This window comes from Hibiscus syriacus, unplaced genomic scaffold (genome assembly GCF_006381635.1).
Source record: "Hibiscus syriacus cultivar Baekdansim isolate YM2019G1 unplaced genomic scaffold, ASM638163v2 tig00111392_pilon, whole genome shotgun sequence".
Taxonomy (NCBI): Eukaryota; Viridiplantae; Streptophyta; class Magnoliopsida; order Malvales; family Malvaceae; genus Hibiscus; species Hibiscus syriacus.
The window spans coordinates 159219-303397 of NW_024063078.1; the positions used below are offsets into that span (position 1 = coordinate 159219).

Genomic DNA, 144179 nt, shown 5'->3' on the forward strand with positions numbered 1-144179 from the left:
TATGAGATAATAGTAAGTATGTTGTTTTCCTAATAGAACGATATGGTTATGTTCTTATAGATGTCCAGACATGGTAGCTCTAGAAGTGAAACGGGAGATGATAGGCCTGCTGAAAGTAGTAATTCACCTGCCCTGGCCAGGCAAGGTGAAGAACATGCACCTTTTGGAGTGCCTGTAACTGATCAAGATGTGTTTTTTAGAACATTAGATGCGGTATTGACGCGTTTCCAACCTCCTGCTACTTCAACTCCGAGAATGAATGTTGCAAAGGAGTTGAAGGGTTTAGGAGCTCCAGAGTTTAAAGGCGAAGCTGATGAAGGTCCTGTTGTTGCGGACCTTTGGCTTAATGATGTAAAAATTATGTTAGATGGTCTCCACTGTTCTAATGTAGAGAAGTTAGATGGAGTGATCTCCTTGCTTCGTGGGCAAGCGTGAGTTTGGTGGACAAACGTCACTCTGGGAATGACAAGTGATGAAATGACCTGGTCATTGTTCTTAAAAGAGTTCAAAAACAAATATATAGGAGACCAGTTTATCAGGCAAATGAAACAAGAATTTTTGAACTTTAAGCAATTGGACCGCACTGTATATGAGTATGAGTGCGAATTTAATAAATTAAGTCGCTTTGCAGCAGAGTTAGTGCCTACAGAGAAAGATGCTTGCGAGTGGTTTGTTGAGGGCTTACGCCCAAGTTTAAAAGAGATGTTGATAGTGTTGAACTTATCCTCGTTTCAAGAGATAGTAAATCGTACTAAAGCCTTAGAGAGAGATCAAAATGAAAGATTTGGGAATCAAAGAATCCAACCATCTAAAAGAACTGGGGCTTCATCAAGTTTTGCACCACCTAAGAGAAGTAGAGATTCGAATTTCCGATCTCAAACACAATCAGAGTCGATGACATCCGTTGCAAGGGAATCAAATCAGATGAGAGCTAGACAGACTCAATCTGTAGGGTCTTATGATGGAAGAGCACAACAGATTCAAATTAGACAATATGAAATTTGTGGAAGAAGCCATAGCGGAACGTGTCGGGTAGTTACTGGAGCTTGTTTCTGATGTGGTGAAGTGGGATATTTCATGAGAGATTGTCCATTGGGGACAGGAGAACCAGTACATTCGGAGTGATCTGCTTCGATGTCTCAAAGGAGAAGAGGTAGAGGAAGAGGTAGAAGTCAACCTGAATTTTCTACTCAACAGGAAATACGCTCCACTGCTCGAGTATATAATATTAATACTAATGAAGATTTTGATGATCCTGAGATAATGACAGGTATCTTTTTATTATGTAACAGATACGTTAAGATATTGATTGATCTGGACTTACATATTCATATATATTAGTAAATTGATGTGAGAATTGAGAATTCAATTAGAAGTTATTTATAGTGATATGGAAATGACAAATTTATTAGGGTACATTGTTGGGATAAATAAGATATGTTGAGAATATTCCATTATAATTCAGAGAAATGAATTCCCTGTTAAATTGATGGAATTACTATTCAAATAATTTGAAGTAAGATTGAAAACTATAGAATTAGAGGATCTTTATCGTTCTGAAATAAAGTAGTTTCTTTACTTCAGTGACAAGATAAGGTAAAAGGAATGGGTGTTATTATGGGAATATTAAAAGAACAAGTGATGGATACTATTATTTTTGGAGGAATTGGAAAATATGTACATCAGTAATCAGTTTATAAGACAAAGGTAAATGAAATGTTTGAAAGCGAACCAAGAAAATTGTATTATGGATAAGTGAGAATGAAGGTTTGATAAGTTAAGGAAATGGAGGACAAACTATTTTTTATTGGGAAGAATGTATAATATATGAATAGTTTGATGGTGGGGTATGTTTTATTGGAAGAAATGAATTGAATAATGAAGTAGTATGATAGTGAGTGTAATAAAGATAAAGGATTTGTATGTTTGGTGGAAGTAAGAATTAACTGAAAAGTTCAAGGTAATAAAAAGGGATAAGTAATTCGTGACTAGAATAAGGAAAAAGATATGATCTATGAGACAAGGAGATAGTGATTTATAAAGGAGTAAATAGATAGGGAAATTAAATGAAAAGGGTGTAAAGTATGAATTATAAGTGGATATGAAAATAAGAAAATGGTAGATAGTGTTATGAAAAGATTGTTTGATTCTGTAAAATGTATGTTTAATCAAATTTGAAGAAGAGTTAAGGTTGTGCTTTGGTCAAATGATGATGGAATAAGAGTTTGAGTTATTGTTATAAGGTAATTAGAGATTAATGAAGAAATAAATTGATTTATAATATAAAGTGATGAGAATGGAGGCAAAAGTAAGTCATTGGTTGGAAATTGATTTTCAACAGTCAAAAGTATGTGTATAACCAAAGAAGAGAAAAGATCGAAATGGATTGAGTTACTTGGAAATTGAAGGCAAATCATTAGTTGTAATTGCGTAAGGAATAAAGTAGAGAAAGCAGCACGAGAACATTAAAAGATATATTATTATTAATATATTCAGTGAAAAATCGAAGACGAATTTTCTTTAAAGGAGGGAAGATTTGTAACATCCCGAAATCTGGGTCAGTGACTAAAATGAAATTTTTTGAAATTTGGTGATAAAAGTAAAATAGTTTAATAGTTTAATGACTTATTGGAAATATAGTTGAAGGTTGTTTGGTAATTATTGAATGAATTAAAGGGCAAATTGGTCATTTGATAAGAAATATATTTTTCCCTTTTATAAGAAAGAATCACGTGAGGGAAAAGAAAGAGTTATCTGGGAAACTCTCTTCTTCTTCTTCCTCCCGTATCTCCAAGCTCAAAGGTAAGTTTGTGATTTCTTGATTATTTATTGATTTAAAGGTTGGGTTATGATCACTAGATGATAATTAAGCTTAAGGAAAGTTTAATTTGTTCTTAAACAACAAGATGAAAGATATATGAGAGATTAAAGATTTTGAGTTCTTGAATGAAATCTTGGAATAGAGTTCATTACTCATATTGGAAGATAAATTTGACTTGTCATCCACTTAATTAAGGGATATAAAGTGATGGAATTGAATTTAGAACAAGTAGAAAATTTAGTATGATTCTTGGATTTCATATGGAAGATAGAATTTTGAGTTTAAAGAAGTGATTATGGAGTAGAAGTGAGTTTAAGTTTATATATGAAAGTTAGGTATATTAAAGGAGGTGAAAGATGAAGAGTTAAGCTGAAAGAGAGTGAATTCGTGCTTAAAATGTAAATTATGGGTTGTGTGCATCGATGCATCTTCAATGTACATCGATGCACTCTCAAATAAATGAACATCGAATGCAATCAGTGCATCGACGCATAAGGAGTGCATCGATGCATAAGGAGTGCATCGATGCACCTGCTTAAAATACAAACATCGAATAGGATTTATGCACCGATGCATAGATAGTGCATCAATGCACCTGTCAAGGGATGCATCGATGCATGGTGTAGTGCATCGATGCATGCCTTCATTAAAAGATAAAAATAGCTTTCTTATTAGCCTAAGGAATGATAGTTTAGAATATATCAATTAGTATACTGATATGTATCAATGTATTAATATGTAGATTTAGAACGTGATCTCGTTCCGGAACAATTGAAGGATTAGAATCGAGTCAAAGCAAGGCTAAGGTGAGTACATATTAGAAGTATGGTACAATGGAATAAGACTTGTGATAAGTCTAATTCCTATGTTGATTTTCATAGCAAAATAGTTATGAACATGCATATATGATAATTATTATGATACATGCATAAAGTATATATGTTCATATGATTTGATAAATGATATATGTGAAAAGACCCAAATGCACATGTGATATGATAAGTGATATGAGTTATGTGATCACAAGAGAAATGACATGAACACATGAATACATGAAACATAAGAATAATGCCCATGGTATACGATATGAGAGCTATAGGTATAGTTGGCATGCCAAGAGTCGAGGGTTCTACGTGGTCCTTCGGGACATATATGTATCATTTGAAACACTTACAGTGTCTTTTGAGACAGATCTGATCCACTGGAATATGTATATGGTTCTTAAGGAGTGGTCCTCTGGACAAATATAGTACATAGGTCCTTTAGGACAAATTTCATAGCCCCTAGTGGGACCCATACGAGCTGTGGTGACAATATAGTGCACAACCTCAATGTACTCGAATACCTTGAGTTCTCAAAAATGTATATGGGCCTATAAAAGGTTATCAAATGTAATTACATTGTTATAGTTATATGTTATCATATGATTATTGTTTACATTGAATTGTATACGACATGATTGAATGGATAGATTGCATGTTCATATTCATACTGAATGCATTATTGTTATATTTATATATCTCACTAAGTCTATGACTTAGCGTGTAAGTGATTTATACGTAGGTACCAAGAATCAGGAAGAGTGGAAATACGGTTGCAAGAACAGCAGCACTGCTAGAAGATAAGATTAGAAGTAACGGATAAAGTATGTCTTTTGTCGTGTATATGGTTGGTATGTAAGAAATGTGTGTCTGTTACAAATGCTCTGATTAGTTTTGTCTTGTTTTGGTTAACTTGTGCAAAGTAACAATGTTATTTTAATGAAAATTTTAAATTTCCTTGATTTTTCTTAAAGAGTCAAAGTTTGAAAAGTCAACGTGACACCTCGGACTCGTATCCGAGTCGGGTACGGGTTGAGAGTATTACACCACACCCAAGAAGATTTCTGATTGTCGACAGCTCTAGGCAGAATCAATTCTGGAACATAGTTATTCCTCGCAACTATAATGTTTTTCCACAAATAATCACTATCCTCACTAAAACGCCAGATCCATTTATTCAATAACGCTCTATTTCTAGACTTCACATCGAAAATACCCAATCCCCCATGAGATTTCGAACCACTTTATCCAATGAATCCCTCTATCAGACTTAATATTCCACAGAAATCTAGCTATAAGCGTATCAATCGATTCAGCTATGCATTTTGTTATAGAAAATATGGACAAGAAGTATACCGGCAAGTTAATCAAAACAGCTTTAATCAATGTTATTCTACCCCTAAAAGACATCATTTTACCTTTCCAACTTTGAAGTCGATTTCTAACTTTGTCAACGATAGATTGCCACATCAATTTGGAGTTTTTTTGTACCCCAGTAGAAGACCCAAATAAGTGGTAGGCAGACTTGCCCAACCAGAAGAGATCGAATCAGCCCATTCATTAACCATACTATCTTCCACGTTAATCCCATAAAGCTTTGTCTTCTTCATATTTAGCTTTAGTCCAGCCACAACCTCAAAAATTTTAAGCACATGTGGCAGGTTTTTAATTTTTCCAGCATTCGCTTCTGAAAAGAAAATGAGATCATTAGCAAATTGAATGTGAGACACTCCTAGTCCAGAACCAACACAAACCCCTCCATACAAACCAGATAAAACCAACTTCTTTAGCAGCCCACTAAGAGCCTCACTAACAATATTAAACAGAAACGGCGACAATGGAGACCCTTGCCTGAGACCCCTCTTAATTGAGAAACTTTTAGAAGGGAATCCATTTACTAGGACAACAACATTAAACAGAAAGGGCATTAATTCTTTTAAATTGAACATCAAACCTCTTCATCGGGAGAGTTCTCACATCATTATAGCTATCTCTGAAGTATGTAACGAAAGCGTTTTGAATCCCGGACTGTTTTTTGTAAGTAAAATTATACACTTTCAGAGACAAAATAAGGTTCCTATGTCCTCTTTGCGCTGCCGTTAGATGAAAAAATTTGGTGTTTTTATCCCCATCATTGAACCATTTGAGTCTTGATTTTTGCAACCATTCTCTTTTTTCCTTCCTCAAAACTACCCACAGCTTAGCTTTCCATGACACTGTCTCGGATTGGACTGAACTATTGCTCGGATTCATAATACACAAATTCTCTAGTGTCTCAATTTGCTTCCCAATCTCTACTGTTGAATTACTCTTATTTGCACGGATTGCACTATCCCAATCCTTAGTCACTTCCTTAGCTATCAACACATTCTGCACACCTTTACCTTTGTTGGCTTCACAAACTCCTATAATTCTATTGAATAAAGAAGGATTATCCGCCCAATGATTAAATCATTTGAATGGCTTGCAAACCTTTTTAGGTTTCTTTCCTCTCAACACAATAGGATTATGGTCAGATAGACTTCTAGGAAGGGTCCACTGCATCAAATTCGAATATTGGCATGCTATTTCAGTTGAGATTAGAAACTTGTCTAGTCTACTAGCTGCCATACTCGATCCTCCCCTAAACCAAGTGTTTTCAGAAATAGGAACCTAAATCAATTCCCACTTAGATATAAAATTTTCAAAAATTGATATAGAATTCGAAATATCATGCCCACCTGTTCTTTCCAAATCCGATCTCACAGAGTTAAAATCTCCTCCCACAATAATCGACAGCTTCTAATTTTCAATTATCCCATTCAACTGATCAAAAAAGACTATTCTATCACTATGCGTATTTGGACCATAGACATTAAGGATGTCTATTTCCAAGTTATCCCGAAGCAGTATACCTTTCAGTACTATAATTCTTCTAAGAATTATATGAAATGAAGAAGTAAAAACACTACTATCCCACAACGTGATCAAACCACCAGAAGCACCTACTGCAGGCGAGAAAATCATTTTCTTATTAGAACTACCTTTTAACCTGCTCTCAACAGTAGCAGAAATTGAATTAGCTTTAGATTCTTAAAACATTACAACATTCGGTTTTTGCGATACAACAATCCAACAAATATCCCTAACCTTTTCATTCATTCCTATACCTTTCAAGCACCCTCTCTCTTGAAACTGATAAATGCACGCCCAACCCCTCACCCACTGCTAATGACGCCTCTACTTCATTTCCTAGACCCAAACATCATCCTTGATTTCCCCCACTAGGATAATCATTCTGATTCGGATGACTTTTTAATTTCACCCTCAACCTGCGGCCACTAGCAGTCTTAATCTTTTTTTTTCGAAGCTTTGCTGCGCAAGGAAATATTTCTACTGACCGAGTTACCCTTCAATGAAGCACACGAATCTGTTTTCACCAAATCTGAATTAGAAACACCTAGTTTATTGGTTGTAACTTTCCCAAGTTTAACAACATGATCTTCATCCCAAGAGTCCTCATCCAAAATTTGCAGCGATGATACTTATTCAATTGGCACATCTATCCATCTAGATCTATTGGATAAAGATTGGGACATCCAAGATTGGGTTGCACCTCTATTCAATTCCATCAGCCCAAAACTTTCGTCTGCACACTGATTATGCATCCCAACATTTGATAACACATGCACTTCATGTAACCCCTCAGCCACATCAGTCGTTTGCACCACTTTGAATGCAATATGCTCCGTTGAAACAACCATCAAACCATTATCGCTCCTCTGTCTCAACGAATCAGCATTCGTGACTTCAACATAATCTGCAACAGAACCAACACCATGAGTATGATCCTCTTGGGTCTTTGTAACTAACTCCTGTTCTTCATCGTCTGCTTGCCACACTCCACCGCCGGCCGTGGTACCGTCGATGAAAACCATGCTCTCCTCTTGGATCTCTGTATGAATTCTAATGGTAAAAACTCTACCATTAACAATAATGTTGTGCTTCTCTGGTAAAATTGATTTGTACTACACTTCCATCAATAATCTCGCTTCATCAAATCTATCCCTTCTCCTAGTTTCTTCATGGATCGCTAAAACAGTGCCCCACGAGCTACCAAGCTCCTTGAAAAACTTATCAGACCATACTAAAAGGGGAACATCTTTAAGAATAACACAGATTTTAATTTTTAACCTTTGCTCATAACCTTCCATTAATTCCAGCTCATCAAACCAGAGTCTCATCCATTATTCCCTTCTACCTCAACAAACTTGACGATCATCTTTTCCACTAAATTATAAAACCACCAAGAGATCGTGCCATAGACTTACCTTTACCTCCAAGCCCTCAACTCAAAAAGTTATTTGAATAATATCCTCATTGGACATTCTTTTAATTTTCTCCACTAAACAACTTTCACTCCACCGTAAATCCTCTCTAGGAACAAGGATGTTCCCACTTGCAGCTTGGTTATTTGAAGAGTAATTCGAGTTACTGTCATCAACTATATTGGCATGAAAGACATTATCAGACTGTTTTAGTTCATGAGTTTGGTAAATAACTTCCCTTCCATGAAGCTTTCCACCTCCTATCTGCACACCATCAACTGCATCCTTAAAGGACCTAGAATCCTTAAAAGCTGGTTTACACACCTTCTTAACCAATCTTCCATTCTCAGAGCCCTTATTAATAATTGCACCCTCTTTGTCATGATAAACTCTAATTTTAAAACCATTCATAATCCAACCATCCGCCCTAAGAACTGCTAAATTAGCTTCAGACTTACTCTTGAACCTCACAAAAGCAAAATTTATTATAGCTGCAAGTCTTTTCCTAATTCTGAATGCAATGAACACATCGAACACAACTCCATGCACCTAAAACGCTTCCTTTAGTGCATACGAATGTATCCTTTTACTCACGTTGTTAACAAAGACTGAATAGCATTTTGGCATATGAGCAGATCAATCACCCCCTCCATCCCTCCCAAACTTTCTCTGTCTATCCATAATCCTCAAGGATAATGTTACGCTTTCAATGAGATTAGTTACTATCAAATGTCTTTAAATTCATGATAGAAAACTTCTCTGAAAGATCTTGACACAGTAAATCAACAACCAAACTTGAAGGAATAAAAGACTAATTTACTGTGACTTTTTCACAAACACCTTGCACGCAGAAGTAGCAGTCACAACTTGACTACAAAAACAAGCTAATTTATCACAATACCCACACAAAGGAGCAGATTATCTCAAGACTATAGAACTAAGTACTTAAGCAAACCAAAATCCAGCAAGAAACAACAAACAATCTATAAAAGAAATAAATAGCACTGCTAGACGAGAAAGAGTCGAGCTCACCTAGCTAGAAGAGCAATCTGGATCAATCGAGAATCAAGTTTGGGGATGAACGCCATCAAGCCCTCCATCGAACATGATTTTGTTACAATGGCTCTTCTTATTCTTAAAAAGAGGCATTTTTTGAGACAATATTTTGTTACTGCAACTATAAGTAACAATGGATTGCCAAAATAGATAGATTACGATTTTTTTAATAATAGTAATAAAAAGACATATTTTTAAAATTGACTTTTTTATATAAAAAAAGAATATATTAATTTATTTCCAAACAGTTCAATCAATAAATCTTGTACTCATATTTTAAGTTAAATGATCACTTCAATTCTATATTCGCATAACTTTAAAAAATTGAGACAAGATTGAAGCAATGTATTAATTTTGGATGAGTCTGAGCACACATTGCGTATCTCACACCGCACATCAAAACACACTATTAATATGATATACCGATGCACGTCATTAACTAAATTGTCTTTATTAAATAAACATGAAAAATATGAATTATCCATAATTAATAATTTATTATTATTTAATTTAAATTTTATTAGGAATATAAATAAATAATTTTTTTATTAAAAATTATAATTATTTTAGTAATTTTTATTTTTTTAAGATTAAAACACTTAATTTATATAAATTTGCATATTCATCCTAACATCAACCATCAAACCTAACAGCCGACGACATCGTCGGAAAATTTTGTTCTTTAATATACACCGACGTCAGAGAGCTATATCAAGAGAAAATTGATATTTCTCTTAACGAAACGTTGCCTAGTTCAACCTTCACCCTACAGCCGAGTGTTAACTACTGTCGTTCGCGCCTTACCTTTATCATTATTATTAGCTCTTTCCCCTACATTAATGGTTATCAACCCTTGTGTTCGCCTTGGTATCGAGTAAGAGAATCTTAAAAATAATTGTGTTTAATTATCGATTATACCATGATACGTACATGAATCGACATCAGAAATTTAATCTTCCAGTACTGAAAATGTCATTGTAGAAAATTTTAAGATGAAATCTTGGCGATTTTCCTTATTCGTTTCTAACACCATTTAACGAGGAAAGAAGGGAATTAAAAACTACATTCCAACGTTAAAAGGATTCATAAGCCGTAATTCCTCACATGGTGTCTATTATTATTTACTGAACAATGAAAACAAGGTTTGATGCACACAACTTTCCCCATGAAATTACAACTGAAGGTGGGATTTAGCCTTTTCTAAGTCAAATGTACAACCAATCCATGGTATGTTCATGTATGTAGGTTGAGGGACTATTTTATATTACACATGTCACCAAGCAAGTAGGAACGACTAATAGAGGGGGAAAACTAATAATAATAATAAAGGTACCACATAACGACAACAACATGGATAATCGATGATCGATTACAAGGCGATGATGAGTTGAGCAATGTTAGGGGAAGAGAAATATCAATTTCCTCTTGATATGGCTCTCCGGTGGCATTGTATATTGAAGAACATGATTTTTCGACGATGAATAGTCACCGACAGTTGGGTTTAATTGTTGCTGTTAGGATGAATATGCAAACTTATATTAATTAAGTGTTCTAATCCTAAACAAATAAAAGTTCTTAAAATAATTATAATTTCTAATAAAAAATATAATTTAACTATATTCTCATTAAAATTTTAACTAAATAAAAAATGATTAATTAAGGATAAATCATTATATTTTTTATATTTATTAATAAGGACAATTTAATTAGTGGTGTGTATCGATGTGTCACATTAGTGGTGTGTTTCGATGTGCAACGTGCATTCTAGAATTTTTTTAATTAATTTTGGGGTTGTTTGGTGCTTTTAACATTTTTAGGATGAGTATAGAGTGTGTGTCGCACACCGAAATGCATCACTAATGTGACACATCGATGTATACCACTAACTGAATTGTCCTTATTAAATAAATATTATATAATGACTTATCCACAATTAATCTTTTATTATTATTTAATAAAATTTTTAATAATTTATATTTTTTTATCAAAAAATTATAATTATTTTAGAATTTTTTTAATTGTTTAGAATATGAACACTTAATTTATATAAGTTTACATATTTATCCCAATAAAAATCATCAAACTAACCGTTGACGATCCAATTCATCGTCGAAAATTTGTATTACTTACATGTGGTTATGTAATGCCATCCCCATTAGGCTCTTCCCAAGATCATGTAAATTATATCACAGTTGCATATTAATTTGTTCAGTTGCTTAAGGAGTTATTGGTAATTTTTTATTTATATGTAATTGAAGCTTCTGTTTTGATCAATGTTACATGCTTATATATTCATCCTATACAAAGATACGATCTTCAACTCCTCTCATTGGAACTAATTTCATAAGTGGTTTTGTGCATTCACCACCAATGATGGTATAATTCGACTGTTTAAGCTATTTGAAGTCATTATTTACATATGAAGAATTAACCGAGACTACGAAAATTTTCTTAGACCATAATATTTTGGGTGAATGTGAACTTGGGGTTGCTTATAAAGGTTGCTTATAAGATGGGAGACGGGTAAACGATAATTTAAAGCTGAGGTTGCAGAACATGATCTTCCGGCGATGAATAGGATTGTTGATGGTTGATTATGATGGTTTTTGTTGTGATGAATATGTAAATTTATATAAATTAAGTGTTTCAATCATAAACAAATAAAAATTCTTGAAAAAAATTATAATTTTCAATAAAATAATATAACTTAATTATATTCATATGAAAATTAAAACTAAATAATAATAAAGGATTAATTATGGTTATATCATTATATTTTTTTCATATTTGTTAATAAAGATAATTTAGTTAGTGGTGTGTGTACTACGTGCATTCTATAATGAGAAAATAATCTCAGTGACCAAAAATGCCTTATAATATATGATTTTAACCAACTTTTTTTGGATTTGCAAAAATGACCAACTAAATCGCAATGCGATCGATAATTCACAATGCGATCTCCGGTATCACAAATCAGTTTCCAGATTCGCAACGCGATTCTAACTATCGCATTGCGATTTTCCAAATTCGCGTTGCGATTTTCCTAATTCGCAATGCGAATACGTAAATCGCAATGCGAATACGTAAATCGCAACGTGAATCTGACTATCGCAACGCGATTATGACTATCGCAACGAGATTCTGACTATCGCAACGAGATTCTGACTATTGCAACGCGATTCTGACTATCGCAATGCGATTCTGACTATCGCAATACTGAATTTCAAATTCGCAACTCGATTTCTGAATTCGCAACAGGTTTTAGTTTCGCAACACAAATGTTTTGGGTATATAACTACGCAGCAGCAACAACTCATAACCTAAATCCCTAAATCGTAACTCATTCCATCTCCATCTATCACTCTCTCCGGCGAAATCCGTTCCTATATCCAACGACATCCTTCCCCATCCGGCAACAGGTTTTAGTTTCGCAGCTCGTTTGTTTAGTAAATTAATTTACAATAATGAAATCATCTAATGTTGATCATGTTTGGATAGATTTGTGTTTTGGAGGGTCATGGGAGAATGTTCATGGTGTTTTACAATATATGCCTTTACCCATGAATCTTTAACTAAAACTGTCATTAAAAAAGTTAACTTATGAAACTCTAATGTTACGTGTTGCAAATAAATTGAATTTAGAGCCCCTAAGTGGATTTAGGCTATCTTATCAGAGAAATGGTAAAGTTTATTTGTTAACCGACAATGAAGATGTTGAACGATTCATTGCTTACATTAGTGTTTCAATTGATGATGTTACATTTTATGTTGTTGAACCTAGAAGTAGTGAAGTTGGGTCAGTAGCGGGTAGTAATCAACTAAGTTTTTCAACCCCAGTTTATGGTGCTCAAAATTTAATGGTTCCACCACAATTTCATCACCAAGCAAATATTGTTTCACCACATTTCCAATACCAAACACAATCTCAAAACCCACAACCTTTCCCTAATCCAAATCCCAATCAACTTTCAGCACCAAATTTCAATTTTCGTATTGACCAGTTAGACGATGATGAGCCAACAGAAAAAATTGTGAGTACTAGTCAGTATTCGAAATTTGATCTTGGTCAATACTCGGACTTTGATCTTGGTCAATACTCGGATTTTGATGATTTTTCAGAAGAAAAAACAGACCCTGCGTGTAATGATTTTGATATTGGTCAATACCCGAATTTTGATGATGATACAGCCGTTGCCGAGAAAGATGTTTTTGATGATAATGAGGAGGAAGTTACGACTGTAAATGAACATGTTGAACATCCATTATGTAATTCATATAACCCTGAAGAAGAAAAAGAAGAATTCCCCAAAGAAAAGTCCCCGAAGAAAATGCCACGGGAGTATAACTGGAATATGCCAGAATTAATTCAGATACCAGATGAAGAGTTGGTAAAGATAACAGTTGATTGTTACACAAAAATTATTCGTATCAAGAAAGATGATTGTTTTGATACAAAGGAAGACTTGAAGATAGCTTTGTATACGAAATATGTGGAAGATGGCTATCAACTAAAAGTTAACAAATCAAGCAAAGATCGTTTCGAAACAAGGTGTATGATTGACAAAAACTGTACGTGGCGTATGATTGCAAAGAGGATAAAAGATTGTGAAATGTTTCAAGTTAGGACTTTTATTGATAAACATACATGTTCAAGAACCCAAGTTTTTCCTCACCATAGACAGGCAAACAAAAAGGTGTTGGGTGGTTTTCTGGCTGAGTTAATGTTTTTGAATGGCAGGGTATATCGGGGACATGAAATTATGACTGACATGAATGCTCGGTTCAAGATTAGTATCTCATATTCTCAAGCTTGGAGAGCCAAATGTTATGCCTTGGAATTGTTGAGGGGGTCGCCAGAAGCATCGTTTGCCCAATTACCGGCTTATTGTCACAATTTAAAGCTGAAAAATCCTGGGTCGGTAACTCATATCAAAACAGATAGAGATGGACGCTTTGAGTTGTTGTTTATCACCATTGGTGCTACGGTTAGTAAATCAATATAATTTTGTTGACTCATTTTTGTTAGTTACATGCATTTCACATTTAAATGATTATATTTCTTGTGTATATGATTTTGTAGATTCGTTCGTTTATTACTTGCATGCGCCCAGTTATTATAGTTGACAGAGCACATTTAAAAGGTCGATACCTTGGAGTAAACTTATTAGCAGTAGCCATGGATGCTAACAATGGGATACTGCCAATAGCTTACCGGGTTGGCAAATCTGAAACCTCTGATTCATGGACATGGTTTATGGGGCATCTTAGGGATTGCATAGGTCCTATTAGCAATCTGAAAATCATATCCGATAGGGCAAACTCAATTGATAACGCTGTTAGAAGGTGTTTCCCAGATGTTTTTCATGGACTTTGTGGTGTTCATTTGTATAGAAATCTAAAATCAAGGTCTGCTGGTATAAAAAATCACAAATGGACATACTGGAAGGCTGTAAAAGCTTATCGGGAAGTGGATTTTCATAAGTATATAAACTGTTTAAGACGTGTTTTGCCTCAGTGTGCTCAAACACTAGAAGATGTCGGGCTTGAAAGATGGTCAAGAGTACATCAACTTGGAGCAAAATATGGTTTCATGACGTCTAATAGTGCAGAATCAATCAACGCTCTAAGTCGTCATTCCCGAAAATTACCCATTACTATGTTAATGGAGTTTTTTCGAGCCTCTATTCAACAGTGGTACTACAAGAAAAGAAACCATGCAGGTATTATTTCTTTAAATTCGTAACTTATCATATATTTTACTAAGTATTATTTATTTAAATTTACAGGAACATTGGAACATCGTGTTACACCATGGACTGAAAAAGATAACGAAACGTGTTGTGAAGTCAACGTCATGGAGAGTTGAACCATGTTCAAACACTTTGTTTAAAGGTTTGAAGTACTGGATAATAACTTAAATGGGCTTGTCGATCTAAATGCAAAGACGTGTAGTTGTATGAAATGGCAAACATTTGGTTATCCGTGTGGCCATGTTATAAAAGTTGCTCTTCATCTAAACCAAGATGATTCAAGCGCATACGCTATGGATTGCTACACTACAGAAGTATATCAACAGACTTATGTCGAGATTGTCTACCCTATTCCATATCCTTCTGAGTGGGACATACCAGATGACTTACAAACAGTTTTGCCACCAGCCATGGACAGAAGGCTACCTGGCCGACCAAAAAGTCACGATCGTATACCGTCTAAGGGTGAAGAGAAGAAGAGATCGACATGTAGTCGGTGCAAGGAAAGTGGTCATACAAGGTTGACATGTGGATCATTAGTTCCATCACAATCATCTTTTCCTCTACCAAAATATGGATCCTCATCAAAATCCCAATCACAACCGACTTCACCTTTTGGGACTGTTAACTTAGGTGATTTTTAAATGCAAACGTTGTATTATGTGTATATTATGTGTGAACTTTTAACATTTTCAGTTAGGCATGTATTAGTAACTTGAGTTTGAACATTGCTATGATATGTTCAGTTGTTATCACTTATTACACATTCATTTGACTATCGCAACGCGAATATGACTATCGCAACACGAAAATGACTATCGCAACGCGGAAATGACTATCACAACGAGAGAATCGCAATGCGAAATGAAAATCGAAATGAGAGAATCGCAATGCGAAAATGAAAATCGCAACGCAAAACTAAATTCGCGTTGCGATTTTCATTTTTGCATTGCGATTCTCTCGTTGCGATTTTCATTTCGCATTGCGATTCTCTCGTTGCGATAGTCATTTCCGCGTTGCGATAGTCTGTTTTGCATTCAACATAATGCAGATTGAAATCAACTATTACATTTCAATCAATTAAACAAGCACAAATAATAATTATGTACACATCAATTAAACAAATCAACATTTACAAATCATCTTTTACAAATCAATTAAACAATCAAAAAATAATAATAAGAATTATTTCCTCATCAATTATTGAATCAACTTTTGCACCCATACATCCATTTCACGCAGCTCACTTCAGGATTAACCTGCAGAAACCAAACATTGAATCAACAACACTTTCTACACATCTAAAACCTACAAACATCAAATTATTGAATTCTAGCTACTTAACCAAACATTTTCAAACCAAAAAGAGTATATATGTTTAACAACACTTGCATTTGACTTACAAATTGTTTATGGACACTTTCATAACGCGGATGTATGTAGGCAGCGTCTCGCATATATCGCTCTAGCCATAAAATGTCGAAACAACAAGCCTACTGCACCTCTATCTCTATCGATGGGAGGTAGAAACTGTGTACTTCCTGTCGTCAAACGCTCCAAGCACATGCATACGAGAGGACCACAATCCCTTCTGGCTTCCTTCGTTTGTTGTGGCACGGTATCGTCTCTGATAACTATAACATTGAACTTCTTTGGCTTCTTGTTTCCAGAATTAGTCCAATAATTAATTGCATCCAAGAATTTAGCCAAATGAGAGCTCTATCCCTTAATAATATCTCTCAAATCAGACAATGATATGTAATTTATCATGTTGTCATATACTATTGTGTTGAAAACATTTTGATGTTTCGATATAACAAATTAAGTTAAATGAATTTTAAGATTTTACAAAAGATTTTCTAAGTATATTCGATGTAATTATTCGAATATCAAAATATTACTCCAAGTCTTTCAAAGTTCATTTTAATCCTTACTAAAGTGTAAAATTGTGTTTTATACTTAAACTATTTTAAAACAATTTTACAAAGTATTTCGAGCCTTAATCGAGACAAAAATATTTTCTTTTAAAAGGGTTTCAAGAAAAATCAGATTGTCCAGGGGGTACAGATTCCCCCCTTAGGGGGAACAGATTCCCCCAAGGGGTATCGATTCCCCGGGAACAGATTCGCCCCAGGGGTATCGATTCCCCGGGTACAGATTCCCCCTGCATGGTTTGGCTCCGAGAAATAACATATTACTCAGAGGGAACCGATTCCCCCCTTGAGGGTATCGATTCCCTCATTTTTCATCAGCCCAACGGTCATAATATTTGAATATTATGAAGGGGTATCGATTCCCTATGAAGGGGTACCGATTCCCCCCATTCTGGGCAGCCTGTTTTTGCAGAAAAATCATTCCCAAACGGCTCCAAAACATCCCCAACGGCTAGATATGACTTCAAACACATTCCAAGCTATAAATACAAGCTAAGGACACTTGAAGAAGTAAGAGAACAACTATCCAAACAATCAAACACAAGAGAAGAGTTTTTCAATCTTATTTCATCTTTCTCTTGTAAATAATTTGTTCTTGTGAGCTCAATCTTGTAAACACCTACCTTAGAGAGGTTTTCTTGTTTACATTTCTTATCCTTTTGTAAAGGGGAAAGGTTCTAGCTAATCCCGTGTAAAAGCTAGGGAAAGGTTCTAGTTTATCCCGAAAAAACTAGGGAGTTTGTAAGGTTACTCTTTATCCTCAAAAAAAAGAAAAAATTAGTGAATTTGTTGGAAAATCCTTGGTGATGAGCTAAGGTAGTGGACGTAGACTTTGATTGAGAAAGTAGAACCACTATAAATCGCTGTGTAATTTTCTATCTTTCAATCTCCTTACTCCCTAAACACAAAACCATTCCGACCCCTCTTTACAAACCGTTTCGGTTGTCGATTCGAGCTTCCGAAAATCCTAACAATTGGCATCAGAGCCTAACTCATCAAGAAGGTTTAACCACCTTGAGACGATCCTAGAAGAAGCTCTACCAATTCCCGACGTAACCGACAAAGAAATGACTTTTTCCTCCGGTGCTTATTATCTTGAAGAATATCCTATTATGGATTCACAACCGGTCAACAAGCCACCCTTCTTCAATTGAGCAAATTATGCACATTGGAAGAATAAGATGATATACTTCATTCAATCATACAATCTAGGAGCTTGGTACTCAATCATGGATGGTTACTCCTTTCTACCTGGCAAGTACAATGATTGAAGTGGAGAAGAGCAGAAAAATTTTCAGCTTAATTCTAAGGCTATACATATTCTATTTTGTGCTTTAGGCCCAAATGAATATGGAAGAGTCTCATCTTGTTCCAGTGCCAAAAAGATTTGGGATAAGCTCCAAGTCACTCATGAAGGAACCGACGAAGTGAGGGAATCAAAGAAAAGTCTTCTCAACCATAGCTAAGAGAACTTCAAGATGAAACCCGATGAAGACATCAAAGCTATGACGGATAGATTCTCTATGATTGTCAACGGTCTCAATGGATATGGAGAAGTAATCCCAAATGAGAAGCTTGTGAGGAAGATGATTTACTCTCTTCCAAAGGAGTGGCAATTAAAGAAGACGACCATTATCGAAGCAAGAAACCTAAAGTCTCTCACTCTCGACGAGCTAATTGGTTCCCTTCTCACTCATGAGATGATGGTGAAGGAAGATGAAAGTGAAGAGAAGAAAAACAGGAAGAATAAGAATGAGGACGTAGGCATCAATGAAAGCTATCAAGATTCAAGTGATGAGGTGGGTGAAGACGATGATAAACAAAAAGAAGAGATGGTCAAGCTCTTGAACGAACTCAAGAGATTCATGATTTCCAAGGAAGTGAAACATGAATCAACCAAGAAGAAGAGTCCCCCGGTATGTTTCGATTGTCAAAGAAAGGGGCATGCCATGTATGAATGTCATCTTCTAAAGAAAAAGGGGAAGAAGGCATTTGTTGCATCTTGGAGTGATGAAGATGATTCCAATGATGAAGATGAAGTAGTCAACCTATGCCTCATGACCACTCAAGAAGAATTCGAGGTATCTTCTAACTCAAATGAATTTAATTCATTTACTTTTGATGAGTTACAAGATGCTTATAATATGTTGTACTTGGGATTTAAGACCATGAATTCCAAATATACAAAATTAATTTCAAAACTCAAAATTGAAAGTAAATCAATTTTGAAAGCTAGAGTTGATTTTGAAAATCAAAATGAAATTTTGAAAAATGATTTAGAACTTTCAAAAATCAAAATAAATGATTTAGAAAAGAAAAATTTTGAGTTAGAAGTTAAGCTTGAAAGCTTAACAAAAGAAAAAGAATTAATTTCTAAAAATAATCTATTATGTTTAAAAATGGAAAAATGCTCACATTGCCATTATCATGGTCATATGGAACATACTTGTCCTTTGAAGAAAGGAAAACATTTTAAAATTAGGCAAGTATGGGTTCCAAAAGGAACAAGGGGCATTGTAACTAACGTTCAAGGATCCAACGCAATTTGGATACCAAAATCTACTTAAATGTCTCTTGTAGTTGTGTGGAAGCAATTGTGATGAAAATGATGATATTCAAGATGCTCTAGCCACAAATGAAAAAGGAATGGGTAACCTCTAAGCTTAATACTTTTAATTTTGGATTATTTGGTTGCTCATTTGATTTTAAGCATGCATGAGTTTTGGTTTTAAATGATTATGCATCATTGTTTTAATCTCATGTATGTTGAAAAGATGATTATGATGAACATTTTAAAATTGTAATGATTTTTTAGAATTTTTAGTTCATCATAATAAAATTTTGGTCAAAATTTGTTTTAATGCAAATGATATCTCTCTAACAATTGATATCAACTTTTCAAATACTTTGATTTTATAAATCTTTAAAAAAAAATTGACCTAAATTTAAATGTTTATGCATGTGGTTTAAATAAAAATGATATCCCTCTAATAATTGATATCAAAAATTTTCAAATGCATAACATTTTTAGAAAACTTTATGCATATGATCTTAATTTCAACAATTGGTATTGCATAAAGTATTTTAGTCTTGGATATATTGAATTTCATATGCTACTAACATGTTTGATATTCTTTGTTGAAATTAAATTTTGTTTAAGTGTCAAGATCCTAAAAGAAATATTTTATTTGGAATGCATTTATTGAGGGGGAGATTTGATTTTTTTTTCAAATGATTTTAAAAATGTCAAATTTACTACATCAAAAAGGGGGAGATTGTTGAAAACATTTTGATGTTTCGATATAACAAATTAAGTTAAATAAATTTTAAGATTTTACAAAAGATTTTCTAAGTATATTCGATGTAATTATTCGAATATCAAAATATTACTCCAAGTCTTTCAAAGTTCATTTTAATCCTTACTAAAGTGTAAAATTGTGTTTTATACTTAAACTATTTTTTAAAACAATTTTACAAAGTATTTCGAGCCTTAATCGAGCCAAAAATATTTTCTTTTAAAAGGGTTTCAAGAAAAATCAGATTGTCCAGGGGGTACAAATTCCTCCCTCAGGGGGAACAGATTCTCCCCAGGGGTATCGATTCCCCGGGTACATATTCCCCCTGCATGGTTTGGCTCCGAGAAATAATAGATTACTCGGAGGGAACCGATTCCCCCTTGAGGGTATCGATTCCCTCATTGTTCATCAGCCCAACGGTCATAATATTTGAATATTATGAAGGGGTATCGATTCCCTATGAAGGGGTACCGATTCCCCCCATTCTGGGCAGCCTATTTTTGCAGAAAAATCAGTCCCAAACGGCTCTAAAACATCCCCAACGGCTAGATATGACTTCAAACACATTCCAAGCTATAAATACAAGCTAAGGACACTTGAAGAAGTAAGAGAACAACTATCCAAACAATAAAACACAAGAGAAGAGTTTTTTAATCTTATTTCATCTTTCTCTTGTAAATATTTTGTTCTTGTGAGCTCAATCTTGTAAACACCTACCTTAGAGAGGTTTTCTTGTTTACATTTCTTATCCTTTTGTAAAGGGGAAAGGTTCTAGCTAATCCCGTGTAAAAGCTAGGGAAAAGTTCTAGTTTATCCCGGAAAAACTAGGGAGTTTGTAAGGTTACTCTTTATCCTCAAAAGAAAGAACAAATTAGTGAATTTGTTGGAAAATCCTTGGTGAGGAGCTAAGGTAGTGGACGTAGACTTTGATTGAGAAAGTAGAACCACTATAAATCGCTGTGCAATTCTCTATCTTTCAATCTCCTTACTCCTTAAACACAAAACCGTTCCGACCCCTCTTTACAAACCGTTCCGGTTGTCGATTCGAGCTTCTGAAAATCCTAACATATTGTCTTTAGGAATAGGAGCTGAAGCTCGACGAGAATCCAATGAGTACGTTCCAAAACAGGGATAAACATCTGCATCGAAATGTAATAATTCAAATTGCACACTTATTTATGAACACCTTTAAAATATTTAAACAAATAAATACTAATCTTATCGACCTCCCACCATGCAGGATAAAGTTTAGCTTGTCCATTAGCCAACACATATGATTCCTATCGTTGATTCTTCAAGAGAACTACGTGAAAAGACGTCGGCATAATTGTATATCGCGTTTTTTTTATATTTTTCTTCAATTTCCTTACAATTAGAAGACGTGTCACCCATGCATCAATATGTTGTTTTACAAAAAAAGACATATATTAGTGAATTACATAAATTTTAAAAAAAATTAATCAAACTGAAATATAAGACTTACCCCCCATCAAAATAGCCATTGTCTTCAACCCCTAATAATACACCCCACCAAGACCATTCAATCAACAAATGCATATCATCGTTGAGTTTGTATATGTCAGCGTAACACCCTTGGCTCCGCTCATGTAGATAAAAATCAACTGTGGTCTTAGCCCAAAGGGTATTATCCAGAATTGTTTCCGGTAGTTGTTTCCTCTCCACTTCATCTACCGGAATGGTACTGGCCGGTAACTTATACGAAAGCCAACAGTCATCCATCATGTCCGACACGTGAGGGGGCTTCTCAATAATTCGATATATTACGCCGTGTGAATCGGGATCTAGAATGTTGGGAGGGACCTCTTCAACGATGACAGTGGCCTCTTGAACGGTGGGAGGGGACTCTTAAGAAATGATAGGGGCCTCTTGAACGATAGGGGAGGCCTCTTGAATGATGACAGGTGAATCGGGCTTTTTCTTACGGATTCTTCGTACTATTGGGGTGAATGGAGACGTAATGGCACGTGCACGCCGTAATGGCACGTGCACGCCGTCTGATGCGTGAACTCCGACTTGCTAGAAAAACCCGACGTAGAGCATCCACCATAGCGGGCCGCTAAAAATAAATTAATACATAAATTAGTAAATAAACAGACATGATATTAAACAGTGAAAACAAAGACAAATGTATTTCAAACTTGCACGGTATTCACCCAAGTCATTATTATATCATTGTTCACAAAATGCATCAGATAACATTCCAGAAGTAAGCACTTATATAAACATTTAAAAGGACAACATATAGGTTTAGTGCAGGTTCAATGACAACATAAAGAGTAGTAGTTTATTCTTGAAACTTAAATTTTCAACACTGTGAAGTTATTATTTGTCTTTTGGTTGAAGTAATGCAATTCATTCAAGTTTCAATTTGCAGAAAAAGAATAGAATCTGAAACTTAAAATCGCAACGCGAAAATGACTATCGCAATGCGAATTTGACTATCGCAATGCGAATTTGACTATCGCAACGAGAGAATCGCAATGCGATTTTCATTTCTCATTACGATTCTTTCGTTGCGATAGTCAAATTCGCATTGCGATAGTCATTTTCGCGTTGCGGTTTTGTTGTTGCGGTTTTCATTTCGCATTGCGATTCTCTCGTTGCGATAGTCATTTTCGCGTTGCGATAGTCATTTTCGCATTGCGATAGTAAACTATTCTTCTTCTGCAAATTAAAACTTGAATGGATTGCATTACTTCAACCAAAAGACACCCAAAAACAAATACTAACTTCACAGGGTTAAAGAATAAACAGTTAAACAGTATTGGCAGCAACCGAATGAATTTACTAAGCAATCTAAGTGAAATTACGAGTAAATTTATCATCAAGTTAAATATGAAAAATATTAAACTTACCTCGTTGCGTAGAGTATGAACCTCGTTCTGCAACGATTCTACAATCTCACGTAGAGCTGCTACCTCACCACGTAAAGTAGGCACCTTAACACGACATGCACCATTGTCATCGCGTAAAGTACCGACCTCCTCACGCAAGGCATTGACCTCATTACGTAACTCCCCTAACTCATCCCGTGGAGGTAGAGGTGGAGGATAGAGAGATAAACGTCGTGGCATCTTTGTCGGTCGCCTATCATGAGGTGATGGTGGAGAAGAGGCTCAATGATGTGACAGAATAGGTGATGACTCTCGTTGTGGAGGTGTATATTCGGGTCGATCAGGTGATGGCTCTGGGTGAGGTGATGGCTGTCGAAGTGGTGGCTGCTCATCATCTGTGCCATCAAAAAAACGCTTATTAACTTGCCACCAATCAGTGGCAAGATCAGCTTCCGTGGGTGTCAGCCTCTGTAATGGAGTGTTGGCCTCCTAACAATATAAAAGCTCAAACAAAGTTAAACGTGTACTAGTAATAACTTGTTTATAAACATATGGTAGTATTTGTGTTAACTTACATTATTTATTGTAGTATACGGTAGTAAATCTTCCCATTGCTGCAAGGACCGTTTCCTCTTCCAGGAAATAGCCCTAGGAATATCATTAGAAGTTTTTAATGCATATGTCTGCATGGCGGGAAAGGCCTCAAATATCCAAATCTACAAACAATATAATAACAAACATTAGTAATTGTTAAAGAATTAATTATAATTTTGGAAACATTATATAAAAATTATTACCTTAAAGGCCCAAATAAAGCCTGACAAAGTGTATTTGGAACCATCGCCACGTAAACTTTTTCGATCATCAAAGGCAGACGACAACTTATTCCATGTAGCTTTCCATAGATACGAACCCCACGGAAACAGGTTCCATGCATTTAGGTCCTCTACCAATTTAATTATATCATTAGGAATAGGTTGTCGGGCCTCTCTGCCTAAAAAGCCGGCTTGCAAAAGTATTAGAAGGCATACTCGGACAACATCGACGTCATCCATCCGAGTAAAACCATATTTCTTATTCAATAATCTCGTCAAGTATTCCACGTGTAAATTCGGCTTCTCCGTTGACAGCTCAGGGAAAACCTGGGAAAACCATGATAGGCGGGTAATATGTCTAGTGTACCGATCTACATCATCGTGTCCGAAGCGTAGACCGGTGATTAAGCAAAACTCCTCCCGCCCAAAACACGTATACGCCGGTGGAAAATCATACCATATCTCTTCATCATGACGTTGTATAGTCTCTGGTAGATCGCTAATAATGGTTTGAAGAAACAGATGGATCAACATAGCATCTCCACCCGGATGTTGTACTTTCAGCCATGGCCCGAAGCAAGTATCCTCAAATATTTTTCTTTGTGCAGGTGAAAGCTTCAACCCAATTGTTTTGGCCAGGCTTACTTTATTTCTTAAGGTCAATTGAGCCGAATAAAAGTTCTGCAAAAACAATAAACATACCAAGTTAGATATACCAAAAACTACACTATGAAGATATAACAAGAACAATAAACATAAAGAGTAGTAGTTTATTCTTCAAACTTAAATTTGCAACACTGTGAATTTAGTACTTGTCTTTGTTTTTTGGTTGAAGTAATACAATTCATTCAAGTTTCAATTTGCAGAAGAAGAATAGTTTCTGAAACTTAAAATCGCAACACGAAAATGAAAATCGCAACACGAAAATGGCTATCGCAACGCGAATTTGACTATCGCAACGCGAAATGAAAATCGCAACACGAAAATCGCAACGCGAATTTGACTATCGCAACACAAGAATCGCAACGCGAAATGAAAATCGCAACGACAGAATCGCATTGCGATAGTCATTCTCGTTTTCAAATACTAAAATTGAAAGAAACTTGAATGGATTGCATTACTTCAACCAAAAGATAAAACAAAGACAAATACTAACTTCACAGGGTTAAAGACTAAACAGTTTAGCAGTATTGGCAGAAATCGAATGAATTTAATAAGCAATTTAAGTGAAATGGTTAATCTATTATTGAAAACACCAATAAACTTATCATCAATTTCAATATGAAAAACCTAATAATAATGCAAAAATTTCAAAATAAAAATAATTAAAAAAACTAACCCTCGGTGGTTGATTTGGTTGATTTTCTATTTCTGACCGTGAATGATTTCGCCGGAGATGGAGACTGATATCGTCGGAGATGGGGACTGATTTCGTCGGAGATGGGGACGGATGTCGCCTTAGAGAGTGAGAGATGGAGATGAGACTGAGTTGTGATTTAGGGTTTTAGGTTATGAGTTGCGATTACGGGATATACTGTGGACGGTTCAGTGTTCCGATATATTAATATATTCATGTTTGGAATTTGAAAAAAAAAATACGCGTTGCGATACGAATGGCACTATGTAAATCGCATTGCGATAGTCAGATTCGCATTGCGATTTACGTATTCGCATTGCGATTTACGTATTTGCATTGCGAATTAGGAAAATCGCAATGCGATAGTCAGAATCGCATTGCGAATCTAGAAACTGATTTGCGATACCGGAGATCGCGTTGCGAATTATCGATCGCATTGCGATTTAGTGGGTCATTTTGGCAAATCCAAAAAAAATTGATTAAAATCGTATATTATAAGGCATTTTTTGTCACTGGGGTTATTTTCTCTTCTATAAATTTTCACATTTTTAATATATAATCGACTTTGGAACTCAATTATTTTTTATATAATCTTTTAAAAAAATAATTAAAAAAAATAATTTTATAGGTCTATAACACGTAATTTAAAATAATTGATACGGACAATGATTCTTTTAGAACACAGACGATCAAAAGAAAGATATTTGTAAATCTAACAATAATTTAGAAAATTATACTTTAAAAGAAAAAAACAAAAAAAAATTCTTTTGAATTAAGTACAATTTTTATCGATTTCAAAGCAAACTCAAGATACCCTCTGAAGGGGCTTGGTGCAAATTTTTCTTTTTTCCCTGTACTTGCTCCGCCACCACCACCAGCTGCACTGCATTTTATGGAAATTTCATGGCCACAAATGATACCAAAGCACGAAAACAATCCCGGCGAAGTTCGTCTTCGGGTGTGTTTTGTTTTTTGTTCGGCGCCGTCAAAACCTTCCCCAGAATACTAGAATAAACTCTACTACCGTCGCTATCGCCGTCGTGGTCGTACATAGGCGGGAGTTCCACCATTCACCTCTCTGGCTTCGAAACTATCCCTTCCATGCTCTCGTCTAAACTCCAACTCCGACCAACGAACTCTCTGCGTCGTCCATTTTGTTTTGGTTCTTGATCTTGGCGACGGCGGCCGCAACTTCCGATGGCGACGGACCCAAATCCGAATCTAACTTTGGAGCCCTGTGATCAAAGCCGCTAAATGTTAACCCGCTTGACCCGTATATTATCGAGCTTGATTTTCCTTTTATGTTAGTACTATTCTCAAACTTGTAATTCACCATTGAACTCCCCCTTGATTTGATCTTGTATTCGTTTCTGTCCGACCCGTCGCTGCCTTCGCCGGTGTTGAAAATGGACGATCCTTTAAAGGAGATCATCGGCACATATTGAGACCCCAACATCGAACTCGAATCGCTCATGGTTCTTCGAAGCTCGTGTTTGATTGATTCAATATTTGAAAATTGGTTGTTGTTGCTCCGATCACCCGATCACTACTTTGAATCGGCTCGTCTTCGCCCATAAAATATTGGTACCCGGCCGCCGATGAACCCATTTGCATATACAACGGCATGCTCCTCCTCGAACCATCGAGCAACGTCAACCCGATGTTTAAAATCCCTTGGGGCCTACCCGACGGTCGCCTGACCTGAAGCGCGACGAACCTCATCCCTAGCTCAAATTCACGGCATTGGTGTCTGGACGACGTCTTTAAGAGATTCCCGATGATGACTCGAACTGTCCCGACGTGGATATCACGGAACTAATGGACGGCGGACGTATCACTGGATAAGAACTCGTCGTCGACGCGGAAAATGAACTTATCGTTCGACGTCGGGTTGGTGTGGCCTTCGGTGTCGATTCGGGTCGTGAGCTTGCGTTTCGGGTTGACCCAAGCCACCGCATATGTCTTCATCCTGCGACGAACTATGGGTTCCAAATCTTGAGCAGATATCAGATTCAGTTCCAATAGCCGGAATGGTGTCGAAACATCCATACTTTTAGCGACGAACAAGTAGGAGAATAAAGAAACCGCTACTGTATAATGAAAGGTATTAATTTATTATCGTCGCTGTTTCTCACCTTCTTTCGTCGTTAATATTGAATTTTATACGGTTATATAATTCAATATTAACGACCAAGTACCCACTTCATATGGTTTTCCACGATGATGTTATAGCGTCGAAAGAGTACCATTTCGGTGGATTTCCACGACGAATAGCGTACGGGAAAACAGAAAAAAAAATAACAAGAAAAATTTAAGAAAATAGAGAATCAACTATGTGCGGTCATAGAGATGAAACCGTAGTTTGTAATCTTTTTCTTACTTGTTGTCGCTAATTAAAATTAAAATTTTAAAATAGGACTTCAGATTTTGAGCAGAGGCTCTTTGAAGATCCCGTAATTTATTACTTTTTAAATAATAATGATCTATTTATCTAAGGGTAAAGTACACAAACAGTCCCTCAACTATATGACGATATTTTGTTGAGTCTCTCGACTATTAAAAGTTATAAAATGGTCATTCAACTATAAAATGTTGCTTTGTTGAGTTCCCCCGACTATTTAGTATGTTCCAAACTCGTCCTTTTTTCGTTAAAAATTTGACAACAATCTGAGTTGGATTTTAACTTGTTGATAGAGATATGACAGCTTTTTTAGATTATGTGATCAAATTTTATCATATCTCAGTCATCAAGTTAACATCCAGCTCAGGCTGCTGTCAATTTCCTAACGAAAAAAAGACGAGTTTGGAACATACTTAATAATCGAGGACTATTTTGTAACTTTTAATAATCGGAGGACTAAACCAAGCAACGCCCTATAATCAAATGATCATTTTATAACTTTTAATAGTCGATAAACTCAACAAAGTCTCATCCTATAATTATTGGTCGGAGATCATTTGTATACCTTACCCTTTATCTAAATCGAATATTGTCAAAAGTATACTATGAAGATAACTTCACTAATATCGTTTACTTTATTTACAATATCAAAAACTCAAATCTTTATTGGATGAATCCAATATTCCATTCCTCTAGATCAATTAAATTAGAAAATAGTTTATTATATTTTTGTGTTATCTGCATTTGTGTTTTCCTTTATTGTAATCTGAATCAGATATCGTAACCAAAAAAATAGAGTTATAAATGAATATCCATTAATGTCTCTTTGATAAAAGTGATCTGTTTTTCATTTCTTGACTCATACGAAGGCACATACATTGCTGGAAGACTGGCCAAAACTGGCAGACATCATTTGCCCTAAGCCTCAAATGTATTTTGGGAGCAGAAGAACTAAACTGAAGATTCGAACAGCAAGTTTTACTTCTTGTCGACCACGAAATATGACGGCCAGGATTAGCAATTGTGGAGTGACTTAACAGCTGACATCGAATAAGCTTGAACAGAAGGAGCGTTTTAAGAATCCATTGAAGCGTCTTCTTCTGGAAGGCCAAAATATGAGTAGGTTACTACGATCCTTTGATCCCACTGCCAAGTATTTTGCATCTGAACCGAATTTGACACAAGTTGCTTTACCTGCAAATACAGGAGAATAATGCATTTCCATCCTCAGCTAGCAATCAGTAATGACAACAGAGTGCAGTTAAAAAAACAGACCAGAGGTCGAACCGACCAAAAATGCATAAATTATTATCTGATCCTTATATAGTTTCTGTACAAGACAAACTATGGTTCCTGGTTCCACCCGTCAAGCCGGCTGGTGGAGTTTGTTTTTTTATTCAATGATAGAATGAAGGAAAAGAAAACAAACCAGTGCCAGATAAATCAGGTAATGTTTTGATGCAATTCCAATCGGCTTTGACACTGCCGACTTGGTAGATTCTGGAAATACAGAATTAAATTAGTATCACTGAATATTACAAGAAATTTGAAATAATATTCAAGAAAGATGAAATTTTACGACTACGGAGAAAGGGTGGAGATAAGATTTGTGACAAGTCCACTAAGCTTGTTCTTTGAAACTTTAGTTATGAGGCAACCAACAACATTTTCAGAAAAATCTCCAGCCAAATTTCTAAGCATTCTATATAAGCATACAACCGTCTTCTACATTGAATTTTTCAGTCCACATAACTATATACCATGATTTGGAGACCCTAAGTGCGCCTACCTTACATCCGAGCCAGCAATTGCAAGGTAACTCCCACTATGGTCGAAATCCACTGAAAAAATAAACAGAATTAAGCCTGCTGTTAGATAAAGCTTTTCATGATTAAAAACTTTGATTACAAGTTTTGCTCGTTAGCTCGAAAGCTACCAATTTGAGAAGCCAAAAAAAATCAAGATATTGCTTGTTCCTTAGAGGGAGCCAATAGGAGACAATCAAATTAATAGCCAGGCACATCCGTTATCTAGATACTACATACCAGAGTTTGTTGGTGTATCTTGATCATATAATTCAAATGACCGGAAGTTCTTTAATTTGCGCAGAACCCATAACACCTTCATGTGCTGCAGTCTGGAGTTCAAACATAAATCAGATTGCAGAATGCATGACCATCAAACTAAAAATGCACATTTGACCAAGTGCTTACTGCAAGGAAGTAACCATTTTCCTAGAAAGACATGGCTGTTACTGCCCCAGTGTGTCCATCAAAGTTGGCAACATTTCCCTGAAGGGTAATAAAATGGTTGTTTATAAAATGCAAGGCAAATGCATCATCTGAAAACATTAAGTTCAGGTCTCATAATGTAGTTTTCTATATACCCGACTCTTCACATCCCAAATTCTAATAGTAGATTCTGTGGTGCCTGTTCCAAGGATGAGACCATCAGGATGAAAAGCAGCAGATGCATAGCCCATGGAATTTGAAGGGTCTTCAACCTGTAGAACAGAAATCTGACTCATATTAATGGATTTTCACTTCAAAATAAATGGGAAAAATATCAAGGGGAAAAAATCATTTTATCATCACCTCTATTAGTAATGTAACTACATATTTCCAGTGAAAGTAATAGAGACAATCAGCGGAAATTTAAAACATGCTCGAACACAGCATTTAAAAGATTCAAATACTAATATAAGTTACTTTCAATTAATCCATTCACTTCACAAGAAAAAATGCATTGTTCACTTTAACGGAAAACCTTACAGATCAGAGGGATAGCGAAATGGATTAGGACCTGTGTCAAGCATATGCCAGAGGAAATATCATAAAAGCACCACCACGAGTCAAGGGAAGCAGTTACAAAGTAGTTATTTGTGGCATGGACTGTGACAGCTAGCACCTGAAAGAGTAGAAGATAGATTTATTCTCATGTCCACAAGACAGCAAACAAATAAGAATAAGACTTTGATAATCATAGTATTTCAGAATATTAAGATTCGAGAATATATATGTACCTCGGCAGTATGATCCTTAAAAATATGCTTGCAATCATAGTTTCCATCTTCAGACCCTTGCCAAATGCGTACAGTCTGAAAATATTGAAAGACCAATCAAATTCTGATGCAAGCTAAAAAGATTTTTTTTAAGAAAAGTAATAGTTAATTAAGGTTAAAAATCAAAGTGTATTAAGTTATGCCAGCTAATAAGAAATAAATAAAGAAGGAAAAAACCTAAGGATCAAAAAATAGGAACAAAACTGGAACTTGTGAGACTTGGAAAATTGTCTTGCCTTATCTGCTGATCCACTTAAAATCACATTGCTCGGAGCTACAAATTTTACACTTGCAAACTACAAAAGAATGGAGTTGGAGAATATATTTCAAAAGAAAAATGAAAATACCAACACTTAAACATCTAAAAGAAAGTAAGAAACTGAGTAAACCTTCTTGGAGTGGCCACTTAGTGTTGATAAGATCACTCCAGATGTTCGGTCAAAGATTACAGCACTTGAATCAATTCCTCCTGTGGCAACAATGTCTTAAATATCAAATGTAAAAGAACATAAATGAACCAGCTTCGAAGAGTAGAGAAACATAAAATGCAGAGGCTCTTCCAGTTACATTTAACATAAGATTTAAAAGAAAGTAAATAAACAAGCTTTGAAGAATAGAGAATTAAAAAAAAGTAAGAAAAAGTAGATGCTATTCCAATTACGTTTAACATAGATATATATAAAACATATTTCTATAACTAACATATGCACTAGTTCATCCAATAGGCAATTCACACTCCTCCAAAAGCAGAAGAATGCAGTCAGTAGAGTACCAATCATCTTGATAATTTCTTTAACATTATTCCCAAACTTAACATTCCAACCTTGATTCTTACAGATTCGTTTCCCATTACCTTAATTTTGGCAGCCATATCTCATGCCCACTACAGGCAACATCCAAATATAACTACCTCCATCCTAGAAAAATGTAGGAATGAATATAGTTTTCTGAAAAGGATTATCTTAAAGGAAACACACACCTTTGAAAGATTGATATCAATTGAAATGATCCCTGGTTTTTTTTTCTTGTGAAGAGGACGGCTAGAAAGTTGGGTATACCTCTCCAAAGCATCAATGGGAGCCAATGTTGGAGCCTGGAGGTGTCTAAAAAGAAAACACATGCAAGAAATTGGACAATACAAAGATATTGTCAACAAAGACATAAACTAAACAGAATGAAGAGTACCTGACGCTTTTTACGCTGTTGTGAGAGAGCTGCATTACATTCTGTTAACTCTGCAATAATACTCTCAGAAACCCCAGAGCGTATTCGCTTTGAACCAGGGCCCATATCTTCATCCTCGGGAGTTATGATCACAGACATAATTCTCAGATAAGATACAGAATTAGCTAAAAGATATATAATACGAATCAAAAGCTTACTGAGGAAGAACCTCACTTTCCATTACTAAAAGCAGAAACATTGGCAGTAGCTGCTGATGCTGACAAGGGGGCTGCCTCTCAGCCTGTGCAAGAAAAGACCTAGCTTCATCCCTTTCCTTTTTAAGTCTAGCAATCACTCGGCATGCAGCATCATGCTGTATAAGAATATGACAAACTGAACCGCATTATAATTTGATAAAAATAAATTTTCAATCAGTTAGTTTGCAGTTGAAAGCAAATAATTTTGAAGCAAAGCATCCCTATTGAAGAAACTGCAACGCCCTAAATAATACATCAAAAGTCAAGGCTTAAAAGAAAAGACCTTTACACAACCATTGAGTTAAATTACTCAGTTTCTTCAACTTTGAAAAGGAATTAAACCACGGGAAAGATTGTAAATAAATTTTGAAAAAAAAATATCTTACACCAGATAATCAAAAAGATTTTTTGCTTCAATCTAGAATTAGAGTAACCAACATGGTCTTCCTAATGCAGTGGTATAACATAACATATAAAACCAATGAATTAAAAGGTTTATAAGAATGTCAAGATAATCAGAAATATAACCTCATTGATATTACCTGGTAGAGTGCATGACTAAGTTCTTGCCTAGCTGTATGTAGCTGCTGCTCTAATGCAAAATTTGATAGCATTAAAGCATCCCATTACTGTGACGAGCAAAGTAATGCAACATCAGAAGCAAAATACTAAAAGCAAACAGATGTAAACACAATGAAATTTATTTGTAAGTTTTGCTATGGTAGCAATTCCATAGAAAATATAAAGGGAGTTAGCTAAAAGTAAAGCTTCAAAGTCAGAACCCTTGTTGTAATACCGATAGTAGAATTGTCCCAATTTTACACAGAACAAGTGAAAACCTCCACACCTACCATGCACTGATTAGGATACATGCATAACAAAAAATGAAGGATGGTCTCAAAACTAGAAGTATGCAATCATTTATAGTAATTCATACGTGATAAAGGGATAACTGAATCAAGAAAACATACATTCTGAAACATTCCAAGCATCCCAGGAATGCTAGCCGCAGTTAAGGATCTGGGTTTTACAATCTGCATCAAACAGAAAAGAAACAAGCAAATCAGCTCAAAAGAAACAATGGAAACAAGTGCTGGCAAGGAAAATAAAACAACACAGTAAAATCACCTTGCCGGTTTTGACTGGGACAATTTCATCCATAGTAAGTATCTCCAGTAACCGGACACTTCCCATAATCCTAATTACAAACAGCAATGCAAAACAATCTATCAACACGCAACTAATGTTAAACTTGCAGTTTCAGTCTAAAAAAAAAGGAAAACCTTTTCATTTTGTTAATTTTCATTTTTCTAAGACATTTTTTTCAAAAGGGATTCAAAAATAGAGAAGCCGAACCGCAATGTGTCGCTCGATTAAGCGTTTCTCGTAAAGTAAACCGGATTTCTTGGAGACGACGGGCTCTTCCGGCACTTTGCCGGAGACTGCACAGACAATAAAATTAACTCTCACGTCACCGGAAAATAAAAAGGAAAACCTTTAATGTAAAGATAAACTAAAGGGAGAGAGGGCTCGGAACTTACTTGAACAGTTCATGGTAAAAGAGAAATTAGAGATCCGAGTTTAGGGTTTTGGGGTTATCGGGTTTGAAATTCAAGAGCCAAAAGGAAGCAGCTACCAGCAGCTAGAAGATGGTGTGTGAGATCGCGATGGAGGCAAAGAAAAAAATAAATTTAAGGTCTAATTCGATTTTAGTCTCTGTACTATTATCAAGTTTAAATACTCGCACGATGTTGGAATTAAATATAGGGTAAAGTATATAAATGATCCTCCAACTATAGGATACTGATTTATTGAGTCCTCTAACTATTAAAAGTTACAAAATAGTCTTCTGACTATAGGGAGTTGTTTTGTTGAGTCTCTCGACTATTAAAAGTTATAAAATGGGCATTCGACTATTCATTATGTTTCAAACTAATCCTTTTTCCATTAAAAGATTAATGGCCATCTAAGCTAGATGTTAACATACTAATTGAGGTATGATAATTGTTTGAGATTATGATATCATATTTTATCATATCTTAATCAACAAGTTATCATCCATCTCAGCTTATCGTAATTTTTTTGACGAAAAATGATGAATTTGAAACATAATAAATAGTAGAATGACCATGTTGTAACTTTTAATGATCGATAGACTCAACAAAGCAACTCCCTATAATCGGGAGACCATTTTGTAACTTTTAATAGTAGGGGACTCAATAAATTAGTATCTTGTAGTTAGAGGATCATTTGCATACTTTAACCTTAATGATATGTATAATTTAAAATACATGTAATTTTAAGTACAAAAGTGTATAAATACACTTTGGAGTCCTCTGGATACTAATATATTGATATTAATTATATGTAATTTTAAAATATATTTGATATTTTTACCAACAAACAATTGATCTAGTGGATGAGGCACTAGATTCCTTAAACAAGGTCAGGGATTTGAGCCCTGGCGTTTACGAATTGAGCAAATTGGATTTGGAGGGTCGTCATCGCCTTTGCAATACCCGATCTTGATTAGTCGATCAATAGATCACATATATTGATTAATTAAAAATATATATTTGATATTTTAAGCAAGATATATTCGAATATTGTTAATAGACTCATATTGTTTTTTAGAAAATGAATAACTTATATTCCAATAGCATCGAGGATTACAAATTGTTTAATACATTCTGGTTCATCAAAGTAAAACCAAAACGGATTGGGATTTGATATAGCCTATTTTGCAAAAGAGTGGGTGACTCTGTTGGCTTCTCGATTGACATAATGGACCTTGAAGGAATGATTGTTATCCAAAATCGAGTAAGATTCATTGAGCAACAATTCGATTGTTGAAATATATTTTTTTCGATTAGCCAACCTGTTCACCATAGAGATGGCATCCCCTTGGATAATCACATTACTCCACTCGTTTTCCATTACAAATCGTAGGCCGAAGGTGAAAGCCCATACTTTAGTGGATTCCGTAGAATTTGGGGGTTCAAGTTGGCGAGAGAGATCTCCAATGACTAACCCATTGGAATATCTAGCCACTTGCTTGCACAAAACGTACCATCCACGTTTATCTTAACTGTTTCTTGTTCTGATCGTGACTAGGAAGGAGACCGACGAGGGCAGCCTAAGATAAGGTCGGTTAACCTCTCGACACAATTAAGCCCCATTCATTGATCACCACATCTCTATATGATTGAAGCTCTGCCTCATGTAGCCATTTATTTATATGGTTCCAAATATTCCAAAAACGGGTGAGAAACATATCGAAACCCTCTTAGTCTATTTTTGAAGCATCCCATAGAAGCCAATATTTGTACAAGGTCCCCTCCTAATTGGTAACCAACTCTGGAAGACCAAAAAGCCTTAGAATAGGTTTAGTCTTGGCACAATTTTTAAGCGCGTGAATGGGAGTTTCGACATCTTCATTGGAAAAGCCATAAATTTCTTCTGAGATATGTGTTTGCTTCAACTTATCACTAGAAGGGATAGCTTCATGGCAGAGTCTCCACCCAAAAAATTTAATCTTTAGAAGGATATGCGATTTTGACAAGAGATTCTAGACCATGTTCTGATCGCAAGGGGCTCCTTTTATAATCATAAGTCAATTATGCCCGGATTTAGCAGAGTATAGTCATGAACTGTGGTGACACTAAAACAAATTATCACCGGTAACGGGGCAATAAGTGTGTTTAGAACCTTCGTAGCATCCTTAGCCTCCAAGATGGTTTAAAGTTTGAGTTCATCTCATCTAGGGAGGTTAAGCAACATAAAGTTTGAGCACTTGGAAAGACTGTCCACGTTTTCCATATAAGGTCACTCCATATAATGGAGGAAAAGTCACCCCAACGGTCTAGGAACATGCGCGCCCTACTGTTTATTCTGACTCTCCAGAAGAATCATTCTTTTAGGGCCTCTTTCGCCTTATGGATACTCAACCAAGAGTAAGAGGCTTTGTCACCATTGCCGATGTCGATAAAGGAAGAGTGAGGGAAATATTTTGCCTTGAGAACATTAAAAGCCATGGAGTTCTCATCCTGAATCAGTCGCCAAACTTGATTCTCAAAAAACGCTAAGTTAAAGAGTCATAGATCCCAGAATCCCATACCAACGTTCTTTTTAGCTCTGTAGACCTTGTCCCACGCTATCATGGCCTAACCTCTTGGATATTGTATCCCAAACCACCAGAAAGAACGAGCTTGGGAGGTGAGATCCTCAAGGATACCCTAAGGGAGGAGATAGTATGACATAACATAAACATACAGTGCTTGAGCCAAAGATTTGATAAATACCTCCTAACCCCCAAAGGAGATGAGTCATTTGGTCCACTCTTGTATGTGCTTAGCTGAACAGTCCTTAATGAAATTGAAAGTTACAATATTCCCTTTACCCTCCGAAAGAGGGAGACCAAGGTAATTTCTCGGATCCTCATTCTCCATCATCCCAAGAGTATTCATGATAGTCATTCGGTCTCTTGGATGAGTGTTTGGGCTGAAAAAGATCCTAGACTTCTCGTAATTAACTTTTTGGCCAGAGGAAAGTTCATACTACTTGAGAATGTCTTTGATCTGACGGACTTCAACAATGGAATTATTGACAAAAATAATGTTGTCAACAACATACAATAAGTGGGAGATCATGGGACCTTAAAAGCTAACACATACACCCCAAATATCCCATTTGCTTTGCGCTGTCAACAGAAGGGCAGAGAGGCCATGTGTATAGAAAATGAACAAATATGGGAGAGAGGTTCTCCCTGACAGAGCCCACTTTCAAGGAGAAGCACATTCGAAAGGGAACCGATAATGCAAACCTGAAAGGATACAATTCTAATGCATTGCCAAATAAGATTAAAAAAACATCATCAAAACCCATCTATTTTATAACTCTAACCACAAAATCTTATTCAACTTTGTCATAAGCTTTTTCCATATAAAGTTTAATAACAGAGCCCTTGTTGGGGCCATTATTGGATCCCTTAAGGTAGTGAATCAATTCACGAACAACCATAAAAATATCAGAGATTCTCATACCCGAAACAAAAGCACATTGATTTTCTGCAATACAATTGGGAATAATATATTTGAGTCTATTAATGACAACTTTTGACACCAGTTTGTATATGACCGTGCAAAGGCTAATTGGTATAAAAAATTCATTACTTTTGGACTATTGATTTTGGGAACAAGTACAATAACAATATGATTAACATATTCAAAATTAGTTTGATCATTTAAAATACTTAGATATAGTATTACAAAATCATCACCTAAAATATTCCAAAAAGTACGATAGAAAGATCCAAACATACCATATATAACAGGGGCTTTAGAGGGGTTGACTTAAGAAAAGACAATGAGGACTTCTTCGGCAGTAAAGCTTCGGCTGAGCAAGGCGTTATCCTCAGGGGTGACACACCTATCGATAAGTTGAAGGATTGCATCCTCTGGTTCAACTCTTGAAGATTGAAAGAAAGAGGAGAAGTATGAGCAATGTCAAAGATGTCGTCAGGTTGATCAACCCAAGTTTTTTCCTCATACTCAAGCCCAATGATCTAATCCTTTTTCTGTTGGCAACGCGAGCGTGAAAGAAGGTCGTATTCCTGTCACTTTCACGAAGCCAAACAACTCTTGACTGTTACTACCAATCAGATTCATCCTTATCAATGATTTCCTTAAGTTTCGTTCTGGCTTTACAAAGATGGTTCATTGATGCATCAGAGATTGGTTCGGCTTCCATACACAAGATCTTTTCTCTGACCCTCTTCTCATCATGTTTGGCTTTCCCCTTCTTTTTCTTTGCCAAACCTTGAGACAATCACCCACAATTTGTAATTGTCCAACATAGAGCCCGTGGTATTATCCCAAGCTTTCTTAACCACCTCTCCACATTGCACCTCCTGCGCCCAAGTATCAAATTTGAAGTAGTTGCCATGGTTGCAAAGAGAGAGAGAAGGGGGAGCTGGACAACTCAAGGTAAATAGCTTCGTGATTAGAACAAGTAGTAAGGGTGGTGAGGGCACAACAGTTGGGGAATAAAAAAGGCCAAGTGGGGGATGCAACAAATAGATATAATCTTTCCCTTATGTGATTGCACGCTTTCTTGCCATTAAACCACATAAATTATCTAACATTCGGGCGAATGTCCTATAGGTCAGCAGCACGGAGATAGTCTTTGAACTCTTCCATGCAAGTATTCGACCTTCTACTACCACCCAATTTCTCTGACAAGTGTAATATTTTATTGAAATCACTACATATAACCCACGGGAGGGAGGATGCACCAGAGAGAGAGAAGATTAAGTCCCAATTTTCCTTATTTCTAGCGCAATCATGTCAAATATAAAATCCAATGAATCGAAAACAATTGCCATTTCAAATAACTTCAACATCTATGTGGAGACTCGAAAAGATAATTAAGTTAACAGAAATATCCTCTTTTCATAACAGTAGTAGCCCTACAATCCTCTGATCTTTCCACCGCAAAACAGTATGTTATCTTGGTGAGAAGTCTAATCTTCTCCACCTTATTCTTTAGCAGTTTTGATTCAAACACAAAAACCAACAAAGGTCCTTTTCGGAGATCAATTTTCGCAATTCGCAAACTGTCGACGAGTTCCCAAGCCCTCGATAGTTCCAGCTCAACACAATCATGGAGATCAGCGGGGCTGCGAGGCAGCTTCCACCGCTGGTAAGTTGTCTTCGGGTTGGAAACTCATAGGTTTGTTCGGATCTTCTTCTTCACTTGCAGCGGCCTTTTACTTCGGTTTTTTTGTTGTTGTTTTTGTCCTAATTCTTACACTTTCCACTACTAGAGGAAACAAGGTCCACCGTGGCATTCATACCAGGCTGGTCGACTTGAACGCTCTCTCTTGGCAGCTCATCAGGGAGGGAGACATGTAGTGAGTCACTCCATATATCAGAATCATTGGTTTCACCTTCAGTGCTAAACTTGGAAGGGTCATATGGATCTTATATGATGTGGTTCGTACATAGATATAATTAAAATTAGGTGGTTTTATATATCTAGATTAATCAGTCTATTGATCGGATACCAGTGATTAATTTAGAAAATAAAATTAGGTGGTTTTAGAACTCATGTAATGGATAGGGACATTTTAGTCTTAAAAAAGGGAGTAAATTGGGTTGGGAGGGTCGCCCTTGCCTCTGCAGTACCTGATCCGGATTAATCGATCAATAAATCAAATATCAGTAGTTATATAAAAAAATTATTAGACTAATTTATAATTAATATAAAAAATAAATTTAAAGTTATAATTTTATTTTCAGAGTAATTTTCGTACGATGTAGTGATATTGTCAAGTAAATCTAATTTTACTTGATAAGAATAAGAATTATATATATATTGTGTTAGATCAAATCAAATACATATTTTTATCTTAAAAATGAATATGATATTTTTAAATCTGGATCAATTCTACGATAAATAAAAAAGTATAATATTCAACTTATATTTGGGTCTATTAAAAATCTAACTCAAACTGATATGATTTACAAAAACTTTTTGCGTGTTGTTCGTACTAATAAATTATATAAATAATGTACAAGTATACACAATCGCAATAAGTAATATAATGATAAGTGAGTATTGTCCTCTGGAATTGGTATAAATTATGAGTTTTACCACAACATTATACTAATTTATCTAAGTATAGAAATGATATATACACTGGTGATGTTTCAGCAATGGAGATATGAGGGTGAGTGGAATGATGATAAAGGAATGTGATTGCGTCGTGGCAAGAGAACAATTTATAATGAGAAATGATAAAAATGTCAAGGTAATGTAAAATGGTAAAAATAGCAAATATATGGAATAGCTTGATAATCCTCACACGGGAAACTACTTGGGGAATGAATGGTGGGGAGTCACTTAAGGAGATGAAAACTTATTTTTCTAGCTGTTATAGTATTCTAATGTTCTCTTGTTCGACGGAGTTTTTCACGACATCTCCTCCAGTCTCAACTATGGCAACCTACACTATTGAAGATGCACTACCCCTCTTATTCGTTGAAATCCTAGCTTAGTCTCTCTCACATACTAAGGGATTAGGCTATAGTGATTAATTATACACATTGCTTATGTTAACCATACTTAAGTTTCTCTCAAATACTTAAGAATTAGTGACTACATATCTCTCGAACATCTAGTCTTCAATGAACCCCACCAAATATAGCTTAGTTCATAGTGGTGTTCGAACAACCCATGGAGTATACTCAATCGTTCATTCTAAGGGTGTTCAGATCCAATCCAATCAAAAAAAATAACAGAAAATTGATAACCGAAAAAAAATTGAAACTGATTTAGTGTGTTTGATTTTTTTTTCCACAAAACCGATCGGTTCGGTTTCGGTTTTGGAAATCCAGAACTGATCCGAACCGAACCGAACCGATATCTATTACAATGAAATTTTTCCATATTTTTTGTTTTGAACATCTAACAAATATAAAGATTATGAAACACTTTTAGGATTCCGTTGTAGTCTAGTTGGTCAGGATTCTTGGCTCTCTCTCACCCGAGAGACTTGGGTTCAAGTCCCGGCACTAGAATATTTTTTTAATAAGTATTGATGATAGTATGCTGCAGCATTTGATTCAGCCATGCTTGTATGGATGTGGAGAGGGAAGCTTGAATGAATAATTTATTGAACACGCTAGCCGTCCTAAAACCTCGTTACTTTTTCAATTTTAATCTAATTTACTACCTCTTCAAGACAGGGAAAACTAAAGCCATTTATAAGCAGAAGGCAGAGGCAGAGGAAAAGAAGAATTGGAGAGTTCACTGAGTTGTATTAATCGACAAACTGGCCTATGTAAACATTTCATTTCTAAGCATTTTAATGAAAATATGATTCTCAAGTATTGTGTTTTTTCCTGCACATTGTTTGTTCATCAAGATTTTTTTAGAAACATCCAAACTAAATCAAACCGCACTTAATTGGATCGGATCGGATCGGATCAAATTTTTTTTAGAAACATCCAAACCACAAACATTTATACTCTCAGATCGGATGAAGTTTTATCCAAAAACCGATCCAAACCGACCGCGAACACCCCTAGTTCCTTAAAACCCAAATAAAATTTGAAGCTTTAAAAATATAGCAAAGGTTGGAGGAAAAAGCATTAGGTATGCACGGTCGACACTTCCTTCAAGCCACCACGAACGACTATATCGCAAGCTCCTCTTGAATGTTACACTACTCCCTCGAGCTTCACCAATGGAGGAACACCAATAAAAAATGGAGAAAGAAGAAAAAAAGAGCTACTGTGCATTAATGGAGGTAGAGAAAATGGAGACGATAATGATTTTCCTGATTTCGTCTCTCTTATGAGGTGTCCTTATAAATAAAATATCTAAGGATATTCTTGAAAAATTTTACACTTAAAATACCCATCATATCCCCAAATTCATTCCTTGTGCATAAAATTTATCTCTATATGTGACAGTGGATCACATTCAGACGGTTACCAACAACAAACACGTGCTTTGATAGTTGTCATCTTGTGAAAATATCTCTTTGTATTTTTCTACGTCATAAATACCAAGACATTGTAGTCTGTTTCAGCAATATGTGATGTTGCGACTTTCTTCTCAGCTTGCCTTATGCTCCTTGTTACTTGCACATCACTAATCAACCACACATTTCCCATCATATAACACCTTAACAAAGTAAAAATAACACAACCACCACAAATGCAACTACATGAATCTAAAATGACCTATATGAACCCTTAGACAAACAATAATTTAATTGAAAAATGCCTTAAAAATAACCTTTTTACAGTGTTATCATCTATTTTTTAAGTTTTAAATAGAAATATATTGTATCATCTTATTAAATTAATTTATAATTATTATAAAAATAGATTTTGAGTTATAATTTTATTTTTGGACCAATTTTCTAAAATAGAGGGAGATTAACAATTAAAAAATAAATATTTTTCTTATTATTAATTTAAAAGAAATAAAATATTCCAAATATATATATATATATATATATATATATATATATATATATATATATATATATATATCGTGTTGTTAAAAAAGGAAAAAGGAAAAGCCAAAAATAGGCATGCAAATGCAATGGCGTTGGAAATGGGAAGCTTTTGAACTTAAACCATCCCCTCCCATGGCATCTCCACCTGAAAAAGCGGTCAACTCTCGATTTTCCCGTTGAACAAACACCCCCTTTGCCGCCAATCAAAACTTCCCCCCCCCCCTCCCATCCTCTCACTTTCATTCTTCGAGATTTTCCCACCGTTCACACACATCTCCCTCTCTCTTTTCTTGATTGTGGATAAGCCCCAATTCAAACAGAACAAATCGTTGCTTCAACAATCAAGGATCGAAAGGGTTTTCGCCCTTTTTCTTTTGATTTTATCCCTCTTGATCCCCCCAAATCGTCAGTTGGTATCAAAAACCAAAAGTCTTGATTTCTTCGGATCGCAAATATCGTTAAAGGGGAGGAGATTCTGAATCGAAAATGGCGTTATTGTGAATGAGAACATTCACCGCTCCATCGTCTTCTTCTCCAGCTGATGCTTCATTTTCGTTCGATTTCATATTGACATTGCCAAAGGATCCCATATTACTTACACCAGATATGAAGGGTCTTCTTAAAGGTTTAAGAAACCTTCACAATATGTTTGGTGAGTACTTCGAATGATTCGAATTATGTTTAACTCGATTAATTCATATAATCATGTTCGATGAGTTTCGACAGTGACGTGTCTTAAAATTATAATTTGAATGAGTCTAGTTATACTAATCATGGAGAGATTTGACAAATTTTGGATGCAGATGAAAAGGAACAAGAAATGCAAATAGGGAATCCTACGGACGTAAAGCATGTTGCTCATATCGGTATGGATGGTCCTGCTGCCAGTAAGCCTAGCTGGGTATGATGTTCTCTTTTCTATCTCATAGATGAGATATCTTTCATGTATTACGTTCTTATAAATTGATGTTACCCGACATGAAAAGAATGAGTATAATTCTGAATTAGATCGAAAATTACGTAGAAAAAACGAAGAAAAATAACTGGTTTTCCCAATTCATGCAGATGAATGGGTTTGATTCAGCTCAAGAGCTCTCATCCCAAGCTCTAGCCAATGATCTACAAGATGGGGATTTAGGTTCGTTCGTCTTTTGATATTCTTAAAATTTTGTAATTTCGTATTATATATTTCTAATATGAATATTCAAACTTTTGATTTAAAATTGTACGTCCGTCATCGGTTAGACGATAAAATATTCGATGAAAGTTGGACGTTTACCGTGTTTTTGCCCCCTTTTACAAGTAATGTCACAAAGGTGATTTTGGTGCAGGAAATCATGAGACATTGCCACCAACCGAGAAGCACAAGAAATCGAGGCGCAAAGCATCAATAGAGAACGGCACAGATTATGAGTCTGTCAAAGACGGCGAGAAGGGCGAGAAGCATAGACGCCACCGGTCGAACCACTCGATGGAGTCCCCCGGTCGGGAGTCATCTTCTTCCCACGGGAGACGCCACTCGAATCGCAGCACCAAGGGTGAATCCGCCGACGTGCCCGACCTCCCGAAGAAATCCCGGAGGAAGAAGTCGAAGGCGTCAGAGGGGGGGTCTTCATCATCAAGATCAAAAACTGGTTCTTTGCCTGATGTAGGTGAGCTTGAATCTTAAAAGAGAAGAAACGGCAAAACCAACGTGATACGGGCAGCCCATGCATGGTTTTTCATGGCTCAACAGCACCAGAAAATATAAAAAGAACAATGGGATTTAAAACACAGGGATTTCTTGAAGAAATCACATTCAGATTTATTTATTTATTATTATTACTTTTTTGATAAAAAGAAGGCTATTATACCTTCACTGTATTGACGATTGTTAGAGTTGTACGATCGCTTTGAAAATTTTAAAGCAACAATAGTCAACTATCAAGTCTTCAATAAATTCATTATGGTATCTCTTTAAGTTTTTTTTCATTTTTTTAATAACGAATTATATATGTTTTCGATTCGTTATATTAAACTCAATGAATAATTCTTTTTTAATAGAAGTCGCAGTCTAATTTAAAAGTGAATAATTAAAATTACCATAAGAGTTTACAACTATTATCGTATTTAAATATATAATTTAGATATTTTATTATAACATTGAAACTAACCACTTTAGATCATATAATGATATGCATGGAAAATGTTAAAAACTCAACCAAAAGACTCGAAAAAAAAATAGATACAAGCAAATTTGACTGCATCGGAAAACAAATCACAAGAGGTGATTAAGCTATTGAAAGACCACCAAGAACCGCAAATAAAAGCCAAGCGTCGTGAGAAACTATCAACGATTGTAAAATCGTATATCCAAATTCAATTCAAGGTTCCATAGCAGGAAGATCATCTGGATTATAAAGAAGCGACATCTTGATCAATCGTGACGTCGTCAAATCTAATCCTGAGAAAATATATAAAAAAATAGTCAAACACCCGAAAAAGAATACGAAAAATGTGACACAAAGACAGAGAAAAAAATGTGTTGTTTAGTTTATTTTCTGGTATATCAACTGCATGCATGCTTATAACTTCCTCCACGTTGCCATAATGCCATGTATTGTAATCAGAGGTGGAGTTTGAGGTTTATTTTTTAGTTTTTATTATATTTAAATATTATGCGTATTTTTTAAAATTAAATTTTTTAAATAGTATAAGGAATATATGTTCAGAATCTTTTTTAATTATTAATAACATATTTTATAAAAGTAACTGTCATCTCTAAAAAAAATAACACTTCATTTAACTATTAAGATTATTTAATGGATTCTTAACGTGACAGGTTTACATTGATAGATATAACAATCGATATTCCTCGTGTTCTAAAGAAGACGTTGATGGAAGCTATGGAGAAGGTTTGTAAGAATGATATATAGCTTTTATCGGCATTACTGTTGAGAAAACTAGTTATTTCCCGCATGAACGTAGTTATAAAATTGGTCTGAAACGTTAAGACTAAAACTACCCAAAATTACACATTAGACAAATCCGTCAACTATGGAATATTTATACACAATGGAAAAAACTCAATAATAAAAATACAAAATAGATAATGGAAAGAACACACCAAATTTACAATGTTCAATAAAATATCGTCTACTCCTCGAGCATCACCAACAGATGATAACTTTACTATTAACAAAATATTATAATAAATGAAATTCTTTGGAATTCTTAAAATATTACAAAGTGGGAGAATAGAGAAAAAACAAATGGGAGAGATAATTTTCAAAATGATTTCAGATGAAGATGGATAAACCTATTTATAGTTGAGCTAAGGACTAAATTTATAAATAGCCTAATAGTTAAGAAATCAAATATGAATTTTTTTTATGTGCAAAAGTTGGCCACTGGCCTACTTGCCAATATTTGGTAGCCACTTGTCAATTTGAACTTTTTGATGCATTTAATTTTGCATCCACCTTTGACTAAAATGATTGTCATCTTTTCATCTTTGGTGGTAGCAAAGCTGAACTTTAATAGTATTTGTCAATTTTGATCAATGTTTGTCGACTTTTCAAACTTGTAGTCTTTTACAAGCCACGCAGATAACAGTTGCAGTTTCGTTATTCAAAACCAGGTTTTCATAAAGTAATAAAACACCGTCCAATGCAATGTTTTGCATTTGGTTCAATGATTGATGTATGATTTATGGGCTTTAAACAAAAGAAAAAGAAACAAAGAAATGAATGATAAGAGTTACATGTACCGTAGCTGTTTCTTGCCCTGTAAAGAGCTGCAAAATCCTTGCATCCTACTCTTACCCGTCGTTAATCTTTAATGCAAATGCTCATTGTTGATCTGCTGCAATTGTGAATCCACTTGATGTCTCTCTACTCTATACATCGCCAAGATTTATGCTGCGTCAGTGGTTTCATCAACAGCCGTTGCTGGCGGTTGAGAGGAGGATGCAACTGATGCTTTTGTAGCATTTGGATTGTACCTCATAAGCACCCTTTCTTTATTTTTGCTCCACCATTCTTCAGCCTCTTGCTCCTTAAACCGTCGTTTGCTGCAAAAATATCAGACTCATTATACAATATATGCTAATCAATCTTGGTTTTTCAGTGAAGTATCTGAAAAACAATTTGCTTCTACGGATTTGTATATATATGTTGATGGAGCAGTCCGGTATAGTTTTGGTGTAGCTCATCATACAGGAAAAAAGGAATTAGTTTCTGCAGAAGTCAAGTACCTGAATCTAACTCGTCTGAACATCTTCCCTCCATTCCGGTGATAAACAAAAGTAACATAGACTCCAGGTTCGAATTGCTCGGTAATTTCTTCACCTCTAGCTGCTGCAGCCTCTCTGGAACTTCCACCATCATTGGTGTACACATTATCTTCTACCCTCTGATTTTCCGTGGTTGCTGGCAGAAAAGAATCAGGTTTTCCATGAGTGCTTAAGAAGGCTTCAGCTTGAGTATTCATAGCTTTAAAGGTTTCACTCTCTGAAACCTCAGAAGGCAACTTCTCTGTTAGTTCCTTCAACTGTAGAACAGTATCAAATTGTATTTATCAGTAGGTGTCATTGTAGATGGTACATCTGGTGGCAAACTGAAAATTAAGTTGAATTAAATGTACCTGATCTATGATAGATTTAACTACTTCCTTCGCCTCTTTAAACTTGGATGTTTCTCTTAGAGCATATGAAGCGGATTCTTGAGCGGTTTTCCGTAGTTTCTGAATCTCCACATCTTGTGTATCACACTTCTGCTTCAAACATTTTACCTGTAATCGTTCGAAAGTAGAGAAAAGCAAATTAGTTTTGATGGCAGGCTGCATAGGTAATACAAATAGTGTAATGAGCATAATAGAACAACAGATACGTATATCACTAGTACTTGATTTTGCAGTTTTGACACTTCTTGGTTCAGATGTTCATTTGACTTCCTGAGGCTTTCAATAACATTCTTCGAAAATGTATTTGTGCCTCGTGGAGGACTTGGTCGTCTCGAGTATGGTGAACCAGATCTAGAGTTCAATGGGGAATGAGATGGTGACGCTGCCGGAGATGTTGCCGGTCTAAAAGCAGTTTGAAAAGGAACTAATGAACTCGGAAGTGTAGACTCTCTAAGCTGTAAAGGTGAAGGAACTTGGGAAGCTCGCATTTGAGAAGCGTCGATTCTGGGCCCAGGTTTTCTTGTCATTATCTCCAAGTATTTGACCAGTTCTCTGTTGGGAGAAAGCAAAAGCCTGGAAGACCTTATCTCTACTCTCTCTGATTTTTCCCTGCTATCAATTGAAGACCGTGGAGCAGCAGATTTTTTCATCAAAAGTGAAGTATTACCAGCTTCAGCAGATTTAAGTTTTGCATAGCAAGCATCACAAACACGGTGAGGTTTTCCTGGAGTGGGAGCCAATGCTGCTTTCAATGCTTTCTTGGAACTGCAAGCATGGCAGTGCACCAGTCCGCAATTGTAACAGTTGTGCCTCTTCTTAGTAAATCCAAATGCTTGCCGGCAGCCAGAGCAAACTGACTGATCGACACCAGAGATCCATTTATGCATACATATACAGGAAGTGAAGTTCGAACCACATGATATATTTTTTATATGCCCATCCTTCAATGCTTCAACTAATGTTGGGGTCCTTCTATCTTCTATGTCACCATGTCCCAGTCTTCCGTTGGCACCTCTTCCCCATGTGAATATTTCACTTCTTGATGTCAGTACAGCAACATGACATGCCCCACAAGAAATTTCTTCGACAAATTCACCTACCAGTTTATCTTGTACCAGGCATGGTAATTTTCCATCAGAACTCGGGTTGCCTAGTTGACCATATGCAGTACCACCCATGGTGAAGACATGACCTGATGTTGTAAGTGCCACCGTAATAGTATGTCCACAAGCTAGCTGGTGGAAGTTGTAGTCAATGAGCGAAGAGACGCAGGCTGGAAGTAGGTAAGTTTCCTTACTTCCATGACCTAGACGGTGTTTATCGCCATCACCCCAGGTGAACAACTTTCTTGATGATATGTTAGCGCCGGATTGGCCTGAAACCTCAACAATAGCTGCGGTATGCCATACCCCACATGCAACTCTAACAGTCTTTAGTCCATTCAACATTTGAACTTCTTTTGGATATGCAGCGTTTTCCCTATCTCCATGGCCCAAAACACCAAATCTTCCATCACCAAATGTAAACAGCTTGCCATTAGAGGTTGCCAGAGCTGAATGCCAAGTGCCACAAGCGATGAATAAGACTTGCAGTCCTTCTAATGCACCACAGACTCTCTTTGGGATCCAGTGGCTGACATCAGTACCATGAGCAAGGAGGCCGGCATTATAAGTACCGTCACCCCAAGTGAATAAATCACCAGCTGAGGATACAGCACATGTATGATATTCTCCGGATGCAATGAATTCCACATTAGTTGCTGCCAGTAACTCAACTAATTGGGGATGGTTAAAGTCTTTTTGAAATCCATGGCCAAGTCTTCCACCAGATTCCTCACCCCAGGTAAAAACTTCACCCTGCTTTGTTACAAGAGCAATATGTCTAACTCCGCAAGCTATCTGATGAACATCAAGTACTACATTTGATTCCAAGGGCTTAGGAGTTAGTACATCAGTTTTTAGACAAACTGAGCTTGCAGTCCCATCTGATCCGTCAGACCATACTTCTCCCCACATGTAAACATCACCTAATGATTCTATGTCATCTGGACCCCCAGATCCACCACTTGAACAGCTAGGACTGCTTGAAACACTAATTCGGAAACCATCTGCACCAGTAGATCTCAACTGCATAGTTGCACGTTCTGACCCCGCATCTGAGCTTCCAAGATCAAAAGATGCAACACTACCGGAAATACTGTCGCTGAACTCTAGAGCACCAAACAGGGGACCATTCAGCTGTCACAAAAGACATGGAAGTCAGCCAGTAAAGATTCAAATCTAAAGAACAGGCAACAAATATAGCCATAAGATCTCTGGGCTTTTGTAACTACAATGAACACTCACGTTGTATCTATCGTCCAACAGATCATACCAAATGCAATTTTATGTCGTTAGTGATTCATTAGTATAAATATGTTATGTTGTAAGTGGATTTTCCGACAAATACCAGTTCAGTCTGCTGACTCAATACATGCAACAAGTGACTTATCATATGCATATGTATGTAGAAAGCAGAACTTACATCACTAAAATCACTTTTGGTTCTTCTGTTTCGATTCTGTCCAATCAATGCCTTAAGACCTGCTAACCACACTTCAGCCTCGGCTTTATCCTTGCAGATCTATGAAGGTAGACAACAGCAATCACTGGATTCAAATTTACCATTCAGCTGAATATAAACAGATAGCAGATCACCCAATAACTGGTACTAACCAAGTCGAGAGATCTGTCACCGTTGTTATATAGAAGTGAAAATGATAAGTGCTCCTTTTCCGGGCGAAAAAACCTTCTAAAAACAGCCTGTAAAAGTTGGAAAAAACCTTACTGGAATCTTGGTGGTATGATATAAAAAAGAAGGCTAATTATGCTGCAACATTCACCATTAACTGGAAAGATGAAAAGCAGAAATTAAACTTACAGTTCGCTGTCCAGTAACGATACGAGAGACGGTGCTTAGTTTCAGATTCTTCTCTGCTCCATGCGACAACCATATTAATGCTGTTTCATCCTGTTAATACAGCTAAAACTGAAATCATATATGCACTTAAGATAACTGAGAGAGATAACTTCATTTGCGCTTTTCTATTAATAGCTGCTGCTTCCTAGGAAAAACAGCAGAAATCAGGAAATAGAAGAGAATCCACTTGCATATCTGTATATGCATATATACAGTTGTTCTTCAAGTTTAAGATGTCAGCCATCAACTAATACAGTTACAATTAGGACCTTGATTCACATATTATTACAACTCCAAAGTGCTAAAACTGGATGATTGTACTGCAACAAGTTCATATTATAGAACTACGAAGGCCGGATAATTACGTTACTCCGACTTTTGATTTTCTCTGAAATACTCATGTCCAATGCATATCTAAACATGATTATGAGATACGACCTTTCGAAAATCCTTATGTGAAGATACATAGAAAAAAAAATGAACATATCCATATAGGGCACATACATCAGCGAAAGTACCAACCAGGTGGTCCAGGTCCATGTCTCAATGTAATGAGATTGAAGAGAACTTTACTCACCGGAGAAAGTCTGAATGCTCGAAACTTGGGTTTTCCTTTACGGCTATACTTGATAAGCCGAGTGCCTTTTTTCAAAGCAATAATCGCCTTCAAAGCAAAGGGTAAGGAATTAAACGAAAAACACAGAACAGTAGATCAAAAGCTTTAGACATATAGATGAAACAAAGGTTGATAATGGACTCTTCATGAATGAGACAATCGATATGTTTTTTTTTCCCTTAGTACCTTGTCACGCACAAGACCCATCCAAATGATATGTAAACCTTGTGTTATTTTTTAAAATAAAGCTCCTAAAATATTTTATAATAAAATAAAATTATAAAATATCAAAATTATCATTCTAGGATTGTTTCTTATTAAAAAAAGTCAAAGATATGAAACTATGATAATGTTACAAAACAACTTTATAGTCACGACATTTCATTTAAAAAGTACTATTTTCTTAACGTTCTTAGAAACAAAATCATGTAATTTTTTTTAAAGTGTGACTCCCAAATTTTGAGGTCCTATAACGTGTCATAAATCACACTTGTAAATAGGCGGTACACATGACCAATGTACATTTGAATATTTGTGCAATGATACCATATTTTAATGACTTTTTTTAAAATAAAAAAAATCGAAACACTTTTTTACATTAAATGTGTTGAAGGATCTTTCGACTACGCGATCGGCCGAGATCTCCAACTATTAAATATTGTTAGATCAATTATAGTAAATTAAAATAAAATGTTTAATCAATTAGAAACCATATATACATCGAGCTTGATTATATTATCGAATCCATATAATCGTACTCATCATTCATATACAACTAAAGCAAATGTCAAATTCTATAGATCTTATCGTATCCGAAAAATCTTTCAAGGATCCATAATCTCGTTCGAATATATGTATGTAATACTATTAAGTCCGAAGAATAACAATTCAGATTAAGCTTAAACAAACATGAAAACAGAAGAGAAAGAAGGGGAAGGAAGAACACTTGCTCAACGTCGCGTTCAGAATTGCCATGGCGAACAAGATCTGCCATTCCATTTAAAAGAACCCAAAGGAAACCGCCGGAAACAAAGGCGCTCAATCATCAGGTACTGAAATGGCGACTCCCTTGACCACCTTGTCTTCATAGATGATGCATGCGGCCTTTCATCTACAGATTCAATCCCCAGATTATACCTTCATTCCAGAAAACAGACAAACACTACTTTTTGATCGTCGAATAATAACCCCCCAAAGTTCTAAAATCAGAAAACATGATCACAGCGGCTAATTTGTTTGGAATTTTCTTTTGCATTTCGTGTGTTTGTGAATTGATTTGGTCTGTAAATGCATCGGAGAAATGAGAAAAACAAAGAGTGAGGGAGATGAGGCGAAATGAGAGGAGAGTAAGCGGTGAAAATGTTGAGACATTCCCGCTCTCTTTTTCCTACTTCCATGGTTTCTTCGTCTCCTTTAACTAATTGGGTAATTACATCTTTTATCCTCAGTTTACTCTATTCACAAATATCAGGTCTTAATCTCTTACCTTACTTAAAGGAATTTAGTGTATTATCTCAATTGATCAATTGGTCGTTGGTATTAAATTAAAAGGTATGTTTGCTTATTTTAGTAATTTAAAAGGTAGTTTGTTTTGGCAGGTTGACAATTTGCATAGTGGTGGTTGACAATTTACCATCAAGATCGCTTGTTCGTGTTTAATTATACAATCGATTGTTTGAGAATGAATATACAAAAGTTGCCTTAAAAAATCATGGATCAAAAGTAGAGGAAGAAATTGTATATAAGCGAAGAATACAGATGCTGATATCATAATTAAACCAAAATGAAATCCGGATCTGATTATTATGAACCAAAATGGAACACCCGGATCTGGTTCATGCCCTTCGTTTCCGGGATCATCTCACGGCTCACAAACATGGGATCTCGAATCAAGTTGTGAGGACGAAAAAAAGAAATAAGGGTTTCGCTTCATTTGTTGGGCGAGTCTTCTTCGCTTCAATTTTCCTTCTATCAGCTTGGCAAATTTAATCATTCTCTCGCTCTTTTTCCCGTTAAATCTCACTGAATTTACTTGTTGGGTTGTTTTTGAATTATGTTTATTTCATAGATTTGGGTATTTTCATTGGTTTGTATGTCTGGTTAATGATGATTTCTATAGGCTGAACATTGTTTTTCTTTTCTTTTTTCCAACCTTTTAATGTTTATGTTATTTAGTTTAGATGTTGTAATTTGCAGTGTAGGACACTGGGTTAGAAAACAAAAATATAATTAAATGGTATGGAGAACATTTTCTTCTTATTTTTGGTTGAATAAACCTAAAATTTTCCACCTTCAGATCTAGGTGGATGGTTCTAATGAAAATGATTTGTTTCAAGTACACTTCCTGGAGATCCTCTCATTTGGAGAAGATGAATCTAAGTGCCGATGTTGCTTTGATTGAAATATGACGTATATTTTCCGATAGGGGTATGTCGATATGCCTCTCCAATTGCACTAAAGAAGTAATTCTATGTCAACACTTGCAGTCGAGTCCAAGTAACATAGTTAAGTACGGTAAAGCGGGCGGTGGTAGATATGAAGCGATGGATTCTTCTTGTTGTCTAATCTTGTAGTTGATTCAGTGCCTTGAATACCTGAATGTTTTACCCCAATCCCGTCGTCACTGTCCTGTTTTGGATGGTATAGTTCTGGCGATAGGCCGTTTAGCGAGTTTTACTCCACTGTTGATACATGGTTGACTTATTGCGCCTATACTGATATGTGTAGTTAGATTGTCGAAAGAGCTCAACTGGACGTCTTGTAGTTACGGTGACGGTCGATATGTTGGCAGGTTCAATGAATTCATGGTCGACGGAGGGCCTACAGCGAAGGAGTTGATACCAAAGCTTGATCTTGCTAAGAAACATATATCTTCGCAACTCCATGTAGGTTTGCCGGATATCAATGTAAGATATTCCTTCTCTCTTATTCACTTGTAATGAATTTCTTTCTTTCGTGGAATATTAAGTTCGTGTTAATATGATATACGATTTTCATATTGTGGAGACCTTTCGTAAACACAGGTCAAACAATAAGTTTCTGCCGCTATCGCTTTGAGAGGACTTGGTACTATTCTATTTGTATTTGGCCATGGCTTTGGAGCCTTCCTCCTGGTGAGATTTTTGTTTCTTAAGAGTAATCATTTTGTTTCCATTTGAACTGTGAAGTTAGACAATAATTCCACCCGAGCAGTTTCATTTGATTCTACTATCATTTCTCGTCTAATAATTCTTTCCTTTTCCGTAGATCGTGTATTTGCTGGTTAGCACTCCTCTTCTCTAGGACTTCTGCAACTATCTACCCGAAGAGCCCCAGTACACTGTTCTGCTCAGTGATTTTCTGAAGGTATTTGCATATTCATATCTGAAGTGTTTCCCTATGCATTGTGAAATACGACATGCTAACTTCATTGATTCTTTCGTTAATGGCAGCGTGTTGCGCAATGCTGTGCATTATTGTTCTTCTGGGGGATGAAGAGCTCGATAACAAAGAGGCAACTAAGGAATAGAGTCCCGAAGCCGAAAACTGCTTAGATATATCAAAGAGGTAGCAGGTGAAGATTATTGATTTGCAGTGACAGGTAATATTTTGCAGGATTATCCGTTACTGAACCGAATTTTAGTAGTTAAGCTGATTTTAGTTATTTATTCCCTAGAATATTCGAAATTACGTTTGAGAATTCGAATCTTTTCCCTTCGATTTCGAGTTTAAAAGTAACGTTTGACTGAATACTCTAAATTTTTCATTGGACTTTTTAGTGCTGAAATCATGGTCGCTCTGGAAGACAGTTTATAAATTGCTTATTGATGTTATGTGCAGCCGGACCGGAAAATATCAGGTTTACCGGCTCCGGTTTCTCTATTTGCCATTTTCATGTTAGATGATCTTTTTGCAGAGAGGTATTTACTCGATTTCATTCATCATTCTATCGTCAGTTGTTTTCAAATAATCGAACACAGCGTTCATCCTATTGGATCGATTAGGAAAAATGTGAATCCCATATTCCCATAAAGGGTTTGAGGAGAATCTACAGTAAAAGTACAATATCAAATTAAGGAAAAAAATTAGGACCGAAATGAAAATTATAAAAATTGTCTAAAAAGAATAAACACGTGTTTCATGTTAACCCGACGTATTTTATAGGATCAGATTTTCTTTTTAGAAGAATTGGATTTAGATCGAATTTAAATTTAAGATGAAAAATTTTAGATCCACCTTGAAATAGTAATATACTTTTATTTTATATGCTTAAGAATAATTGTTATAATATTATTTTCTTAGCAAAAGTAACTATTTTCTTAAGGAAAGGGTTATTTTCGTTTTGAGAAAATAACCTCAGTGACCAAAAATACTTTATAATATACGATTTTAATCAAATTTTTTTGGATTTGCCAAAATGACCAACTAAATCGCAATGCGATCGATAATTCGCAACGCGATCTCCGGTATCGCAAATCGGTTTCTAGATTCGCAACGCGATTCTAATTATCGTATTGCGATTTTCCAAATTCGCGTTGCGATTTTCTGACTATCGCAATGCGAATATGTAAATCGCAATGCGAATATGTAAATCGCAATGCGATTATGACTATCGCAATGCGATTTTGACTATCGCAACACTGAATTTCAAATTCGCAACGGGTTTTAGTTTCACAACACAAATATTTTGGGTATATAACTACGCAGCAGAAGCAACTCATAACCTAAATCCTTAAATCGCAACTCATTCCATCTCCATCTATCACTCTCTCCGACGACATCCGTTCTTATATCCAAAGACATCATTCCTCATCCGGCAACAGGTTTTAGTTTCGCAGCTCGTTTGTTTAGTAAATTAATTTACAATAATGAAATCATCAAATGTTGATCATGTTTTGATAGATTTGTGTTTTCGAGGGTCATGGGAGAATGTTCATGGTGTTTTACAATATATGCCTTTACCCATGAATCTTCAACTAAAACTGTCATTAAAAAAGTTAACTTATTAAACTCTAATGTTACGTGTAGCAAATAAATTGAATTTAGAGTCTTTAAGTGGATTTAGGCTATCTTATCAGAGAAAATGTAAAATTTATTTGTTAATTGACAATGAAGATGTTGAACGATTCATTGCTTACATTAGTGTTTCGCAAGATGATGTTACATTGTATGTTGTTGAACCTAGAAGTAGTGAAGTTGGGTCAGTAGCGGGTAGTAATCAACTAAGTTTTTCAACCCCAGTTTATGGTGCTCAAAATTTAATGGTTCTACCACAATTTCATCACCAAGAAAATTTTGTTTCACCACATTTCCAATACCAAACACAATCTCAAAACCCACAACCTTTTCCTAATCCAAATTACAATCAACTTTTAGCACCAAATTCCGGTTTTCGTATTAACCAGTTAGACGATGATGAGCAAACAGAAAAAATTGTGAGTACTAGTCGGTATTCGAAATTTGATCTTGGTCAATACCCGGACTTTGATCTTGGTCAATACTCGGATTTTGATGATGTTTCAGAAGAAGAAACAGACCCTGCGTGTAATGATTTTGATATTGATCAATACCCGAATTTTGATGATGAAACAGTCACTGCCGAGGAAGATGTTGTTGATGATAATGAGGAGGAAGTTACGAATGTGAATGAACATGTTGAACATCCATTATGTAATTCATATAACTCTGAAAAAGAAAAAGAAGAAAAAGAAATCCCCGAAAAAAAGTCTCCGAAGAAAATGCCACGGGAGTATAACTGGAATATGCCAGAATTACTTCAGATACCGGAAGAATTGGTAAAAATAGCAGTTGATTGTTACACAAAAATTATTCGTATCAAGAAAGATGATTGTTTTGATACAAAGGAAGACTTGAAGATAACTTTGTATACGAAATGTGTGGAAGATGGCTATCAACTAAAAGTTAACAAATCAAGCAAAGATCGTTTCGAAACAAGGTGTATGATTGACAAAAACTGTACGTGGCGTATGATTGCAAAGAGGATAAAAGATTGCGAAATGTTTCAAGTTAGGACTTTTATTGATAAACATACATGTTCAAGAACCCAAGTTTTTCCTCACCATAGACAGGCAAACAAAAAAGTGTTGGGTGATTTTTTGGTTGAGTTAATGTTTTTGAATGGCAGGGTATATCGGGGACATGCAATTATGACTAACATGAATGCTCGGTTCAAGATTAGTATCTCATATTCTCAAGCTTGGAGAGCCAAATGTTATGCATTGGAATTGTTGAGGGGGTTGCCAGAAGCATCGTTTGCCCAACTGCCGGCTTATTGTCACAATTTAAAGCTGAAAAATCCTGGGTCGGTAACTCATATCAAACAGGATAGAGATTGACGCTTTGAGTTGCTGTTTATCGCCATTGGTGCTGCGGTTAGTAAATCAATATAATTTTGTTGACTCATTTTTGTTAGTTACATGCATTTCACATTTAAATGATTATATTTCTTGTGTATATGATTTTGTAGATTCGTTCGTTTATTACTTGCATGCGCCCAGTTATTATAGTTGACGGAGCACATTTAAAAGGTCGATACCTTGGAGTAAACTTATTAGCAGTAGCCATGGATGCTAACAATGTGATACTGCCAATAGCTTACGGGGTTGGCAAATCTGAAACCTCTGATTCATGGACATGGTTTATAGGGCATCTTAGGGATTGCATATGTCCTATTAGCAATCTGACAATCATATCCGATAGAGCAAACTCAATTGACAATGCTGTTAGATGTTGTTGATGATAAGGTTGTAAAAAATTATTTAAGACGTGTTTTGCCTCAGTGTGCTCAAACACCAGAAGATGTCGGGTTTGAAAGATGGTCAAGAGTACATCAACTTGGAGCAAGATATGGTTTCATGACGTCTAATAGTGTAGAATCAATCAACGCTCTAAGTCGTCATTCCCGGAAATTACCCATTACTATGTTAATAGAGTTTTTTCGAGCCTCTATTCAACAGCGGTACTACAAGAAAAGAAACTATACATGTATTATTTCTTTAAATTCGTAACTTATCATATATTTTACTAAGTATTATTTATTTAAATTTACAGGAACATTGTAACATCGTGTTACACCATGGACTGAAAAAAAGATAACGAAACGTGTTGTGAAGTCAACGTCATAGAGAGTTGAAGTACTGGATAATAACTTAAATGGGCTTGTCGATCTAAATGTAAAGACGTGTAGTTGTATGAAATGGCAAACATCTGGTTATCCGTGTGGGCATGTTATAAAAGTTGCTCTTCATCTAAACCAAAATGATTCAAGATCATACGCTATGGATTGCTACACTACAGAAGTATATCGACAGACGTATGCCGAGATTATCTACCCTATTCCACATCCTTCTGAGTGGGACATACCAGATGACTTACAAACAGTTTTGCCACCAGCCATGGACAGAAGGTTACCTGGCCGACCAAAAAGTCACGATCGTATACCGTCTAAGGGTGAAGAGAAGAAGAGATCGATATATAGTCGATGCAAGGAAAGTGGTCATACAAGGTTGACATATGGATTACCAGTGCCATCACAATCATCTTTTCCTCTACCAAAATATGGATCCTCATCAAAATCCAAAGCTCATATGGTGTCAAGAAAAAGGCAATCAAAATCGCAATCAAAATCAAAATCCCAATCACAACCGGCTTCACCTTTTGGGACTATTAACTTGGGTGATTTTTAAATGCAAACGTTGTATTATGTGTAAACTTTTAACATTTTCAGTTAGGCATGTATTAGTAACTTGAGTTTGAACATTGCTATGATTTGTTCAGTTGTTATCACTTATTACACATTCATTTGAATATCGCAACGCGAATTTGACTATTATGTGTATTTTATGTGTAAACTTTTAACATTTTCAGTTAGACATGTATTAGTAACTTGAGTTTGAACATTGCTATGATATGTTCAGTTGTTATCACTTATTACACATTCATTTGAATATCGCAACGCGAATTTGACTATCGCAACGCGAATTTGATTATCGCAACGCAACGCGAATTTGACTATTGCAACACGAATATGACTATCGCAACGACTATTTGACTATCGCAACGCGAATTTGATTATCGCAACGGGTATTTGACTATCGTAACGAGAAAATCGCAAAGCGTATTAGACTATCGCAACGCGAATTGACTTTCGCGTTGCGATTTTGTCTTTCGCATTGCGATTTTGAGTTTAGCGTTGCGAAAGTGTACCTCCAACAGGTCTTTTGCCTTCAATATGATGCTGATTGAAATCAACAAATCAACTTTTACATTTCAATCAATTAAACAAGCACAAATAAGAATTATTTACACATCAATATTAAACAAATCAACTTTTACAAATCAGTTTTTATAAATCAATTAAACAAGCAAAAAATGATAATAATTCTTATTTTCCTCATCAATTAAACAAATCAGACTTTTAAGAATCAATTAAACAATCAAAAAAAGTGTACCCCAGACAGTTGTTTATGCACCCATACATCAATTTCACGCAGCTCACTTCAGGATTAACCTACAGAAACCAAACATTTGCTCAAATAACACTTTCTACACATCTAAAACCAACAAACAACAAATTATTATTGAATTATAGGTACTTAACAACACTTGCATTTGACTTACAAATTGTTTATGGACACTTTCATAACGCGGATGCAGGTAGGCAGCGTCTCGAATATATCGTTCTAGCCATAAAATACCGAAACCACAAGCCTACTACACCTCTATCTCTATCGGTGGGAGGTAGAAATTGTGTACTTCCTGTCGTCAAACGCTCCAAGCACATGCATACGAGAGGACCAGAATCCCCTTTGGCTTTCGGCGTTTGTTATGGCGCGGTCTCGTCTCTGATAACTGTAACATTGAACTTCTTTGGCTTCTTGTTTCCAGAATAAGTCCAATAATTAATCGCATCCAAGAATTTAGCCAAATGAGAGCTCCATCCCTTAATAATATCTCTCAAATCAGACAATGATATGTAATTTATCATATTGTCATATACTATTATCTTCAGGGATGGGAGATGAAGCTCGACAAGAAGCCAATGAGTACGTTCCAAAACAGGGATAAACACCTGCAATCATAAGTAATAATTCAAATTGTGCACATATTTATGAACACCTTTAAAATATTTTAAAAAAATAAATACTAACCTTATCGACCTCCCACCATGTAGGATAAAGTTTAGCTTGTCCATTAGCCAACACATATGATTCATGTCGTTGATTCTTCAAGTGAACTACGTGAAAAGACGTCGGCATAATTGTATATCGCGTATTTTTTTATTTTTATTTTTCTTCAAAGCCCTTACTATTAGAAGACGTGACACCCATGCATCAATATGTTGTTTTACAAAAAAAGACATATATTAGTGAATTACATAAATTTAAAAAAATAATTAAAATGAAATATAAGAAGAAATATAAGACTTACCCCCCATCGAAATAGCCATTGTCTTCAACCTCTAATAACACACCCCACCAAGACCGTTCAATCAACAAATGCATATCATCGTTGAGTTTGTATATGTCAGCGTAACACCCTTGGCTTCGCTCATGTAGATAAAAATCAACTGCAGTCTTAGCCCAAAGGGTATTATCCAGAATTGTTTCCGGTAGTTATTTCCTCTCCACTTCATCTGCCGGAATGGTACTGGCCGGTAACTTATACAAAATCCAACAGTCATCCATCATGTCCGACACGTGAGGGCGTTTCTCAATAATTCGATATATTATGCCGTGTGAATCGGGCTCTAGAATGTTGGGAGGGACCTCTTCAACGATGAAAATGGCCTCTTGAACGGTGGGAGGGGACTCTTGAGGGATGATAGGGGCCTCTTGAACGATAGGGGAGGCCTCTTGAACGATGACAGGTGAGTCGGGCTTTTTCTTACGGATTCTTCGCACTATTGGGGTGAACGGAGACTTAATGGCACGTGCACGCCGTCTGATGCGTGAACTCTGTCTTGCAAGAAAAACCCGACGTAGAGCATCCACCTTAGCGGGCCGCTAAAAATAAATTAATACATAAATCAGTAAATAAATAGACATGATATTAAACAGTGAAAACAAAGACAAATATATTTCAAACTTGCACGGTATTCACCCAAGTCATTATTTTATCATTACTCACAAAATGCATCAGATAACATTCCAGAAGTAATCACTTATATAAACATTTAAAAGGACAGCATATAGGTTTAGTGCAGGTTCAATGACAACATAAAGAGTAGTAGTTTATTCTTGAAACTTAAATTTTCAACATTGTGAAGTTAGTATTTGTCTTTGTCTTTTGGTTAAAGTAATGCAATTCATTCAAGTTTCAATTTGCAGAAGAATAATAGAATCTGAAACTTAAAATCGTAACACGAATGACTATCACAACGCGAAAATGACTATCGCAACGAGAGAATCGCAATGCGATTTTCATTTCACATTGCGATTCTTTCGTTGCGATAGTCAAATTCGCGTTGCGATAGTCATTTTCGCGTTGCGAAAGTAAACTATTCTTCTTCTGCAAATTGAAACTTGAATGGATTGCATTACTTCAACCAAAAGATAACCAAAAACAAATACTAACTTCACAGAGTTAAAGAATAAACAGTTTAGCAGTATTGGTAGCAACCGAATGAATTTACTAAGCAATCTAAGTGAAATGGTTAATCTAAGTGAAATTACGAGTAAATTTATCATCAAGTTAAATATGAAAAATATTAAACTTATCTCATTGCGTAGAGTACGAACCTCATTCTGCAACGATGCTACCATCTCACGTAGAGCGGCTACCTCACCACGTAAAGTAGACACCTCAACATGCCATGCACCATTGTCATCGCGTAAAGTACCGACCTCCTCACGCAAGGCATTGACCTCATCACGTAACTCCCCTAACTCATCCCGTGGAGGTGGAGGTGGAGAACAGAGAGATAAACGTCATGGCATCTTTGCCGGTCGCCTATCATGAGGTGATGGTGGAGAAGAGGCTCGATGATGTGACAGAATAGGTGATGGCTCTCGTTGTGGAGGTGTATAGTCGGGTCGATCAGGTGATAGCTCTCGAAGTGGAGGCTGCTCATCATCCGTGCCATCAAAAAAACGCTTACTAGCTTGCCACCAATCAGTGGCAAGCTCAGTTTCCGTGGGTGTCAGCCTCTGTAATGGAGTGTTGGACTCCTAACAATATAAAAGCTCAAACAAAGTTAAACGTGTACTAGTAATAACTTGTTTATAAACATATGGTAGTATTTGTGTTAACTTACATTATTTATTGTCGTATACGGTAGTAAATCTTCCCATTACTGCAAGGTCCGTTTTCTCTTCCAGGAAATAGCCCTAGGAATATCATTAGAAGTTTTTAATGCATATGTCTGCATGGCGGGAAAGGCCTCAAATATCCAAATCTACAAACAATATAATAACAATCATTAGTAATTGTTAAATAATAATTAATTATAATTTTGGAAACATTATATAAAAATTCTTACCTTAAAGGCCCAAATAAAGCATGACAAAGTGTATTTGGAACCATCGCCACGCAAACTTTTTCGATCATCAAAGGCAGACAATAACTTATTCCATGTAGCTTTCCATAGATACGAACCCCACGGAAACAGGTTCCATGCATTTAGGTCATCTACCAATTTAATTAGATCATTAGGAATAAGTTGTCTGGCCTCTCTGCCTAAAAAGCCGTCATGCAAAAGTATTAGAAGGCATACTCGGACAACATCGACGTCATCCATCCGAGTAAAACTATCTTTCTTATTCAATAATCTTGTCAAGTCTTCCACGTGTAAATTCGGCTTCTCCATTGACAGTTCAGGAAAAACCCGGGATAACCATGATAGGCGGGTAATATGTCTAGTGTACCGATCTACATCATCGTGTCCGAAGCGTAGACCGGTGATTAAGCAAAACTCCTCCCGCCCAAAACACGTATACGCTGGTGGAAAATCAAACCATATCTTTTCATCACGACGTTGTATAGTCTCTGGTAGATCGCTAGTCATGGTTTGAAGAAACATATGGGTCAACATAGCATCTCCACCCGGATGTTGTACTTTCAGCCATGGCCCGAAGCAAGTATCCTCAAATATTTTTCTTTGTGCAGGTGAAAGCTTCGACGCAATTGTTTTGGCCAGGCTTAATTTATTTCTTAAGGTCAATTGAGCCGAATAAAAGTTATACAAAAACAATAAACATACCAAGTTAGATATACCAAAAACTACACTGTGAAGATCTACCAAGAACAATAAACATAAAGAGTAGTAGTTTATTCTTCAAACTTAAATTTGCAACACTGTGAATTTAGTACTTGTCTTTGTTTTTTTGTTGAAGTAATGCAATTCATTCAAGTTTCAATTTGCAGAAGAAGAATAGTTTCTGAAACTTAAAATCGCAACACGAAAATGAAAATCGCAACACGAAAATGACTATCGCAACGCGAATTTGACTATCGCAACGCGAAACTAAAATCGCATTGCGATTCTGTCGTTGCGATTTTCATTTCACGTTGCAATTCTCGGTTTCAAATACTAAAATTGAAACTTGAATGGATTGCATTACTTCAACCAAAAGATAAAATAAAGACAAATACTAAATTCACAGGGTTTAAAGACTAAACAGTTTAGCAGTATTGGCAGTAATCGAATGAATTTAATAAGCAATCTAAATGAAATGGTTAATCTATTATTGAAATTACCAGTAAACTTATCATCAATTTCAATATGAAAAACCTAATAATAATGCAAAAATTTCAAAATAAAAATAATTAAAAAAACTAACCCTCGGTGGTTGATTTGGTTGATTTTCCATTTCTGACCTTGAATGATTGTGAAGGTGGCTCTGAGAGATGGAGATAGACAGATTTCGCCGAAGATGGGGATTGATTTCGTCGGAGATGGGGACAGATGTCGCCTTAGAGAGTGAGAGATAGAGATGGGATTGAGTTGTGATTTAGGGTTTTAGGTTATGAGTTGTGATTATGGGATATACTGTGGATGGTTCAGTGTTCCGATATATTAACATTCGTGTTTGAAATTTGAAAAAACTACACGTTGCGATAATAATGGCGCTTTGAAAATCGCATTGCGACAGTCAGAATCGCGTTGCGATAGTCAGAATCTCGTTGCGATAGTCAGAATCGCGTTGCGATAGTCATACTCGCATTGCGATTTACATATTCGCATTGCGATAGTCGGAAAATCGCAACGCGAATTTGGAAAATCGCAATGTGATAGTCAGAATCGTGTTGCGAATATGGAAACTGATTTGCGATACCGGAGATCGCGTTGCGAATTATCAATCGCATTGCGATTTAGTTGGTCATTTTGGCAAATCCAAAAAAAGTTGGTTAAAATCATATATTATGAGGCATTTTTGGTCACTGAGGTTATTTTCTCTTTCGTTTGTGTAATAGATTCAATTTATTATTTTCGTTCTTATCGTAATTTCGCATCACTTTAGTTATCGTTGTTGTTCAATTGCATCATTCTATATTTCTCACTTAAAATCTTAAATTAAGGGTTTTAAGTTAGAGATTAAAGTTTAGAGGTTATGGAGTTATAGTTTATGGTTATTAATTTGGGGTTTTAAGTTAGAGATATGATATAGAATGATGCAAGTAAACAATTTTAAGGTTAAATTGATGCGAAAATATGATATGGGCGAAAATGATAAATTGGATCTATTACAGGGACAAAAGTAACCCTTAAGCCTATTTTCTTTGTCATGTTTTTTATTAAGTTTCTATTTCAGCAATAAAAATATTTTTTTTTATTTAGTGACCATTTGTGTAATTTACCCTTAATTTAATGACAATATTTTGTTTCTTCCCCCAATTTCTTATCGATGTATATTGCAGAATATAGTAATTTAACAACATTGTTCTTCAAACAATTACAACAACATCCGATTAATTTAAAGCTAAAACCCAAATCAGACGTGTGATCATACCTTAGAGTGTCGGAGTGGCGATTGTTTTGTGATCAAATCCCACCACACCACAAAGTTGAGGGAACAACACTTTCCTTATCTAAAATAGTTGAGTGATGAATGATGTAATTTACCCATAAAAAAGGCATCACGTGCAAATCACTCATTAAGTTTTTGAGGACGAGATACTAAAACGAAACGAAAACTAAACATTAGGCATATTTTTGAAAAAATTAAAAGTTTAGGTACTAAAACGAATCAAAACTGATAGTTGAAGTATTAAATACGTAATTTACCCTAAAAACAAAGTAGTTAATTCTAATATCTGAAATTTGAATTATATTATTTGTAATAACGTAATGAATTTAAATAATGATTTAGAATGATAAATTTGAATCTATATGAGCATTTTGGATAAAGAAGATTTGTCACGTTAACTATAAGTGTTCATTGTTAATCAACTAACAATCTTTATTCAATAAAGGATCATTTTAACTTAAAATAAAATGTGGAAGACTAAAGCATTTAAAATGATATGGACAAAAAAAATTTAAAGACAACATTAAATGGCATGCAAATGTTAAGAGTAGAAGTGCAATTATACCTTAAAATTTGGTGTTTAAATTAATATTTATGTTAAAAGAAATTCTAAAAGATTGAGGGTTAAGTTAATTGTTTTGGAATAATTTTTTTTATAAAAAAAATAAAAAGCTTAGATTTTAAGCTCATATATATGTGCAGATTAAGTTGATTGAACTGGATCATTTAGAAATAATAATATTTTTTTAATAATCAGAACCATTCTAAAAGTTCCGGGATAAATTTAACTTGAATAATAAAAATTAAATTGACAAAATGTATGAACATCAAGGTCAAATTTATTATTATGCCCACATCAACCTCACATGTTAATTTAAAAGTAGGCAAAGTACAGTAGAGATCATTATACTATGTCAAAATAATCATTTTGGTCAGTAAGCTTTCAAATATTATAAAATGATCATTAAACTTATCTAACTATTTCAAAATGATCCATGCATGTTATAAAATAATAATAGATTTCGAATTGCTTAAAAACCATTTTGCAATAATTTGATAAGTCAAGTGACTATTTTATAATAATTCAATAAATGTTAGTTATCATTTTATAATCCCTTGAAAATTTTAATAACCATTTTGTAACATTGAAAATACACTAGCCCAAACATCATTTTAATATAATCTAATGATCTCTAGTGCACTTTAATCTTTAAAACTAGGGTAAATTACAAATTTAGTAACTCAACTTTACTCTCTCTCCTATTTCACTCATTGTACTTTAAATCTTTTCAATTTCCTCACTAAAATTATACATTAGGTTTTTTTTGTCACTCAACCTTTCTCTTACTAACGACATTATAAATGGGTTGTTAAATAGATGTAAACCAATGTCGTTTTGATGAATTTTTTTTAAATGACGTCATTTTAACACCATTAACTATTTAACGACGAAGTGACAAAAAAACTCAATGTATCAAGTTCAGTGAGAAAATTGAAAAAAAGTTTATTGAGCAAAATAGAAGAGAGAGTAAAGATTATAATTTACTCTTAAAATTAAAAGAAAAACTTTGTCAAAAGTAGAAAATATACTAATCTTACAAAATCTAAGTATCAAACTGATAGTGATAAGCCAACCACCTGCTCCCACCCATGTCTGTGTTGTTGTGTTCATAGTATACAGCACAATCAAAGACTGAGAATTTCAGCTTCGGCTGTCTGAAAATGGAAGAAATCCGCCAGATAGGAAGAGTAAAACTAGGCAATCAAGGCTTGAAGGTAAATCAAATCAAATCGAATCTGCAATCTTACAATTATTCCTTCAGTTTATTCCTGGTTTTTTTGTTTCCCTTCTGCATGCTTTTCATGTTTAGTTTGAAGTGTTAATAGAACGTTTTGAAGTTTAAGGATCAATTTAAATTTAAAGACGTATGCTGCAATTAACTCTTTTACCGCTTGGTGGGTAGGTTTCGAGGCTAGGGTTCGGATGTGGAGGCCTTTCTGGGATATTAAACGCCCCTCTCTCACATGAGGATGGATGCTCGATCATTAAAGAAGCTTTTAACAACGGCAAAACCTTCTTCGATATAGCGGATTTCTACAGTGAAAACCACGATAACGAGATCATGGTCGGCAAGGTACCATCACTTCACTTTAACGATACAGCCGAATCCGATGATCGTTATTCATCAGTACATGTATGTATGTACAGCATATCCATGAACTAAACCACCTGCACTTTTAGGCTTTGAAGCAGCTTGCTAGAGATCAGATTCAACTAGCTACAAAATTTGGTATTGTTGTATTAGAGGGGCTTGAATTTGAAATCAAGGGTGCCCCCAAATACGTAAGGTACTGCTGTGAATCTAGTCTTAAGCGGCTCAATGTGGATTATATTGATCTGTACTACCAGCATCGTGTGGACACGTTGGTTCTGATAGAGGAGACTGTAAGTTCCAACGGACATTGCCGATTGAATTCTAACTGTTTGTCTAGATTTTGGTTCTTCAATGACAGATGGGCTAGCTAAAGAAGCTGGTGGAGGAAGGAAATATAAATTATATTGGATAGTCGGAAGCTGGTATTGACACCATAAGGAGAGCTCATGCAGTTCAACCCATTACTGCCTTGCAAATGGAATACTCTCTCTGGTCTTGTGAAATCGAAGACGAGATAATTCCACTTTGCCGATATGCTTCAAAACTTGATTTTGAAGATGATTTTCTTTTTTTGCCGTCAAGCTTTTTATTTGTGCAAAGAACTAGGCATTGGGATAGTAGCATATAGTCCTCTAGGTCACGGTTTCTTCAGCGGGAAGGCGGTTGTCGAGAGCTTCCCCGATGGAAGTTTGATGGTAAGTGACTAACAACAGGCTTTTCAACAACATATCGAGTCCTACAAACGGCATTTGCATATGTAACAGGGAATGCATCCAAGGTTCCAAGGGGAGAATTTAGAGAAAAACAAGATCATCTATAATTGACTTTCCGATCTGGCTACAAAGCATGGCTCAACGGTTGCTCAACTAGCTCTAGCATGGCTTATACACCAGGGAGATGACATAGTCCCTATCCCTGGTATGTTTGGGGTTTAAAGCTTTACTATATATTCTGCAAATGAATTGATAACACTATATATTCTTGCCCATATTGAGTCTTAAAAATCTTTTTTTTTTCGACCTCCAATTTACGCAGGGACAACTAAAGTTAAGAACATTAAAGACAATATCGGATCCTTGGCATTGAAGCTTACACAAGAGGACCTGAAAGAAATCTGTGATGCTGTGCCTACCGATGATGGGAGTGGCCCAAGAGAAGCGGCTAGTATAGCTAAATATGCTTGGAAGTTTGCCGATACCCCCATCGAAGAGCCGTGTGTGAATGAATAATCCATGTCTTCATATATGCATTTCAGACTCATCTCATTTTACGCATATTATGCGTTCTATCATATATTATCAAAGAGTGCATGAAATGGAGTTTAGAAGCATATGTAGCAAGTGTATAATATAGAAGGTAGAGTAAAAAGAAGGAACTGAGCTAAAGAAAACACTTCATGCATAAATGAGTCAAAACTACATAGGCCATTCTTGATGACTTTCTACACATAATTACAACAGAAAACAAAATAATAAATTACTACACCAACTAGCTTTGCTGTTCTTCCAGCATATAACACAAAGTATAGAACGAGAATTAATCATAAAACCCATTCGAGAACTGAAACTCATGAATCCACCAAAAGGAAGAAAACAAATTTCAAGAAACACCCATAAAATGCAATCACTCAAAAAGGCCTGTAAACTTCTTTAGAAATTTTCCAAAACCAAGAACAGGAGTGCTACGTGACTCGAAAAATGTATCTAGTTGGTGAGTTTTTCACGTATAAAAGGAAATTCATATACAGCTCAAAGCAACAAGCACACTTTGTCGTCAGGTACCTTTCTTTGTATGTAAACCTTCAATCAAAGTCCCACCAGTTAGTCTGGCTATTTCCTTCAGCCTAAGATAAAAGCTCATCAAGAATTGGAAGTCTTTTCTTTGAAAAGGCGTGGAAGTACTTCATGTGCGCCTATATCTAGAACCTTTGGATCCCTGAAATAAACAAAGATGTCCATACTCAAATCGTTTACTTAAAAGAAAACCAAGGGGGTAATCAGTGCCACATTTTCACCAAATGAAATTTCAGGAGACTGCATTCATTGGACAAGCAGCAAGACAAATTGTCAACAGTCAAACAGATTTGAGCAATTAAAGTACTAAAGTTGGATCTGATTGCCTACACCTTTCATAGATGAGATTGTGAGCATGAATAGAGAGGAGAGAGGGTGTGAAGGAACCTGCACAATGTCTTCCCCATCTCATTGGAACTTGAAATAAACCATAGTTTTCGCAAGAGCGGTGACTCAAACTGAACAAAGAAACCATCATGTTGCCCATGTTTCCACTTCCTTGAACCCTGACCTTTCCATACCTACAAAGATAGCATTGAATCAAAGGTCCTGTAGCCTTGAATCTTGTATTATGCACTGAATAAACTATTAACTAGATGTAAACATGTAATTAGATCCTTCAAGCATAACTTAGTGTCGAGAATATCTAAATTAAATATTAGATAGGATCAGTTTTAATTAGATAGAATCAGTTTTTATTCTATTAGTTATTAGATAGGATCATTTTTAATTAGATAGAATCAGTTTTTTATTCTATTAGTTATAGATAGGATCATTTTTAATTAGATAGAATCATTTTTATTATGTTGCTAATTTTATGCATCTTTTTATGTAAAGTTGTTACATTGTAAACTCTATTTAAGTCAGCCATATTCAGCAGAAATAAACATGATTTATTCGGAACAAGTTTTTTTTTGTCTTTATGGTGTCAGAGCCAAAATGGCCAAACCCTACGATGATACCTCTGGTATCGACTCTATGAGTTCTACTCGCTCACCTTCAATCACCCTAAACACTGAATCCTTCCAAAACATATCTATCACTTCTCACAAGTTGAATGGAAATAATTTCTTACAGTGGTCACAATCTGTGAAACTGTTTATTCGTGGCCGTGGAAAATTCGGCTATCTCTCAGGTACCACTACGAAACCTGTCGAAGAAGATGAAGAATCTGAAAGATGGGAGGCAGAAAACTCGATGATTATGTCTTGGCTCATAAATTCCATGGATCTGAGTGTAGGGAGAACTTATCTCTTCCTACCTACTGCTCATGACATTTGGAATGCTGTGAACAAGACCTATTCTGATCTCGGGAACGCAGGACAATGGTTTGAACTAAAAACTTGGTTATGGAGGCTAAAACAAGGAGAAAAAACTGTCACTCAATACTACACTGAACTCAAGACCTTGTGGCAAGAGGTTGACATGTTCAGCGACTACGAATGGAGTTGTGCTAAGGACAGGGCTCTATTCCAGAAGATAGTGGAAAAAGAACGCGTCTTCGAATTCTTTGTCGGCCTTAACAAGGAATTGGATGAAGTTAGAGGGCGCATTCTTGGTCGTGAACCACTACCAAGAACAAGAGAAGTCTTCTCCGAAGTCAGACGAGAGGAGAGCCGGCGGACAGTCATGCTTGGAGGCCACTCACCAAATCCCACCGAGTCTTCTGCCTTGTTCTCGGGTCAGTCACCACGTCGCAACGATCGTCGGAACGACAGAGATCGGCCAATCTGCGAGCACTGCAACAAGCCGGGACACACTAAAGCCAAGTGTTGGAAGCTACACGGGAAGCCAGCCGAGAATTTTTCAGCCAATCGAAATTCTCGTAATGCAAAGGGATTCCATGCCTCATCTGAAGATGCTTCTGAAGAGCCGAAATCTGCCTCAGAACTGTTTGCCTTCAGCAAAGAACAGCTAGAGCAATTGTATCAACTAATGAGTTCTCATTCCATATCCAACACTCCTAACCCATCATCTTATATTGCCTCTTCATCATTAGCCCAGAAAGGTACATATCCTACAGCTTTCATAGCCGGTTCTAAATCAAACCCTTGGATCATAGATTTAGGGGCAACAGATCACATGACCGGTAATTCCTCCATATTCTCATCTTATTTTCCTTTATCTGGTAATCTGAAGGTAAAAATTGCTGATGGCTCCCTAACCTCTATAGCTGGAAAACGCTCTATCATTATTTCTCCATCTCTCACATTACTAAATGTCCTACATGTCCCAAAGCTCTCTTGCAATCTCATCTCTGTTAATCGTATTACTCATGATTGCAAATGCATTGCTACAATAACATTTGCAGGATTTGAATTTCAGGACCCTTGTTCGGGGAAGATGATTGGCAATGCTAAGGAGGTTGATGGACTCTATCACTTGGTCACGGACAATCCTTCAGATAAACAAGTTCAGAAACCGAGATGCTTTACTACCTTGTCTTGTGAGAATGAAATAATGTTGTGGCATTATAGGTTAGGCCATCCTAGTTTTAATTACTTGAAATATTTGTTTCCAAATCTTTTCAAAAAAAATGACGGTTTTTCTTTTCAGTGTGAAGCTTGTGAATTGGCAAAACATCATAGATCTGTTTATCCATCTTTAAAGTATATGCCATCAAAACCTTTTTCTTGTGCATAGTGATATTTGGGGCCCTTCACGAGTAAAAACAGCCTCAGGATCTAGATGGTTCATCGCATTCATTGATGATCACACTAGAGTCACGTGGATTTATTTACTAAAGAAAAATCCGAGGCAGCAAGTGTTTTCAAAAATTTTCACTCACTGATCAATACTCAGTTTCAAGCAAATTCAAGTTCTTAGAACCGATAATGGTCGAGAATATTTTAATGCAATCTTAGGTGATTTTTTGAAACAAAAAGGAATTATGCATCACAGTTCTTGCGTTGATACTCCCCAACAAAATGGAGTTGCTGAAAGAAAAAATAGGCATTTATTAGAGGTGACTAGGGCTTTACTGTTTGCTATGAATGTTCCTAATCGTTTTTGGAATGAAGCACTCTTAACAGCGTCTTATTTGATAAATCGAATGCCTACAAGAGTTCTTAATTATTACTCCTTTGCAAGCTCTAAAGAATATGTTTCCTGAAAATAGATCTTTCACTGATTTAACACCTAAAATTTTTGGTTGCATTGCTTTTGTTCATATACACGGCCAAAATAGAGGAAAACTCGATCCCCGAGCACATAAATGCATATTTCTAGGTTTTTCACCAACACAAAAAGGGTATAAATGCTTTGATCCTAAATCTGGGAAGTATTAAGTATGGATGTCACGTTTTTTGAAAAACAACCTTTTTTTGACAAAAACTCTCTTCCGGGGGAGAATGACTCTGAAATGAGTTTTTGGGAACAAACATCATTGCCAAAATCGGTTGTAAATAGCTCAGTGGAACCAATTCATATTTCCGTAACTAATCCTAGGATTTCACAACCTATAAATTCACAACCTCGTGAGACTCAGGTAGAAACCAACTTGGAACCACCTACTGAACTTCGTGTTTATTCTAGACGGATGACTCGACCAAGTAATGTTCCACCGGCCCCCAAGGTATGCCAACCATCGGACTCGACTATGATCCAAGGTACGACTTCTCTTTCTCCTATTTCTTCTCCAAATTTAGAGCCTTCTACAGAATTCTTTGAACCCATAGCCTTGTGCAAAGGTGTTAGATCATGTATCACAAAACATCCAATATCCAATTTCTTATCTTATAATAAACTATCTCCAGATTTCAAAGCTTTTTCCACCAGGATTATGGATGATGCACTACCTAAGTCGATACATGAAGCTCTAGAAGTTCCGAGATGGAGAGAGGCAGTTTTTGAGGAGTTAAAGGCCCTGAAGAAGAATGACACGTGGGATCTAACTCTTTTACCTGAGGGGAAACGATCTGTAGGCAGCAAGTAGGTGTTCACCATCAAATACCATGCAGATGGCTCGGTCGAGAGATACAAGGCAAGACTCATAGCACGAGGCTTCACTCAGACATACGGCCTTGACTACGAGGAGACATTCGCACCTGTGGCCAAACTAAACACCGTACGTGTCCTACTCTCACTAGCCGCCAATCTGGATTGAACTCTCAGACAGTTTGATGTGAAGAATGCGTTCCTAAAAGGTAAGCTAGAGGAAGAGGTGTTTATGGAAGTTCCTCCAGGCTTTGATGAATTGAAGAAGGATGGCAGGGTCTGCAAGCTAAAGAAATCCATTTATGGATTGAAACAATCTCCGAGAGCCTGGTTCGAGAGATTCACGAGAGCTGTGAAACAACATGGTTACACTCAGGCCCAGTCTGATCATACTATGTTCTACAAACACAATAATGGTAAAATTGCTATTTTAATTGTGTATGTAGATGACATTGTTATGACAGGAGATGACACAGTAGAGTTGGAGTCGTTGAAGAATTTCTTATCCAACCAGTTTGAAGTCAAGGATCTAGGACAACTCAAATATTTCCTTGGAATGGAGGTGGCTAGATCCTCAAAAGGTATAATTATCTCGCAAAGGAAATATGTCCTCGATATCTTGAAAGAGACCGGATTACTCGGATGTAAACCAGTGGCGACTCCTATTGATCCGAATCAAAAACTCGAAAAAGAAGATGGTGCTGAGCCTGTGGACAAGAATCGGTATCAGAAGCTGGTGGGGAAACTGATTTATTTGGCTCATACGAGACCAGATATTGCATTTGCTGTGAGCTTGGTTAGTCAGTTTATGCATTGTCCCTCAGAAAACACTCCAAGGCTGTTTACCGGATTCTTCATTACTTGAAAGGGTCCTGGTAAAGGAATCATGTTTTCGAAGAATGGAAGTCGAAGAGTGGAGATCTTCACTGATGCTGATTGGGGCGGAAATTCTACAGACAGAAGATCTACTACCGGTTATTGTTCCTTTGTCTGGGGCAACTTAGTTACTTGGAGGAGCAAGAAGCAACCAGTTGTCTCTAGAAGCAGTGCGGAGGCCGAGTTCAGAAACATGGCGCAAGGAGTATGTGAGTTGTTATGGCTTAGGAGGATCTTGGAGGAGCTGAAGGTTGAAGGAGATAAACCGATGAAGTTGTATTGCGACAACAAATCGGCAATCAGTATTGCTCAGAATCCTGTACAGCATGACAGGACCAAACATGTCGAAATAGATCGACATTTCATCAAGGAGAGGCTGGAAAATGGCGATATCTGCATACCGTTTGTTCCATCATCAGAGCAGCTCGCCGATGTTCTCACCAAGGGACTGTTTACTACGATGTTCGAAGGATTTCTGTCTAAGCTGGGAATGATCGATATCTATTCTCCAGCTTGAGGGGGGTGTCGAGAATATCTAAATTAAATATTAGATAGGATCAGTTTTAATTAGATAGAATCAGTTTTTATTCTATTAGTTATTAGATAGAATCATTTTTAATTAGATAGAATCAATTTTTTATTCTATTAGTTATTAGATAGGATCATTTTTAATTAGATAGAATCATTTTTATTCTGTTGCTAATTTTATGCATCTTTTTATGTAAAGTTGCTACATTGTAAACTCTATTTAAGTCAGCCATATTCAGCAGAAATAAACATGATTTATTCGGAATAAGTTTTTTTTTGTCTTTACTTTGATTCACTGATGGCAACGGAAATCCACGAACTTTGGATTTGCTCAAACATAACTAGCTTGTATCAGAAAATACCATGAAGATAAGCATATATCATTAAGCACTAATACTTGAATTTTCTTCAAAAGGTTTTTGGCATTTGTGATAAGATCAGTCCGTAGATTGAAAAGGCTAGGTTTGTTAACCCAGAAACAAATTGTGAATCAGCCTACGCTACCTCACCACTACTAAAAGGAAAGTCTAAAGCACTAATGCATTCCTTGAAGAACAAATGGAAGACAAAACATAACATGGAAAATAAGGCATATAGTAGCTAGAACAATTAGCAATAATGTTGAAGGATTATAAACTACAATGCATGATAACAGCTATTATTCTGTTTCCCTTTTATAGATAGATCAAAAGCCAAGCTTTCCAACAATTCACGTCCTAGACCAAGTGTAGCAACTTAAACTTTCTTAGTTTATCAAAATTACCGTACAAATTATGTAAATTATACCATAATTACATTCCCTGCACTAGAGAAAATTGAAAAGATTGCGCAAGACAGGCAGATTTTGCAAAATATATAGCATTTAAGAGTATCAAAAAGCATTTGGTGGTTGTCCAAAGTCCACAACATGGAACAAATATGAATAAGTTACCTGTGGATAAGCTATAATACTTTTAGGTGCAACTAAGCAAGCTGCTCTAGAGAAAGAATCTTCAGCATACTGCCTAAGAAAAGAAAAACAGTTGCTGTGTGTGTGAGGTGATTCAAAGGCCTGCAACAAGAGGAAAGATGAAATTTTCATTAAATATGATAGGGAAACTTTTTCCTTTTAAAATGGTTGAAATATACATTAGATAGCCATTTAGTTCCTATTTCTTGAACCAAATGTAATCATATGTAGACAGTTTTGAAATAATACCTTGTCAATATTGACAACCGGAGCATATTTATCAGTCTGGGTCTTCTCCTTATCAAGAAGTAAGGAGACTCTAGGATCCACTTTTGAAGTCTCATGCCATGATTTTACAGTTGATTCTACTGTTTCAACAAGAAAAGAAAACATGTCTTTCCAAGAATTTTCAGCTACGTACTTTTCAGACTGCAAAGAGAAAGGCCATTTTTTCATCATGTACGCTGAAAAAAAAAACTACTAATTATATCAAAATTTTTATATAAGCCCATAAAAATGTTACTAAAATAGTCTTAGCTAGCTGACAACATTTGCAAATGAGAAAAGAAAACAGAACCCGTAATCAAACCACGGATCAATATACGAATAAAGAAAAGACCAGACCAAGTAAATTTTATATACACGTAAAATACAAACACATACGCTTTTGCTCAAGGAACTCACCATTTCAGATTTCAATGTTTCCAAGCTTTTTGCTATATCTACATTGGATCGCAAGTTCTGCACTTCTTCGGCTCGCTTTTTATCTTTTGCAAGCTGGGAAAGCCTCTTAATTTTTCTTGATACTTCTGCACTTTGTGGGTTGTATTGCAAAGATCTTTCGAAGGCAGCTAAAGCCTATAACAATTAAGTATTTGAAATATCAGTATCATAAGCAAATATAGCATTGTCTATTTATCAACGTTTAAGGAGGGAGATAGGAACTTACATCGTCATATCGTTCCATTGCCTCCAAAATGCATCCTTTCCGAAAATATCCCTGAAATATAATCAAAACACACAAATTGAACAGTTCTAATTCAATATGACTATCTGAATGCAATCGCCCTACACCCATTACCACCCTTCAAACAAAGGTACAATACGATACTAATACCTTTTCCCATTGAGGATTCAATGTGATTGTTGTCTCGGCATCAGCCAGTGCTTTGTTAAGTTTAACCAAATTTAAAAATGCTGCTGCTCGATTGCTGGTCCAATAAAAGATAAGCATATTTAAACTACAAGTCAATGCCAAAAAAGAAGGGGGGAGGGGACATAGAGAAGGAATGATTTTCATTTATATTATAGCTCTAAATGACCATATACCAATAGAGCATTTGAGCATGTTCAAGAAATTAATAAACACTACCATCATGGAATCATTCAAGCAATTGAACGAAGTTTCAAACAACAATCAGTCATAATCCATAAAGAGACTAATAAACATCAATTCCAGATTGCATTCGAAAAGACTCGAACAAAAAAAAGTGAGCAATTTTACAACCAACCCAAGATTGCATTTTGACAATAAAGCTAAATAAACCTCAAGGAACCAAACCGAAAGTGATTTAAAAAAAATACCTATAAAGAGTGGGATTTGAAGGGTCTTGTTTAATGGCCTGAGTGTAAAGAGCAGCAGCTTTGAGGTAGTTTCCAGCCTTGAAAAACTCGTTGCCTTTATCCTTCAATGATATCTCCTGAGGCACTCCTTTAACAGATCCTACCTCTGCTTCTGCCATACTATGTTTTGAGCTAGTTTTCTGTATTTGGAGTACTTGGGGTTAATGGGATAGTGAAGCTTTTCTTCTTGATGGGAATGTTTTTGGAGGTATTTAACAGCGTTAGAAAACGATGGGCTTTGGTGATTTTAGAGTAGAAAGGAAATCAGATTGGTTTCTGATAATGAAAACCTAGGCACAGTATAAGAATCTCTAATACTTAATTAGGGTTTGTTCTCTTTTTATCTTTTTTTTTTCTATAGTCACCGTTATTCTCTTTTTTTTTTTCTTTAATTTTATGATCAACAGTCAACACTGATCTTGATATATTATAGCGTATATTTTTTTTTATTCTTAATAATTTTATCTTTTGGACCCGTATTTTTTTAACCTTCATCGTATGTTTTTTTTTTATAACACATTTTTGATTGTTTGATCGTTGTTTTCGTTTATTTTTTTGCTGGCCTGGATTTGACATCGTCATAACTGATTAAGATGTCACTTATTTATTATCATGGTGATCTTTCCTACTTTGGACCCTCGGATTGAATTTGGATATGTGATTTGCATTCGTGAATAATATTTTCATATCGCTCGATTCTGATTTATGGTATGTCAGTGATCTTTCAATAGTTTTTTTATTTGTTGTTCGTTTACCGATGCAGTTAGATCTATTCGTATTTATCTCTTGTTCGATTTATTTGGTTAGATTTTTTACATTTTTCTTGTATGATCCTTATGTGATTTTAAGTGACTAGTTTTATTGTGTTTCGAAAAATATTATTATTATATATCTAGTTTACAATTATAGTTGTAAACATTCATTGTGACTTAGATATTTATTTAATGTTTTAATCATCCATCATTAGATTTGATCATTAACTGAATTGAAATAGTAAACTGACATGATATAATAACATCTTTAAATTTATATATTCTATCAAATTAATCATAATTAGAAATTATTCAAAAAAATCTTATCAATTTGGTCTAATGTAAAATCCCACTCTCAAATCTCAATATTCCCCGACATCCAGTTCCCAATGTCATCACTACCCATTTGCTCAACCGCCGTCACCGCCTTTCCACGTCGATTGCGCGTGTGATAAAGATGAAGTCTTACAACCACCACGAGCTATGAGACGATCACCAACAAGTTCATCGATAAGAGCAGACAAATTTGGCGCAACAATGTTCGTCGTTCTCTTTAAATAATCATATAGCTTAGCCTGATATTCAACAAGGTTGAGAATTTGATCACATAGATCTTTTATATTCATAAGATCAAGATTATGAACAATGAGCCTAAATCATTACCAATATCATATCCGAAAAGATTTTTATCAGACTGGCAACTGACGATGGACAGGAGTTAACCGGCGATGATGACGTTGAGGGAATGGGTGTTGGGGGAAATTAGGTTTTGAGAAAGGGATTTTACGTTACAACAAATTGATAGGATTTTAAATATAGAAGGTTTTTTGAATTATTTAAAATTATGATCATTTTGATAAAATTTGCAAATTCCGAGTATTAAAATTATTATTATACCCTATCACATTAAGACAATTGTCGAACTTAACAATAAGGTGGCGTTTGGTTCGCTAGAATGTTTTTGAGTAAATTAAAATCTGTTAAGGAATTGAAATCTGTAAGAATTGAAAACTGAATCTGAAACCTGTTTGGTTGGCAGGAAATTGAATTGGAATCCAATTCCGTATTCTATTTGGTTCGTAGACATGTAAGATGAATTTGATTTCAGTAATGTAAAATGATAAAATTGACCTTCTTATTTTTTTTTTGCTTAATTTTAGTTTGTTTTATAACTTACATATAACAATATATTATAAAAATTTAAAAAAAAATATTATTTTTTTTCATTTTATTGATTGATTATTCATTTTAATAAATTATAAAAATCATACTAATAAACATCATAAGTTAAAATTATCCCAATTAGGGATGGCCATGGGTCTGGTTGGGTCGGTTTTTGGTCCATCCGACCCGACCCAACCGACCCAACCCGAGAACAAGGGAACCTCCACCCGAGACCCGACCCGAATATATGAATTAGAAACCCGACCCAAAATAATAAAAAAATTATTGTATTCAATAAAAACAGTGACTTAATTGAAAAAAATTATATATAGAGGGTATTATTGTAATTATTCCTAAATATATAAGGTAAAATTATATATTTTTTCGAGTCGGGTCGGGTATTTTCACCATAAACCCGAATCCGACCCGAATATCACACTTTAAAAAAATCCGACCCGACCTAAATATCACACTTAAAAAAACCTGCCCCACCCCGAATATCAAACTTAAAAAAACCCGACCCGAACCCGAAATTTTAAACAAAAAATCCGACCTGAATACCAAAAGATTGATGAGGGTAGTATGGACAAATTTCACATTACCTCCTCCAAAGGATTTCAATTCCATCATGTTATGGATGAAATTTACTTTCCCTCTCTTGATGGAATTGGATTCCAATTCCCCCTTTGTAAACTTGAACCAAACATGGAAAGTGGTGAAATTGGATTCCAATTCCCCCTAATTTCAAGGGATTCCAGCGAACCAAACGTCACATAAGTGTAACAAACAAAAATGAAACAAAATATTATGTATTATTTTGAAAATAATAATAATAATATGATCGAAATAGAAACAAGAGAATAAATGGATGACTATATAAATAGTTTACCCTACTATTATAAAAGCGCAGGATTCAATTATGTCAAATTAAAAATAGAGGATTAAATCTTAAATGTTAAAGTGATAAAGGGACTAAAACCGAAAATTAACCAAACTGAATTGGCATCTCTGTTCAAAAACCCTCCAAGCGCTTTCGCCGCAGCGTGGTTCAGTTTTTAGTGTTTTAACTTCCGCAGCCTAAGCTTAGAACTGAAGTGAACTGAGAAATGGGAAAGAAGAATAAGAAGAGAGAAGCCGAAACAAATAGCCCAGCTGAAACCCTAACGTATCTCAGTCCCCTCTACGCCGCCGACGGTTCTCACAATAAAAAGAAAAAGCAAAAAACCAAAGCAGAGAAAGTAACCGGCGGCGAAACTACAGATGCCGACGAAATCCCCACCGTCACCGTAGCCATCGCCGGCTCCATCATCGACAACGCTCAATCTCTCGAACTCGCCACTCGTGTAACCAAACAACTCTGTTTTCTCCTCTTTTATTTTGATAAGAACATTTTCATATTTCCTTTTAGTTTTTCCATTTTTTTTAGTTGGCAGGTCAAATTTCTCGTGCTGCAACCATTTTCCGGATTGACGAGGTAGTTTTTAGTTAATTTCTCATTTATTTTATCCTACATTTTAGTCTCTAAGTAGTTAATTAGATAGATTAATTCAGTGGTTTGTATCAGCAGGTTGTGGTGTTTGATAATAAGAGTAGTTTGAGGAATAATGGTGCTTTTTCTAATCAAAATAGTTCCAATGAAATCGATAGAGGGGCGCCTTTTCTTGTTAGGATCTTGCAGTACCTTGAGACGCCACAATATCTGAGAAAAACACTTTTCCCTAAGCATAATACCCTCAGATATGTGGTGAGTATCAAATTCGCAGTTTTGATATTTTTTTCTTTTTTTCTTTTTGCTGCTGCTGCTGTTTTTATTTTGATGGAAGCAAATTTAAAGTTTATTTTTACATTTATTTGCATATTACAGGGAATGTTGCCTCCGGTTGATGCTCCACATCATTTGCGCAAGCATGAATGGGCTTCCTATCGGGAAGGTAAAGTTTAGCTGCTGCCTTTTGATCACTCGTTCGTTTGGGTTTTTTTGGCTAATTAGCTTACACTATCAAGTAAACTTAGCTCGTCTACGATCATGTTTGTTATAGATTTCTTGCAAGGTTTATAATCTTTTTTGAATGATTACAAGGTCTATAATTGTTAAAAAGTGAATTGTAGGGAAGGATAGATATGCACTGCTAAGCATGCATTTTAAATGTAAAGGGATTCAGATGTAATTCCTATGGGAAATTGATGGAAACTGAGGTTACTGGTTTTTGTGAAGAAGTGATAAGTTTACGTTAGGTTCATGATTGTAAAGAACTTGAGTGTGGTTTCATGCGGAATCTTAGCAATATGTTGCCTGCATGAAGATGTGCTTCATCTGATTAATCATTAGCGTGAACTGAATTTTTGTCTAACTTCATTTGTTGTGATAACTTTATAGGTGTCACACTTGAGGAAAATCCCACAAGCTCTGTGGGAACAATGGTTGATGTAGGGTTAGATAAGGTAAGCCCATTCTTGTTTGAGTGCGTCTTACTTAAGCCTGCTGCCTGCATAACTTCCTTTTTCATAATTGTCGAATTTTGAAATAGAATGCTTTCTCATATATTTATTTATCAACATTATGTGTATATATACAAGTATAAAGGTTCTATAAGATGTAAAGTAATATCCTATATTAACTATGTAATATCCTACATTAAATACAATATATATTAATCCTAAGATTTATCCTACAAATATGTAACACTCCCCCTCAAATTGGAGAATAGATATTAATCGCGCCAACTTATTTCATTGTTCTTTATGCAGAATGTTGTGGTTGATCAAGCACTTGAGCCTGGAATACGAGTCACTGTTGCAATGGGAACTAACCAAAACATGGATTATGGTAATAAAAATTCAGATATCAAGTAATGTTTCATTGTCATGTAATTTATCGAGTGTGAAAATTTAAACCTAATTCAACATATAGGTTTTAAGTTGATTTATTTCTTTGTCCTACTGTTACTGGATAATGCAAATTTAACATGCCTTTGCTGCATTCATAATGGAATGACTTGATTTTTTTATTTTGCGTTTAGTGGATGTTCAATAATGAAATAAAATTGTCTTCCTGGATGGACAGTTTCTCTTGCCTTATTATAGGGGAAAAAAACTTTTATTTGGACTTAAGATGGTGCAACATTTTTTAAATTTGTCTACATTCCTTAAGTACGAGTGTTGATGCCGATGAAAATATGTTAGCTTATAAAGATGTTTCTTTAGATTTACCTCGACAGGTTGTCTCCTCTTCCAAGCCAAGGAAAGACACAGGTACATACTGGGGGTATAAAGTTCGGTATGCTTCCAATATCAGTTCAGTATTCTCGGCTTGTCCATACAAGGTACACATACTTTGATAATATAGTTTTAACTCACTGCCTGTTCCCTTCTAATTTCTTCTTTTTGTACAACCACTAACGGCAGGATAGCTTCTATAATGTCATTGCAGGGTGGATATGATCACTTGATTGGTACATCAGAGCATGGACAAGTTGTTAATTCATCACAGCTTAATTTACCTGCCTTTAGGTATACTTTTGTTCATATTAGGTCCCTTAATTGTGACTAACTATTGGTTCATTTCATTTGTCTATAAAACTCGTTATTTTATAATTCATTAATTTGTTTGTCTCCGTTGCTTGACGATTAATTAATTACACACACAATCATAGAGTGGTTTCGTGCCACGATACATCTCGACTTTGATTGTATTGTAATATGACAGGCATTTATTACTTGCTTTTGGTGGACTTGCTGGGTTGGAAAAGAGTGTAGATGAAGATCATAATTTAAAGGTATAATTGGAAGACGGTTAGTCTCAGTTTTGTCCTTGCGATGCACAGTACCGTCTCATTTTCTACATATACAAGGAACTGCCCTTTAATAAACATTTGCACTTAAGATTTTGGTTCAAAATAAGGTGAATTGTGCAATATATCAACTGAGCAAGTTTTTCTTTGGTTCAGGGAAAAAATGTGTGTGACATATTCAACTTGTATTTGAACACGTGTCCGCATCAAGGGAGTCGAACAATTCGAACAGAGGTATTCTTTGTGTAATTGTTCATGTATTCTTAAATTCATGTTGTCACCGTCAATGTTTCTTTTTTTCTTTTTTTTAATAATCTTCACAAAACAGGAAGCACTCTTGATATCACTCCAATACTTCCAAGAACCAATAACTCGAGCAATGCAAAGAGATGCAAGCTGAAGATAACTTGGGACTATCAAATATGTTGAACCATCGAGTTGTTTTTTCACATCGTCGGGAACAGATCGAAGAATATTTCTGTGTCTGTTTGCCTCCTAGGCCCTTATTTCAGATGCCTTTCTTTTATAGTCGGGATTGGACAACGCAACAAAATAGGTTCTCTCTTCCCATTATTATATTATAGATAGAGGAGATTTCAACAAAGCAAGTCTGATGATCATTAGCTGCACAAGCAACTCATTTTTTCATTGACATAATTTATATGCTAAACAAAGAACCTAGATTGAGATACTGTTAGGGATACCCATCCCAGTGAGTCCACCCTCTCGAGTGTATTCCGATGTATTAGGATACAATAACGTGTATGGCATCTTCACAGGTCCGGTTCGGTTCTTCAGGCTACAGTCATTGTTTCTGGCTATAATGTTATTTTCGATTTCGACCAGCTTATCCCTAAATCTTTCAAATGCAGCTAATGGTTCTTCATCCAGAGTCTACTCAGGTGTATCCTGTTAACCAAGGTATATCTAATCGGCTGAATGCTAAGTCAGGGTTTTTCTCGAGCTCGATGTATTCATTGGTGCCTGGTTCTGGCATGAACCAATGGCTGACAGTCGGCCTGTTAGGGAGGTAACCAGCGTAAGGGTATTGGTCAAAATTAACTGCTGCATGGAGAGCTGAAGCCATCCATATGATGGTTGTGCATACTCGAATGAGATTGTGTATTGTTTTCATCTTGGGCCACCACTGTTCATCCTTCAAGTCACCGTGGCCTTCGTTTCGTATCTCTTCCCACCATGATTGGAGTTCGTTGTCCGTTTTCACTGCTTTATCTGATGGGTAGTAGAAACAACAGTACTCAGTACCCGGCTGACCAGATTTCTAACCCATCAACTGCATAAGGTTAATCCTTTATCACAAGGCTAATGTGATTGGGAGACCTCAAAACCAGATTTCTAACCCACCAACCGCATAAGGTTAATCCTTTATCACAAGGCTAATGTGATTGGGAGACCTCAAATCCTTCACAGCCATTCCTCTGCAATAGATTTAAAAAGAACAGCAGGATCGATTAAATTTCATATCGGTAACGGTCCAAGGGTAAATCGTATCAAATATCTCTAAATCCGAGGTCATGTGTGGCTTACCTCTTAAGCAGATCAGCAGACAAAGCCTGCTCGGTGAAATCCCAACTCTTGTAAACAGCAGACGACATTTTGAGTGCATATTTACTTGGATACACAGTCGACTCAACTATCCCATTAGCATTGATGAGGAGCTGACGAGCCATGGCATTAATGTTCATCGTATTACGGAAGTGAGATTGCAAAAGCTTATAATCAGGTGGACGACGCTCAGTTGTCGATTACTAGCGATCACAAATGGTTCAACAACAGCATGTGTGTTTAACCCCAAAAAAAACATTTTTAATCATGTAAACGATAGACAAGGTTTTCAGTCAGTTTGCCATTTATGGAGGCATTGGCATTTCAGCAATCATACCAATGAGAAATGAGCTGATGGTACCCTGAGTCGTTAACTGCAACATAAACTTTGGCCAACTGCCAGACCGAACCTTCGATGCCGCCCTCTGCTGGAATGAAGACCTTGCTGTCAGCATCGTATTTGTCCCCTTGTGGATGCGGCAAGCTCAACTCGTTCGCCAACGGCTTCAGCGTGTCATCGTCTTGCAAAAAGAATAGTGTTCGAGTGGCGTAAGTCTTTGTGCCAGTCGAATTTATCCTCCGCAGGTATGGCATCAATCCATCGTTATGGTCCAATATAAACAATTTGTTTCTATCTAGAGCCTGGATTGAATATGAACGAAGAAAACAACGGAAAAAAACCCATTAGTATTACGATATCGCTGCAATCTATTCAAATCGGGCTAATGGTACTTTGCTGGTTTCCATATACTTCACGATCAAGCTTGCTGGTTGGGGGAAATTTCTACAGACATGCTGAATTATTGTTGATTATCCAACTTAAGAGATCAAAAGAACATTAATGTGGGAGCTATATTTACTTGAAGCTGACTGATGACAACCGGGTTGACACCGGCTAGAGTTTCTCGAGCAAACTCTTTGTCTGTCCTTCAAGCAGACCTATCCTCTGAAACCTCAAAATAGCAACCGTAACGTCGTGTTGATTTCTCATGCGGATAAAAAGAATGTAACGGGAAAGTTTTATTATATACCTTTGATCACAGCAGGCAATGGGAACTTCATTAATCTCTCACCATCATTGCGAAGAAGTTCCTTAACAACCTGCCAAGGTAAGCAAACCCTAATCTTCTTTAGAGTGTCATTGTTTGGTAGTTTTACACGACCTTCATAGAGATTAAGCACGTCTCGAAACGAGTTGAACTCGTTTATGTTGTCATCGTTTAATGTCGTGCCCAACGTCTGAGACATGGATTTCAGAGAATAAGCCATGAAGTCCCAGAATTTCACCTAGCTGAACCGTTCATCTCGTGGAACGTAAATGTTTAGGCCTTGTAGTGTACACAATCTGCTCTCCGTAGTAGGATCTGGTGGTCAGACATTTTCCATATTTAGTTTTGGCAAAGTACAATGATTGAATTCTGATAAATTAAAGTAGAGAGTCTAACTTCTATGTCAAGTTAAGTGAGGGTTCTGACCTACTTCGTTCTGTTTCCAACCGGTTCTCCCCCTTCTCGGATACGGATACTTAGACGATCCACCAAGAACGGGCGTGCATAGTCTGGACCCTTTTCCGGCTTTCCCAAGTCATTGTAGTAAGCATAATCATATACTCTGTCCCATTCTTTGAGCTATCCTTTTCCATTTCCTCTGAGATTTTCGAGTTCTTCCTCTCTATACTTGAGTAAGGCTTCAGGTGTTTCAGATGGAAGGTACGCCTAAAACAAAATCCGACAGTTTCTATCAAAACTAAATAACCAATTCGACAATGAACTTAGACTACGAGATGAGATTTGAGCCTGAAACCTTAATGTTACCTTGTTGGAGAAGAAGTTACGATCGTAGTTATACCAATGTGTCGGATAAACCCATGAATTGCAGACAAAATGTACCCGGCCATGGCCGGGTACATGGTCCAGGGTGAATGTCTTGAGATAGAACTGGCTGTGATGAAAGCACCTGGAACACCCATGGTCTCGACATCCCAATCGAATGTGACTGGAAACACGACTTCTTTCGCCGTTAATGGTGTGAATGTAGTGACCCAATTCTCAAAATATGCTGGCATTCCAAGCTTCCCTCGGTTCCGATTGGCTGAAAACAAGCTTGGTGTAAGTTTAACTCACAAGTCAAAGCACCTGGAACACCCATGGTCTCGACATCCCAATCGAATGTGACTGGAAACACGACTTCTTTCGCCGTTAATGGTGTGAATGTAGTGACCCAATTCTCAAAATATGCTGGCATTCCAAGCTTCCCTCGGTTCCGATTGGCTGAAAACAAGCTTTGGTGTAAGTTTAACTCACAAGTCACAACCCATATCAAAACATTGATGTTTCTTCCTCATGAAAGGTTTAAATAATAAAGGGTCAATCAGACCAGACGTCCTCAAACTATCCTTTCGATTCTAAATTCATCTACAAACTTCATTATATTTTAATCTAGTTCTCTGTATATCTGATATTGTATCAATCAAGTTAACTTTTCAGTCTAGTTATCAATGTAAATGTTAAATTCCGATTCGGATATGAAGAGAAGTGTAATTAAAGCATGAGAGATCTGATGTCAAGGGTGAAAGCCAAACTTTTTTCTTGAATTTTAAATTTTTAGTGTGGAAATGCAATTTTAATGTATTAACTTATAATCTTGCAATTTCTAGAAGGACCATATAGAAAATTTTCTATTTTGACGTGACTAATACTATAGTTTATCTTAAATATTGGTTTTATTAGAACTATAGTAACGCTCTAACTTTTTTATTATTATTATTAGTCTAAGGTAAGTATAAGACATTATTTGTTTAAAAATAACTCTCAACCTTTCGACATTGAACGTTCATACTCTTGGCATCTATGATGCTCAAATCCGAATCTTTAAGGAATAACAACGATTCTTTTATCACTAGGCCTGTAAATGAACTGAACGTTCAACGAACCGTTCATGAACCGTGCGACGGGAAGTTCGTTTATGTGCGTTTATTTATTAAATGAACGAACATGAACAAGATTTTTTGTTCGTTTTGTGAGGCACCTCGCACTTATATTCATTTCCCCTTTTTTTCCCAAACCTTATTGTTCACTAGAGAGTGAAGACTCTCTGAAAGATTCAAAACAAGTTATATTATAGTGCAATGAAGTTTTACAGGTCTGTTTTCATCTCTTTTCTGTTTTATTTGACTAATAGTTGATATGTAAAGTTATTGTGGGTATCTTCACATCTAAAACTCAAGAAAACATAATACTTCTAGAAATAGATGGGAAGATAAAGGTAAAAATCGGAAGTATATGAGCATCAGTAAAAAGAAAAATATATAGAATTTGCCAGAAAAAAAACAAAGGTTTCTATGTAATTTCTGAAAAAGAGTGTAATAGCGGAAAATGATTGTTCATATGTAATCATGGAACACTAAGATAAATGTTATAGCGTTAAATTAAAGTCGTGTGAATCATTTAATATATTTAAAAGATCGATCGAAATATTTGATATCTTCAAACATTTCATCACTGCTAATAAGCTCTTACGCTATTTATCACTGTAGATTTGGTTGATTTGCATTGTCGACTATTTTTCATGAAAGAACAATGGAAGGTAGGGTCTCTAACGTTTATGTTCGTGTTCATTTATGTTCACGTTCGTTTATGTTCGTGTTCGTTTATGGGTCGTTTATTTATTAAATGAACGAACATGAACATATCTTCGTTCGTGTGCGTTCGATTTGTTTACAGGCCTATTTATCACGCAACTTAGAATTTAGTGGCTAAATGTTGGACCTTTAACACACGAGTTTTGGTTCAATTCTCATTTATCACACAGAATCATACTTCTCTTGATTTTTCTTGACCACTAAAATAGAAAAAAAATGAATCGCCTTAAATAATTATAATTTTTTTAATAAGATAAATTAAATAATTATCATAAAAGTAGATTTGTCAAAATTATCTTAAAGTAGTATTGTTAAGTATTCTCAATATTTGACGATAAGCGTTCAATCACCCTTGCAATCCCTCACACGAGTTTTGGTTCAATTCTCATTTATCACACAGAATCATACTTCTCTTGATTTTTCTTGACCACTAAAATAGAAAAAAAATGAATCGCCTTAAATAGATTATAATTTTTTTAATAACAGATAATTAAAATAGTAAAATAATTTGATAAAAAATAATAATTAAAATATAAAGATAATAATGATTTAATGATTAGTGGTGTAATTTATCATAAAAGGTAGATATTGTCAAGATAATTATCTTAAAGTAGTATTTGTTCTAAGTATTCTCAATCATTTGACGATAAGCGTTCAATCACCCTTGCAATCCCTGGTGCTTGAACTTATGACCTCTATAATAACAAAGATTTCTTTAACTATTAATGTAAATTAATTCGTGTTTAATTTTTTCCTCATCATATTAAAGTTATCAATAATATAAAATGTAACAGGTACATACATGTCTATAACATGATCAATATGTTTAAAATATTTTTCATCTTAAATTTAAATAAATACTAATGGTTAAATTGACGATTAACTTAGAATTCATATCATAATTTAAGTACATATGATAAAATTAAAGGTGAATTATGCATTTAGTACTTAAACTATCAATTTTGATCTATTTTAGTATCTAAACTTTTAATTTTTTCAAAATCATACCTAAAATTTATTTTTTTATTTCATTTTAATACTTCATTGTCAAAAATTTAATGCGTTTAGTACTAAACTATCAGTTTGGATCTATTTCAGTACTTAAATTTTTATTTTTTTTTCAAAACTTAATTATGATTTAGGTACTAAATGCGTTTTGGTACCTAGACTTTCATTTTTTTTAAACTTAATGACGGATATTAAAATGAAACAAAAACTAAAATTTAAGTATAATTTTGAAAAAAAATAAAAATTTAAATACTAAAACAGATCAAAATTGATAGTTGAGGTACTAAATTCATAGTTTACCCTAAAATTAATTTAAAAAAGAAAAGGAAAAGAGAAAAGCAAAGAAAGAGAAGGAACCAAAGTCGAGATGAGTAGCATTGATGAGCTGAAGTGAAACTCGGTTGTGAAGAAGCTCCACTCTTCCTTTCATCTTCTTCGTCTTGTTTTCCACCATGTCTATGCCCTTTGTTAAGCACTCACAATCTCCATTACTTGCTTTCTTAAGCTCAACCAACACTACACACAATTGCAGTGAATGTAATGGCCAAAACTAACCTATTTGTAGGCAATGCTCAGAGTGAGCTTTCCTAAAAGTTGTGACAATGGATGTCTCTAGTCTCTTCTTTGCCTTTGAGCAAACACTTCCATGTGATGAAAAAAGCTTTAATTGTATTCTTTGTAGCAACTATGCTGCTTTCTTTTGGATGAAATATAAGTTACTTATCCAAAAAAAAAAAATTCCTAAGCTGAGCTCCCACCAGATCACGCCACAGTCAAAGCTCTCAGAAACAAAATTATTACGAATTAAAAAGAGAAGATTTTACTAATGAAAAACTTGGAATTTTAACGACAGAGATTCCGGTTGAGCGTGACTGTTATTATTGTAGTTTAAATTCTGCCGAACATCCTCTATCTATAACCCAAATTCTAAATTAATCTCATACTTCAAAATATTTTTTGATTCAATTCTTAAAAGTATCAATATTTTATCAATTAGATCCTTTCGTAGACATAACTATTAGTTTAGATGTTAATGTTAATTCAATTGTAATTTATAAAATATTTAAAGCACATGGATTAAATCATAATTACTCATATACTTATTATGTGAATAATTTGAATCTAATATATTAAAATATTATAATTTGAATCTAATATATTTTTAATTTATTAAATTAAATTAAGGTTAAATCGATAACATGTGTAAGTAATAAGGATTAAAAATATAATTATACTAATTTTGTTAAAACGTCAGCTCTTCCATCAAATGTTAATGATAGAAGATTTAACTGAAATTATGTAAATAATTAAATGATTTGATTAACAAAATTAAAAGATTAATGATCAAATTGAATCTTTCCATAATGAAGTAGTCACAGGTGTAATTTACCCATTAATATAAGGTTTCAATATTTTAAAATTCATTTAAAACATTTTAAATGCAGTGACCAATCTAGAATCCGAAAGGTAGTTTGGGGATGCTTTCTGAAATTACCCCCTTCTTTTACGTAAAATACCAAACTGGTCCTTTGGTTTCCTTTTTTTATTTTACTTAACATTGTTTCCTGCAAATGGCTTTATGTGTAAATGCCTCCTTCCACGAATTTTGCATCCATTTATTCCACATTAAGAGGAATTTTCAAATTTTAAAAAATAAAATAAAAGCAAATTAATTAAATTTTCGAATTGAATAATTAAGACAATTAAATTATCAAATCAATTTAAATTATTAAATATTACTATTATATAAAAGGATGAGTATTTCACGCTCTTAAGGTACTAATGAATACATATAACGAAGAGCACTATTAATTTAATTTATAAAATTTTAAATTTTAAATTACTCCACCTATAATTATAAAAATTAAAAAACCACCATTTTCAAATTTTAAAAAATAAAATAAAAGCAAATTAATTAAATTTTCGAATTGAATAATTAAGACAATTAAATAGTCAAATCAATTTAAATTATTAAATATTACTACTATATAAAAGGATGAGTATTTCACCCTCTACAAGTACTAATGAATACATATAACGAATAGCAATATTAATTTAATTTATAAAATTTTAAATTTTAAATTACTCCACCTATAATTATAAAAATTAAAAAACCAATGGTAAATTATTTAAAATAAAATATTAAATTTATTATTTTCTGTAAATTTTTTGGCTTAAATGTATCATTGCCCCTAAAGTATATCATTTATACCGAGTTACCTCTTAAAGTATTTTTCGAGACGTTTCGGCCCTTGAAGTTTAAATCATTACCTCATTTGTCCTAAACCGTTAACTCCGGTAGAAATAGCAAGGATAAATTACATATTTAGCTATTCAACTATATTTTACGATTCTGTTTTGGTCACCCAACTATTTTTCTCTCTCAAAATCATTATTAAATTTTAATTTTTGTTTGATTTTGATCACGTAAATTGATTCCATTTATTTTTTTGAACTTACTAACTTTTGTTAACTTGATCCTTATATTTTTTTTTTGTTTACAGTAATCTCTAAACTTGGTTTCTTTTATTATTTTGATGATATGTCGCATGATACAATCTTAAAATTTCATATAATTAAAATAACTAAATATAATAAAAATTACAAAGTTTAGAAAATATTGTGATAAAAAAGTTTCATAATTCAAGTTGAGAAAAGCTATTAAAGTGTAAGAAAAAAATGTTGTGTTATCCCTAATTTATATTACACATGTTTGGATAATGGAACTCTAATTAAAGGATACATGAATGAATGTTTACACAATGTAAACCAATAATTATTATAAACTTGAAAGAGTTAGTGGTTTTACTTAAAATTATTGACTGCTACAAGGGTCGTGACAATAATTTTTTTGAAGAATAATAAATAAATAAAAAGTAAAGATAAATAATTTTAACCAAGAGGGGTTAGTTTAAGTGGTAGTCAATTTGATAACGCTTAAGCAAGGTCTTGAGTTCGAGTCATTGTTTATGCAGAAAATCTCTGCTGGGAGATTCACCCACCAAAATTAGATGTACGACATGGGTCGATCTGGATTAGTCAAAGCAAAGCCCTGAAACCGAGAGGGTAACAAAATAAAGATAAATAATTGAATGAATTAAGGTATCAACATCAAAGTACAGGGTACCATGAACAAAGGGACTTATTGTTTGTTCTTCATTAAAAATTGGTTCATTATGTCTCTTGCTTGTCATCTTTTCTTGAGACAAATATTTTTTTTCTTTAATTTAATTTTAATTGTATCGTCCTTATCTAAAATTTTAATTAATATTTGAATGAAATATTAAGTCTAAAATTGACTTTGAAGAGAAAAAATATTAGTTCGGTTTAGTTTAAATATTCAGGGATCGAGTATGACTCAACTTGTTGTTAGGTTTATGATATTCATATATTATGTAATTTTTATCTCATATATATATAATTATAATGTAAAAATTATTAGCTTGGTTGCGTTTAAATATTCAGGGGTAGACTATTTGTGTATCGAGTAAAAAATGTGATATAAATGAATTCTTATTTATTACATATTCTAAAAATAAATCGAATCGATTTAAGTGATCAAAGGAAACAAAAACTTAAGTTTAGTGATGGTTTTGAGAGAGAAAATCGTTGGGTGACCAAAACAAAAATGAGAAAATAGTTTAGTGGCTAAATATATAATTTACCATTGTTATTTCTAACGACAATGTTTTTTGGGCAAACGATGTAACAATTTAAACTTCATATGATAAAACATCCTGAAAAATATTTTAGGAGACAACTCAATACAAATGACATACTTTAATGGGCAATGATGAATTCAAGTATAAAAGATTATGGAAAATAGTGTAATTAATATTTTATTTTAAATAAATTACACTTAGATTTTTAATTAATTTATAATTATACGTCGAGTCATTTAAATTTTAAAATTTTATAAATTAAATTAATGGTACTCATCGTTAGTGGTGCTCGTCGAGTCGAGCGTTATAGAATTTTTTTCTATATAAAACAGTGATTTTATCATGCGAAATTAGAAGAATTTAAAAAAATATATATTAAAAATTAATAAATCTTTACAACTACAACATTAAACCGTCATGATATGATATATAACGTTAATTTATTAAAATAATGGTTATATATTACGACGTGAAATTATCAGAGTTATTAGTCGAGTCGAGCTTTTCGTTACGAATAAAAACATCCCAAGCTTGGAGGCCAATAAAATGTCAAAAAGCCTACGTAAATCGATCGATCGTATCGGACAGATAGATGTTTGGACGTTAATGATTACAGTTGCTGTGTAGGTGTGGGATTAAAACATACTTGAGAGTGATGTTGGAAGCCTTTGACAAATATGGTCATCTCTTTAGGCTTTCACTGTCTCGGCAATCTTATCGCACCGGCTTCGCAAACTACTTCCGAGGCGAGGGATCCGATGTCGCAAGCTCCGCGTACATGTTTGAAATGGCTTTCGCAAAATATTCATTCGCTTGAGGTCTCTTAATCTGGCCGCAAATAAGAACATAAATGAGAATTTATCGTGCCGGTTTTAGTTTGTTCTTGGTTATAATGAGGTGGTCACTTGCCTTAAACGTCGGAGTAAGCAGACCGTTCTCTATAGTGAATGGTTCGAGCACTAATGTCACGGCTTTTGCAAACTCGAAGCCTCTCAGCTGTTTTGAAGTCGATTAATCAGAAAATCGAAGCCCGGTGAAGAAGGACATGGAAATCAAAGGTGCAATATAAATAATGGGAGAAAGAAAAACAGTGAGTTCATCGAGAAACATTGCCTGAGCTTCTCTTCCGAGAGCATCCATATCGGCCAGGACGGCAGCCATCACTCTTGGGTCATTGCACAGTTGTGCTAAATCATTGTACCGAAGATATCATTGCCGGATAACATTAGCAAGATATTAAACCAGATCGTAAAAGAACAGTATCCTCGGTTTTCCGGTAACGTAAAACATCAGTTGATAGATCACCTTAATGCCTTCAGAATCAGCTCATGGTCTACCGAGACAATAGCTACCAGTGTAGAATTCAGGCGTAGAAGTGGTCAAACAGAGAAGAGAAAGAAGAGCGCGAAATTATTGAACATCGTTGCTTACTCTTACCGTAAACAAAACACCGAGCAATAAATTTGCATTTAGCGTATAAGTTTCCGATTTTTTCGGGAGCTATGTACTCTCCCTGAGCCAACTTAAAGATGTTCTTCTTCCTGCACCGATATACGATTTTGAGTAAAGGTCTATAGATACGCACACGGACTGATAATTTAGTTCCGGTATTTAATGAAACATAGTATGATATTTGACCTTACCTATCAATGATCTTTCGACGGCCTCCAGGTAACCATAGCCCTATATCTCCTGTATGCAGCCATCCATCTTCATCGAGTACCTCTCTCCTGTCAATTTTTTTACATTTTAAAGGAATCGAGTATCCGTATAGGAAAGTTTAAAGAAGAGAAGGGTCACATATGAGGAACATACGTCTTCACTTCGTCTTTGAAGTATCCTCGGAAAACAATTGAACCCCGAAACACAGATTTCTCCACGAGGATACGGCTTGTCATCAGATGTGTAGTTCATTTCCGAGACATCCACGAGCTTTATTTCTGAAATAAGCAGACAGATTTATAAACCTGTTGAAAAAGAACTAGAAAGATTAAAGCTCCCACATAATAACTCACCACAAGCCGGATTAGGAGAGCCAATATGGCCGGAAAGGTTGTCACCCTCGTCCATACTGCTTATAACACATGAAGTTTCGGTCATTCCGTAACCTTCCACTACTCGACCACCGAAGCAGCTGCAGATTCATAAAGGAAACATTGACAAGAGAGATAGGAGATACTGCCGATGTCTCAATTTGACGTGTTTAAAGTATATTAACTTACATCTTCAAGAAGTCTAGGACATCGGGAGACAAGGGTGAAGCACCGGAACTCAAAAAACGAACTCGTCCTCCGAGTCTGGCTTTTATTTTGTTGAACACCAATTTATCCCAGATGGGTGAAGGACTCTTTCCTCCAGAAAAGATTAAACACAATCGATACATATCAAAGCAATAACGAGGTGAACACATCAATCTAGAGATGTAAATGGTTTACCATTCATTATTGCATGCTTCTTGGAATTGTAGGCGACGTTGAAAAGTCTCTCCTTTAGAGGACCAGATGACTTTACGGCATTGATAATACAGAAAAAAAGGAAGAGTTCGATAAAGTGGTTCAACCAATATATATCAGTCACAACCAACTGAACAATCAGCCTATTACCCTGAGTAAATTCTGTTATAAAGTCTAGGGACACTGCAAAATATCGTGGGTCGTAGGACAACCAGGTCATCCATTAATTTCATGTTATCCTGCACACAAAGATCAAGAACCAGTTCTAAGAAAAACCATAAAAAAAAGATCTTATATAAGAGCGAAGGTGTTTAGAATTACTCTCATACCCCTTGGTAGAATCCAACTGCGACTCCGAAATACAGTAAAGCAACCTGATAAGCTCGTTCGTATATGTGTGCCAAAGGAAGATATGAAATGTATCTGAACATAGGACGGATATTTCAGCAGGGAAGTTAAGGTAAAACAGTGAATTCATATGTATTATGATCTATATTTATTTAGAGCCTAAACATCTTACACATCTTGAGGGGTAAAATTTTGTACCGGTGCTGCATCCAGCAGCACTTGCAATCAAGTTTCCGTTCATCAACACGACTCCCTAGCCAAAACTTACAAAGAATAAGTAGGTGAATGAAAGAACTTATATTATGATTATTCAAATCTGTTAAAATTCACATGACTAATATATATACCTTTGGTGTTCCGGTTGTACCACTAGTGTGGCAAATCGTTGCGATATCATCTGGTTTTGGTGGGATAAAAGGCTGAAGGTTACTTCGGCCCTAAAGTACCCATAAAACGAGAAGCAGTTATACCAACACAACAGTTGAGCAAAATTGTATAGGATAAAAGCACACTTATGAATGGGTCCTAACAATACCAAGAGCATGTCGCTATAAACTACTTCATTCTCCATTCCTCCAACCACCTACAGTGAGAAGAAAATAATTATTTTCCTGAGAAAATGGCAAATCAGTATATGTACACTTTTTCGTATTCAAAGACTCAGTAAGAAGGATTTAGTAAGAAAGTATACCACAACCAAACATACGGATGGAATCTCGGATAAAAAGCTTAACAACAGCAATTCCAAGGGGAAAGATGAATAAATTGTGTGAAACAAATACAAATTCCTCAAAATAATGTGAACTAGACAATGAAAAAAAGGTCCCAAAGTGTAAAGTTAATTAGTGTAGCTGGAACAGGATCACAGATTTACGGAATTCAACGTTTGAGGCACGAAAAATATAGCTTCCACATCCGCATGGTTAGAAATGTACTTGACAGCATCTGGACCTGCAAAGAAACAAAACGTTCTATTCAGCATCTTAATAATAGGCCAAGATGGACAATCTTTAAATTAGAAAAGAGGGCTTCGAACAGCGGCAAACCTAGTGTGTCATATAAAGGAACTGATACAAGAGAATATGCAGAGCAAGCATGATCAACAATGAGCCACTCTGGTCTATTGATGAAATATATGCCAACACAAGAGCCCTGGAATGATAAAAGCAGTAAAACCACATGCTACATGATGAACAATCTATTAACTTAAATCAGGTATGTTACATGAGGAACATAACTATTGCTGATATCTCACCTTTGTTATTCCGTGATTTATTAGGTCGGAACCTATGGCTGCCCGAGTTGTTCCAGCTTCTCCATATGTCATCCACTTGTACCTTGATGAATCAAAAAAAAAAAAAAAAAGTTAACGAATGAACTTTGACAACCGTCACTATGACACTCATTTTGACAATAGGAGACTTACTCTCCTACTTTACCATCATCCCCGATTCTTGTACCAAGATATTTGTAATCGCGGAAGGTATCAACCGCATATCTAAATAATTAGAAGAAAAAAAGAATTAAGAGAAGTGAAGAAACGATTCAGACTCCAGAGTAATTCCATGTGAAATCAATAATAATGAATAGATGTACGGCAATACAACCAGAGACTACCGAATTTGAACTTCAGCCAGGAAAATGAGGATGCTTACTCGAAATTATCATGCAATGTACTGATATTGGGATGATCAGGAAATCTAGTCACGAACTGAAATGGAAAGCGAGCAGATCTGCGGTGAGGCACCAAAAAGAAAATGAGAACAGCTGAATAGAGAAGGGGCAATGCAGAGCAAAAAATACAAAGTATAGTAGCAGAGTTTTACCTGTATACATTCCATTTTCCAGTCTGCAGTTTCTCTGGCAGAACAACACTATAACCCGGCTCTGCTCAAAAATCAATATCAATAGATTTCAATTAAAAAACAGATGAACTAGCAATAGATGACAGCTTCTAATAGATAAATCTGATAAAAACTAATGCATATTATTTATTTCAATGGATAATCGGATATATATAAGCTGCTAACGTCTCTTCCTCTGTCTCAAAATAGATGGCCACATCCATTCAACCATCACTTCGAATTCAAACTCAAACCATTCCTTCAACATTTATCGGTAGTTTAGTGCACATTCCACTGCAATCAAGTTCTTTTTTATCGATACACAAGAAGGAATCCAATTGAGATCCATCATCACCATCTCAAAACACCCACCAAGCATATTCTATTCTTTCTAGTCTCACTAAACACAATAAATCACAAACTTAGAAGAGACAGCTCAGGCTACACCATAACATGTTATAAAGCAACTTACCCGCCGAAGCAGCTATATACACAAGCTAGACACCTTCTGAAATGACAAAAATCCATCCTCAACAATAATATTTTCCAAAACTGATTGCTTGTCATTTTCCTTATCTATCGACAATAGTTCGGACTACACCATAACATGTTATAAAGCAACTTGCCCGCCAAAGCAGCTATATACACATGTTAGACACCTTCTGAAATGAAAAAAAAATCCTCCACAATAATATTTGTCTAATAAATTCCATTGGGGCTACCTTTTTTTTTTCCTTTAAAAGCTAAGGATTGAAGAAACAAATGTTATACACCAGGTTTCACTTTTCCAAAAAGAAAATGGCATTAGTTTTTCCCCCACTGAATTAATTACTCCACCCCACATCACCAGCACAAAATAAATTCGAGTTGTTCATGGAAAACGGCACCGGAAAACCCATCAAAGTACAAATCTCAAAATGTCTAATTGCAGCAAAATAAGAACAACCAACTTTATGCTTCCTACGAATAATTCCCAGATCAAAAAAGAGTAAGAATCTTCTTTTTCCCGTGTTACATGGAAATCTAAGAACAACCAATCAAACTCAAGAGCATATACTATTCTTTTCAGCCAATTAACGTTTTACACAAGCTGAAAAGAAGAAAAAAAATTACAACTTTTAAAAAATAAAAAACAGGTCAACCAAGCTTATATCTATTGTTCTTCTCTCAACCGTACGTATTTTATAACACACGTACCGTAGAGGAATTGACCGGCGGTTGGATTAGCATGGAGGTCGGTATGAGAAGCGGCGGCGCCGTTGGGGAGAAGGTGGCCGTGAATGGCGGTAAGTCGACTTTCAGCTATGCTTGAATCCATTAGAAAGCTTAACGTGATCCTTTCTCTTTCTTTATTTTTTTCCAAAAATATGGTTTTAGATAAAGAAGAACGCTTTTTAGACTTTTTCAGACATCATTGTTGGCTTGTTTTCTTATGGCAAAAGCGTCATTTAATAGCCTTTTGCCTTTACATTTATCCATTTTTTATATATTTTTAAAATAATTAAAAGAAGATTAAATAAAAAGTATTTAATTTTAATCATGGTATCTGATCTATTTATCGATTAATCCAGATTGATTAATTCAGATCGGATATTGCAGAGGTAAGGACAACCCTTCCAACCCAGTTTGTTCTATTCGCAAACATCGAACATCTGACCTTGATTAAGTATTTAATTACCGATAGAGGTTGGTTTAAGTGGTAAGCAGTTTGATGCTGCTTAAGTAAGGTCTCGAGTCCTTATGTATGCAGAAAATCCCTGCTAGAAGACTCACTCACTAAAGTCAGATGAGTAAATCAGGTTGATCCTGATTAATCAAGACGAAATCTTATGACTGGAAGGACAACTAAAAAAATAAAATAAAAAATATTTAATTAAAAAACTAAAATTCATTGAAAATTTTTAAATATGCAAAGAGGTTAAATTGATTTTTTTTAAATTGAAGGATAAAATGTTAAAATTTCAAAGGATTACGTCTTTTATGGGTGAAGTTATTATTTGTATAAATTCACCAACATATTTAAAATTTTAAAAATTATCTTTAATTTTATCTTTATTTTTTTTTAAATGTGAAAATGATGATTTACTAATTTAAATAAAAAAATAAATTACATAAAAATACTAAATTCTGTCTATATAATAAATTTTATTTTTAATTTTTTTGAATTAATTACTAGTATCTGATATATTGATCGATTAATCTAGATTGGGTGACCCTCCTAACACAGTTTGCTCCATTCACAAATGTCAGGTTCGAACCTCTTACATTACTTAAAAAATCTAGTATCTCATCTTACTATATCAACCGATTGTTGGTCTTTATCATTAATTTTTTTTAAAAATTATAAAATAATTATTTTATTTATTTATTACAAAATAATCATTATAATATTATAATAATAACAATTTAATGATTGATATGATTATTTTATAATAATTGAATAAAAAATTAATAATTATTTACGTCTGAAAGCTTTAGCGCCGCCGCTGCTATGGTCTCTACTTTTTCCATTTTGTCGACTGTTGTATTAGGAAAGGCATATTAATATACTGTTAATATATGACGTTAATAAATACATTAAAAGATATTTGATAAATTTGATTTAACGTTACTGGAAATATCGAATAATAATAATGTAATAGGTGAAAATTATGAAGAAATATTAAAAAATTTGGCAATTGACAAACTTAGCTTGTCGGTTTGTGTCGATACTTTATAAAAATATATTGATCCATAACAATATAACATGTAAAAAAATGACAAAACCGGTCTATAAATGACAAAACAGGTAAAGCGCTACCGGATATATTGAAAGTGTCGATACTTTATAAAAATGTATTGATCTATAACAATATAACATGTAAAAAATGACAAAACCGGTCTATAAATGACAAAACAGGTAAAGCGCTACCGGATATATTGAAAGTGTCGATACTTTATAAAAATGAATCGATCCATAACAATATAACATGTAAAAAAATGACAAAACCGGTCTATAAATGACAAAACATGTAAAGCGCTACCGGATATGTTGATAGTGTCGATATTTTATTATAAGTATCAACACTTTTGGAATTTAAAAGAGAAGAAATTATAGCGTTAATAAAGAGTGTCGATACTTTATAAAAATTTATCGATCCATAACAATATAACAGGTAAAAATATGTCAAAACCGGTCTCGAAATGACAAAACCGGTAAAGAGCTACCGGATATGTTGAAAGTGTCGATATTTTATTATAAGTATCGACAATTTTGGAATTTAAAAGAGAAGAAGTTATAGCGTCAATAAAGTGTCGATACTTTATAAAAATATATCGATCCATAAAAATATAACAGGTACAAATATGACAAAACCGGTTTCGAAATGACAAAACCGGTAAAGAGTGACCAGATATGTTGAAAGTGTCGATACTTTATTATAAGTATCGACACTTTTGGAATTTAAAAGAAAAGAAATTATAGCGCCAATAAAGTGTCGATACATTATAAAAATGTATCGATCCATAACAATATAACAGGTAAAAATATGACAAAATCGGTCTCAAAATGACAAAATCAGTAGTAAAAAAATATGCTTGTGTGGTCATTTTTATTTCAAAATTTTCATTTTTTAATACAAAAAGTTGGATATTTTAAGCAAAATTAAGTAAGAAAATAATAAAATCTTTGCAGTAACAAAAGAATAACATTGCGAAACCCATCATTTTATCAGTTTCTTAAAGAATAAAAACCCATCATTTTTTAATTATTATGTAACAGGTAAATTTACAATGTAACCGATAAAAATATACTGGTTAATTAGTAAATAGGTTTACATTATATATCGATACTCTTTAAATATGTGTCGATATTTTTTTCTCAAAATGAAAGCACAACGAGGTGCACGCATAAAGTGTCGATACATTTAAAATTGTATTAATCCCAAAATCATCAAAACCGATAATTATAATGTAATAGATAAATTTGTAATATTATCGGTTTAAATATACCTGTTTAGTTAGAAAATATTTTATTGTACTTGATAATATTTCCAGTTAAATGATATAACATAACCGATCCAAATTTTAACTGATCACTTAATTAACAGATCATGCCACTTTTTAGCCATTGTTTAGACGCCGCACAACAGAATTCTCGTAAAACAGACAATAGGTAACGTTTGAAAAGCAAAAAACACACTACGGTAAAATTATACCAATGGTCACTTTACTTTTAACAAATTTGTAATTTAGTTATAAAATTATTAAACATTACAATTTAATCACTCAATTATTCAAGATGTAACATTTTAGTTTTTCATTCACGGATAATATGGATTTCTTTTTAATTGAAATAATAAATCAGCCCTCCCTATTTTACATATCGTACCATTTTAATCTTTATTAGAAAAAATACCCAAAAGATAAGTTTTAAACTTATTAATAATGGTATATCACAACTCACACATGATAAAATCTGAACGATACAAAGTCTATTACTTTTCAAAAATTTATTTTTCAAAAAAATAAAAATTTTAAATAGTCAAAATACAATCCTGTGATTGCATTAGCTCATAACTTTATAATTCTTTAAGTTATTAAATTAAGGATTAAGGGTCACTTTACTTGACCTACTTTATTAATTTTGTCTTTATCGTTTTTCTCATCAATTTAGTTTTTAAAGTTGTTTAATTACATCATTCTATACTCTACTCCTAACTTAAAATCCTAAATTGATAACCCTAAACCATAACCCTATAATCTATAAACCCTAAACCTTAATATTTAACTTAAAACCATCAATTTAGGGTTTTAAGTAAACGATAGGGGTATAAAATGATGTAATTGAACAACTTCAATGATTAAATTAATGCGAAAAATAGATAGGGACGAAAATGATAAATTGAATATACTAAGGTAAAAGTTACCCATTTTTCTTAAATTAAAGATTCATAATTTCTAATTTATATTAACTTAAAAATAAGAATTTTGAAGATTACGTTCTTTTTTATTATTAAGTTAAGATGATTACAAAATAATATATATTATAAATATTCTCACACTTACTGTCATTGTTGTTAGAATCTATAATCTCCAAAAACAACAATAAAATTATATTATTAATGTTATATCATCATTCATATATAAAATTATATTATTAATGTTATATCATCATTCATATATAAAATTATATTATTAATGTAATATCATCATTCATATATAAAATTATATAAATTATCATATTAATATCGTTACTTATCATATCTACATCATAAACATCGTGAACAACAATGATTTACATTGGTCAAACGACGATAATGAATATCTTTGATTTTAACAACTTAACTAAGTAAAGAGGTTTAAGATCAATTTGATTTTTATTAAAAAAACAATAATATTTTTTTTGAATTGATCAATAGCATTCGATCTATTAATCGACTTTAGATTATAGGCAACATCGAAATTCAATTCAAACATGTTCAAGAGACCCAACACCAGTCCTATTGTACCAACTAATAGTTACAACTACAGGGGTCAAGTGGCCATTTATATATATACACATACTTTTAACAATCACTTCTCGTTCTAGTATTAACTCTCCTGCTTCTCCACCATCTTAAAGAAACTTTCTTCATCACAACATTTATCTGCACATTCCTTGGCCATATGAACAATTTTGAAACCTAAGTGAGCGATAAATCCGAAAGCTAAGTGACCAATAAATCCGAAAAGTATATGTACACTATTGTCCTTTTAGAACAACTCCATCAACTGCTGCGAAACATCTGCAAGCATCAAATGGAGATTTATCACATTACTTTATACGCAATAGATACAATCAAGTTCGAGTTAACAATCACGCAAGTTCGGGTTAGTTTCATGTGATTTTAACTTTTACGCAAGACAGTATCGAGTTTTTTTTGTCAATTCAGGTCATAATGAGTTTGGATGGATGGATGGATTTTAGTCCGGGCTTTCTCAAGTGAGTTTTACCGGTTTACATTGCTTTTGCCACCATAAGGTTGTGTTTATGTCACTTCACTAGAATCGTCATAGCAATAAGCCTTTACATATAAGAAATTTTGTGTATGACCAAATGAAGAACATTGTAGATTCTCACATACTTGCAAATATAATGTAAGGATTACCTTGGAGAATAGCCGGAGTTATTTGAAATTCTCGCCAGATATCGTGGTAAGAAGCAAGATCGAAATTTAGAAACTTGGAAGCAAGATAAGCAGCTCCGGCAGCAATATGATGGGGCTTAAACTGAACCCACAATGAGCTCCTGAGCCTGCAAAATAGTTGCCACACCTCAACACATTAATAAAATTAACTGACGGAAAGTTAAGAGCATGACAGTGACCATCGTTTCATTCGATACAGAGTGACATAAACAATGACAAACCAACCACGGGAGCAAGAAACAAACAGCAACGTCATGAAGAACTTAGCACATATCACCGCAAGCACCACACGTCAACAACAAATACTACTAAAAGAGATTATCAAAACAGTGATTTTAAGTGAAAAAGAACAAGTCATTTTTTCCTTACCAATGGCAGCAACACCAGGTAGAATATATTCCAAGAATCTCTGGCAACATGGCTCACAGAGTATGAAAACTACAGCAAATATGTTACATCCATCTAGAGAACAAACCAGTTCCAGTCCAATCTGCAGAGCTTCTAAGTCCAGAAGTATACACAAAACAAATACGAGACAGTGTAGAGCACAATGTAGATATCAAGCAAGGCTCTTTAGCCCATCAGTCATCGGAACAGGCTTGTCAACAAGCATGCGTCACTGCTCATGGTTAACGAGCATACATGCCACAACAATTACACAGAACTAAGGCAGGCAAGAGATGACGCTATGAGCAATATATATGTATCATTATCGTCACCTACTCTTGTAACATATAATATATCTGTATGACCTGAAAGAATGCTTCAAAAGAGCCGGATGCCCCTTGTTAACCAACCACAACTTAAAAAATAGAAAGGGATATAAAAGAAAATTGATTCAAAAGGAAAAACTTTTTTGAAAAAATTTAAAATATGGAGACTGGGGCTAGGGCTGTAAATGAGACGAGACAGATCGCGAGCTATTCGAGATTGACTCGATCAAAGCTCGATAAATACTCGGATCGAATGGACTCGACTCGACTCGACTCGAGCTCGACTCGACTCGAGTTCTTAACGAGCCGAAACGAGCTACTCGATATTCGACTCGAAAAGCTCGTGAGCAGCTCGAAAATATAATATATTAAGATTTTATTTTTTAGAAATAAATTATTAATAATATTAATATTTATGTATTGATTTTTTTATAAAAAAAAATACAGTAAGATTTCATGTATTTAAGGTTCATGTTCGAGTTTGAGTTTGAGGCTTCAATCGAGTTAAGTTTAATAATTTTTTTTTCATTTCGAGCCTTTTCGAGCTGCTCACGAGCTTCAGTTTAGGATTTCGAGTTCGAGTCGAGCTTGAAAATTTTAAGCTCGCGAGTTTTCGAGTCGAGTCGAGCTCAGCAATACTTGAGCTCGACTCGGCTCGTTTACACCCCTAACTGGGGCACCTACTATGGACAGTAATATATAGTCGATGACGGGGTAAAAACACAACTGCGTATAAACACGCAGACACATATATCATATACGTATTTATAATTTCAACAATTTTATTTTTCTTTAAATTTAGCCAGTTAAATCCCCCCATCTCGGTATGAAAGTGGAAGAACCAACAGGGATTACAGTAAATAACTTCCGAGCACATCTGATGCACTCTTGATTATGGGGAAAGTATTCCTCCATAAAAATAACAGGCACTAAAACACGGTGCCATGTGAACCAGAATGCTTAAATGGTCACAGGAACAAGGCCCAACAAGGACCAAACCCTAACAATATTCCCAGTCCAGGAGTGAGAAGAAATTAATTAACGCAGCACTCTGAGCTAGCTTCATGACGTCTAATTGACTGTAAATTCCCAAGTGAGTTTTCGGCTGAGCCTATTCTAGTCCATTCTAGTACAGGGTAGCATTCTTTCTGACTGCTTCACAATGTCAATTCAGTTCAAATGTTGTCATACACACGCCAGAACCCAAGTGCTCTAAGCTATAAAGTCATTTACACTTAGGTTGTACACTACAAACTTGAAGGAGGAGGCAGCTTTCATGTCTGTATTTTTCTCAATCTAGCAAAGAAAGAAGAGAGAAAAACAATGCACTCCTGAAACAAGAATCTTTCCAAACACCAAACAAACTCTATACTTCGCAACACCAGGAATTCAACATCGATTCAAGGTTTAGAACCAGGTCAGAAGGAATGGTGAAACCCTATGCAAGAGTCATTGTGTTCTATTCAATTAAGACAAACAAAATGGAAGATAAAGTTTATCTTGCTCTCATCATATTTTGGAATGAACAGATTTAGGAAGAAGAAAAGTCTCTAATTTCTTCGAATAGGAGTACACCCTTTTTAACATAGCAGAAAAAAAATAAAAAAAGGAAATAATCTCTAATATTTACAAGGAAATAATCTCTAATAATAAGCCTATCCCTAAAAATCATTAATTAGATTATGACTAATATTTACAAGAAAATTCCTAGAACTAAGGTAGAGAATCTCCTTAATTTAAGGATTTTCAACACTCCCCCTCAAGCTGGAGTGTAGATGTCAATCGAACCTAACTTGCCCATAATTTCTTCGAACCTTTTTCTGCTCAAGCTCCTAGTTAACACATCTGCTACTTGTTGTCGAGTAGGTAGATATGAAACACAAACTTCCCCCTTGTTAATTTTCTCCGTAATAAAGTGGCGATCGATTTCCACATGCTTGGTGCGGTCATGGTGTACAGGGTTGTGAGCTATATTAACTGCTGCCTGGTTGTCACAGTTCAGTATTATAGGTGTTGCATAGGATAATTTTAGTTCTCCCATTAGCCGTTGTAGCCACATTCCTTCACATATACCTTGGGACAGAGCTCGATACTCAGCTTCAGCACTGCTGCGTGCCACAACCGACTGTTTTTTACTCCTCCATGTCACGAGAATACCCCAAACATAGCTACAATAACCACTTGTGGAGCGCCTGTCATTAATAGCACCTGCCCAGTCTGCATCAGTGTAGACTTCTATGCTTCGATTTACATTTTTCTTGAAATGCAACCCCTTACCCGAAGTCTCTTTTAAATATCTCAATATCCTGTAGGCAACTTCCAAATGTTTCTCCCTAGGAGCATGCATAAATTGACTAATAACACTTACTCCAAACGTTATGTCTGGACGAGTATGAGAAAGATAGATAAGTTTTCCCACTAACCTTTGATATCTCCCCCTGTCTACCTCTTCTCCATCCTTATCAGTTCCTAATTTAAGGTTGGGTTCCATGGGAGTCTCGGCTGGTTTGCAACCCAACAGTCCGACTTTAGAAAGTAGATCAAGAACATATTTTCTTTGAGAGATTGAAATACCTGCCTTTGACCTTGCTATCTCTATTCCAAGAAAATATCTAAGATTCCCCAAGTCTTTAAGTTGAAACTCAAGACTTAAGAATTATTTATCTTTCAATTTCAATAGAGTCATCTCCTGTCAATATTATGTCATCAACGTATACAATGAGAATACAACACTTCCCATTAGCCGAGTGTTCGTAGAATAAGGTGTGATCAGCTTGACCTTGAATATACTGTCTACTCGTCATGGCTTTGGCAAAACGATTAAACCAAGCCCTGGGGGATTGCTTTAGTCCATACAAAGACTTCTTCAACTTGCATACTTGGCCCTTGCTTCCTTCGAATCCGGGCGGAAAATCCATGTAGACTTCTTTGTTTAATTCTCCATTGAGAAAAGCATTCTTTACATCCAATTGGATTAAAGGCCAATCTAAATTGACAGCAATTGAGAACAGCACTCGAATAGTATTTAGTTTGGCCACTGGTGCAAATGTTTCCTCGTAGTCCAACCCATATGTTTGAGTGAAACCCCTGGCCACAAGTCTAGCCTTGTAACGATCAATGCTCCCATCTGGTTTAACTTTCGTAGTGAAAATCCACTTACAACCCACGGTCTTCTTTCCAGTAGGTAGTTTAGATATTTCCCACGTTCCATTGTTTTCAAGAGCCTTTATTTCTTCCAACACGGCTTGCTTCCATTTGGTTGACTTAAGAGCCTCTTCTATGTTCTTTGGAGTTTCTACAGAGTTAAATATTAGAAATAAAGGCATTGTAGGATTTAGACAAGTTCCCATAGGATACAAACCGAGAAATGGGATGTTGAGTGCAGCTTCTCGTGCCCTTTCTGATTGCAATTGGAAGATAGATGGAAGGCGAATGAGGTGAGACTTCTTCCTCAGGACAGTCCTCGAGTAAAGATGGCATTGGCACTGCTGTTTCAGTTTCTGGCAGCTGATGTTTCCGAGAATATACACAAAGCTGCTGAGTTTTTTCTTGTTGTTTTTCAAAAAGGAGATGGTTGTTTTTCTTCATTTGTATGATTAATCGCTCTTGTTTCTTGTTGCTGCACAGTGGAGTCGAGTAAAACGGGGTCCAAATCAGGAATTACAATGGCTGTAGGAATTTCAGCAGTGGCTGTAGGAATTTCAACAGTGGCTGTAGGATTTTCAGTAGTGGCTGTAGGATTTTCAGCAGGTTTTGTAGTGGTTGTAGGATTGATAGAGTTTTGAGGTATAATGAGAAGGTTGTTCAATGTCTCATCTTCACTAAATCTCCCCTTGAAGATGAGAGACTGAAAAATATGGCTCGTTTTCGAAGAAAGTAACATCAAGGGATACAAACATCCGATGTAGGGTTGGAGAATAACACTTGTACCCCTTTTGTGTAGGTGAGTATCCAAGAAAGACACAAGTGTGTGCTCTAGGATCAAGTTTAGATCGGTTAGGTTGATGATTGTGGACAAATGCTTTGCAACCGAAAGTTTTGGTTGGGAGATTAGGAACACGAAAAAAGGGAAATATTTTTTGAAGAGTATGTAAAGGTATTTGAAAGTTTAATACCTTTGATGAGAGTCGGTTTATAAGATAACAAGCACTGAGAACAGTTTCTCCCCATAAATACTTCGGTACACCCATAGTAAACATAAGAGCACGAGCCACGGCTAAAAGGTGTATGTTTTTCCTCTCGAAAACCTAGTTTTGTTGAGGGGTGTCAGGACAAGAACTCTGATGTATGATTCCTTGCTTAGAAAGATAAGGGCTTAGGATAGAATTGAAGTACTTTCTCCCATTATCAGTTCTAAAGGTATGAATTTTGGAATTGAACTGAGTTTGAATTATTGAATGAAAACTTTGGAAGACTCTAGAGACTTCGATTTTTTCTTTGAGAAGATAAATCCAACAAACTCTAGTGTGGTCATCAATGAATGTTATGAACCACCTAACCCCTGTGACATTTTTTACTCGACTAGTTCCCCATAGATCACTGTGGATTAAAGAGAAAGGTTGAGATTGAACATAAGGTTTCAAAGGATAAGGGACACGAGTATGTTTAGACAGTTGGCAAACTTCACAATTCAAGGAACTTATTTTCTTATTTAGAAAAAGTAGAGGAAACAGTTTTTTCAAGTACGTAAAATTAGGGTGTCCTAGTCTACGGTGCCATAGCATGATAGATTCTTCTTTCGATGTAGATAAGGCCACCCCTTCTTATGAACTGTTTTTGTAGAAAACAGACAAGTCTGTTATTTTTATTCTTGTGTACATTCAGTAGAATATATTACATATTTATATACAAATTATGCCTCTAAACTAGGAAACTCTAAGAAATGAAACTAATCCTAGGAGATGTAATCCCTTGAAATAAGGGATTGAAAAACAGAAAATAATTACATAATCTCTTAACTTAAGAGATTGACAACTCATTTCTATAATTCCTACACTCCCCCTCAAACTGGTGTATATATGTTGTATATACCTAGTTTGAATGACATCTCATCAAAAGTCACTCGTGGAAGGGCTTTGGTGAAGATATTTGTCAGCTGTTTCTTCGTCGGAATGTACTGCAGTTTTGCAACTCCATTGTTGACCTTCTCGTAAATAAAATGTCTGTCTATCTCAATGTGTTTCGTTCTATCATGCTGCACTGGGTTTTTTGCTATACTCATAGCTGATTGACTGTCACTAAAAATCTCAAAATTCTTCTTGTCATCTAAGTCCAGTTCTGTGAGCAGTCTTTTAATCCACATTCCTTCACATATTCCGAGAGCCATTGCTCTAAACTCTGACTCAACACTACTTCGAGAGACAACAGCTTGTTTCTTACTTGTCCAAGTCTCCAAATTACCTCAAACGTAGATACAGTAGCCACTAACTGACCTTCTATCAGTTAATTCACCTCCCCAGCTTGCATTCGTATAAACCTTCACTGTTCTGTCTTGATTTTTTCTAAATATAAGTCTTGCTCCTGGGATAAATTTCAAGAACCTTAAAATTCTGTTAACAGCTTCCAAATGTTCTTTGTAGACACCCGTTTTTGTCCGGGTTATAAATATTATATTATAATTATTAATATTATATTATAACTATTATTGTTATTATTATAACAATTATAATTATTATTAGTATTATTATTAATATTGCTTATGTTTTTATTACTTGCAGGCTTTACAACAAGCCCAAATCGAGCCCAAATGAGTCCAACCCAACTGGAGGCTCGTCTCAAGCCCAATGGACAGTAGTTGCATGTAGAGAAAAAAAAGAGAAGTTAATGTTGGTTTTTAGCAGTTTGTAAGTGGGGTGATAAGAACGAGGAAAAACAGTTTTGTATAGGATACCATTTTTCATTAGGAAAGAGGGATCAAAAACAAAAAAAGAAAAGAAAAAAGGAACGATCGAGCAGAAGAACCGGAGAACACACACAAGGAAAGCATTTCAGAAAAGAAAGGACTAGGAGCCGAGGACCCTGTTAGATATCAACAACTTCATAGTGTAAAGGAATACAAAGGAAAAAAGGGGTGTAATCTCAGAATTAAAAAAAATAACAGAGAAAGCAATTAAAATACACACTTTTTCCAGGGTAATAGCCTTTTAATTTAAAATTGTCTTGAGTGGCATGTCTTAACTGATTAGAGGGCCGTTATGACCATTTTAAGTTAAAAGTGTATCCCGAAAGTGAAACCAAAAATTGATTCGTCTCCTAAAATTTGGGAACGAAAGAAACGGAAATATTCGTTTATTTAAATTTATCGAGAAAATGTTGTTATAGCTTTTAAGATCTGGTCTCGATATTTGTAAATACTCGAACATTCTTTATCTTTTTAAAACGACTTGGTAATTTTAATTTAATTTATTTGAGTGCTTTTGAATATTTTTAAATTTACATCTTTGTTTTATGGGATCAAAAATCAAATTAAATTCGAATTTGTAAAGTTCATTGCAAATTGCAAAGACATTAATTAATCGATTAGGTACCGTTTTAGGGCGTTGTGGGGGTGCTAATCCTTCCCCACACGTAACCGACACCCGAACTCATTTTTTGGTAACGCATACCTCAATTTGTTGTTTTAATTAAAATTAAGTTTTATTTAAAATGACAAAACATTTTTGGGTGCCCAATCACACCCTAATCAAAGATTGGTGGCGACTCTTAGGACTATATTTTTCGATCGTAAAGGAAATCCAAAATTTTTTGAAACGAGAGGTCTTTTAAATCGCATTTATTTTTAAATTAAAAATAAATTAAAAGAGATAAGTTAAAAATTAATGTGGTTTTTAAAATATCAAAATCTCACCTTTTAAAAAAAATCGTTTCGACATTCTTCTCGAAGATCACTCATATGTTGGCTGACAATGCTCACTGAGTATGTAATATCAGGCATGGTCAGTGAAAGGTAGATTAACTTCCTAACTAAACTTTGGTAGGTTTCCTTGTTTACTGGATTTCCAATCCTTTCCTTGAAAATTTTCAAGCCTGACTCCATTGGAGTTTCAACTGGTTTGCAGTCGAGCATCCCAGTTTCTGCAAGAAGATCCAAAACATACTTACGTTGGTTTATGACCAGCCCTTCCTCGGACCTTGCAACTTTCATACCCAGGAAATACCTCATACTCCCTAAATCCTTGGTTTCAAACTCCTTTGCAAGATTCATCTTTAGCTTTTCTATTTCTTCTATATCACTGCCAGTTATATTCATATCTACATAGACAATTAGGTGGGTTATCTTACCACTCGGTGTAATTTTTCTGAATAATGTGTGATTCGCTTGGCTTTGTTTGAAACCATTCTGTGTCATAGCCTTAGCAAATCGATCAAACCAAGCCCTGGGAGACTGTTTTAAGCCATATAAGGATTTATTGAGCTTGCACACAATTTTCTTAGTGACCTTTCCTTCTAATCCGGGGGGGGACCTCCATGTATATCTCTTCTTCAACTTCTTCAAGGTTCCCATTCAGAAAAGCATTCTTTATGTCCAACTGATGCAATTTCCAGTCCATGTTAACAACTACTGATAACAATAGTCTGATTGTATTCAATTTTGCAACCGGTGCAAAAGTCTCCTGGTAGTCGATACCAGAGGATTGAGAAAAACCTTTAACAACCAGCCTTGCCTTATATCTTTCCACACTCCCATCCAAATGATATTTGACTGTGAATATCCACCTGCATCCAACAGCTCTCTTCCCTTTTGGCAAATCTGTCAAACTCCATGTCTTATTCTTTTGCAACGCTTTTATCTCTTCTTCTACAACCTTTTTTCACTCAGGAGATTGAAATGCTTCTGTCACATTTCTTGGGATTTTCACAGCGTTAATGCTGGCAGTGAAGGCCCTGAAATTAGACTCTAATTTCCCATATGCAACATACTTATTTATGGGATGAGCAGTGCATTTTCTTACCCCCTTCCTAATAGCAATAGGAAAGTCATCAAGATCAACAGTAGTAGCCTCTTGGTAACCATCATTACCTTCTGTTTCAGCTGCAACAGGATCCGAATCTGGTTCTTGGCAAATGCTAGGCTGACTGATTTCTTCAGCAGCATCTTTCCTTCTTCTTGAGTAAACACTGAGTTGTTTCGGTTGGGGAGTTATGGTTTCAGGGTCATTGTTAGGTGCATTTTTGATAGTGGTGGAAGGTGTTTTGCACGAACTAGAGTGATGAGATAAGGAGGAAGGTAATTCATCAGAGTTATTTAGGTTATTCCCATTACCCTCCCTAGGAACTGGACAGTGCTAGCCGACTTTGGAGAGACAGTAATAGGTAAGGAAATGATCGGCTATAAAGAAATATCGGTTTGAACAGGTTGAAATTCCTTGTAACTAATAGGCTGTAAAGAAATATCGGTTTAAACAGGCTGAAATTCCTTGTAACTCTCCCCCTGAATTTCTGTTCCTGAAAAATAAGATTGGTTTTCAAAAAATGTAACATCAAAGGAGACATAGGTCTTTTTTGTGGAAAGTGAGTAACACTTGTAACCCTTCTGACTCGAAGAATAGCACAAGAACACACACTTTATGGACCTAGGATCTAATTTCCCTCTGTTGTGAATATGAACAAAGGTTGTACACCCAAACACCCGAGGAGAAAGACTTGAGTTTAAATGTTTAAAATTGGGATACAACTGAAACAGAACCTTAATAGGAATTTTGAAATCTAAGGTCTTACTTGACATTCTATTGATGAGGTAAGTGGTTGTAAGAAGAGCTTCCCCCCAAAGATACTTAGGAGCATTAGCAGCAAACATAAGAGACCTAGTAACCTCTAGAAGATGTCTATTATTCCAAATATATAAGCCATCATCAACTTTAATAGTGCCAATCATCTTCCCCGATTCCTGTTCCTGAACCACACAACCGAAAGCAGAAAATTCAACAAGTACTTTCTCATTCTTGGTAAGCTTGCTAATTGAGAGTAAATTACAAGAAAGATTTGGAACATATAAAACTTTATCAATGGAAAAATTTTCAGTAAGTATGATCGTTTCAATTCCAGCCTGATCATGACAAGGTAAATATGTGTGAAACAAACTTATATTACCTGTCATGTGGTTGGATGCACCCGAATCTAGTATCCAGATTGGTTCATGAGTAGTATTTAAGGCAGTACCTTGAATAGCTAGTGATCCAATGGTTGTAAGAGTCCCGAGGAGTTTATGAAGAGCCTCAAGTTGAGTTTTGGTGAACCGAACATCCTGGGCATCTTCTTCAGTAGTAGATATCATTGCTGCCTTGTTTTCTTTCTGATTTTTTTTAGGATAACCATGGAGTTTAAAGCATTTCTCCTTGGTATGTCCAACCCGGGTTACAGTGGCTACACCATGGCCTATTTGAACCGGAATTAGAGAGGGTTTCATTGATATCACCCATGAGAGAAGAAAAAAAGAAAAATATATTTAGGAAGAGAGATGAGAGACAAATGAGTAGGATCGAATGAATCCTATGACTCTCGATCAGGGTTTCAAAAAACGGTCCGCGATCGCGATTTCGCCGTTGTCTGAGTTACCCGCGACGGCCGCAATAGCGACCGCGACGACCGCAATCACGGTAAATCCGAAATAACCGAAAACGCGACCGCGACCGCGATTTGAAACCCTGCTCTCGATACCATAAACAGATTTAGGAAGAAGAAAAGTCTCTAATTTCTTCGAATAGGAGTACACTCTTTTTAACATAGCAGAAAAAAAATAAAAAAGGAAATAATCTCTAATATTTACAAGGAAATAATCTCTAATAATAAGCCTATCCCTAAAAATCAGTAATTAGATTATAACTAATATTTACAAGGAAATTCCTAGAACTAAGGTAGAGAATCTCCTTAATTTAAGGATTTTCAACATGGAATATGGTTGCAACATGCCATGCTACCTGAAGAGCAGTTAATTTTTAGCATCTAACCCATCCCCAATGATTGATACCGCATGCTAGTTCAAATTCCAACATGTGCATGCAAACTCTAAGTTTGTGTGAAACCCAAACAAAAATGGTTAGACATCTAACGGGTACTCATAATTAAGAATGGAAAACTTAAAGCTTCTAAATAATAAGAAACTCTTGAAAACTGGTTTTAACTTTCATCAGAATGCAACTGCCATTAGAAAAATCAAACCTGAAGCCTCTCTTCTAAAAGTGTTACAAATAAAATTTTACAACTATATATGCATAAAGAAAAATGATCTTTTAAGGGGTCCAGTTTTTATTCCATGCCAATAACTCCATTTTCAAGGGGAAAAAGGTAGGGTGACAATAATAAACCATGATTTCACAACTAGGGAACCATCAATAGAATAACATTTAAAGAAAAGGAAAGAACCAACAACTGACTCATCCAAGTCAATAATTTTTCTGCAGGTAATAATGGACAAGAAGAGGGAGGTAGCCAGATTTCACAAACTCAAAGTTTGTATGGACTCCAGACGAGTGGTTTCTAATCAAGTTAACTATAAAAAAAAGGGTTAAAATGTAAAATAATAAGACTTGTTTCTTTTGGTCATGTGGCTTTCATAGCCATGACCAAGTTGATGGGGATTAAAATTGGCAATTCAACTTCAGATGTAAAAACAAAACTTTCCATGAACAGCACATCAATCCGCCAGCTAAAAATATCATACAGGTGTGCATGCTAATCTTGTAATGGCCCTGCAATTATATGACTTGCCAAAAGAATCAATATGCCACACAAGATAGCTTTCTATAGTAGCAGCGGGAAGGAATAAAATTATGGACAGTACAGATTTTTGGGCAATATGAAAGAAGATAACCTGCACAACCTTCTTCACACCCAACTCAATTTTTTGAACCAGTTCATAGGGACAGCATTGGACACACCCACCCAAAATCCCTCTAAATTTAAAACCCCACAAAACCAGCTGATTGTGGGGACTGCAACACCCATTACTCCAAATGCATGAAAAGCTACTCAATCATAGCCACAAAACACATCCCAATATATGAGCATTATTCTTAGATTACTCCGAAATAATTCAAACATCACAACAAAATAACTAAACCAAATTGGTACCTGAAAAGGCAGAAGGATCATAATCATTGCACATGTAACAAGACCATTGTGTATCACATCAAGGTGAAGTTCAAATGCAGTAGTCAGTTTTACTTCTAAAACTAACGGAACTAATCCTTACAAACACATTGCACCTGTAAAATTAACTTCAAATAAAAAATTCAGTAACATTGAAGAATTAGAGATAATCTTACCCTTCACTGACCAAGTTCAATGCCAGGTTTACCAAGACAGTTTGTGAAAGGCCTAGTTTATTAAGAACGGAAGTAAGAGGATCATATGGATGATGCACGTTAAGTTCAAAATTTAAGGTAGTCAAAATCATTTGCTCTGCCTCAATCACGCGTTCCCGATACTACTCAAACCAATCCTGTTCAACAAACAACTCATTTACTGTCAGCATATGAAAAATAACATCGCACTCTTTTCCCTTTGCCTCTGCAACACAAGGGACAACAGTGAGCTCTCTTATGTAAGCCATAATATGTTATATTTCTGAAGCATGCTAATGCAGGATCAATTACATGCTGTCTCTTAAACGTTTTGAACTGTAAATGCACAATTTAATGCTTAAACAAAAGAAGTTGAGTCTAAGCTAACATTTAGTTGATACACATGAATTTCATCCAAATTTGCTTCACTGCCACTAAGATGCAGTCTAATCATGGTTGGAATATGCTTTTCAAGGATGAAAATAATCAAAAGTAAAATATATTTAAAAGCATTTCACTTTTACCCTGCTAAAGAGCTTAATCCTTTCTACATTTCTTAGCAAGGAAAAATCAAAACTTGCAGAGTACTTACAACAGGGAGCAGGTAAGATAAGAATGTAATATCATGCTTATGGAATATTTCACAGGAAGATCTCAACACATTGTTCAAAGGGTGAGGCGTCTCCTCAGACTTTGCAGCAAGGAAAATCGCAGCAGTAGCAATCAACTGCAACAGAGTCAATATGTTAGTCAACTAGCATATATGGCCCTGCTTATGCTCATTGACATTTTCATTTTAAGACAACTAGCACATACAAATCACTTATAAAATCTTTTTTTTTAAAATTAAAATAAAGAAATAAAAACTTCCCTTGAGGTGATAAAAATGGTGAAATACAACTTGACCTAAACCTCAATAGCTTCATAAATTAAATATTTAAGAATATATGTGTGAAAACAATCAAGATTGAAAATATAATAAGGTCAAGCAAGCAAGAGAACATCAACCTTACAAAAGGTTTAAGAATAGCATTTAGTAATAAAAAGGTGTCTAAAGATCGGAACATAACTTAAGTTACACAAACAACAAATTTTTTTCTTATGCTTATAACATAATCTTAAATCATTGTTAACCTTTAAAGTCAGCTGCTTTTGAAGTTTGAAAACTACACTTGTGGTGTAAAGGATAATTTTTCATAAATAAGGGAGCAATAAATTCCTTGAGCATAAGTATTTGAAACTCACAAATCTATCATGGCAAGCATGTGATCTTCGAACAAAAAACCGATGGCATAGTACCATGGCAGTACCATTGGTAGTTTGTGGCCTACAAACACAATACAGATTTGATTATGACAAGGAAAATTGCATAAATAATTCTAAGAATAAGGTAAACGAAATAGCATCCAAGATAGATAGCTCACAATTCAAGCTGCAAACCAAGGTTCTGAATGAAGGCACAATAAGAATAGCGTAGGTGCGTTTCACGAAGTGCATCGATACCATCTCTTCTTGAAGGTGAACATCGCTCAATCTCATCCTTAGACATGAAGACGGATTCCTCATCATCCAACCATGACCTATCACGTTATTGCTGACAGATGTAGAGGGTTCAGCATTAGATCTTATAGGAGGAATGAAATTGCTGGATTCCAATGGAGCAGCAAGGCAATGCATGCTATATGGCAGGTAGTTTCTGCCACTGTCTCCCCAAGTGGCATCAGAAAATTTTCTTCTTTTCAAAGGAACAAAATTTGGTTATGCATGCTGATAACCTCTATTATGATCCCCAAACTGCCCAAAGTACTCATGGGCATGGTTAAAAATCCTGGTAGTGTCACTACTCCAGTTCCCATTCCTTCTCCTGTAGATATCGGAACTGTAACTATTGTAGTTATTTCTATTCAAAGGGTACCGGTAATCATCCTGAAAAATGCCTCCTTGCAAGCGACAATTCTGTGTAAAAGACATTCCTTATTTATCTGTTTTTGAAGTAAACCTGATAAAAGTCAGAAATTCAGCATTTGTAATAATGAAATTGCCACATAATAATAGCTGAAATAAAAAAAAAAATCAAAATTCTCTTCTAACAATTCTTTGCAAAATTTTACTACTACTATTTATCTGTTTTCCCTTAATTTTAAGGCATAAAAATAGAAGTTTGAACCTTTAGGCTCAAAACAAGATTTAAAAAGCAACAGGTTAGAATTTCGTCAATCGATTTACCCTACCAAGGTAATCCATTCCTCAGATGCTTGATCTTACTATAGTTCCCTTCTAATGAAAGATATTTATCAATTTCACTCGCTCTAACCATACCTAACACTACTAAGAAGGGCATCCTAAATCCTAATAATCAAACAATTCAAGGAACCAAAAAAAAAAGATCCAAGTTAACCCAAAAAATCCGAATCTATTAGGCTCCTTATAGATTAAAAAAATACAATATCCCAATCAAACACATGCAAAACCCAAAATTTTGAAGAAAATTTTTTAAATTTTGACATCCATATTAGATCAATGTCCAGGATTCAAAAATCAAAACCAAGCAAAAAAATCAACCTTCTTCACACAGATATCCAAAGAAACGGCGACTTATCGTCAAAACGAAAACAAAATTTATGATCAAATTATAATAGTTATTACCTGAATTTAAATAGAAAAGATCGAGTATCCGTGATTTTGAGATCTCAAATTGAGATGAGATAGGGTTTTGAATAAAAGGCAGGGAATCAGTGAGAGAGGAGCTGGTCAAATTATTCAAAAAAGAAGGAAAACGAGGATCTCTTAGGAATCATATTTATATTTATATATATATATATTTTTTTGTCCTTTTTGCTAAATTTGAAATTTAATCCTTTTTGTTTAATATAAGAGAAATTACGTGTTTAATATTTAAACTATTAATTTTGATTTATTTTAGTATTTAAATTTTTAATTTTTTAAATTATACGTAATATTTAGTTTTTGTTTTATTTTAGTACTCATCGTTAAAAATTTAATGCGTTTAGTATCTAAACTATCAATTTTTATCTATTTTAGTACCTAAACTTTCATTTTTTTTAAACTTAAGTATGATTTAGGTACTAAACATGTTTTGGTACCTAAATTTTTAATTTTTTCAACAATTAAGTTTTGGGACTAAAAATTAAACAAAAATTAAACTTTAAATATGATTTTGAAAAAAATTAAAAGTTTAGGTACTAAAACGGATCAAAACTGATAGTTTAAGTACTAAATATGTAGTTTACCCTTAATATAATCAATGTTCATTGCGGTTGAATTGTTTATTATTTTTAATTAATTTTTCATTAGTTTCTAATTAACTAGTTAAACCGAGAATTGATGGTGTAATCGATTTCGACTATTGATTCAATTCTCACAATATTGGCCAATATGGATAATATTATTAGTTTTTCTCGTTAATATAATAATATTTTTTTTTTTTGATGAAAAATAATAATCTGTGTTATCGATTTGGATATACTGATAGTATTATAAAAAATCGAGAATCCTATTATATTAAATTAAAATAGAAGGATATATTTTAAATTTCATGTAATTAAAGGATAAAACCATAATTAAGCCTAAAATATTCTTAAACAGATTTGTACTAAGATATATTTAGGAACTAATTAAAATTAGGGTAAAACATATAAATAGTCCCACAACTTTTAGGGCGCTTGCATTTTGATCACCCAACTTTTGAAACTTGTAATACAATCATCGAACTTTTAATTCGTTCCAATAAAGCCCCTGTTGTTACCTCTGTTAGTTTTTGCTGATGTGGCACCTAACCCCATTAACCACCTTATTATTATTCTTATTCTTTTCTCCCACATTTGGTCAGCAGTGGTGTAACCCCCTAGACCCGACCTATGCGTTTCGACTAAGTCTAGTGGATCACAAAGACATTTTCCAAAACCGTTATCTAATCAATGTAAAACCACATTATTCATGACATGAAATTATAATAAATTATACTATTTAAAACTCAACTTTTAAATATAAAACCAATCAGTAATAAATTAATTTAAAACATGTCTTAAAAAAATCAAAACCACGATAAACTGAATAGTAATAGCAAAAGTATCATCATTATAAAATCCAATACTTTAAAATAAGTTCATGTCACCAGAATAAAGTCAACTTGCAATTTTAAAATATTACAATCAGATATACTTCAAGAGATATGTTGATCCTCCAAGTGCTCGAACCGAGGTATCTAACCAACAGTATCTGAAAGGGGAAAAACATTTTCGAAAGGTGAGTTAGGCTCAGTGTGTCCCAACATTACCATAAAATCACAATAGGTACATTAAACAAATCATAGTCCAGTAAATCTCACAAATTCGTAAAAGAGTTTAACTTTTGAAAATCATAGTTTAAACCCTTTTCTGGTACACCATCAGTAGTTCCCAAAATTATTTTCCATATAGCTTACTTTATGCACATAGCAAAAAGAAAGTCGACTTAAAGATAAGCTATGAAGCCTGTATCCTTAAGCCCAAGTCAATAAGTCCATATAGCTTACCCTAAGCACACAGCAAAGGAAAGCCGACCTAATGAAACATCTTGGGGCCCTCAAGAGTCACATTAGGCCCGTTTATTAGCTTGATCAGAGCTATACAATTGTAGTTCAATCATCCCAAAATCAATATCCATATACCAGTCATCAAAGTCCATAAATCATCAACAATAAATCGGTGTACCAACAATAATAAACCATAGATTTCAATGTACCATATTTCAAAACATATAAAACCATTATTTAGTAAACAAGAACACACCTCGATAATAGGTTCAGATAGTAGATCTACTGATTGCTGGTTTCACCACGCTCTGTTACAGTTTTCGAACGGGTGAATACTGGTATACGTGGTTTAACTGATCTAGAAGAGCTGGGTCGACATGTCGAACGATTCAGAGAGTCTCTTGTACCTTCAAACAATAATAATTAATCAACCCCAAAGCTTACTTAATTGTTCAAAGCTAAAATTCTTAAGTATATAAGCATTTTTCGGGTTTGACTATCATTTTGGGGTATTTCGAGTCTGAATTTGGCCAAACGGATTACGGAATCGGAATCAGGACATCGAAAAACATAAAGTATGAATTTTCAAAAATTCAGTTTCTTGGTCAAAGTCAAAGTCAACCACTTTGACCGTCAATTTGGAGGCCTTCGGGTTCGAATTTGACAAAACGGACTTCGGAGACGGATTCGGGACGTCGAAAACTATTAGAATAGGTATACTCGGAAAACATTTATGGTCGTTTAAGGGTCGGTCAAAGCCATTTTAAGTTTTGGTCAAAGGAAGTCAATGGTCAACGGTCAGAACCGGTCGAAACCGGTCAAACCGGTTTCCAGCCCTCCACTCTCCCTGCGGCGACGCGTGAGGCCTCCTCCAGTGGTCTAAAAATTCCGAAAAAATTTCTAAAAATTATTTTAAGCGATTTCGAGATACTTACAAAGATCGGTTCAAATTTTTGAACGGCGGAGAGCTCGATTTCAACTCGGCCAAATCTTTGACTGCTCCACCTCCTCAAGCGCCACCGTCGACGGCGAACAAGGTTGACACCGGCGGACTCGAAACGACACAAGGAACACGATGGTGCAGGAGGTGTCGAAAACCGATCAACGATCGGAGATGAATTTAAGATTTTCCCGGCGGTATTGCTAAAAAAACGTCGATACTTTGACTCGAAATTCACGGCGTTTGGCAGCGTTTCACTAAAATTGGTTTATTGGGCTTTGTTCACGAGTCGAAGATGAACACGATGGTGTTTCAATTTGACGATCGGATGTCGAACGGCGTCGGGATCATACTTGCAAGAAGGGTGCGAGAGGAGGAATTTTGTTTACAAAAGTTTCTGATTTTAAAATCAGAAACGCAGTGCATGTATAAAACCACATAACCTGCCGACACTCTTTGGCTAAATTCAGGGCTTAGTCCCTAAATTTCCTTTAACTTCTAAAATGGCCTAAAATTTTGAAAACTTTCGATTAAATCCTCAAATTTTGCCAAATTACTTAATTAATAATTTTTTCCCCAAATTTTATTATGGGTTGTTACAAGTGGCGTACACCGCCATCACCATCGTCATCGGCGTCGCCTCCTGACTACACCCCAACCCTCGATTCATACTCATTATTTATCATTCGTCCCAAATCATGAAAAGACCGTTCAAACACCCATCACTGATCTCCGTAGTCAATCGCTGATGACCATCACCGCCAGTACAAGTAGGAGCGCTACCCCATTCCGACCAAAAACCCGCTAGCCACTCGTCGAGACTCACATCTATTCGATGTGGAAAAGACCCGAATCTCGTTGAAAAACTCCAACATCCCTTTTTTGTTTTCATTTATTTTTGGTCGATTGGGTCATCCATTCACCACGTCGCCGTCGTCGTTAGAGTTCTCAAATTGTTCCTACCAAAACCAAATCAGTTGTGCTTTCTTGATGTTGTCTCTCCTCCCTCCGCTATTGGTTAAGAAGAAGGAGAATAAGAAGAATAAGGGTGTTACCCGAGGGTTGACGGGGTTAGGTACCACATCAGAAAAAACTAACGGGAGGTAACGACAAAGACCTTACTGAAAAAAACTAAAAGTTTGATAGTGATATTACAAGTTTCAAAAGTTGAGTAATCAAAATGTAAATGTACTAAAAGTTCGGGGACTATATACTTTACCCTTAACATTATAATAAGGATTATGATTCATTTCATAATGTAAAACTATTTTTACAATATTAACATAATTTTTTTTATTAAAATATTTATTTTTAAAAAAAGTTAAGTCAGGTGAGTAAGTCTGTAAATGAACTGAACGTTCAACGAACAGTTCATGAATCGTACGGCGGGAAGTTCGTTTATGTTCGTTTATTTATTAAATGAACAAGATTTTACATTCGTTTAATTAAATGAACGAACATGAACAAAGGGCTCGTTCGTTCATTTACGTTCGTGAACGTTCGATTATATGTTCGTTTATGTTCGTTCATTAATGTTCATTTATGTTGAAACAGAGGGCAATTTGAATATGTTACGAAGATTATTGAAGTTGTTTGAATTTCAATAAGATTATTTTGTTGAACAAATTAACTTTAAGACTTTATTATGTTCATATAGCTTATTTATGATTTATGTATGTTTTTGTCGTATTTGAACAAATTAATTATAAAGTTGCAAGTTATATTAATGAATTTTAAGTTGTGTATTCTTGTTGTTTACTTTTTTTACATTCGTTTGTTGTGTTCGAATAAGTTTTTTTGTTTGTGTTGTTCATTTATTTTCGTTTATTGTGTTCGTTCGTTCGTGTTCGTTTATGTTCGTTTATTATTTAAATGAACGAACATGAACAAGTTATATTCCTTAATAAACGAACATGAACATACCTCTATTCGTGTGGTTCGATTCGTTTACAGGCCTACAGGTGGGTAAGGTACACCAACCGAATTCTGATGGACTAATTTTAATTTTTGAGTTGGAAGCAACGCATTTATCGTATTATAATCTATACTTATTATATAATTATAATAATTATTATTTTTTACATAATGTAATAATTTATCTTTAATTTTTATAATATAATCACTTTGCTATATACTTTCCAGTACTTCGAAACCGATAAGTACTTCCCAGTACAAACGCTCATATGAAGACTGCATATGAAAACTGTTCAACTATGTATTTCTTTATTAATTTATACATACATTGCATTTTATCTTTATTTTAATTTTTTGACTACCGGAGGTCTTCAACGGAAGCTACTCTCAACAATGCGTTGGGGGCAGCCTACTACCCTACCTCTCCCTTACCCTATTATATATGAGAATAGGGTTTTGTTGTTGTTGTTGTACTTTGCTATATATTTTTTATTAATTATAATTCTCGATGTTTTTTTGTTTAAAATAATTATTTTTATGGTTATTTGATGATATGATTAGTCATTATACTTAGCATGATAATTTGATTTAAATTTGATGAATAATGATTCGATTCAAATTCAATAGGTTCTGGTTTTTTTTGAGATGGAAGAGTTGAATTTTGATCGGATCAATTTTGTAAAGGGTGAATTCGAGTTCGAGTTTAGAGTGAAAATCTTTGACTCGAGATAATAATATAATTTTCTTTCATATATTTTGAAAATAATTGTTATAATACCCATTTATTTATATTTTCTTTTCAATTTGATTCTTAGTTTACTCGATAAAAATGTGATTTTTTATACATATTTATACCAAATTAAATTAAATGTGAATTTTTATCTTAAAATTTGAATCGAGTCTAAGATCGAATAAAATCTCTCTGAATTCATGCTAAATCAACTTTGATAAAGATATTATGTTTATCGTTACAATCTCTCATTACATCCTACTACAAATTTTTTATATAGTTTAATAATTAAAATTTTAGATGAAATAGATAATTTTAAAATACAAAATTTTAAATTAAATCAAACACGATTCAATCTAATTGAATCAAAACAGTTTACTTTTTAATAAATTAATACTTATTATTTAAAAGTCTAATTCAATTAGTATCATCACTAAATCGTTTTTTTTTAAAGAAATCACTAATTTTGTTTAAAATAGGAAATATCCTCAATTACAATAAATATTTACAATCATAATCGTAAATTAATCATATAATTAAGATAATTTTTTATAATTATTAAAACAAAACTATTAATTTAAAGATTGCATAAGGGTCATACAAGAAAATATTAAAATCTAACCAATAAAACTCAAACAAATATAGATACAAACATATTTGATCGCATCGACAAAAGAACCACAAAAGGGGATCAAGCTACTAAAAGAACACCGATAAACCGCAAATCATAATCGAGCGATGTGAAAAGCTATCCACGAATGCATAACGGGTATCAAAATCCAATCCGATTGTTCAAAGCAGGAAATATCAACAATATATCATATGAACGACATATTGATCAGTGGTGGCGATGTTAATCAACCCTTAGAAAAAAATAAATGAAAACAACGGTCAAACGATCGAAAAATGTGCCATAAAGGCAGAGGAAAACGTGTTATACAGACATACTTATTGAAAATAAAAAAACGAGAGAAAATAAAAGGACAATAAAAAATATCGGCGGTCGATAACCAACATTAAAGTTGATGTCGTCGCCGATCAACAAAAAAAAAGATAACGGTTTACCAATCAGTAAATCGTAAGAATTAATTAAAAAATTATAAGAAGATAATTTTATATTTCATAATTAATATCATTATAATACTATTTCTTCATACTTTTATATTAAATAAAATATAAAATAATCCCATAAATCGTTAAAATGATTATTGTTATCTCTAGAAATTTTAAGTTTAACCATAATATCGGTACTTATCAAATAATTAAGAATTTTTCGAATAAACGTTATCTTATAATCACCTAAAATAATAAAAAAAAATATTTTTTCACCCTATATATATTGAAACTTGTAAAATTTATAAATTTTAAATTATATATAGAATATTAAAATTTATATAAAAAATTGAATCGGCTAAAATACTCCAGTTCATGCTTTCGGCCTATGACTTTATACCCAATGAATTGTATTTCCCCAAAATCAGCCGAAAATAAGTTCATGGTCCCCGTGACCAATTGTGGTGGCCGTTTACGTCCATCTCTCTACCCTTTTATTCCCATTTTTTGTTATTTTCTTTTACTAGTTTTCAATTTTAGTTTTATCATAGTTTAATATTAATGTTTTCTCTTGACCCTTTTTGTAGTAAAAGGTATCATAGCTACTAGTGTTTGTGGACTTTCAATGCAGGTTTATTTCTTGGATTTTCTTCTTGATCTATATTCCAACATGTTTCTATGGATGTGATTGCCTTTTAGAGGAGATCGCCTTCTCTGTTTGACATTTTGGATCTTCCTCAAGTTTTTCTCTTCCATGGTTGGTGCTCAGAGCCGTTGGTGCGATCAGTTTATATACGTCATCATTTCATTTATTCATACTTTTGCTTATCAAACTATCACTACGCGATCATTGTAAGATTTTATGATAGTCCCGACTGTGTTTGCTTAGTCTGTAATTAGCAAGGCGTTATTGATACAATTTTCGATAAATGAATATTTTCTTGTATTACTTTCCAAAAAAATATTATAAATAATGATATTTAAATTGAACTCATGCTTGGGTTTTTAAATTTGGGCTTGGATCAGATCAGATTTTTTAGAGATAAAATATAGTCAAGTCGGATTCAAGTTTATGGTAAAAAAACTCGATTTGATATGATCTGAATAATAATATAATTATATCTTATATATTTATGGATAATTACAATAATAATTCTCTCTATATTAATTTTTAAATTAGATCTCTATTTTATCGAATAAAATTAATAATTTTTATAAATATATTTGTTTCATATCAGGTCAAATTTTTTCTCAAAAGATGAGTCAAGTGTTAGTTCGGATGGAGTCATCCTAAATTTAAGTTTAATCGTATTTTAGATGAAAATTATATATTTTTCAAATCGGATAGAATTCATTAAAACCTGACCATCTCCATCCTTATTTATACGAGTGGTACCCAAAAGTCTCACACGTCCATTTCATTATATGGTTCTATAAATACTTAATTTATGGTTGATAAATATGAATACCTAATTGACAACCTTGCTTGGATGAATTGGCTGAAAGAATAGAGGGAAAATAAAGTAATTTTAAATGAATTTTATGTGCAAAAGTCGGTTGCTTTTTATCTGTTTGTTGGGTGGAGGGATTTAAAGAAGTTTTAAGATTGAATGACATGAACTAACCCTAAATACCATATTTATACCATTATCATGCGAAGGGACAAATAAATGATTATATTTTAGAAGATGAAGTTTTATATTTTTTGAATTAATTATTGATATCTAATCTATTGGTCACCTAATTCAAATCGGGTATTACAGAGGCGAGAGTGATGTTATCAATCCAGTTTACTCCATTCACGAACGTCATGATTCGAACCCCTAACATTGTTTAAGAAATGTAGTGCATCGTCTTATTAAACAATCTAAACCAGCTAGTTGTTGGTGAATTTATTATGTTTTAAGAAGATGAATTTATAAAATTTTAGAGATGAAATTAAATAATTAATAAAAAATAAAAATATCTATATAATATAAAAAATTAATATTTTCAAATAGATGATCGATGACAACCTCACCTTCAATCCATCATTGATTATGTGTATTATTATAGTATATAGATTAAAATTATTAGTTTTTTTTCTAATTGGTAAGTTGTTTATTATTTTTTTTATCTTTGTTGATCGACGACATTGTTAATTTAATTATTGATTGTCGACTGTCATTATTCTTTATCGTCCTTTTATTTTCTTATATTATATATTTATTTTCAATAAGTATTTGTATGACATTATTTTATCTATCTTTATAGCACGTTTTTTTTATATGTATTTTGACATTTTTTAATCATTTGGTCATTATTTTTACTTGTTTTTTCTCAATGGTTAATTTGACACTATCACGACTGATCAATATGACACTACCACGACTGATCAATATGTCACTTATATATTATATTGTTGATATTCTCTACTTTGAACTCTTGAATTGGATTTAAATATCTGTTATGTGTTTCTTAATATCTTTTCACATCATTAAAGTCTAATTTGTCATATGTCTTTGATCTTTCAGTAGCTTAATCTCTTTTTGTAATTTGTTTGACGATGTGATGAAATATGTTTGTATCTATCTTTATTCGAGTTTTATTGATTATATTTTTAATATTTTCTTGTATGATTTTTATGTGGTTTTAAATTACTACTTTTGTTTCAATGATTATAGAAAATTGTATTAAATATGTGCTTTAATTTACTATTATAATTGTACATTTTATTATAATTTATGATATTTTTTTTATTTTTGAATAAAATTAGTGATTTTTAGTAAAAAATAATAACACATTAAATATTTTATGAAAATACATGTCACATCAAACTTTTACAAATGATTATAAAAATAAGTTTTTGGTGAGGTATAGTTAGGTTTGAAAGCAGAAGACAGCTTTATCCCAGTCAACTAATCATATTAGATAACCTGTTTCGTCTTTAGCAGACAACATTACTTCATTGTTATAATCTCATCGTCCTCCCCAATTTCCAAAGTTATGAAGCCATAAATATGAAGAATTTAAAGCAAAAGAGCCTCTCCTCCTCTATAAAATCACAACCCCATGTTCATATATTCTCAAGAAAACAATGGCCCAGAAAGCAACCACTGAACCCATTTCAACATCCCGGATCTCATTCTCCAGTGATTTCTTCCTCGACGAAAGCAACTTCATCTCCATCAACCCACATTCTCAACCCGAGGAGAAGGGCGGCGGCAGTAGTGCTGCCGGTGAGCTTTTCTGTCAAGTATTGCAGCGGTCCCGGGAGCATGACGGTAAAACCGGATTCGGAGGAAAAACGGTTAACGAAGAAGACGAGGGAAAAGCGGCGAAGAAAGAGGAGAGGAGGGCGAGTTTGTTCGTCGACGATGACGAGTCCTCGCCGAGGCCACCGAGATGCACGGTTTTGTGGAAAGAGTTGCTGAGGTTGAAGAAGCAACGTGCTTCTTCTATGTTCACATCGTCTTCTTCAAGGAGTAGTGTGAAGACGAGAAAAGGGTTGTTTGAACATAAGTGAATATCATTGAAGGTTGAGTTTGATCCGACATTCTAAGGGGTTTTGTTTGGTTGTTGTTTGAGTTCATTATTTTTTTACTTTCGATATTTGTCTTAATTAATTCAGATCAATTAGTGTCGTACATTTGATTTTATTGAATGGATTACTCAACAAGAATTTTTTGTATTCATAAAGATTTAAACTTGAAACATTGTTTAAATAATATTAAATTGCTTACCACTTAATTCAGATCAATCCGGGTTACATGTTTAATTTTGTTGAATGAGTTACCCAACAAGGATTTTCTACATTCATAAGGATTTAAACTTGAAATCTTACTTAAATAATATTAAACTGCTTACCACTTAAATCAATTCTGTTGATAATTCATCTCATCTTTCGTGTTCGGAGTTAGGTGATTATTTTCTTTGAAGCACAGTGTGATTTACCACTAATGAGATACTGGTCACGTAGATAAAACTGATATTACCAAATTTCTTAATATCCCGATTTGAATCATTTCATATTTAAATATTATTTGTGAATGTTTAATTTAATTCTTTATTTTTAATTTTATAATAATCATTAATTAATCTGTTTATAAATAATAATAGTAGTAGATATGAAATTTTTAGGTGTATAACTACATCCCAACATCCCCTCGATATATCTTTGGTTTTAAACTCATGATTAGGTTGTCATTAGCACTGGGGCTATAAATAAGATAAGACAGATAGTGAGTTACTCGAGATTAACTCAATCAATACTCAAATCAAATAGATTCGACTTGAGCTTTAACTCAACTCGAATTCTTAACGAGCTGAAACGAACTATTTGATACTCGATTCGAAAAGCTCGTAAGCTACTCGAAAAAATAATATATTAAAATTTTAGATTTTTGAAATTAAATTAATAACAATATTACCATTTGTATGTTATTTTTTAAAGAATTAAGAGTCACATTTGCCCTTGTAATACCCAATTTATCATTTGCACCCCTATCGCATTTTCGCATAAATTTAACCTTTAAAGTTATTTAATTACAACATTTTGTACCCTACCCCTAACTTAAAACTCTAAATTAATAACCCTAAATAATAAACCTATAACCTCTAACCCCAAACCATAAACATTAATCTCTTACTTAAAACCCTCAAATTTATGCATGGACTAAAAATACATAATATTAATGAATTCTTATACATTAAAATTTTTAAAAACAATTTGAATAAAATTAAGTGACCAAAACGTAAAAAAACTTAAATTTAGTGATGATTTTGAAGAAAACAAAGGTTGGGTAACTCAAACAAAACCACATAAATAGTTAAGTGACTAAATATGTAATTTACCAACATGTTTTTTTTTACGGAATTAACGATTTAGGGCAATTGAGATAACGATTAGGGGGCAAAATGTACCTAAAAATACTTTAAGGGGTAACTCGGTACAAACGGTATAATTTAGGGGGCATTGATGCATTTAAGCCAAAAAAACAAAGGTTTTATGTATTTAAGGTTCGAGTTCGAATTTGAATCGAGCTTCACTTTTGATTCCGAATGAAACTTGAAAATTTTAAGCTCACGAGCCGAGTCGAGCTTCATTTCTTTATTTTAAGTTCAAGACGAGCTTAAAAATTTTAAAATCACGAATTTTCGAATTAAGTCGAGCTCAATTTTATACTTTTCAAGTCAAATCAGCACTACTTGAGCTCGACTCACTTACAGCCCTAATTGGCACCCAACCATCCAACAAAGTAATGGTTGTCGGACTCAGATCGGTTCGACTACTTGAACCGGTAAGCTAAAACTAGAAATTGAGCAAACTAATGCAACTTTTAAAAAACAATAAAATTTTATATTAATTATTTTTTAATCGAATATTAACTGATAAAAACCGAACCAAAATATGTTACAAAAGTGCTTATGTATGTGCGTACACATGCATGGAAAATACATACATAACCAATATGAACATTCATAAAATTACAATTCAAAAAGAAAAAGAGTTAGTGAGGTATGATGAAGAATGACATTTTAAACTATATTGCCAACAAGAGAAACCCAGAGACAATGGTGAAACTTGCCAGAAAAACTCTTAAAGTAGGCTGAAATCAACTATTTCGACCATTCGAGAAGTGTGAAGCTCACCTCTGGTTGCATGTATAACGTACTTAAGAAGGTGGTGGTGTCAAAAACTGATTCCCAGAAGTCCTAAAACGAATCGAGAGCTCTAGTTTTAGTTGCAAGTTTATGATTTCAAAAAGGTTTAAAGTTGGAAGTAAATATACTTACCGAACTTCGAGCCTCGGTCTTCCAACAAGGCTATCGGGTATTCGGCCAGTCAGATTGTTGTTTTGCAAGAACCTAGAACACGGAAAGAATCATGTCGGGAACAAAGGATCAAAACAGGTTTTCAGAGGGGCTAACCACTAAAACAGTAAAGATGGAGAGGTACACTTAAAAGGAACATGCATATCTGCTATCGATGTTATCCGAACTCAGGGTGAGTGTCGAATACAAATATACGTATGGTAACATAGATGCTTTAAAACATGTGCAATACCGAAAACATGACATTTTGATATTTTACCTATTATGATTAGTTTAACAGAAGCATCTAGCACTAGCGCAAAAGAAGTCGCAAATTTACTGCCGAACTTTTACCCCTTGTATGAACCAAATTGTAAATATTAAACTTAATAAAGTATCCACTGTATGTAATAGTTCATCACGAGAAAATGTTAATGAATCAACGAGGAAGATGACCAAAATGTAAAGATAGACGTATATGTAATGGGCTACGGAAAGTCATGAGGAAAAGAATGCCGGATATCGAGAGAGCGACTTACAGTTCACGCAAGCTTTCAATTTCTCCAAGTGATGATGGAATATCTCCAGTGAGCTGATTGTCTTCCAAATGCCTTTAACAGAAAGTGAAGCATATTAGATATAGGTTCATGAAAAGCAATTATAGAATGCCCATTTACCAACAGTTTAGGCTGCCAAATGAATCAAAGAGAGAAAATATAATAGAATAATGAACTTACAATGTTTCCAGTAGCTTTAATGAACTGAGATCAGGTATTACTCCTGATAAACTGTTATTGCCGAGCCAACTGTTGAAGGAACGATGAAATCAGTTAGAATGTTATTATCTCCGAATTTCAACGCTAGCAATTTAGTTTAATATCTTACATGTTACTCAGTGCAGTTAAATTGGCAATGCTTGGTGACAGTGACCCCAAAAGACCCATACCAGACAGGTTCCTGGAAACAAATGAAGATAAAATAACCATCTTGAGCAACAGTAAGAGAAATGTAGAGCCCGAAAACACTGCATCTTAGTTCACTCACAAAGAAACCACACGAATTCGTTCACCCTCGGAGCATCGAACTCCGGTCCAAGAGTAATCACGGGGCAGACAAGGAACACCGCTCCAATCTAGTGGAGGGTTCCTCAAACTGTTCTTCAATCCTTCTAGAGCTATTACTGCAACAATATATTAGAAGTTCAATCGGTAAAGGTGAAGCGCACCAGCAACAAAGAATATCAGTTCATGATTTAAATTACATAACAGCGGGTAGAAATAGTTAGCAACCATACCATCCCTTGTATGAGTTCTTCCTCCGAGGCGAAGAACATCAAAAATCTCCCCAGCATTGATCAATGGACTAGCATTCGAATTGGCAGCAGGATTTAGAGTTATCTTCGTAGGACCACAAAGAGGCCATCTGGTTGAGAAGACGGCAACCCCTTCCGAACTCACAATCAAATTGTTATAATACCTTACATCATTTATGTGTATGTCAAATGCCCTGGAGCTTGACGGCGAATCACTATTATCCGCAAAATACAGAGCAATGTAATAAGTAGAGTTCGGGAGGGAGAAACGTGGCCATCTCAACTCCAGGGATTCCGATCGAGTCGTTGAAAGTGCTCTTTCAAATACTTTTGAAGGGGGGATATTCGTAGGACCACAAAGAGGCCATCTGGTTGAGAAGACGGCAACCCCTTCCGAACTCACAATCAAATTGTTATAATACCTTACATCATTTATGAGTATGTCAAATGCCCTGGAGCTTGACGGCGAATCACTATTATCCGCAAAATACAGAGCAATTTAATAAGTAGAGTTCGGGAGGGAGAAACGTGGCCATCTCAACTCCAGGGATTCCGATCGAGTCGTTGAAAGTGCTCTTTCAAATACTTTTGAAGGGGGGATATTCCAGAACCCAGAAACAGCCGGGATCTTATTGCTTGCTATAACAGACACATTTTCTTCATATGGCTCCCAATATCGATCAAATTGATCATCAGGGTATCTGGTTGCCAAAAAAGTCACAGAAAGAGTTTACAATAAACAACCCAAGCTCAAATTTCAAGAATTTGATCTCGTACTTTAAATTTGAGAAGTCAGTGCAATCGGATAATAGTGTTAAACTTTGTCGAAAAATCGTTGATGCAATCGGATAAAGAAATAGCAGTTCCTCAATTTATACTAATCAAATTAACAAAAATCAACCATTCAAGTTCATATACCCATCAGCAATTGGTCTAAGTTCTAAATTCTGGTAAAATAAATGTAATGGGTCTTGATGAAATTCAAAATTAGAAAGTAATATATGAATATATAGCTAAAAACCTGCTCCATAAAACTTTGGCTTACCCGATAATGGATCCATTGTGCCCAAAACTGTGCCTAGCAATCAACCTCAAAGCATGAGAATTAAAATTTGTAGTATTGTAAAGCGAGTCCCCCAAAATCAGCATTTCCAAGCTCGAAATAAACGGGTCGGACACCGTATACGTATTCGAAGCAATACACACACTCATCGTACTCCCTTTAGCTTCAAACACGCCTTCGTAATACGACGACAAGCCTTGTAAATAATCCTCCGTCGTGTTCACCACGCTACAGAATGTGCCATCCACAATCTGATCGAAAACGGGAGGCGAAGGAAAATCAAACCCGTTGACTCCGCCGTAGTAGTAAGTTGACCTGATCAAGTATCTCGCGCCGCGGTAGACGCGTGCCACATAGCAGAACTTGCCCCGGAGATTGTTCCGGATAGGGAACGATCGGACGGTGGAGAGAGTCGGGACGAGGTTGGGGATAGTTAGGTTTTTGGCCGTTCCGGCTGCAAGGAAACCGTCGTCGGGAAGCCATAATCTGCCGTCTATTACGGAACTCCCGATCGCCGCAATCAATTAAATATCCTACAAAATTTTAAAAACATGGTAAACTTCCATTTTGACCCCTCTCGAATACTAATAAGTTAAATTAAGCCCTCCTCTCCGATTAAGTAAAAGGAAAAATTTACTTTTGACCCCTCCAGAAAAATCATTTATCCAAATCAAATCCTTACCTTTGGGGGGTTGTTGCTGCTGCCGCTGGGATAGGGAAAGGGCGGGAAAGGAGAGGAAAAGGGAGGAAAAGAAGAGGAGGAAGGGAAAGGAAATGGAAGAGTTAGGGATTTGGGAATGTTTGTTTGGATAAGGAAATGAGGTGAGTGAAGGGAGAGGAAAGGAATATGAAGGAAATAGTCAGAGTGGTGGAGAAGGTGGAGAAGAAGAAAGGAATTTTCATTTATTTATTTATTTAAACGCGGGAAAAATTTTAGGCGGCCAGCTCAGGTCAGAGGGCTAGGCTAACTTTCTTTATTTGATTGGAGGGCTCGGTAGATTATTTAAATTTAGAGTAAATTATAAATTTCATCATTAAATTTTACTTTCTCTCATGTTTTACTCACTGAACTTTAAAAAATTTCAATTTTCTCACTAGACTTAATACATTAGTCACTCCACCATTAAATGATTAAAGGTGCTAAAACGATTCCATTTCAAAAAACAATTTTTTACCAAAACGATTCCAAATTTGTAATTGGCCCTTAATTTATTGGTTGGTTGCCACAAGTAAAAATTGCAACGGATCTTATCTTAATTTTGATATTTTAAATGGTGTAAATTAATTAAATTTAAAAAATATCATACAATAAATTTTTATAATATTTAAATTAATTTAGTCGATCGGAGAAAATATGAACTAAAAACTTACCATATCTATATTCTAATCAAATATGGAAATTATAAAATTTCTGAGCTAACTTTAACTCGTGATCCTCCTTTTTGTTGATGGTGTTTAAGTCATTAACCATTATTGATGTACAATATATTTTGAATTAATTATCAGTATTTGAATTATTAATAGATATATTTAGATTGAGTTTTGTAAAAATCTATTAAGGGGCGATCTTCCCAATTTAATTTGATGGCTAACATTAGAATTCAAACTCCTAATATTGTTTATGAAATTTAATACTTTATCTTACTAGACAAACTGATTGTTGATATTGATGTATATTATTATTGGACGGTGATTTATTGAGATACATAATTATGGAGAAAATGTTTTTCACCAGCAAGGTTAAAATCATTTGAATTATATTTAAAAAAGAGAAAATCGCCTCAGTGACCAAAAAAAAGTTATAATATACGATTTTAACCAACTTTTTTTGGATTTGCCAAAATGACCAACAAAATCGCAACGCGAAATAAAAATCGCAACGCGATCCCCAGAATCGCAAATCAGTTTCCAGAATCGCAAATCAGTTTCCAAAATCGCAACGCGATTCTTGAAAATCGCGATGCGATAGTACAAATTCGCATTGCGATTTTCCAAAATCGCAACGCGAATATGAAAATCGCAACGCGAACACATAAATCGCAACGCGTATCCGTAAATCGCAACGTGTATCCGTAAATCGCAACGCGTATGGGTAAATCGCAATGCGTATCCGTATATCGCAACGCGTATCCGTAAATCGCAACGATAATACATAAAATCGCAACGCGTATCCGTAAATCGCAACGCGATATTTAAAGCGCCATTATAATCGCTACGCGTATTTTATTTTCAAATTACAAAAAGAATATTAAAGACAAAATCCCGTAATCGCAACTCATAACCTAAAACCTAAAATCACAACTCAGTCCCATCTCCATCTCTCACTCTCTACGGCGAAGAAATCCGTCCCCATCTCCGAAGATTTCCGTCCCCATCTCCGGCGAAATCCCTCACAACCATTCACGGTCAGAAATCCCTCACAATATTCAGAAATGGAAATCAACCTCCGAGGGGTTAGTTTTTTAATTATTTTTATTGAAATGTTTGCATTATTGTAGGTTTTTCATATTGAAACTGATGATAAGTTTACTGGTCATTTCAATAATAGATTAACCATTTCACTTAGATTTCATTTCGCGTTACGATTCTGTCGTTGCGATTTTCATTTCGCGTTGCTATTCTCTCGTTGCGATTTTCAAGTTAGTATTTGTCTTTGTCTTTGTTCTGTCTTTGGTTGAAGTAATGCAATCCATTCAAGTTTCAATTTGCAGAGAGTCGCAACGAGATAAATGAAAATCGCAACGAGGGAATGACTGTCGCAACGAGAGAATCGCAACGCGAAATGGAAATCGCAACGAGAGAATCGCAACGCGAAACCAAATCGCATTGCGATTTTCATTTCGCGTTGCGATTCTCTCGTTGCGATTTCATTTCGCGTTACGATTCTCTCGTTGCGATTGTCATCTCGCGTTGCGATTCTCTCGTTGCGATTTTCATTTCAACCAAAAGACAAAACAGTGTTGCAAATTTTAGTTTAAAGAATAAACTACTACTTTTTATGTTTATTGTTTTTGGTATATCTTCACAGGTAGTTTTTGGTATATCTAACTTGGTATGTTTATTGTTTTTGTAGAAATTTTTTTCGGCTCAATTGACCTTGAGAAATAAAGTCAGCCTGGCCACTACAATTGCAAAGAAGCTTTCACCTGCTCAAAGACAATTGTTTGAGGAAACCTGCTTCGGGCCATGGCTGAGAGTACAGCATCCGGGTGGAGATGCTAATTTGACCCATTTGTGGCTTCAGACCATGACATCAAATCTACCCGACAGTATACAACGTGGTGAGGAAGAGATATGGTTTCATTTTCCACCAGCGTATACTTGCTTTGGGCGGAAGGAGTTCTGCTTAATCACTGGTCTACGATTCGGACACGATGATGTAGGCCGGTACACTCGTCATATCGCCCGCCCATCATGGTTATCCGGGTTTTTCCGGATGAGTCAATGGAGAAGCCGAACCTACATGTCGACGACCTGAAGAAATTATTTAATAAGAAAGCTGGTTTCACTCGGATGGAAGACGTCGATGTTGTCCGAGTATGCCTTCTACTACTTGTGTATGCCGGCTTTTTAGGCAAGAGGCCAGACAACCTATTCATCGGGAGCTAATAATATTGGTAGAGGACCTGAATGCATGGAATCTGTTTCCGTGGTTCGTATATATGGAAAGCTACCTGGACTAAGTTGTCGTCTGCCTTTGATGACCGCAAAGTTTGCGGGGCGATGGGTCCAAATACACTTTGTCAGCTTTGTTTGGGCCTTTAAGGTAAGAATTTCTATATAATGTTTCTAAATTATAATTAATTATTTAACAATTACTAATTTTGTTATATATGTTTGTAGATTTGGATATTCGAGGCTTTCCCCAGCATGCGTACATATGCAATAAAAACGTCAAATGATATTCCCGGGCTATTTCCTGGAAGAGGAAACTCTGTTGGATTGGGAAGACTTAATACCATATGCCACAATAATAATGTAAGTTAACACAATACTTTCATATAATATATAAACAAGTTATTAATAGTAGACGTTTAACTTTGTTTGAGTTTTTATATTTTAGGAGGCCAACATTCCATTACAAAGACTGACACCCACGGAGGAAGAGCTTGCCACTGATTGGTGGCAAGCTAGTCAGAATTTTTTGATGGCACGGATGATGAGCAGCATCCACTTCCTCCAATTCGAGAGCCATCACCTCACCTAGAGCCATCACCCGATCGACCGACTATACATCTCTAGAACGAGAGCCATCACCTATCCCGTCACATCATCGAGCCTCTTCTCACCATCACCTCATGATAGGCGACCGGCAATATGCCACGACTCCTATCTCCCTGTTCTCCACCTCCCCAACGGGATGAGTCAAGGGAGTTACGTGATGAGGTCAATGCCTTGCGTGAGGAGATCGGTACTACGCGATAACGATGGTGCATGGCGTGTGGGAGGTGTCAACTTTACGTGGTGAGGTTGCCTCTACGTGAGATGATAGTATCGTGCAGAATGAGGTTCATACTACGCAACGAGGTAAGTTTAAGATTTTCCATATTTAACTTAATGATAAATTTACTCGTAATTTCACTTAGATTAGCCATTTCACTTAGATTGCTTAGTAAATTTGTTCGGTTGCTGCCAATTCTGCTAAACTGTGTATTTTTAACACTGTGAAATAGTATTTCTTGTTTTGTCTTTTGGTTGAAAGTAAATTTGTTCGGTTGCTGCCAATTCTGCTAAACTGTGTATTCTTTAACACTGTGAAATATATTGTCTTGTTTTGTCTTTTGGTTGAAAGTAAATTTGTTCGGTTGCTGCCAATTCTGCTAAACTGTGTATTCTTTAACACTGTGAAATAGTATTTGTCTTTGTTTGTCTTTGGTTGAAAGTAAATTTGTCGGTTTGCTGCCATTCTGCTAAACTGTATTCTTTAACACTGTGAAATAGTATTGTCTTTGTTTTGTCTTTTGGTTGAAAGTAAATTTGTTCGGTTTGCTGCCAATTCTGCTAAACTGTGTATTCTTTAACACTGTGAAATAGTATTGTCTTGTTTTGTCTTTGGTTGAAAGTAAATTTATCCATTCAAGTTTCATTTGCAGAAGAAGAAAGTTTACTTTCGCAACACGAAACTTAAAATCGCAACGCGAAACCAAATCGCAACGCGAAATGAAATCGCAACGACAGAATCGCAATGCGAAATGAAAATCGCAACGACAAGATCGCAACGCGAAACCAAAATCGCATTGCGATTTTCATTTCGCGTTGCGATTCTTCGTTGCGATTTTCATTTCGCATTGCGATTCTGTCGTTGCGATTTTCATTTCGCGTTGCGATTTTGGTTTCGCGTTGCGATTTTAAGTTTCGTGTTGCGAAAGTAAACTATTTCTTCTTCTGCAAATTGAAACTTGAATGGATTGCATTACTTCAACCAATAGACAAATCAAGACAAATACTACTTCAGGTATAGTTTGAAACATATTTTTCTTTGTTATCTGATGCATTTTGTGAACTATGATAGAATAATGACTTGGGTGAATACAATGCAAGTTTGAAACATATTTGTCTTTGTTTCACTGTTTAAATATCATGTCTGTTTATTTACTGATTTTTGTATTTAATTATTTAGCGGCCCGATAGAGTGGATGCTTTACGTCGGGTTATGCTTGCACGACGGAGTTCACGCATCAGACAGCGTGCACGTATTAAGTCTCCGTACACCCCAATAGTGCGAAGACACCGCAAGAAGAAGCCCGACTCGCCTGTCATCCCTCAAGAGTCCACTCCTATCGTTGAAGAGGCCCCCATATCATTCCTCGAGAGTCCCCTCCCACCGTTCAAGAGGCAACTGTCATCGTTGAAGAGGTCCCTCCCACCATTCCAGAGCCCGATTCACATGGGGTAATGAAGTATTGAGAAACCCCCACCGGTTCCGGACATGATGGATGAGAGTTGGCTCTCGTATGAGTTACCGGCCAGTACCATACCGGTATCTGAAGAGGAGAGGGAACAACTACCGGACACAATTTGGATAACACCCTTTGGGCTAAGACCGCAGTGATTTTTATCTACATGAGCGGAGCAAGGGGTGTTTCACTGACATATGCAAGCTCACCGATGATATCTTTTGTTGCTTGAACGGCCTTGGTGGGGCGTATTTAGGGGTCGAAGACAATGGCTATTTCGATGGGGGGGTAAGTCTTATATTTTTCTTATATTTCAATTTGATTAATTTTTTTTTAAATTTATGTAAGTCACTATATGTCTTTTTTTGTAAAACAGCATATCGATGCGTGGGTGACACGTCTTCTAATAATAAGAAAACTTAAGAAAAATAAAAATATACGATCATAATGCCGACGTCTTTTCACGCCGTTCACTTGAAGAATGCACGAGATGAATCATTTGATTTGGGCAATGGACAAACTAAACTTTATCCTGCATGGTGGGAGGTCGATAAGGTTAGTATTTATTTTAGATTGAGTTTAAAGGTTTTATGAAATAAGTGCGCAAATGAATGAATTATTACTTATGATTGCAGGTGTTTCCCTGTTTTGGAACGTAAACATTGGATTCTCGTCGAGCTTCAGCTCCCATCCCTTAAGACAATAGTGTATGACAGCATGATAAATTACATATCATTGGCTGATTTAAGAGATGTTATTAAGGGATGGAGCTCTCATTTGGCTAAATTCTTGGATGCGATCAATTATTGGACTCGTTCTGGAAACAAGAAGCCAAAGAAGCTCAATATTACAGTTATTAGAGACGAGACCGCGCCACAACAAACGAGCGGAGCCAGAGGAGATTGGGTCCTCTCGTATGCTTGGCGTTGGAGCGTTTGACGACGGGAAGCATCAAGTATCTACCTCCCACGATAGAGATAAAGTTGCAGTAGGCTTGTGGTTTCGGCATATATGGCTAAATCGATATAGACGCTGCCTACCTGCATCCGCGTTATAAAATGTCCATAAACAATTGGTAAGTTTATATACTTATAAATGAAAATGTTTGGTTAGTAATTAGATTCAATAATTTGCGTAGAAAGTGTTGTTTGAACAAATGTTTGGTTTCTGCAGGTTAATCTCAGAAGTGAACTGCGTGAAAATGTCGAGCTGCAAAAGTTGATTCAATAGTTTAATTGATTGTTTTTTGATTGTTTAATTGATTTGTAAAGTTGATTCAATTTTTGATTGTTTAATTGATTTGTAAAAGATGATTTGTAAAAGTTGATTTGTGTAATTGATGCGAACATAATTCTTATTCTTATTTGCTTGTTTAATTGATTGAAATGTAATGGTTGATTTTGTTGATTTCAATCTGCATTATGTTGAAGGCAAAATGACTATCGCAATGCGAATGAAAATCGCAATGCGAAATGAAAATCGCAACGAGAGAATCGCAATGCGAAATGAAAATCGCAATGCGGAAATGAAAATCGCAATGCGTTTTAATTTCGCATTGCGATTATCTCGTTGCGATTTTCATTTCGCATTGCGATTTTCATTTCGCATTCGATTCTTTCGTTGCGATTTTCATTTCGCATTGCGATTTTCATTTCGCATTGCGATTTTCATTTCGTATTGCGATTTAATTTCGCATTGCGATTATGTCTGTTCGATTTTCATTTCGCATTGCGATTTTCATTTCGCATTGCGATTCTCTCGTTGCGATTTTTATTTCGCATTGCGATTTTCATTTCGCATTGCGATTCTCACGTTGCGATTTTCATTTCCGCATTGCGATTTTCATGTTGGGATTTTCATTTCGCGTTGCGATTGTATTTCCGTGTTGCGATAGTCAAATGCATGCCTAATAGTGATAACAACTGAATAACAAAGTTGGTTAAGTCAAAATGGTTGGCCTGAGTCATTAATTCAACTGCAAATGTTAAAAGTTCACACATAAATCCACATAATAACGTTTGCATATGAGCTTTTGATGGCAACGTTTACATATACACATAAATGTTAATGTTAAAACGTTTACATAATACAACTGAATAACACGTTTACATAATACAAGTTCACACCATATGCTTTGGATTTTGATGAGATCCATTTTGGTAGAGGAAAGATGATTTTGATGGCACTGGTGATCCACATGTCACCTTGTATGACCACTTTCCTTGCACCGACTACATGTCGATCTCTTCTTCTCTCACCCTTAACGGTATACATCGTGACTTTTTGGTCGGCCAGGTAGCCTTCTGTCCATGGCTGGTGGCAAAACTGTTGTAAGTCATCTGGTATGTCCCACTCAGAAGGATGTGGAATAGGGTAGACAATCTCGGCATAAGTCTGTCGATAAACTTCTGTAGTGTAGCAATCCATAGCGTATGCGCTTGAATCTCTTGGTTTAAATGAAGAGCAACTTTTATAACATGGCCACACGGATAACCAGATGTTGCCATTTCATACAACTACACGTCTTTGCATTTAGATCGACTAGCCCATTTAAGTTATTATCCAGTACTTGAAACAAGTGTTTGACATGTTTCAACTCTCCATGACGTTGACTTCACACACGTTTCGTTATCTTTTTTCAGTCCATGTGTAACACGATGTTCCATGTTCCTGGTAAATTTAAATAAACATACTTAGTAAAATAATAAATATGATAAGTTACGAATTCAAAGAAAATACCTGCATGGTTTCTTTTCTGTAGTACCACTGTTGAATAGAGGCTCGAAAAACTCCATTAACATATAATGGGTAATTTCCGGGAATGACGACTTAGAGCGTTGATTGATTCTGCACTATTAGACGTCATGAAACCATATCTTGCTCCAAGTTGATGTACTCTTGACCATCTTTCAAACCCGCTCTTCTATGTTTGAGCACACTGAGGCAAAACACGTCTTCACAATTTATATGCTTATTGAAATCCACTTCCCGATAAGCTTTTACAGCCTTCCAGTATGTCCATTTGTGCTTTTTTATACCAGCAGACCTTGATTTTAGATTTCTATACAAATGAACACCACAAGTCCATGAAGCATCTGGAAACACCTTCTAACAGCGTTAAAAGCATCTGGGAAACACCTTCTAACAGCGTTGTCAATTGAGTTTGCCCTATCGGATATGATTGTCAGATTGCTAATAGGACCTATGCAATCCCTAAGATGCCCATAAACCATGTCCATGAATCAGAGGTTTCAGATTGCCAACCCCGTAAGCTATTGGCAATATCCATTGTTAGCATCCATGGCTACTGCTAATAAGTTTACTCCAAGGTATCGACCTTTCAAATGTGCTCCGTCAACTATAATAACTGGGCGCATGCAAGTAATAAACGAACGAATCTACAAAATAATATACACAAGAATAATCATTTAAATGTGAAATGCATGTAACTAACAAAATGAGTCAACAAAATTATTGATTTACTAACCGTAGCACCAATGGCGATAAACAGCAACTCAAAGCGTCCATCTCTATCTGTTTTGATATGAGTTACCGACCCAGGATTTTTCAGCTTTAAATTGTGACAATAAGCCAGTTGGGCAAACGATGCTTCTGGCGACCCCCTCAACATTCCAAGGCATACATTTGGCTCTCCAAGCTTGAGAATATGATATACTAATCTTGAACCGAGCATTCATGTCAGTCATAATTTCATGTCCCCGATATACCCTGCCATTCAAAACATTAACTCAGCCAGAAAACCACCCAACACCTTTTTGTTTGCCTGTCTATGGTGAGGAAAAACTTGGGTTCTTGACATGTATGTTTATCAATAAAGTCCTAACTGAAACATTTTGCAATCTTTATTCTCTTTGCAATCATACGCCACTACAGTTTTTGTCAATCATACACCTTGTTTCGAAACGATCTTTGCTTGATTTGTTAACTTTTAGTTGATAGCCATCTTCCACATTTCGTATAAAGCTATCTTCAAGTCTTCCTTTGTATCAAAACAATCATCTTTCTTGATACGAAAACTTTTGTGTAACAATCAACTGCTTTCTTTATCAACTCTTCTTCCGTATCTGAAGTAATTCTGGCATATTCCAGTTATACGCCCGTGGCATTTTCTTTTCTTCGGGGACTTTTTCTTCTTCTTTTCTTCTTCAGGATTATATGAATTACAGAATGGATGTTCAACATGTTCATTCACAGTCGTAACTTCCTCCTCATTATCATCAACATTACATTCTTCGGCAACGGCTGTTTCATCATCAAAATTCGGGTATTGACCAATATCAATCATTACACGCATGGTCTGTTTCTTCTTCTGAAACATCATCAAAATCCGTATTGACCAATATCAAAGTCCGGATATTGACCAAGACCAAATTTCGAATACTGACTAGTACTCACAATTTTTTCTGTTGCTCATCATCGCTAACTGGTCAATACGAAACCGGAATTTGGTGCTGAAAGTTGATTGGGATTTGGATTAGAGAAAGGTTGTGGGTTTTGAGAAAAACTTAGTTGATTACTACCCTACTGACCCAACAATACTACTTCTAGGTTCAACACATACATGTAATCATCTGTGAAACACTAATGTAAGCAATGAATCGTTCAACATCTTCATTGTCGGTTAACAAATAAACTTTACCATTTCTCTGATAAGATAGCCTAAATCCACTTAGGGGCTCTAAATTCAATTTATTTGAAACACTAGCATTAGAGTTTCATAAGTTAACTTTTGTAAAGACAATTTTAGTTGAAGATTTATGGGTAAAGGCATATTGTAAAACACCATTAACATTATCCCATGACCTCCAAAACACAAATCTATCCAAACATGATCAACATTAGATGATTTCATGGTTGTAACTAAACAAACGAGATGCGAAACTAAGACCTGTTGCCGGATGGGGAAGGATGTCGTTGGATATAGGAACGGATGTCGCCGGAGAGAGTGATAGATGGAGATGGAATGAGTTGCGATTTAGGGATTTAGTTTATGATTTCAGTGTTATATACCCAAAATTTCAGTGTTGTGATTTACGATTCTCGTTGCGATTTACGGATTATCGTTGCGATTTACAGATTCTCGTTGCGATTTACGGATTATCGTTGCGATTTACGGATACGCGTTGCGATTTACGGATTATCGTTGCGATTTACGGATACGCGTTGCGATTTACGGATACGCATTGCGATTTACGGATACGCGTTGCGATTTACGGATACACGTTGCGGTTTACGGATACGCGTTGCGATTTACGGATACGCGTTGCGATATACGGATACGCATTGCGATTTACCCATACGCGTTGCGATTTACGGATACACGTTGCGATTTACGGATACGCGTTGCGATTTATGTGTTCGCGTTGCGATTTTCATATTCGCGTTGCGATTATGGAAAATCGCAATGCGTAATGCATCGCGATTTTCAAGAATCGCGTTGCGATTCTGGAAACTGATTTGCGATTCTGGGGATCGCGTTGCGATTTTTATTTCGCGTTGCGATTTTGTTGGTCATTTTGGCAAATCCAAAAAAAGTTGGTTAAAATCGTATATTATAACTTTTTTTTGGTCACTGAGGCGATTTTCTCTTTAAAAAAAGTATGAATCCCAATATATATATTTGTTTTTTTAAATATAAGTGAGCCTAAAAGGGAGGAAATTACAAGAAGGAATATAAAGAGATCCCAGTCCAAGGCATTCGTGGGGCAGTTGTCAAAGATCCATTAACGCCACCATCGAGCTTTGTCAGAAAATCAGTATGCTTCTCGTGGAATAAGCTTGAAATCAACATGTCAATCTCCATCAAATAAGCAGAAAATACCTCCGACCAAAGCCAGTGGACTATCAACAGAAGCAGATGTAACCAGTTCAAAAGCTTCATCACCTGCAATCTCATTTTTTTTATTATAAAAATTATTCATTCACCCCCTACAAAATTTAAAATTTTATATATTTACAATTGGAGTCAACAAAATTTGAACTTGAAAAAGTTCAAACATGAGGGACGGGTGGAGTAATTGTCCCTTTACAAAATTTAAAATTTTATACACTTTTTATTGAAAAAGTGTTTTTCTCTCCCTCAATTTTTATAAGTTCGTCTACTCTTAAAATGACTCCTCTAACATAAATTTATACATTTGTCCCTGAATTGGATCAAAACCTACACATTTTCTGCATCACACCACACAATAAAATACATGGTAAAGTACACAAATGATTCCCTGACTATAAGACACTGCTTTACTGAATCAATCGGCAATTAAAAGTTACAAAATGATCAACCGGTTATATGGTATTGCTTTGTTGTGTCCATCGAGTATTAAAAGTTACAAAATGGTACTCGACTATTCATTATTTTCAAACTCGTTCTTTTTCATTAAAAAATTAACGATTATCTAAGATGGATGTTAACATGCTAACTGATAAATAATAGTCGTTGGAGATTATGATATCATATTTTATCATATCTCAGAGCGTCTAGCTCAGACTGTCGTAAAATTTTTAACGGAAAAGGACCATCTTGAAACATAATGAACAATCAGG

At 35.1% G+C, this 144179-nt stretch overlaps 6 protein-coding genes, 1 long non-coding RNA gene and 7 pseudogenes across 8 annotated transcripts; 5 read left to right on the top strand and 9 right to left on the bottom strand.

Moving 5' to 3' along the window:
• Nucleotides 1-26320: 26320 nt before the first annotated feature.
• On the bottom strand, nt 26321-27093 carry LOC120160544. Its single transcript, XM_039170949.1, has 2 exons — nt 26837-27093; nt 26321-26773 (listed from the first exon to the last, which is right to left on the bottom strand). The coding sequence occupies exons 1-2, from the start codon at nt 27059-27061 to the stop codon at nt 26483-26485; spliced, it is 516 nt and encodes a 171-aa protein (XP_039026880.1). The 5' UTR covers nt 27062-27093; the 3' UTR covers nt 26321-26482.
• A 1159-nt stretch (nt 27094-28252) lies between these two features.
• LOC120160351 lies at nt 28253-33590 on the bottom strand (annotated as a pseudogene).
• Nucleotides 33591-42069: 8479 nt separating this feature from the next.
• Nucleotides 42070-43695, top strand: LOC120160403 (CRIB domain-containing protein RIC7-like). The gene is made up of 4 exons (XM_039170818.1): nt 42070-42577; nt 42729-42826; nt 42991-43063; nt 43257-43695. The coding sequence occupies exons 1-4, from the start codon at nt 42427-42429 to the stop codon at nt 43592-43594; spliced, it is 660 nt and encodes a 219-aa protein (XP_039026749.1). The 5' UTR covers nt 42070-42426; the 3' UTR covers nt 43595-43695.
• Nucleotides 43696-45819: 2124 nt separating this feature from the next.
• LOC120160387 (PH, RCC1 and FYVE domains-containing protein 1-like) lies at nt 45820-51194 on the bottom strand. Its single transcript, XM_039170804.1, has 9 exons — nt 51108-51194; nt 50123-50209; nt 49507-49596; nt 49302-49388; nt 49060-49209; nt 46809-48824; nt 46549-46695; nt 46160-46455; nt 45820-45976 (listed from the first exon to the last, which is right to left on the bottom strand). Exons 1-9 carry the CDS (start codon nt 51153-51155, stop codon nt 45820-45822), a joined length of 3078 nt encoding a protein of 1025 aa, XP_039026735.1. The 5' UTR covers nt 51156-51194.
• Nucleotides 51195-51976: 782 nt separating this feature from the next.
• On the top strand, nt 51977-53823 carry LOC120160545 (annotated as a pseudogene).
• Nucleotides 53824-65850: 12027 nt separating this feature from the next.
• Nucleotides 65851-67513, top strand: LOC120160546 (annotated as a pseudogene).
• Nucleotides 67514-67897: 384 nt separating this feature from the next.
• On the bottom strand, nt 67898-76257 carry LOC120160339 (RNA polymerase II-associated protein 3-like). The gene is made up of 8 exons (XM_039170765.1): nt 75951-76257; nt 75484-75577; nt 75316-75366; nt 75051-75224; nt 74616-74795; nt 74349-74468; nt 68465-68598; nt 67898-68219 (listed from the first exon to the last, which is right to left on the bottom strand). Exons 1-8 carry the CDS (start codon nt 76106-76108, stop codon nt 68144-68146), a joined length of 987 nt encoding a protein of 328 aa, XP_039026696.1. The 5' UTR covers nt 76109-76257; the 3' UTR covers nt 67898-68143.
• A 2671-nt stretch (nt 76258-78928) lies between these two features.
• On the top strand, nt 78929-82266 carry LOC120160683 (putative methyltransferase C9orf114 homolog). The gene is made up of 11 exons (XM_039171036.1): nt 78929-79248; nt 79332-79379; nt 79473-79649; nt 79770-79836; nt 80283-80347; nt 80654-80732; nt 81110-81228; nt 81336-81415; nt 81612-81681; nt 81853-81930; nt 82025-82266. The coding sequence occupies exons 1-11, from the start codon at nt 79012-79014 to the stop codon at nt 82094-82096; spliced, it is 1092 nt and encodes a 363-aa protein (XP_039026967.1). The 5' UTR covers nt 78929-79011; the 3' UTR covers nt 82097-82266.
• An 84-nt stretch (nt 82267-82350) lies between these two features.
• LOC120160547 lies at nt 82351-88364 on the bottom strand (annotated as a pseudogene).
• Nucleotides 88365-92172: 3808 nt separating this feature from the next.
• LOC120160684 lies at nt 92173-97615 on the bottom strand (annotated as a pseudogene).
• Nucleotides 97616-101625: 4010 nt separating this feature from the next.
• On the bottom strand, nt 101626-117160 carry LOC120160531 (annotated as a pseudogene).
• LOC120160532 lies at nt 113074-114355 on the bottom strand. 2 transcript variants are annotated; one of them, XR_005519437.1, is made up of 2 exons: nt 114168-114355; nt 113074-113785 (listed from the first exon to the last, which is right to left on the bottom strand). It is a non-coding gene; the product is annotated as an uncharacterized LOC120160532 (long non-coding RNA). The 2 variants fall into 2 exon arrangements; XR_005519438.1 differs by lacking the exon at nt 114168-114355 and adding an exon at nt 113908-114161.
• Nucleotides 117161-126557: 9397 nt separating the features above from the next.
• Nucleotides 126558-127111, top strand: LOC120160469. The gene has a single exon (XM_039170883.1). The coding sequence runs from the start codon at nt 126627-126629 to the stop codon at nt 127053-127055; it is 429 nt and encodes a 142-aa protein (XP_039026814.1). The 5' UTR covers nt 126558-126626; the 3' UTR covers nt 127056-127111.
• Nucleotides 127112-128942: 1831 nt separating this feature from the next.
• Nucleotides 128943-132566, bottom strand: LOC120160334 (annotated as a pseudogene).
• Nucleotides 132567-144179: the final 11613 nt, after the last annotated feature.

Bases quoted from the DNA above. Each gene is read 5' to 3' on its own strand.
- LOC120160544 (XM_039170949.1), bottom strand. From the start codon at position 27,061: ATGGATGTTTCGACACCATTCCGGCTATTGGAACTGAATCTGATATCT. The intron at 26,774-26,836 runs GTCCATTAGTTC...AATCTCTTAAAG, and splicing joins TATCCAGTGATACGTCCGCC to ACGTCGTCCAGACACCAATG.
- LOC120160403 (XM_039170818.1), top strand. From the start codon at position 42,427: ATGAGAACATTCACCGCTCCATCGTCTTCTTCTCCAGCTGATGCTTCA. The intron at 42,578-42,728 runs GTGAGTACTTCG...TTTTGGATGCAG, and splicing joins AAACCTTCACAATATGTTTG to ATGAAAAGGAACAAGAAATG. The intron at 43,064-43,256 runs GTTCGTTCGTCT...ATTTTGGTGCAG, and splicing joins TCTACAAGATGGGGATTTAG to GAAATCATGAGACATTGCCA.
- LOC120160387 (XM_039170804.1), bottom strand. From the start codon at position 51,155: ATGGCAGATCTTGTTCGCCATGGCAATTCTGAACGCGACGTTGAGCAA. The intron at 49,210-49,301 runs GTTAGTACCAGT...CTACCTTCATAG, and splicing joins GTGACAGATCTCTCGACTTG to ATCTGCAAGGATAAAGCCGA. The intron at 48,825-49,059 runs GTATTGAGTCAG...CTTTTGTGACAG, and splicing joins TGATAAGTCACTTGTTGCAT to CTGAATGGTCCCCTGTTTGG.
- LOC120160339 (XM_039170765.1), bottom strand. From the start codon at position 76,108: ATGGCAGAAGCAGAGGTAGGATCTGTTAAAGGAGTGCCTCAGGAGATA. The intron at 75,367-75,483 runs GTATTAGTATCG...ATTATATTTCAG, and splicing joins TGAATCCTCAATGGGAAAAG to GGATATTTTCGGAAAGGATG. The intron at 75,225-75,315 runs GTAAGTTCCTAT...TAATTGTTATAG, and splicing joins CAATGGAACGATATGACGAT to GCTTTAGCTGCCTTCGAAAG.
- LOC120160683 (XM_039171036.1), top strand. From the start codon at position 79,012: ATGGGAAAGAAGAATAAGAAGAGAGAAGCCGAAACAAATAGCCCAGCT. The intron at 81,416-81,611 runs GTATACTTTTGT...GTAATATGACAG, and splicing joins CTTAATTTACCTGCCTTTAG to GCATTTATTACTTGCTTTTG. The intron at 81,931-82,024 runs GTATTCTTTGTG...TTCACAAAACAG, and splicing joins GTCGAACAATTCGAACAGAG to GAAGCACTCTTGATATCACT.
- LOC120160469 (XM_039170883.1), top strand. From the start codon at position 126,627: ATGGCCCAGAAAGCAACCACTGAACCCATTTCAACATCCCGGATCTCA.